The sequence below is a fragment of the Sus scrofa genome, chromosome 1 (assembly GCF_000003025.6).
Source record: "Sus scrofa isolate TJ Tabasco breed Duroc chromosome 1, Sscrofa11.1, whole genome shotgun sequence".
NCBI classification, from domain to species: domain Eukaryota; kingdom Metazoa; phylum Chordata; class Mammalia; order Artiodactyla; family Suidae; genus Sus; species Sus scrofa.
In genome coordinates, this window is record NC_010443.5 from 184,879,163 (window position 1) to 185,023,341 (window position 144,179).

The following is a 144,179-nucleotide window of genomic DNA, read 5'->3' on the forward strand; positions in this document are numbered from 1 at the left end:
GATAGGAAATGAACTTTTGATTGCCTTTCTCTTACAGTCTGGGCCCATACAACTTGGCACATTGTTATTTCTGTCATATCCTATTGGTCACATTAGTCACAAAGCCCTCCCAGATTCAAAGGAAGGGCGCAGATCTCACCTCTTCATGCAAAAGAGTAGGCAAATAATTTATGGCACCTTTAGTCTGTTATGAAAGCATTTAATGCCATATGCCTGAAGAGATTACATGTCAACGGGAACAATGCAGACCTTTGATAAGCACAGTTATGTGCCAGATACTTTGTTAGAATAACTGATTACTTCTCGATCTGCAGCTGCAGATGTTTCTGTGAACTTCCTCACTCTATTACTTCGGTGGAGAAGGTGAACCTGGAATTTTCCCTTTACTTTTAGTTCTGTTAATGCTTCCATTATACCTTCATCTCTGCCATCCCTGAAATGGTGGAGTAGGAGATGTAATCTGTTACTCATATATTACTCATATCTCTACATAACTCACCACTTCTGAGAAGTCTTCCCTAGTCAAAACAGGAATAGCCAGCTTTCTCTCTATCTGCTAGAGAGATATGCACTGGGTGTCTTTTTTCCCCTCAAAATTAAGAAAAAAGGATTATGACATGCTAAAAGTCAGAAGGCAATCTCCTGTAAATTGTACTTTGTTGGGGAGGATACTGTTTAGATAACAGTGTTATCCTTCATAGTTTTCAATAAAATTTAATTTCTTAGTTGTTACAACTAGAGATACCTCGGATGCTAGGAGTGCTAATTGTTTTTAGCAAGTTAGTTGCTGCTTCAGTAACTTGGTTGGTAAGCAGCAACCAAGATTAATTATATCTTAAGTTAATTATATCTGTTAATTATAGTTAATGATATCATATTATACTATACTTCAAAACTTAAGAGGGTAGGTCTTAATTTCTATTAGGGCTTATTCATAAGAGTTCTAGTAAACCTTTTTGTTTTGATGTGAATAAATATAAAGCTTAGAAGGAATGAAGCATCCAGTCACTTCCCTTTCAAAAAGTCAAAGTTAAATCACTTAGAAAAGTTGAAATAGCTGATACATTTATGTGTCTTTGTTTCAAACTATGTAACACAAAAATGAGTGATCCCTGACTATAAGAAGTGGTATATTTAAGGCAAACATGTCCCTAAGCTCCATATACAAAATACCTAAAAATTACGGTCTCTAAAATGACACTGAGGTTTTACTGAAATCTTAAAAAGGATAGATTTTTTTTCTAACCCAATACCTGCTTAGTACTAACCATAGGAAATTAGATGGTCGTTTGTAGGCTAGTCAAGAGTCCTTGAACTCCTTTATAGAAATGGTATATTTTCCTCTTTGTATTAAGAGACTAATGGCTTCGCTCTTCACCGAAGGTGGATCCTTTGGCACAGGCTCAGGAAACAGCTGATGGTTTAGGGATAGATTGCTTTGAGGGCATTGGAACCACTGAGGTGCTGAGTAACCCTACTAAGAAACAAAAAAGAGGGCGGCATTTCTGGAGTTAAAATAAGACAGAATGCGTCTCTGGAGAACATAGTGGCTGAAGACAGGCAGAATTCTCAACATCTCAGGCTACCACATACTGTACAGTTTTCATTTGTACTTCGGGGATGCTCTAGAAAGCTTTGACAAAAAAGTAATTAGAATACAAATGTATAGTATGTTTTTAGCCAGCCCATACAAAGGAAAATCCTGTGTAGGAGCTGCTTTGATATCCGTTATTTAAAAATTGTTCTTGTTCCCCTCTGTCAGTAGGTAGGGAGAGGTGTTAGTGATGAGTCCTAATTTTATGTATCTCTATCCATACACTAAAAGGGTTTGAATCATTTTTGAGCTCCCATAACGTTTGAGGAGAGCTTGTAATGTTTTGTATATGTTCTGGGCAATGCCTGGCATTCTGGGAGAGATTGTTAAGCAGTAAGTAATGATAATCAACACATCTCATTTGCCAGTGACCAGGAAGACAGCTGTCATTCTTGTAGCAAGAGCAAACTAATAAGCAGGGATTCTGGCCAACCTCTTCTTTCCGCTTCGGATTCTAGTTATTTGCCGGGGCTTAATGAATGGCCACCAGCTGGCAGACACAACAGCTACACAATATTTGCACACAATTATTTGGGTCGGTTTAAAATTTCTCTCTCTTTGACGCCAGTTTTGCCCAAAGGAGAATTCAGCAACTCTGGAGACAGAGGAACGGAAGATTCCGTTTTCTAGAGATTTGTGGGGAGGAATCTGGAATGGGCTAAGTGAAATCGAGTACTATTTGCTTAATGCTTAAAAAAAAAAAAAAAAAAAAAAAATCCAGTCTCGGGGCCCAGGTGGTGCTTCTGTAGGCGGGCATGCAAGACGAAACCAGCTTTTCGGGAAGGAGAGAGAGAGACTAGAGAGAGCAGGGCTCTCGCGCAGGAAGGGAATTCCACTGAGCCTCGAGACCCGGGGCTCCCACCCTCCACCGAGACGTTATCTCGGGAGGAAAGCCGCGGAATCCCGAGCCAGCGGGACGCTGGGACTTACCCAAGCTCACAGCAGAGCGCGCGGGGGTCGGGGCGGCGACTCCTGTCCCTTTAAGGGGCTGGTCTCCGGGCACCGCCGGCCCAGACGCCGGGACGTGCCGGGGCCGCCCCGCCCCGCCCCGAAGCCGCCCGTTTCCTGCCTGGCAGCGCGACGGCACCTGAGCGACTGCGGCGGCGGCGGGGACTCGGAGCGCGCGGCCCGGGCCGTACTGCCGGCGCCGCCGCGTCTTCCCGGTCTCCTTTCCCGGCCGCTCAGGGTAAGAGAGAAAAGGCCCCGCTGGGCCCAGGCTCGGGCCGCGGGGACCGTGAGGGGGAGGGGGCGCCGGTCGCGGGGTCCCAGGCAGACTGGAGGGCCGCGCCTGCCGGGGGGCGCGGCCGCGGGGCCGGGACACCGTCCGCTGTCGCCCGCCGGGTAGGCCGCGGGCGCCGGGTGACCGCCGCCGGGCTTCTGCCTGGGCCGGGCCGCCCTGGCGGGCGGGCTCTGAGGGGCCTCTCGGCCTCGCCGGGCCGCCCCGGGCTCGACCCCGGTTCAGCCGCGGCGGCTGCTCCTGGCAGGTCTCCTGAGGGCGAGGTCGGCCGGAGAGGGCCCTGGGGTGACCGAGGCTCCTATTTTTAGCCAGGTGTGAGGGCCCCCAGCCGGGAAGGCGGATTACGGTCTCCACCGCCGGTGGACTGAGGGAGCGCGTCCCCGCCGGCGTCCCTGGGCCGGAGCTGGGCCACGCTTACGCCATGCTGGAATTCCAGCCCTCGCCGCTCTCGAGGGTCAGGGGGAACCGGCGCTCGCTTCTTCCCAGTGCTCTCACCCACCGCCCCGCGCTCTTCCGGGGTCCTGGAGAGGGGCCGTTGGGGATGGGAAGCAGCATGAGAGGAGAGTTTGGAAAAATGTGGGGACCGCCCTGGAGACGGGGGAAGTTATCCATCCTCTCCCTGAGGGGTGTGTCTTCCTTACTGTTTACCCCTCCCCCCTTTAGTTTCCAACAATGAGATTTTTGGCGTTGGGCACCTCGGCAGAACACCAAACTGGTAGCCGAGAGAAGTCGTACGGTGTGGGAGGTGCAGCCGCAGACGTTGGTTGTGAAGGAGCATGTGTGTACCAGATACCCGCAGCCCCAGACGCGGGAGCGGCATCCTAACCTGGGCCAGCTGCACCCTGATGTGGTTCAGGAGCGGGCTGTTGAATTTTAGCTGTTCCTTCTGGGAGCAAACAGGACTCTGAATTCATGCTTGGGCCTATACCAGTAAAGGATTCCCAAGCGGGTATCTGAATAAGCGCTGCTTAAAAAGCTACAGTTGAAGTTCGCTATTTAAAGTAGTGGGTTTTTTGAGGTGCTTTGTGGAAAACCTTGAGAAATGTGGACACCCATAGCCTGCTAAAGGTAGACACTTTAGGGTGAACTATGCACTCTGAATTGTGTAGGAACTGACTTAAAGTTTGAATTCTTGCTTAAGTTGCACTTCTCCCTATCTCACCCAGCAGCCACATGGCATCACTCTCTCCAATTTGGCTGAAATCCCGCTGATGAGACTGGTATGATTGTCCCAAGAATAACACTGGAGCACTTTTGAGTGGATCTGTGTTTTGGGTAGACATGCCTTGCTATAGACGTTCATATTTAATTTGTTGTCTCATAAGCAAGCCCCCCCCCACCCCGGGTCAGGTATCTAACAAGAAGTAACTGGGTTTATTATTTGTAGGTTCTAAGAAAAATTCATTAATTCACCCGTCTTTCCCTCCCCCCAACACTGAGTTAGAAAAATGTCACATCTTATTTTGCAGCATTAGCAGTGTAACTGCCTCTGTGAGGTGCACTTAGAGAATGAGGTGTTCTGTTTACCTTTCTTGAGATTTGTACTGAAACTTAAGATACAACAAAAGCCTAATGAAAATTTTTCTTAAAAATATTAAGCACTTTAAAATTATAAAGGATATTGAGTATTATTTACCCTTTCTTGATGACTCAGGGTCAGTATTATGAATGATTAATTAAAATCATTAATTTATGATTTTGTTTCTAGTTTAGTTTTTTCTATATCCTCCACAAACATTAGTTAGTAGTCTCTTGTACTTGATGCAATTATTTTCTTGGATCTCTTACCCTAAGCCTCCTTCTAATTTATAGGCTTTAATCTGCTTTTAGGAGGGAGAACATTTTAATAATTCGATGTTAAATGACTGTGTGGTTTTTATAAAGGGCCTGAGAAGTGAAAGCTTTTTTTGAGTCTTAACTTCTAAAGGACCTGTGTTAAGAGTATTACTGTTGTTAAATTCTTAACTTGAATTTTACTTGAAATGTATGGAAGATGTATTTTTAATTGGATGCTTATTATAATTTTTTATAGCAAAGGAAGCTTTAATCTAAAAGATCTCACAATACTTTGTAAAAAATTTAAATTGTAGTAAACGTAGTGGACCAGGTCTCTTAGGAATGTGACCTAATGTGTAATAAGGAAATGCAGAGAGAGACCATGCTTTATAAGAACATTCAAATATATGGGGGTAACATAAGCTGCTTTTTCTGTGTACTGTTTATGTTTTCAGTTATTTTGAAGGTAAATCCAGAGTATACCCAGAGACTAGAAGCACGTATCTATTTCTTTAGTTACTATTTACTCTTTTCATAAATAAAATTGAGTTTTGTTGTTCCCTTTATTCATTTTTTTTGAACATGACTTTGGATATTCTTATCTTAAAAATGTTTTATGTACAAAGCACAGGAAAAACACTGATTTAGGAAAGAATATAAGCCTTTTTTCTATAAGCAAAATTAAACAGAAAGGGAAAAACCTTGAATATCATGACTAAGGATTTTGACTTAACTTCTGTATGTGAGCTCTAGAAAGAGAAAAGTAATGATGTTTTATAACTGTTTGCTTGTCAGACTGTTGAATTGGTGTTAAATGTCTCAGTCTTTGAGAGAGATGGCAGTGTAAACCATTTAGGCTTTTTAAATTAATTTAATTATTAAATAGTATAGGTTTTTAAATTGGTTTTATGTTAAAAAGATAAAATAGGCAAAATGTATACTTTTAGTCCTGAAAGTAGTTTTAGTAATGTCTCCAATAGGAATCTAGTATTCCTAGGAAATGTGTAAGAAATATTCAACTCCTTTTTAAAAAGTTATGATTTGGTATTTTACCTATCACCTTAATGACTATAGGCTGATTAAGAACTTTTAACTTTAAGTCTAGTTTCAGCAAAGTGCTTGTACACTAAGTGGAACTTAAATGAATTGTTTACACTTCTTTCCAGGACATTGTTTTTTTGGGTTTCTCTTCTCACTAATTGCTCTCCTCATTCTGTCTTTATGATTCGTTCTCATTCTTGAAGTGCTCAATCCTTGGTTCATTTTTCTTTTTATATTCCTCTGGTAATTTCTTCCAGTGTCATGGTTTTAAATACCCATATGCTGATGGCTCCCATTTTTATACCCCCAGCCCAGACTTAGTTCTTATATTCCATACACCTTGTTCTGAATTTCCACTTGGATTTGAAGTATTCAACTCAAACTAAATTGCATATTCCTCTTTAAACCTGCCTTAGATGCAGTCTAATCTATCTTGTTAGATGTCAGCTCTACCCATCATTCAAGTGAAAAAAATGTTGGAGTCATTTTGACTTATCTCATTCACACTTGGCATTCTTGGTTCTGTCTTATCTTGAAAATAGATCGAGAATCAAATAACTTCTTAACACCTCCGTTGCTCACCAGGCTGGTCTAAGCCATTGTACTCTCTTGCCTACACTTCTGCAGTTAACCTCCTAACAGCTTTCTCTGCTTCTATCTTAGCTCCCTGCAGTTTCTTTTCCAGCGCAGCAACCAGATCTTATCACTTCTCTCAAAACACTTATGGTCTACAAGGTCTTATAGACTCTGGGTACTCCTCTTCTCCCCATCTCCCTTTACCTTTCTTATGTTAGTTACTACTCTGCTCCCTGCTTACTTCACTCCAGCCTCACTGGCTGTCTTAGGCCCTAATACACTGGCTGTTGCCTCTCCTTGAATCACTGTTTCTGTGAGGTATTTGCATGACCAATTCTCTTGTCTCCTTCAAATCTTTTTTTTTTAGGGCTGCGTCCATGGTATATGGAGGTTCCCAGTCTAGGGGTCGAATTGGAGCTGTTGCCACTGGCCTACGCCACAGCAACAGATCTGAGCCTCATCTACGACCTATACCATAGCTCACGGTAACGCTGGATTCTTAACCCACTGAGTAAGGCCAGGTACTGAACCTGAGTCCTCAGAGATGCTAGTCAGATTTGTTTTTGCTGAGCCATGACAGGAACTCCCTCAAATCTTTGTTCTTTTCTTTTCTTTTTTTTTTTTTTTTTTTTTTTTTTTTTTGTCTTTTTAGGGTCGCACCATGGCATATGGAGGTTCCTAGGCTAGGGGTCTAATCGGAGCTGTAGCTGCCAGCCTACTCCAGAGCCACAGCAGCACCAGATCTGAGCCTCATCTTCGACCTACACCACAGCTCACAGCAACGACGGATCCTTAGCCTACTGAGTGAGGTCAGGGATCGAACCCGCAACCTCATGGTTCCTAGTTGGATTTGTTTCTGCTGTGTCATAACGGGAACTCCAAATCTTTGTTCTTAAAATATTTTTCAAAAAGGTCTGCCTTGCTGTTTGAAGCTTGTACTTCCCTACTTATCCCTGTATCCTCATCTGTTTTCCATAGCACTTGTCACCTTCCAACAAGCTATAATATTTTCTTGTTGTATTTATTATCTCTTCTTTCTGTCCCCAGACATACACTGTAATGTAACCTCTCTGAGGACAGGGCTTTTTGTTTTGTTTATTGATGGGTCCTAAGTGTTTAGGGCAGTGCTTGGTACATAGCAAGTAAGGGCTCAGTAAAGATGTATTAATTACAAATGAATTAAAATCTTTACCCTTCAGTTTTTTGTTTTTTTTTAAACTGTGGTAGATACTGCATCCTTGGACACATGTAGTTTTTAGTTTGTTCCTTTCCTAGGAATACTCAAAGAGTGGAAGAAAAGTGGCAGGGAACCTTCGGGACCCCTGCTGGAGGGAGTGATGTTCGAGTGTGGTGGAGACCTTGTTAACTGCCCTGCATGATTAGGACCGTTGGTTAGGTAATTTTAAAAATGGCTTACAGCAAGAACTCAAGGTTTCTGTGCACTTTGTTTCAACTTTTGGATTTACTATTATTTTCCTGTCTTTTTATTTGGGCCAACCTCTTGTCTTTGATGAGGGGTCTCCTGATCTGTTTTCCATACGGCATACCCTAAAAGCATTGTCTATGATTTCTAATATATATTTTCTTTTTATGGCCATACCCATAGCACATGGAAGTTCTGCGGCCAGGGAATGAATCCAATTCTCCTGATCCTTTAACCCACTGCCCCAGGCTGGGATCTAGTTTGTGCCTCTGCAGAGACCCCAGCTGCTGCAGTTGGTTTCTTAAACCAATGCACAACAGTGGGAACTCCTTTTTTTTTTTTTAAAGTAGAATGAAAATGTAGGCACTGAGAAACTTTCAAATTTCAAAGTCAATCTAGATTTTTCCAACCCTTCATCAAGGCCTTCCGAAAGAATTAACTTAGTTTTCTTAGAAATAACAGCTTTGTCTTTATTCTCACATTTAATCAATTTATGAATATAAGTGAACATATAGGAGAGTAGGTTGCTAGCCAGAAGCATTTAGGTTTCTGTACATATCAGTCTGTGTATTTTTACCAAGGAGGGAAATATTTAATCCAGTGAAAAGTTCTTTAAGAGCTTCTGTAATGAATAGTTTTCATGGGGTCCATAGGGTCCTAGTTGCCTGCCATTACTAGAGAATGTCATTTATCTACCTTTCTCTATTTTGACTCTGATATCTAGAGATTTCAGAACTTACATGATTTTTAGTTACATTAGATTGTCTATCAAGAGACCTGATGTTATGTTACATTCTCTTTGGAAAATGTGGAGTGATTATTATTTATTCTTACACAATGAGTCATTTAAATTGCCAGGGAAACAATCTGATCTGGAAGTCAGCAGTTAAGAGACCTACAGGTCTTAGACCTTATTAATTCTAAGGTTCTATGCAAGTTTCTTATTGCTCTTTATCTTTTTATCACTTTATTTATATAATATTTATACAATATGTGGTATAAATTGAAAAAGTATGGGTAGTAGGGAGTCGGAAGAACTGACTTTGAAATTGGTTTTTCTGGAGTTCCCGTCGTGGCACAGTGGTTAACGAATCCGACTAGGAACCATGAGGTTACAGGTTCGATCCCTGCCCTTACTCAGTGGGTTAAGGATCCGGCGTTGCCGTGAGCTGTGGCGTAGGTTGCAGACACGGCTCAGATCTGGCGCTGCTGTGGCTCTGGCGTAAGCCTGCGGCTACAGCTCCGATTTGACACCTGGCCTGGGAACCTCCATATGCCACAGGAGCGGCCCAAGAAATAGCAAAAAAAAAAAAGACCAAAAAAAAAAAAAAAAGAAATTGGCTTTTCTAGTTAATAAATGCTACTTGCTGTGTGTGTGGATTTTACCTGCCCGAGACTCATTTGCCTTGCTTATGTTAGTAGTTTCTGCATAAGTGATAGCTAACATTAGAGTGCTCATTTGCTCCAAGGCTTTGTAAACACTTTTTGTATGGTATCATATTTAATCTTCTCCACAGCCTTATGAGATAGGTAGTATTGGGTGGAAATGAGGGAGGCAAGTTAAATAGTTTGTCCAAAGACACAGAGCAAATAAAAGGAGGACTCTGAATTTGAACTAGGTATTCTGACCCTAGAGCCCATTCTCATCCATTGACCTGTTTTGTAAGAATGCTCTCTGGAAAAACCAAAAACCAAAAAACGCTATCCATTTGCAGCTATCTGATGTTAGGTATTAGAAAGCTACATTAAGTTTATAAAGATTTCTTTTCCCTGGAGTTAGAGGATTAACTCTTAAAGTTAGTGACTTAAATTCAAGAACTTAAAAGTTTTCCAAGTAGAGAAAATAATAAAAGCTGCTTAAAACCAAAGGCCATAAAATATTTTACGTAGATAGCTATAGGTAGGCTATGAGCCTTTGAATTTACAAGAAATTTTTTCAGTCTTAATTCCTGTGTATGTGCATTCAATTATTAACATGTGATCTTATAGGTGTTGTTCAGTGGTTGTTTCAGAAAGGCCCACCCTAATCATCAAACACATGTCCTCTTTATTTTATTTTATTTTATTTTTTGTCCTTTTGCTATTTCTTTGGGCCGCTCCTGCGGCATATGGAGGTTCCCAGGCTAGGGGTCGAATCGGAGCTGTAGCCGCCAGCCTACGCCAGAGCCACAGCTTCTCGGGATCCGAGCCACGTCTGCAACCTACACCACAGCTCACGGCAACGCCGGATCCTTAACCCACTGAGCAAGGGCAGGGATCGAACCCTGCAACCTCATGGTTCCTAGTCGGATTCGTTAACCACTGCGCCACGACGGGAACTCCTCCTCTTTATTCTTTGTCTCAGCCTTATTTTTCTTCACTGCATCCATTATTACCTAACATTATGTATAATATATGCTTATTTATTTAATACCTGTTTAACCTGTAAGAATATAAGCACTATGAGGTGGGAACTTGTCCTGTTCACCACTGTGAACCGTATTTCTGGCACTTACATAGTGCTCACCTTATTTTTGGCTACACCTGTGGGATGCAGAAGTTCCTGGGCCAGGGATGGAACCTGTGTTGCCGTAGTGGCCTGAGCCACAGCAGTGACAATGTTGGATTCTTAATCTGCTTAGCCACCAGGGAACTCCAAGTGCTTACTTTAATGAGTGAATAAATTGCTTGGTGTTTGAAAATGACTGGGAGTCTTCTGCTTTACTTGTCCTTTGTGCTGTTATCCTTCTCCATTAGCATGGCTAGTTGACTTACATGGAATGCTGAGTAAAGTGAGACTTCAAGAATAAGGGTTTCAGATTTACTCATGAGAGTGGAATGGAAGACAAAATTTAAGCAAAAATCCTTCTATGCTTAGTACCAGTTAATCTTGTTGATCAGTAATATAAGTGTTCTGAGTGAAATATGTACAGTAATTATTTGGTGATTGCATATGTTTAGATCTAGTTATCCGTGAAATAAATTTGAACAGGCTAAGCTGTACATTGAAAGCTCCCCAATGTTCTGAGCACAGTGTTGTTGAGCATTTAAGATGTTACCTTAATTTTTTTTTTTTTTTTTTTTCTTTTTAGGGCTGCACCCGTGGCATATGGAGGTTCCCAGGCTATGGGTCGAATTGCCACAGCCACAGTAACATGGGATCCGAGCTGCATCTGTGACCTATACCACAGCTCACTCCTCAACCCACTGAGCAAGGCCAGGGATTGAACCTGCAACCTCATTGTTACTAGTCTGGTTTGTTAACCACTGAGCCACGATGGGAACTCCATAACTTTAAATGTTTAATATCCACAAAAAGGTTGAATTCATTTATGTTCTGACCTGTACTTGATTAGTTTATTGAAGTCATGTTCATTTAAAATGTGCTCCATAATTATTTTACCTAGTTTTCATAATCTGGATATCTCAGGTTGGCTGAACTTGATTTCTGTGAAATGAATTTCTCAAGCTTCACATGATTTGGTATTTTCATTTCTGGGTTCAGTTTCAGTTATTGAGGTGTATTTTTCTTTTTTTTTTATATTTGTTTATTAACTCTATATAAATGAGATCCTTCTGTCTGAGTTTACTTGCAACTTCCTTTTTCTCCGTCAACTTTATTTTCCATGTTGTATGTAGCTCTAATTCATTCACTCTCACTTCTGCATGGAATTTCATTATATGAGTATTTTCCAATATATTTATTATCTTTTGGTAGGCATCTGAGTTGTTTTCAGTTTTTTTTTGCTATTATAAACAATACTGCTGTGAATACTTTATACAGGTCTATTGGTGCACTTACATCCATACCGTCTCTAGGATAGTGTTTTAAAAAACTTTTTTATTACTACTTACAGTAGGAAATAAATTTTACATGATGAGACTCAGTACATTATCAGATACACATATAAAACCAAAAGTTTCTTGGGAAAAGAGAAACCTTATATAATAAAATAGTAACACTAATCAAGACTTACTAAATTGTTTTTTGCTACCCACTAATGTGTTGAGATTTGCCCTTTGAATAAATTGTTTTGGACCTTATATCCAGCTGAGTGGAATTGCTGAATTGTAGGAGAGGTACATTTTCAGCTTTACTCCAGGTAGTGGTGAATTGTTTTCCACTATAATTGTACCAGTTTATTCCTCTCACTGGTTCTTGCCTATGCAGTTGACCCTTGAACAACTTGGCAGGGGGTAGGAATCCTGACCCTCTAAAAAAAGAGAGAAAAGAGTTCCCTGGTGGCCCAAAGGTTAAGAATCCAGCATTGATAGTGCCATGGCTGGGGTCACTGCTGTAGTGAAGATTTAGTCCCTGGCCTGGTAACTTCCTCATGCCGGGGTGTGTGTGTGTGTGTGTGTGTGTGTGTGTGTGTGTGTGTGTGTGTCAGAGAGAGAGAGAGATTGTGTGCGCACATGCGCAAGTGCTCCCCCCCAACAAAGGAAACGAAAAAGGACCTTCTATGCAGTTGAAATTCTACCTGTAATTTATAGTTGGCCCTCTGTATCCCTTGTTCCTCCCAGCCCATGGTTTAACATCTTACAGATTAAACCAACTGCATATTGTATAGTATTGAGGTATCTACTATTAAAAAAAAAAACCTGTGTGTAAGTAGACTCTCACATTTCAAACCTGTGTTGTTCTTGATATTGGTAAATAGTGAAGTTAGATAGCCTTTTGAGTATGAATTGCTAATTTATAGGTTTTGCATTTTTACTTACTGAGAGGAGGTATCTTTTCAAATGTTTGCTGGCCATTTTTGTTTCCTTTTCTCAGAAGTGGCTGTTCATTTTCTGGTTGGGTTTTTCTTTTTGATGATAGTATTTCTTTATATGTTGTGAATACTAATTCTTTGCTAATCACATGTCACAAATGTCTTTTCCTGCTTTGTGACTTGTCTTTTTCACTTTCTTATGGTTTCTTTGTTATTTTTGGCCATGCCTGTGGCATGAGGAAGTTTCTGGGCCAGGGATTGAACCTGTGCTGCAGCAGACACCTGAGGCACAGCAGCAACAACACCAGATCCTTAACCTACGCAGCTACCAGGGAACTCCAAAGTTAAACATTTTAATTTATTTGAATTTCTCAGGATTTTCCTTTTACGATTTGTACTTTGTGTCGTATTTAAGAAATCCTTCCCTACCTCAAAGTTATAAAGATACTTTTGCATGTTGTCTTATAAAGTTTAATGTTGCCTTTCACAGTTCTTTCTTGGGAATTGTTTTTTGTTTCTTCCCTTTATGCTGCTGTTTTCTCCAAAATTCCATTAGCATTTTAGTTTGTATATTTAAGGGCTAAAATGTGTGAATTTAGTAGATGCTTTGAAATAAATCTCTGAGTTATTAGTATTGTGTAATGCTGGCTTTTAGAAAAATAAGAATATTAAGCTATGGAGAGTTATCCAGTAAACTCTGATGTCTTCACTCTTGCCTAACTTCCATATGACAGTATAAGGGATTTGTGAACATTTCATTGATGCCAGTGTTTGCATGTGGTTTTCTTAAGTTGTTATGGACATTTGTTGTGAATAGTCTGGTTAGTTATTTCCTTTAAGTTGCTGTTCTTTGTGCTTGGTGTTTTGCAGTTTTGCCATAGTGCCCTGTAAGCTTGGACCTACTTCTCTGTATCTGACTAGCACTCAGAGTATACATATAATCTAAGGAATTAGATCTTTCTTCAGTTTTGGAAAATTCTCAGCTCTTTAAATATTGCTTCTGGGAGTTCCCATTGTGGCACAGCGGAAACGAATCCGACTAAGAACCATGAGATTGCAGGTTTGATCCCTGGCCTTGCTCAGTGGATTAAAGATCTGGGGTTGCGGAGTTCCCGTTGTGGCGCAGTGGTTAACGAATCCGACTAGGACCCATGAGGTTGCGGGTTCGGTCCCTGCCCTTGCTCAGTGGGTTAACGATCCGGCGTTGCCATGAGCTGTGGTGTAGGTTGCAGACGCGGCTCGGATCCTGTGTTGCTGTGGTTCTGGCGTAGGCCAGTGGCTACAGCTCCACTTGGACCCCTAGCCTGGGAACCTCCATATGCCGCGGGAGCGGCCCAAGAAATATCAAAAAGACAAAAAAAAAAAAAAAAAAAAAAAAAAGATCTGGGGTTGCTGTGAGCTGTGGTGTAGGTTGCAGACTCGGCTTGGATCTGGTGTTGCTGTGGTTGTGGCTTAGTCTGGCAGCATAGCTCCAATTCGACCCCTAGCCTGGGAACCTCCATATGCTGCAGGTTCGGCCCTAAAAAAAAAAAAAGACAAGTATTGCTTCTGTTATTTTCACTTTTCTTCTCTTTTGGTAGACCTGTGTTGGGGTCTCTTAGTTTATCCTCTTATTTCAATTGCTCTTTCAGTTTTTTTTCTCTTTATTTTTCTGTGGCTTGTACTAGATGAATTTGGTACCATTTACATTTTTCTTTTGCTTCTGTCCGATCTAAAGTTTATTTTGTTTATTGATTCTGCGTGCCAGTATTTACCGTTTTCATTTCTTAAATTTGGAATTGTTTTTTCATATACACCTGCCAGTTTCATTTCTCCCTGTTATAGCTTTATACCCTTAAAAAAAGGTTGTAAAAAATTCTTTATCTCTTTGACATCTTCAACATGTTCAAAGTTAAAAATTTGTCAGACTGTTTCATAAAGTTAATACCGTCTAGCATGATCCCTCCCATCATCCTCATTAAATTTCTTCCTATGTTTTGAAGTATTGGTTTATCAGGTTTATTTTGAGTGGAGTTTTGTTTACTTATTATAGTCTTTTTTTTCTCAGGATCATTGCAACTCCCGCTCCCCCAAATTATATATTTTTTTAACTGTTTCTGCCTGACCCACTGTTTTTTTTGGTCACAAAATAGGTTTGTTCTGGAACAGTTAAAAAAGAAAAAAAAAAAAAAGCAAAGTGGAGAGAAGTATTTCTAAAAAGAAATTATATACTGAGAAAGAGGGAGGTAAGAATGTATTTTATGTGTGTATATAGTATGTAAATATAGCTCATCTTTAGAAGAATATTGAATGAAATCTAAAAAATGACAGTTAAGGGGAGAGAAGCGTAGTGTAGAAGAGTACAAGGGTACAGTTTATGATCTGAATTTTCCTTTTTCTTTAGATTTGACTTTGGAGCCATGTAAATATTTTACATAGTTATATTAAAAATTTTTAAAAATCCCTAAAATCAAAAGTAAATGAAAAAATGAATTTTACGTATATTTACATGATGGACACCAGAGTGTAACTATGTCAAGTGACTTTAAGATGTGCTAACTTGACTGTAGTATATCCCCTTTGGAATATACTCTGGGAAGAGAGTGGAGGAAGGATGGCTAAAAAGGAAAACAAATCTTGAACTATTATAATTTGGTGATAATATGTAGATAGTTATTTCAATACTGTATAATGTGGGTATTGTGGGCTATATGAAAAGAGTGAATATGTTGGTTTTGTTGAAAACTTAGGTTTTCAGCATTATTTAAAGGAAATAAAATTTTTCATTTGGCAGCAGAGTTTTCAAGAATGAATTCAAGCCGTTAAACAAAGGATACGTATATTGAGTCCCCAAGTTTGAAACAACAAGCAACAGGATTTCACATAGCAAGGGATCAATGCTACCATGAAAAAGAAAAAAATGATCCAGCCTGAGTTGGACTAGCAAGGGATACCTTTATTCCAAATCAGACCAAAGAAACATAAAATGGGAGTTCCCATTGTGGTTCAGTGGAAATGAATCCAACTAGTATCCATGAGAATGCAGGTTCGATCCCTGGCCTTGCTCAGTGGGTTGGGGCTCTGGCGTTGCTATGACTTGTGATCAAGGTCACAGACACATCTTGGTTCCAGAGTTGCTGTGGCTGCGGTTGTGGTGTAGGCCAGCAGCTGTAGCTCCAATTTGACCCCTAACTTGGGAACTTCCATATGCCATGGGTGTGGCCTGAAAAAGGGGGAAAAAAAAAAAAAGAAGAAGAAAAGAAAAGAAAGAAAAAAGAATAAAGAAACAAAAGATTAGTGAAATCATTTAGTAGGAATAAAATCATACTTTAAGGCTTAAAGGTTTTAATTGATTGTAGTCATAACAAATTGGTATGATATTAAAATCAGATTTGTTCTATAGAGTTGAATAACACCCAACGAGATTAAAAGAGGGCAGATTTGATCACTGAATAAGAGCACTGAGTTGAGCTTCAAAAAACAAGATTATAATAGGAAGAAATGAAGACTTCTAATAAGGATACTTCTATGCCAAACACTAAAATAATGAAAAATAAAAAAGATATGGCCGAGCCCCAAACTAAGATAAACATGTCCCTAAGTCAGAAACTAAAAATCGAACTAGTAATTCATACCTAAAGTGGAATGTAGGGAATAAAGAATGGGGAGGATGGGTGGATACTGGCTCTACAGTAAGCAGAAAGTCAGAGAAGTTCAGCTCCTAAGGATAACAGCAACAGAGCAGAACCAGGTTTGGTGCACCCAGAAGTGGGCATGGGACTAGGATGTGTTCTAGTATCAATAGGAACTCACAGATTAAACATATTTAACTTGTTTCAATTCATTAGTTACTGTGTTACTGATGTTCACATTGTTTCCCATCCTGTTTCTTTGCTCTGTCTTGGAATAAAGGTATCCCTTGCTAGTCCAACTCAGGATGGATCATTTTTTTCGTTTTCGTAGTAGCTTTGGTATCCCTTGCTATGTGAACTCTTGTTGCTTGTCATTTCAAACTTGGGGAATAAATATATGTATTGCTTAATGGCTTGAATTCATTCTTGAAAACTCATTAATTCTTTTCTACATGTAAACTTTATTTTTTAAACTTGAAGTATAGTTGGTTTATAATGTTTGAAGTGTACAGCAAAGTGATTCAATTATATAAATAAATATATTTTCAGATTCTTTTCCATTATAGGTTATTACAAGATACTGAATATAGTTGCGTGTGCTATATCATAGGTCCTTGTTGTTTTATCTTTTTTAGGTATAGCGTGTATCTGTTAAAACATTTCCATTCTTTTTTTTTTTTTTTTTTTTTGTCTTTTTAGGGCCACACCCACGGCACATGGAGGTTCCCAGTCAAGGGATCATATTGGAACTGTAGCTGCTGGCCACAGCCACAGCCACGCCAGATCTTTAACCCACTGAGTGAGGCCAGGGATCAAACCTGTGACCTCATGAATACTAGTCAGATTCTTTTCTGCTGAGCCATGACGGGAACTCCTTTCCATTAATTTTTAGTGGGAAATTGTGTTGCATCTCAACCAGTTTTCATACACAGGAAAATATTAATCTAGCAATGAAGATGAATTTCCAAAGTTTAAGGAACACTTTGAAAGTAAATAAATACACTTTGAACTTAAAAGGTAATGTGGTAAAATGAAGGTGTATTGTAATTGACAAATGAGGAAGAGAAAACTTGGTAGTGATGGTGGTTGATGGGATGCAATTCTTTGGAGTTCTTTTTATATAATTTTCTTCACCAATTTAAACCTTTTGGAGCTCAGGGTTATCTTATATTCATTCTGCACTTAAAAGTCAAATTGTGGGAGTCCCCTGATAGCCTAGTGGTTAAGGACTTGGCATTATCACTGCTATGGCTCAGGTAACTGCTGTGGCACGGGTTTGATCCTGGCCTGGGAACTTCAGCATGCCGTGAGTATGGCTGTGGAGTAGGGGAGAAAAGAGAGTCAGATTGTGGTGTAGGTAAGTACCTTCAGTGGACTAAAGGTCAAACACAAGTCCTTTAAGGAATATGGAACTAAAATACAGGCAGAAAATAGTGCAGAGTTGTAGGATATCATGGCTTTGCATCCCTCTTGTTTGGCATTACGTACATAAAGCAGATGTTCTCAGTTCATCCAAATGTGTGTAGTACATGAATATATATGATGTATTCCAACTGAAAATCATTATGTTGATTAATTTATTGTGTCTTTAGCTGAAATTATAATATTGAAATTTTATTCTCTCTCTTTTTTTTTTTTTTTTTTTTTTTTTTTAATTTTTCGGGGCAGACTCATGGCATACGGCGGTTCCCAGGCTTGGGGTTGAATCGGAGCTACAGCTGCCGGCCTACGCCACAGCCACACACGATTTGAGATGCCTCTGTGACCTACACCACAGCCCACGTCAACGCTGGATCCTTAACCCAGTGAGCAGGGATCAAACCTGCATTCTTATGGATGCTAGTCAGATTCATTTCTGCTGAGCCACGATGGGAACCCCCTGAAAATTTATTCTTTATAGAATATTTATTTTGTGTGTGTTTCCGGCAAATAGTAACTAATAGTAAAAAAGGCTGTTTGAAAGGTAGTACTTTTCAAGAGTCACTTGATATAAACCTGTTAACTGAACAGTTAATTATGTGAGGTAGGTCTGTAGGTTGAAATAAAATGGTTTCCCTCCTTATCTGAGATAGCTGTTGGAATTCCTGCTGTTCCAGCTGGGTAACTGAAAGAGTTGGTAGCAAAGGATAAATAGAAATCTTATTTTATGAAACATTTTAGTTGATCTATCCTTTGTTCTTTTGTGTTTAGCACATCTTTATAAACTGGCAAGTTTGTCTTATCATTATCCAGGTAATTGATTAAAATGTTAATAAGGTCAGGAAAAGAATAGAGCCTTTGGTACATGGTTAGTGTTCTCTCTAAACTATTAATTGGCAACTTTAGGATATGATTATTTAACCTTTTAAATATTTTCTGATTTCTACTCCTTCAGCCATATTTTAGTCCTTACCTATCTTGTCTCCAAGGATAGCTTGTTTACTTTACCAAGCGTTTTGCCAAAATATGGTGTTTTACAATGTATAGTAGGTTTTACAGATTTAGTAAGTCTTTTATTTAAAAAAAAAAGCATTGAAGTGACTTGTTTGTAGTGAATGACTTTTGATGTTCTAAATTTTTTACTTAGTGATATTCTCTGTTTACCCACAATGAATTCACTAATTTTAATTAGACTGCTTTGTGCTATTTTTAGTATATGACCAGTTTTTACTTTTGTTTTTGATTTTAACCTTTTTAGGCATCTTCTAATAATGGCGAAAGAAGAAGTCTTTCATGTTTCTTGGAATGTGTACTGTCTGTTGAAGGCAGTACTGTTTCTGTCTTTGAGGTTGTTGTGTAAATATGGTTTCTAAACAGTGTTCAGAGCAGGATGGCCATAGAATAAGGACCTCTAATTGTGACTATGACTACATTTTTTTTTCTGGCTTTGTTGAGATATAATTGAGATAATAACATTGTGTAAGTTTATTAGCAGCTTTGAAGTTTATAATACATTATTGTTTGTTATAGTCCCTGCTGAACATTAGATCTCTAGGATTTTTTTAAATGTACTAGTTGCAAGTTTGTACCCTCAAAAAACATCCCCCCAAATCCCCAGATAATGTGTAACCACTATTCTATGGTTTCTGCAGTTCATTTTTTTTTTTTTTTTTGAATTACACATGTAAATGGTACCATACAGTATTGGTCTTACTCTGTCTTATTTAGCGTAATGCTGTCATGATTTTGATTTTGCGAGAAGCAGGATTTTCTTCTTTCTCATGGCCAAATAATATTACATTGTATACATGTACCACACTTTATCTTTTCATCTGTCAGTGAACTCTTAGGTTGTTGCCATGTCCTAGCTATTGTAAATAGTGCTTCAGTGAACATTAGGGTGTAGATATCTTTTGACAATACTGATTTCATTTCCATTGGATATTTACCCAGGGGAACTGGGTTTGCTGGATTATATGGTAATTCTATTTTTAATTTTTTGAATAACCTCCATACTATTTTCCACGGTGGCTGTACCAATTTACATTCCCTCCACAGTGCACAAGATTCTTTTTTCTCCATATTCTTGTCAACACTTACCTCTTATCTTTTTGATAATAGCCATTCTAACAGGTGTAAGGTGATACCTTATTGTAGTTTTTATTTGCATTTTTTCCCGTGAGCAATGATATTGAGCACCTTTTCATGTACTATTGGCCATGTGTATATTTTTGTCGGAAAACTGTCCATTCAGGTCATTTGCCCATTTTTAGTTTTTTTTTGGCTATTGTGTGAAATTCCTTATATATTTTATCTATCTATCTATCTAGTCTGAGCCTGCAGCATGCACAAGTTCCTGGGCCAAGGATTGAGCCTGTGCCACAGCAGTGACAAAGCTGGATCCTTAACTATTAGGCCACCAGAGAACTCTTAATATATTTTAGGTATTAATCCATCTGGCATATAATTTGAAAGTATTTTACCATTCTGTAGGTTGCCTTTTCATTTTGTGAGCATTTCTTTGTTGTGTAGAAGTTTTAGTTTGAATGTAGTCCTACTTGTCTATTTTTGCTTTTGTTGCATATGCTTTTGGTATCATACTACCCCCCTCCCCCACCAGAATCACTACCAGGACCAATGTCAGGGCGCTTTTCCCCAATGTTTTCCTCTAAAAGGTTTATTGTTTCAGGTCTTATATTTAAGTCTTAATCCATTTTGAGTTATATTTTGAGTGTTGTAAGATAGGTGTCCAGGTTCATTCTTTTGTGTGTGAATATTCAGTTTTCCCAATACCATTTACTGAAGAGACTGTCTTTTCCCCATTGTGTATTTTTGTCTCTTTTGTTGGATTAATTGACTCTAAGTGCATGCGTTTATTTCTGTGCTTTCTGTCCAGGTTCCATTGATCTATGTGTCTGTTTTTGTGCCAGTACCATACTGGCAACGTATGATGGTACCTTTTTGATGACTTTAGCTTTGTAGTAAAGTCTGAAGTACAGGAGTGTGATTCCTCCAGTGTTGTTCTTTCTCAAGATTGTTTTGACTATTTAGGGTCTTTTAGGTTTCCATATAAATTTTTATTTTTTTAATTGAAGTATATTTGATTTACACTGTTGTATTAATTTCTGCTGCACAGCAAAGTGTGATTCAATTATACACACACACACACACATATATACTTTTAAAAAATACTCTTTTCCATTATGGTTTATCATACGACATTGAATTTAGTTCTCTGTGCTGTATAGTAGAACCTTGTTGTTTATCCCCTCCACATAATAGCTAATATTTGCTAAACCCAGCCTTTTACTCCATCCTCCCCCCAGCCCTCTTGGCAACCACACATCCATTTTCCTTATTCCTGAGTCTTGTTTCTATTTTGTAGACAGGAACATTTGTGTCATACTTTGTTTTATTTTAATAAGTTAATTTATTTTTGGCCATACTTAGAGCATGTGGAAGTTCCTGGGCCAGGGATTGAACACATGCCCCAATAATGACCTGAGCTGCTACAGTGGCAACTCTGGATCCTTAACCCAGTGCACCACAAGGGAACTCTGATGTCATATTTTAGATTCCATATGTAAGTGATATATGGTATTCGTCTTTTCTCTTTCTGACTTAACTTTACTTAGTATGATAGTTTCTAGTTGCACCACATAAATTTTAGAATTATTTGTTCTAGTTCTGTGAAAAACACCATTGATATTTGATAAGGTTTGCATTGAATCTGTGGGTTGCTTTCAGTAATATGGTCATTTAACAATATTAATTCTTTTTTTTTTTTTTTTTTTTTTTTGTCTTTTTGCCATTTCTTGGGCCGCTCCCGCGGCATATGGAGGTTCCCAGGCTAGGGGTCTAATCAGAGCTGTAGCTGCTGGCCTGCACCAGAGCCACAGCAACGTAGGATCCGAGCCACGTCTGCGACCTACATCACAGCTCATGGCAACGCCGGATCGTTGACCCACTGAGCAAGGGCAGGGATCGAACCCGCAACCTCATGGTTCTTAGTCGGATTCGTTAACCACTGCGCCACGACGGGAACTCCAATATTAATTCTTTTAATCCAGGAACACAGGATGGATATCTTTCTGTCTGTTCATGGCATTTTTAATTTTTTAATCAGTGTCTTAGAGTTTTCTAATTCCAGGCCTTTTACCTCCTTTATTGGATTTATTCCTTCATATTTTATTCCTTTGATGTAATGGTAAATGGATTGTTTTTTTTATTTTATAATTTTATTACTCAGTGAATTTATTACATTATAGTTGTACAAAATGTGGGATTGTTTTCTTAATTGCACTTTCTGATGGTTCGTTGTTAGTGTATAGAAATGCAACAGATTTCTGTATGTTAATTTGGTATCCTGCAACTTTACTGAATTAATCGATAAGCTCTAGTAGCTTTTGGTAGTGGCTTGAGGATTTTTTTTATATATGGTATCATGTCTTCTGCAAACAGTGACAGTTTTACTTCTTCCTTTCCAATTTGGATTCCTTTTATTTTCTTTTTCCTGATTGCTGCAGCAAGGATTTCCAAAACTATGTTGAATAAAATTGGTGAGAGTGGGCATTCTTGTCTTGTTTCTGATCTTAAAGGGAATGCTTTTAGCTTTTCACCATTTAGTATAATGTTATCTGTGGGTTTGTCATATATGGCCTTTATTATGTTGAGGTAGGTTCCCTCTATGCCCACTTTCTGGAGAGTTTTTATTATAAGTGGATGTTAAGTTTTATCAAATCTTTTTCTGTATCCGTTGAGATGATCATATGATTTTTATTGTTTAATTTGTTAATATGGTGTATCATGTTAATTGATTTGTGGATATTGAAAGTTTTTTGCATCTCTGGGATAAATTCCATTTAGTCATAGTGTATGATCGTTTTAATGCATTGTTGGATTCAATTTGCTAATATTTTGTTGAGGATTTTTACATCTTTGTTTAGCAGTGGTATTGACCTACAGTTTTCTTTTTTTTGTGATATCTTTGTCTGGTTTTGGTGCCAGAGTGATGGTGGCCTCACAGAATGAGTTTGGAAATGTTCTTTCCTTTGCAGTTTTTGGAATAGTTTCAGAAGGGTAGGTGATAACTCTTCTCTGTTTGGTAGAAATTCACCTGTGAAGCCATCTGGTCCCTTGTTTGTTGGGAGTTTTAAAATGACTGATTCAATTTTATACTGGTAATTGGTCTGTTTATATTCCCTTTCTTACTGCTTCAGACCTGGGAGATTGTACATTTCTAAGAATTTGTCCCTTTCTTCTAGGTTGTCTATTTTATTGTGGTGTAGTTTGTAGTAGTCTCTTATGGATACTCTTTGCTTTATTAGGCCACCCTCATGACACATGAAAGTTCCCAGGTTAGGGGTTGAATTGGAGCTACAGCTGCCAGCCTATACCACAGCAATTTGGGACCCAAACCAAGTCTGCAACCTACACCACAGTTCACGGCAATGCTGGATCTCCAACCCACTGAGTGAGGCCAGGGATTGAACCCACATCCTCATGGCTCATGGATACTAGTTGGATTTGTTTCCATCGTGCCACAACAGGAACACCAGTGGTAGTCTCTTAGGATCCTTTGTATTTCTGTGGTGTCAATTTTAACTTCTTTTTCATTTCTGACTTTATTGACTTGGGCTCTCTTGCTTTTTTTTTTTTTTTTTGATGAGTCTGGCTAAAGGTTTATCTTTCAAAGAACATTTTCTTTTATTTCCATTTAAGTGTTTTTTTTTTGTGTGTGTGTTTTTTTTTTTGTTTGTTTGTTTGTTTTTAGGGCCACACTTGAGGCATATGTAAGTTCCCAGATTAGGTGTCCAATTGGAGCTGCAGCTGCTGGCCTGTGTCACAGCCAGAGCAACATGGGATCTGAGCCATATCTGTGACCTACACCACAGCTCACAGCAGCGCCAGATCCATAATCCACTGAGTAAGGCCAGGGATTGAACCCGCATCCTCATGAATACTCCTTGGGTTCATTTCCACTGAGCTACAATGGGAACTCATGATTACTGTTTTTTTTTTTTTTTTTTTTTTTTTTTTTTTTTGGTCTTTTTAGCTATTTCTTGGGCCGCTCCCTCGGCATATGGAGGTTCCCAGGCTAGGGGTCGAATCGGAGCTGCAGCCACCGGCCTACGCCAGAGCCACAGCAACGCGGGATCCGAGCCGCGTCTGCAACCTACACCACAGCTCACGGCAACGCCAGATCGTTAACGCACTGAGCAAGGGCAGGGACCGAACCCGCAACCTCATGGTTCCTAGTCGGATTCGTTAACCACTGCGCCACGATGGGAACTCCGATTACTGTTTTTGATATGATATTTTACATCTAATTGTTGTAAGTATCCCTTAACTGCCTATTGTGGATGCAGATGATTTTACCATTTTACCATTTTGCTAGCTTTGTGTGTGGATGATTTCCTACTTTTGCTGTATGTTTGCCTTTACTGATAAACTTTTTCATTCCATAATTTTCTTGTTTCTAGTTGTAGTATTCTCTTTTTCACCTGGAGAAGTTCCTTTTATATATATATATACTTTTTTTTTTTTTTTTTTTTTTGGTCAGTCTACTTGGGTGGTGCTGAATTCTTTTAGCCTTTGCTTATCTGTAAAGCTTTTGATTTCTCCATCAAATCTGTGTGAGAACCTTGCTAGTATTTATGGTTGTAGATTTTTTTCCTTTTCACCATTTTAAGTATATTGTGCCACTCCCTCTGGCTTGCAGAGTTTCTGCTGAAAAATCATTTGATAGCCTTATGGGAGTTTCTTTATAGTTACTTGTTGCTTTTCCTTTGCTGATCTTAGTATTTTCTGTTCATCTTTAATTTTTGTCATTTTGATTTCAGTGTGTCTTTGTGTGTTTCTCTTTGGGTTAATACTGTATGGGACTGTATTTGCTGCACTGGGTGATGGTTTCCTTTCCCAGGGTAGGGAGGTTTTCAACTATTACTTCTTCAAATATTTTCTCAGACCTCTTCTCTCTTGTCTTTTTGGGCCTCCTGTAATGTATATCTTAGTATGTTTGATGTTGCATATAATATATATATATATATCAGTGTGTAAACTGTCATTTCTTTTCATTTTTCTTCTGTACTCTAACAGTGATTTCCATACTCTGTGTTCCACCTCACTGATTTGTTCTTCTGAATAGTTTAGTCTTACTATTGATTCCTTCTAGTATATTTTTCATTTCAGTTATTGTAGTCTTCGTCTTTGTTAAAAATGTCTAACTTCTCACTCTGTGCATTCATCCTCCTTCCAAGTTCCTTGATCATCTTTGATCATTACTCTGAACTCTTTCTCAGATTGCCTACATCTACTTCATTTGGTTGTTCTTCTGGAGTTTTATCTTGTTCATTTGTCTGGAACATATTTCTCTGCTGCCTTATTTTGTCTGAGTTACTATTTGTATTTTTAAGTATATGGTAGGTTAGTTATGTTTTTCAACCTTGGAGAGGTGGCCTTCTGTAGGAGGCATCCTGTGTGTTCTAGCAATGCACTTCCCTCTCATAATCCAAGCTATTTGCTCTAGGGGGTTACCCCAAGAGGGCTTTATGGGTCCTTCTATTGTGGCAGATGGACAGTGTGGATGGTATTTTAAGTTTGGTTGGCCCCTTGTGTGGTTGGTTGCCAGGTCCTGCCTTGTTTGGATGCTATTGGCTGCTGTTTAGTGGGGCCTTGTTGTGAGGTTGCTGGTTGTGGGATCTTAGGGGACCCTGGGCTAGTGCTGGCTCACTGATGGGCAGAGTCAGGGTCCTGAAGACTCTGGGACTGTTGCCTGCCTGCTGGCAAGTTGAAGCCAGATCCCAGGCTTAGTACTGGACACTTCGCAGCCAGAGCTGTTTCCTGGAGTCTGGCTGCAGGGCCCAGAGGTCCCATAGCTCATTTCAGATGATTGCTTGTGTGTACTGGCGGGGGGGGAGGCAGCCCATTCTTGATATAGTTGGTTATATGGTCGGGGGTTCTGGAAGGTTGTGTTGGCTTGCTAGTGGGCAGGGCCAGAGCTCAGCTATTCCCTGAGTAGGGTATGGCCTATGTTACAGGATTGTAGTTTTCTTGCTTTTGGATTCTGCCTCTTGGTAGGTAAGGCTGGTCTAGAGGCTTCAGTAGGCATCCTGGTGGGAGGGGCTGATGCCTGTCCACTAGTGGGTGGGAGCTGGTTCTTGGCCCTCTGGTTAGCTAGGCTGTGTCTTAGGTGTGTCCAGAGGTGGCTGTGGGCTCTGTGGTCTTTAGGCAGCCTGTCTACTGATGGATGGGGCTTTGTCTTCCCTAGTTGTTTGGCCTGAGGTGTTCCAGCACTGGTACCTACAGGCTTTTGGGTGGGGCCAAGTCTTTGCAGTAATGCTACAACATGTCAGCTGCCAGCACTGTTCCTGTGGCTGAGTGTTCCCCAGTGTGGCTGCACCAGTGTCTGTGTCCCCAGAGTGAACTGCTGCAGCCTCCCCACTACCTCATCTCTTGTGGAGACTTTGCAAGACCAGCAGGTAGGTCTGGCCGAGTTCTATCAAATTACTGCTTTTGCCCTGGATCCTGGTGTGTGAGTTTTGTGTACCCCTTTAAGACTAAAGTTTCTGTTTCCTACAGTCCTGCTGGCCTTCAAAGTTAAATGCTCTGGGGGCTTGTCTACCCACCAGAATCCTGGGATGGGAGCCTGATGTGGAGCTCAGATCTCTCACTCTGGCAGAAGAAACTCTGCAATATAATTATTCTCTGGTTTGTTGGGTGCCTATCTGGGGGGTATGGAATTTTATTATATCATAAGTTTATCCCTCCTTCCGCATCTTGTTATGTCTTCAGTTGTAGAAGATCTTTTCTGGTATGTTTCAGTCTTTTTCATCAATGGTTGTGCTGTAAGTAGTTGTAATTTTGGTGTGTGTGTGATTTAGGGTCTACTCTGCCATCTTGTCTGCCCTCCTATAAAATCTTAATGAAAATTTCTTGTTGGGTGATAAGTGAAGCAGGCCAGCTTTCTCTTTTCCTTGTGACAATATGGGAATTTCTTTTTCCTTAATTTACCCTTTGCTGACTTGGACACCTTAAAAAGCCCCAGTTTTATGTACCTGCCTCATTTCCACTTCCTCAACATACAGCCTAGTATTTCCTATCTTAGGCTTAAATGGTCATTGACACTTTCAGTTCCTATTTGATGGTCCCTGTCTGCCAGAATTTCCCTTAATTTCCGGAAAACTTGTGTTTAAAGGGAAAACATTTATGTTTAATTGGAAGTTTTTACTCATTGCTAGAAAGGGATTCTTCAAATTAGTTTTAAAAAGTCATGACTTATAATTTAAAAATATAGTAAGCTTAAGTTAAATTCTATTGTAAAAGTAATGTTCATAGTGGAAAAATGTAAACATTCTGAGGGATATAGGCTGAAAAATTACCAGGAAAATTCACAGAAGTCACCATAGAGTTAATGGTTTCTGTTGTGTCCTTTTAGGAGATCTCTAAGCATATATGAGCATGATTCTGTCATGTAAAAGATAATTTTATTTCTATACCATTCTCTAACTTGCTCTTTACATAGATTTGGTTTATTTATTTTTATTTTTTTAAAGGCCACACTGGCAGCATATGTAAATTCCTGGGCTGGGATTGAATTTGAGCCTCACCTGTGACCTGTGCTGCAGCTATGGCAACACTGGATCCTTTAACCCACTGTGCTGGGATGGGAATTGAACTTACATCTCCACAGGAACCTGAGCTGCTGCAGTCATATTCTTTTCTGGTTTTTTTTTTTTTGTTTTTTTGTTTTTTTTGTCTTTTTAGGGCCACACCTGAGGCATATGGAGGTTCCCAGGCTAAGGGTTGAATTGGAGCTGTAGCTGCTGGCCACAGCCACAGCCACAGCAATGAGAGATCCAAGCCGCATCTGTGACCTACACCACTCACGGCAATACCAGATCCTTAACCCACTGAGCAAGGCCAGGGATTGAACCTGAGACCTCATGGATGCTAGTCGGATTCATTTCTGCTGAGCCATGACAGGAACTCCTGCAGTCATGTTCTTAACCCACTGTGCCACAGCAGGAACTCCATAAATAATTTCTTCTTCTTTTTTTTTTTTGACTGTACCCTCAGTACATAAAAGTTCTCGGGCCAGGAATTGAACCCACCCCACAGCAGTGACCATGCCAGATCCTTAACCATTTGAGCCATCAGGGGACTCCTACAGTATTTTTTGACTGTTCTCCCATATTAAGTGTGAATCTCTACTGCAAGCTTATTTAGTTATTTCCCTCATGCTGGACATATGGTTCTTCTAGGTTTAAAGTTACATTACTAAGAGTGAACACTCTTGAGTTTATCATTGTATTTGTGTGATTATATCTGTACAATAAACTACGAAAAAAGAGATTTTCTCTATTGAAGAGTGTGTACTATTCTTACACATTTTCCCCCAAGTTTCTAAGGAGATTGTGCTGGTTATAATCAAATTAACAGCCTATGAGAATCCTGGTTTTCATACTTCCTGGCCCAAGCCTAATTTTTAAAAACACAGTTTTATTCAGGTATAATTCATGTATGTATTTGTGTATATTATAAATTTTGACATATATATACTGGTGAAACCACCACAATCAATGTATCTATGCATCACCCCAAAAATTTCCTCTTGCCTCTTGGTAATCCCTTATTTCCACATTTTCCTGCTCTGCCAATTTAAGTGGGAAAAGATTAACATTGTTCTAGTATATTTGCATTTCTTTAATGTGACTAAGGTTACATTAAAGTATATGTATTTATTGGATATCTTTTTTCCTTTGGGAAACTTCTAGTGTCCTTTAATCTTTTTTTCTCTTGGGTTCATCTTTTTTTCTCACATTTTAAGTGAGAAAGTCTCTCAGACCTTTGTCTTCTTTGAGATTAGTCACTTAATTTTTCCCATAAAATCTTTATAATATTTTCTAGTCACGTTTTTCCAGTTTTTTCTTTTATGGCTCTCAGTTTTACATGAGATATTTTAAAAAAGCCTTTTATAAAATAAGATTACTTTAAAATGCAAAAGTACATTTGTTTTCTAGTTTTTCATGGTTTAATTTTTTTAATCTTTAAAGCTTTGATCCGTATGTAATTGAGATGGGGCTTAATCCATTCCCCCCCATGGCTATCATTTGTGGCAATACTAATTATTAAATATAATCCATGTATTACTGGTTTGAAAAATGGCTCTGTAATTATAAACTAAGTTTTTCATATGTATTTGGGGCGTTTTATTTTATATTTATTTGGCAGTTCTTGGGGAAGTTGCAAAAATTCTTGTTTCATAGTGAAGCTTTTCCATTAATTCTCCCTGAGTTTCTTTTGGAGTATTTGACGTTCTTGTCATTTACAGTTCATGTTTAGTTTGTGAAATGATGTCAAATATCAGTCTTTTTGTGGGAATAAACACATTTTGTCATTTAATACTTTCATTGTTGAGTGACCTAAGGTAATGCTCTTAAGAGTTATTTTATCAGCCTGTTACGTTTAACTTTTAACACCCTAGCAAAACGTTCCTAAGGTGTGACAGTGTTTGCAGTAGGTTTTCTGTTTGTTGATAAGTTTAATTGATATCATACATCAGTTATTACAACTGTCTTTTGGTACTAGGATTGGACTTCTTTTTTTTTTTTTTTTTTTTTTTTGGTTTCTTGTCATTTTAGGGCTGCACCTGCAGTATATGAAGTTTCCCAGGCTAAGGGTGTAGTTGGAGCTACAGCTGTCAGCCTACACCACACCCACAGCAACACCAGATCCGAGGTGTGTCTGTGACCTACACCACAGCTTATGGCAATGCCAGATCCTTAACCCATTGAGTGAGGCTAGGGATTGAACCTGCAGCCTCATGGTTCCTAGTAGGATTTGTTTCTGCTAAGCCACGATGGGAACTCCCGGGATTGGACATAGTTGATGAGATTAGGGCGATGAGGGCCACAGGGAGAAGTTATAGGAGGATGAGATTTTAGGTCAAAACTAGGAAGAATATTCTAATATCTTTTAAAAAAGGGGGCTTGTGGGAGGTACTTATATCTCATAAGCGTTTAAAAGATGCTCACAGACCATTCAGCTGGGTCAAGTCTTTGGGTGCCTAGTTGAATTAAATGGTCCTTTCGAACCCAGAGATCTTGTGAAAAAGTCGATAGGTCAAGACTTGTAGATTTTAGATGAGGGAGTGTTCTGTATCTGGTATAGCTGTTTTACAGTTTTTGGTGTGAATTTCATGTTCTAATGTTCATTTTTTAAAGTTTTGATGATTTTTTTTTTTTTTTTTTTTTGCCATTTCTAGGGCCGCTCCCACGGCATATGGAGGTTCCCAGGCTAGGGGTCGAATCGGAGCTGTAGCCGCTGGCCTATGCCAGAGCCACAGCAACGTGGGATCTGAGCTGTTTCTGTAACCTACATCACAGCTCACAGCAACGCTGGATCCTTAACCCACTGAGCAAGGCCAGGGACCGAACCCACAACCTCATGGTTCCTAGTCGGATTCATTAACCACTGCTCCACGACGGGAACTCCAATGATGATTTTTAATAATTATCTTTAGAAACTGATTTTATATATTGATTTGAAGTAGTATTTAAATGTATTAAGTTTTGGTATTAAAGCTTTTAATTTGTCTAATTAAATTATCATAAGTTAGCTTTTTTTACAGAGTAAACTTTTAACTAGGTTTTCTCCTGTGAAGATGCAATCAGAGAAAAAGAATTAGTTGGGGCTTGATGGGTAAGCAAAAGTCTGAAAGATACTGTATAACTCTCAGCAGATACCAGCTATGCAGATCCTTAAGCTTTTCAAACTGATATATCCAGTCTTGTATTAAAGGAAAACGAAGTAAGTTTCTTTAAAACAATACAAGTTTCATACCTGCAACATGATACCTAATGGAGAAATTAAATTTCATTACCTATCTCTGACAGTTGAAGTTGTTTCAGTTTAGGGTAGCAGTACTTTAGAATGAGTATTGCTGAAATAAGGGGTGTGTTAATAAGGTGTGAATCATAGAATTAGGTATGTGTTGCAGTTTAAAGGAAATTGTACTACAGCTTTAAGATTTCAGTGTAGTCTGTAAAGTTAATTTTAGAAAAGCTATTGTAGGATTCCCCGTTGTGGCACATTGGAAACAAATCTGACTAGTATCCATGAGGGCGTTGGGTTCGATCCTGGCCTTGCTCAGTGGGTTAAGGATCTGGTGTTGCCCTGAGCTGAGGTGTAGGTCGAAGACCTGCATGGGATCCTGTGTCGCTGTGGCTGTGGTGTAGGCAGCTACAGCTCTGATTTGACCCTTAGCCTGGGAACCTCCATATGCACCTAAAAAAGCAAAAAAAAAAAAAAAAAAAAAGCTGTTTTAAATAGAATTCCCATGTCGGACATCTCACTGTTTGATTTGCTAGATTATCTTATCTTTTGGGTGCTTTGAATCTTTCCCTTCTTTTTTTTAAAAGATAATTTTACAATTGTATTGTAGACTCCAGGGTCATTATTCTTTGGGCGTGGTGACCAGATAAAGGAAATTTAATGAGTTCTTATATTTTTTTTTGGCTTTTTGCTATTTCTTTGGGCCGCTCCTACGGCATATGGAGGTTCCCCGGCTAGGGGTCTAATCGGAGCTGTAGCTGCCAGCCTATGCTAGAGCCACAGCAACGCGGGATCCGAGCCGCGTCTGCAACCTACACCACAGCTCACGGCAACGTCGGATCCTTAACCCACTGAGCAAGGGCAGGGACCGAACCCGCAACATCATGGTTCCTAGTCGGATTTGTTAACCTCTGCGCCATGATGGGAACTCTAGTTCTTATATTTTGATGGTCATTTTAGGAAACAATACTTTGTTTTTCTCATTGATGTCTTTTTCTTACTGATCTATAGAATGAAGTTTTTAAAAATTCTTATTGCAGATTTAATATACTTGTAAACATTTAAGCAAAGACAGCTATATAAAATAAGGTGAATCTAGTTATTGTTTTTTTTTCAAGTACTTTATAGGTTTTCCTGAAGTTTAAAACTAACTGAATGATTCAGTCTTTACTGATTTGAAATAATTTATAATAAACTAAATTTTTAAAAATCAGTTTGGATCTATTTTGGATTTTGGGTTCCATTATTCTCTATTCTTTTATCTTTATCATACAGAAGTGTATTGCTACCTTCCTATAGTTGTTAGACTATTTTCCCCTATCATAGAATTCCATGAATGTGTACATAGAGAATTAATGCTGTAGGATTTTAGGAGAAGAACTATTTGTAGGCATCGTACTTGAGCTGGAAGAGTAGACCTCATTGAGACTCAGGTTAGGTTTTCTTTTTTTTTATGGCGGCACCTGTGGCATACTGAAGGAAGTTCCTGGTCCAGGTGTCAAATTGGAGTTGCACCTGTGGCCTACACTACCCGCCACAGCAACGCCAGATGCAAGCCTCATCTGTGACCTGTGGTGTAGCTTTTGGCAATGCCTGATTCTTAAACCACTGAGTGAGGCCAGGGATTGAACCCACAACCTCATAGGGATAACATTTGGGTCTTTAACCCACTAAGCCACAATGGGAACTCCTCAGGTTAGGTTTTTTTGTTTGTTCGTTTGTTTGTTTTCTGTCTTTTAGTGCCACCCCCACTGGCATATGGAAGTTCCCAGGCTAGGGGTTGAATTGGAGCTGTAACTGCCAGCCTGCACCACAGCAGCGTGGGTTCCAAACTGCATCTGTGACTAAACCACAGCTTAAGGCAATACCAGATCCTTAACACACTGAACAAGGCCAGGGATCGAACCCGTGTCCTCATGGATACTAGTTGGTTCGTAACCTGCTTAGGGAACTCCATCAGATTAGGTTTTTATGCTCTGTTTTATAAATTATATGCACTTACTTCCTCAGCCAGATCATAAATTTATTTAAAGTCAGAGACTGTGCAACACTGCTAGGCATCTTGTATTCTCTATTTAAAATTTTATATTTAAGTGGAGACTCTAAACACAAAGAATAAAAAATTAGCAATATACTAATTATGTTTTAAAGGACCACCAGTACCACCTTTTCCACCTTTTCTCTGAACTTACAACTTTGTTTCACATTTCATTATGAAAATAGTAGCATTAGGAAGATAATTTTCACAGACTTGTGCACTATATCTACCTTCTTGCCTGTGCCTATATGTTCTCTAGAGGTCTATGTTTCCATCTAAGGCCAGTCTCTTTACTTGTACCTTATATTCTGCTTCCTCTTGTCATTTGAAAACATTGTCCCTCATCCTTCACTCTCCATCATCAATCTTTCCCTTTTTACTAGATTATCTTTTTCAGCATATTAACATTCTGTAATTTTTCCTGTCTTTAAAAACCAAAGTCACAACCTAATATTCGACCTCCATTGCATTTCCCTAATTTGCTCATAGGAAATCATCTCCAAAAAGTTGTCCACACTATGCTTTGGTCAAAGTCCCCAAGGTCTCTGTGCTAAAATCCAACATTCAGTTTCTAGTTTTCATTGTACTTTATTTACACCACTGTTTGACAAAGTTGATTAAGCTCTCCTTCATGATATACTTTATTCATTTAGCAACCAGGGCAACATGCTCCTAGTTTTTCTACCTCTCTTTAGTTTCCTTTGCAAGTTCCTCTTCATCTTTATGTTGTTGAATTGTGCAAGGGCTCTGTCTTGAGATCTGAGCACAGTGTATACCCATTCCTTTGGTGATTTTATCCAACCTTGTGGCTTAAAGTATAACTCATATGCTGAAATTTCTTGAATTTATATCTCCAGCCTGTACACCTCACCTTTCTGAGCACACGTTTTGTTTATCTACTGGACATCTCCACCTGTCTAAAATCTAACTCTTGGTCTTCAACCTCAACCATGTCCTTTCCACACTTCCCCCATCTCAATAAAGGACAACTCTTTTGTTTTTCAGCTTAGTCTAAAAGCTTTGGAATTGCCTTTGTCTTTGCTTGTTCTCTTATAACCCATATTCCAGTCCTTAGCAGATCATCTTGTCTCTACCCTCATAGGGTTTGGCTACTTCTTCTCTTCTTGATACCAACTTGCTCTAATCACTTTTTGCCTAGAGTACTGGAGTTGCCTCTTAAGTGTTCCCAACTTTCACCCTCTCCCTAAACCCTTTTCCACTGAAAACCCTCTCTTGGTTTTCCATGTTACTCAGTATAAGCCACAGTCTTTCCATTTGCCTTTAAGAAACCCTTTCAAATTATCTCTTTTTAACATCATCTTCTAATTTTCCTCTTATTATACTTGAACCACATTGTCTCTGTTGTTTTTGCTCAAATATGTCATGTATGTTTTATGAATCAACACTGTATACTAATTGCTGGACTGTCTTCCTTTTAGTAGAGTGTTAGCCCTATAAAGGCAGGGATTGTGACCTTTTGTACTGCTGTTTATTCAGAATGCCTTGGAAAATAGCGTTGACATATAACTGATGCTAAATAACTATACAAATTGAATTTATACTCTGTTGTGGAAGGTGATAGTTGAAAAGATATTTTCATAAGTGTGATTTGAACTGGGTTTTGGAGGATAAGTGAAGATTTGATACAAAGGCCAAGGCTGTTTTTTAGATTTGATAGTAGGGAGGAGGTGAAATTGGTCTTTTTAGAAAGTTGCTCTGTTTGTTTGTTTGTTTGTTTATTTGTTTGCCTTTTAGGGCTCCACACCACAGCAGATGGAGGTTCCCAGGCTAGGGATCGAATTGGAGCTATAGCTGCCAGCCTACACGGCAACAACTGGGAATTTGAGCCATGGCCTTGACCTATACCACAGTTCACTGCATTGCTGGATCCCTGACCCACTGAGCGAGGCCAGGGATTGAACCCACGTCCTCATGATACTAGTTGGATTTGTTTTCACTGTGCCACAATAGGAACTCCAAAAGTTGCTCCTTTTGGTTTCCTGATTTAGAACCTATGGTAGCTTTTTACTGCTGATTTTGTCTAGTTAGTTGACTGCTGATATTTTCTAGATGGTTGTAGTTTATACCCTTCAAAATCATATCTAAAAGTCCCAGACAGGAAATTCTTCCTATATTCCTAAACTTGAGGTGGGATTTCATCATTTACAGATTATTCTAAGCTAGAAATGTAAGAGTTGTCTTGTATTCTTCCCTTACTTTAGACCCTCACTATTAGACCAGGCTGTAATAGTTGCCTTATCCTTTATCTGTATTGACTCTCTTCAGATTTATTTGGCCTGTTGAAATAGCCATTTTAACATAATTTAAAAATAGAAGAATGGGAGTTTCTCCTGTGGCACAATAGGATCAGCGGTGTCTTTGGAGTGCTGGGTTGCAGTTTCGACCTCCACCGGCACAGTGGTTTAAGGATCCAGTGTTGCTGCAGTTGTGGGGTGGGTTGCACTGCAGCTCGGATCTGATCCCTGACCTGGGAACTCCATATGCCATATGCCATGGGGTTGCCAAAAAAGGGGAAAAAAGAAAAAAAAAAAGAAGGATGTGTTATACTTCTATTTACCACATTTTTTTCCCCCTAGTATATTTGAATTGTAGTTGGCCAAGTGATCAAGTATGTGATTTTAAAACTAACCTGCTTAGATTTGTAGATCAGGTTAAATTTGAAATACCACTTGAAAGGGCAGAGGTTTTGTGTGTTGAGTTTTTAAAGATCAACTTAGTTTCGTTTTTTTTTTTTTTTTTTTTTCCCTTCTTTCACATTTAGGTTTTATAGGATCACATTCACAAAAGCACCATGGAGTTTTATGAGTCAACATATTTTATTGTTCTTATTCCTTCAGTAGTTATTACAGTAATTTTCCTCTTCTTCTGGCTTTTCATGAAAGAAACACTGTATGATGAAGTTCTTGCAAAACAGAAAAGAGAACAAAAGCTTATTCCTACCAAAACAGATAAAAAGAAGGCAGAAAAGAAAAAGAATAAGAAGAAGGAAATCCAGAATGGGAACCTCCATGAATCTGATTCTGAGAGTGTAACCCGGGACTTTAAATTATCCGATGCCTTGGCTGTAGAAGATGAGCAAGTTGTACCTGTTCCACTGAATGTGGTTGAAAGTTCAAGTAGTGTTAGAGAAAGAAAGAAGAAAGAAAAGAAACACAAGCCTGTACTAGAAGAGCAGGTCACCAAAGAAAGTGATGTATCAAAGATTCCATGCAAAAAAGTAGAACCTGTCCCAGTTACTAAACAGCCCACCCCCCCTTCTGAAGCAGCTGCCTCAAAGAAGAAACCAGGACAGAAGAAATCTAAAAATGGAAGCGGTATTGTAATCTATTCAGTTTTATTGCATGGTTATATTTGTTTTAATAACTTTAGAGTTATTAGGTTCAGATACTTTGTTAAGTGTGTACATAAATACTGAGTCTGAAATTAAGGTCGTTATCCTTTTCACTGTGTGTTTGCTTTCATTAATTGCTGATATAAATAATTAGTATTGATCATAAAATGGCATTTAAAACTGGATTTCGCATTGCAAATACAGAGAAGACCTTTAATTGAAATATAAAATCTAACTGTTTTAGTAAAATCACTAAGGACCTGTAAATATCAGCACTTAGAGACTTTTATATTTATTTCAGTCAGTACTTTCTAATCAGTGTGATAGGACTTAAAGATAACCTAAGGATATCCTTTTCACCCTTGATTGATTTTGAAAACATTTACCATACTTCTCTTTTATGCTAAGCATTATATTAGGTACTAGGAGAGTGCATTTTCAAGGTAGTGAGATGCAGGCTGTAAACACAAACAAATTATTGTAATATGTAAACTTTAGTATAATGAGATGTGTATGTCTAAACCAGTTGTAAGGTGAGCCATTTAGAGCATGTCATGTAATGCCTAAAATCTCAAAGGTTGAATAAATACTAGCTAGCTTTTCTTAGTGACTGGGGAAAGGTAGGATAGAGTATTCCAAGGAGAAAAGTTAATTGGTGCAACAGAAAGGACATGAGAATTGGTATGATGGATGAAACTGCGAACAGTTTGCTCTGTTTGAAAAGACTTGTGTTTGCCATTAATTTATTTTCATATCTTGTGGATTATTAAGTTATGTTGGGTTTTAAATATTTGCTTGCCAGCTATGCTCAAGCATGGTACTAGGGAAGTGAGAGAAATGGGGACAGAAAGGTATGTAAGCCAATAATGAAACATGACTTACGTAAGAGAAGTACAAAGTCTAGAGGTAGTACAGAAGCCAAAACAACTAGTACTTAATGGGGCACCATGGTTCAAAATCTTTACAGAGGAGGCAGTGTCTGAGCTGAGTCTTCCAGAATGAATCACTTCACCAAGCAAATAGTCAGGTCTCATTCCCCACTGGCAAAAAATCATGCATAAAGGCATAAAAGTATAAGAGTACAGTGTATTGTTGAACTATGAAATGGGAGGTGGTAGGCAGTGGTAGGAAACAAAGCTGAAAAGATAACAGAGTGGTTAGATCATAATGATTTTTGTATAGAATGCTAAGGTGTTGGGATGATGTAATTTAGCCATTGTTGAAGATTTTTAAGCAAATTAGTTTATGTGGTCAGATTTACATTTTAGAAAGGTATTTTTGGCACATAACTTGGGAAGACAAGTTTCATGGGGCAGTGTTTGATGTAGGTAGATTTGTTAAGAGTGTATTGTTTTCCAAAGTTAAAGGACTGAACTATGGGAGTGACAAGAAATAGTAGGTTCGAGAGATCTACAAAGCAAAAATGACATGGCTAACTATTGGATAAGACATGGCAGATAAAGGAGAAAGCAGAGTCAAAGACGATTTCCAAGTTCTCTGTTAGGTCAGGCTTGGCCACCTGCCACCTGTGAGCCAAACCTGGCCTGCTTTTAGTTTTTTATGGCCCATGAGCCAAGAGTGGTTTTTACATTTCCAATGGATTGAAAAAAATTAAAAGAATAATATTATGTTAAATGTGGATATTATATGAAATTCAAACTGCTGTGTCCATAAATCAAGTTTTTTTAAATACAGCCACACTCCTGTGTTAACATATGTTTGTGGTTGGCTTTCATACTGCCATAGCATGTGAACAGTTGTGACAGAGTCTAAATACTTTAGCTTGCAAAACCTAAAGTATTTACTATTTAGCCCTTTTTAGAAAATATTAGCCAACCTTTGATTTGTAGATGTTGGTAGGAACAAGATAGGAAACAATGGGAAAAGAATGGATATATATAGAGAGGAAAATGCTCTCAGTTTGTGTTTCTGGTGCCTATGGGGGCTAGTTTACATAGGGAGCAATTCAGGATGTAATAGGAAATTAAGTGCAGAGGTGTAAGTCTAGAATACAGATTCAGAAGCCTTAAGCGTGAAGGCAGGAGTAGTTGATGTCATGGATGTAGTAAATAAGATCATTCAAGGAAAGTATTTAAAATGAGGACACAGCTCTGAATACCAGCATATAAGATACTCAGTAGGAACAGCTTACAAAGGAGACCGCAAAGGAATATTCTGAGTATAAAGAAAGAATTATGGGAGCTGATAGGAGAGAATTTTAAATTTTATCTATCTTATTGTGGTTAAAAAAAAAAAAAAAAATATATATATATATATATATATATATATATATATATATATATAAAACAAAATTTACTGTTTTAACCATTTTTAAGTGTATCGTTTTGTGGCATTAAGTATATTCACATTCTTGTGCAGTCATCACCACCAGCCATCCTAAGAACTTTTTCTTCTTTCCTAGCTGAAATTCAGAGCCTTTTAAGCACTAATTCCCCATTTTTCCCCTCCTTGTAGTTCTTGGCAAACCACCATTCTACTTTCTATGTCTATGAATTTGACTTCTCTAGGTACTTCGTTTAAATGAAATCATGCAATACTTGTCTTTTTGTAACCGCCTTGTTTCACTTAGCATAATGGAGAGGAAGAATTTTGAGTCAGAGACCAATTAGTATGAGACCATGAGATGCTAAAGAGAAGTCGAAAAAAGATTAAAGGATTTTATTGATAGAGTGTGGCTTTTGGGTTACTAGGAACCTGAATAAAATCTTGTATGGATATAGTGGAAGAGATAAAAATCAGGTTGCAATTAGTTGAGAAATGATTGGTAGAAAGGGAAGTACAGACTATTGTTTTGTTAGTGTGAGAAGGAAATGGGTGTGGGAGGCTAGGGATTACAGTGGTGGGAAGGGTTTTATTTTTTAAGATAAGAAATTTAACCATGGCTTTATAAGCTGAGTAGGGCTAGGAGTGGCTGAGAAATGGGATATAAAAGAAGGAGCAAGTAGTAGAAGCTTTGATGAAGTTATAGAGCAGGTGTGGCAGAGGAAAAAAGCTGTAATGATAGAGACTTGTATATAAGAGTTTAAAATTTTGGTGGTTAAGCATTCTGGGACATATTCATTAATACTTGAATCTTTTCTGATATGTTTGTTTTTTGCTATGATGATTTTTCACTTATTTTTAATAAAGATGATCCAGATAAAAAGGTGGAACCTCTTATGGCACCTTCAAAAAAGCAAGAATCATTACCCTTGCATCAAGAGACTAAACAAGAAAGTGGATCAGGAAAGAAGAAAGTTTCATCAAAGAAACAAAAGACTGAAAATGGTGAAATGTGTAGATATGTATTTTATAAATATTAATTCTAGAGAAGTACATTAGGGCAATGACCCTAGAGACTTCGCATGTTCTTGAATTTCCAGCTTAATGTGTACCATAACAGTTTTAATACTAATACAAGTTGAGGGTTCTCTTTAGCCTTATGGTTTTGTAGTGCTTTGACAGATGATCATGGTATAAATTTGTGGTGAAGAACTTTATCTGAAATTTAAAAAGGTTAAAGCACATATAAATATTCTTTTTTTTTTTTTTTTTTTTTTTTTTTTTTGTCTTTTGTCTTTTTAGGGCTGCAGCTGTGGCATATGGAGGTTCTAGGCTAGGAGTCGAATCAGAGCTACAGCTGCCAGCCTATGCCACAGCCACAGCAACACTGGATCTGAGCCACGTCTGCAGCCTACACCACTGCTCATGGCAACACCAGATCCTTAACCCGCTGAGCGAGGCCAGGGATCCAACTTGAAACCTTTTGGTTACTAGTCGGGTTCATTAACCACTGAGCCATGATGGGAACTGCTCTTTTTTTTTTTTAAGGGCCACATGTGCATATGGAAGTTCCCAGGCTAGGGGTCCAATCACATCTGCAGCCACTGGCCCATACCACAGCCACAGCAACACAGGGTCTAAGCCACATCTGCTACCTGCACCACAGGTCATGGCAATGCTGGATCCCTAACCCACTGAGCGAGTCCAGGGATCAGACCAAGTCCTTGTGGATACTAGTCAGATTTGTTTTCTCTGAGCTGCAATGGGAACTCCTTTATAAATATTCTTATTAACTGAGTTTTGAAAATAATGTAAATACATACAACCTCATAGAAGAAAAGTATTCCTGAAATATTTGTACTTTTTAACATTATTAAAGATTATTCTTGAGAACATTAGCTAGATCTATCATTACCCTACATTCCTAATTATTTATTAAACATAATTTGTGTGTATATATGGGAAGCATCCAATTAAAAGTGATGGAGCAGTTTTTTGTTTAGAATTGTTCATGGAAGGCTTAGCTATGGAATTTATATAAATGGTGATTTTTATAATATTGGGCTATGGTATCAACTAGTGCTAGAAAGTAGTAAAATTGGAAAAGGAAAAGATAAAGTTCTGTCATTTGCAGTAAAATTAAGATATATCAAGCAATCAGGTGTAGGAAAATATTGCCCACAAATATTGATAATATTAAGTATTTATTAGAGATTTTAAATAAAAGAACTATATGGGAGGTCACTCGTGGGGCTCAGTGGTTTAAGCATCCAGTGTTGTCACTGCTGTGGTTTGGATTCTATCCCTGGAAACTTTTGCATGCTGACGGCACAGCCAAAAAAAAAAAAGAGCTGTATGTGTCCTAAAGTTTTGTGTGTGTGTGTGTGTGTGTGTGTGTGTGTGTGTGTGTTTTGGCCACGCCCACTGCATGTGAAGTTCCCAGGGCCAGGGATTGAGTCTATGCCACCGCAGAGACCCAAGCCACAGCAGTGACAATGCTGGATTCCTAACCTACTAGGCCACCAGGGAATTCTCTGGGTTTTTTTTCCTAAAGTAGGATATATATAGAGACTTCCATATGAATGTATTAAGTGTGTTTCTCTAACCAATAGATAACAGACTTCACTATTCAGAGTTCTTCCCATTAAAATTAGGAACAAAGTAAAGAGGCTTCCATCCTCTACTATTAATGTTGTTCTGGAAGTTTTAACTAGTGTAATAAAATGTGCCATGGAAATTAGAGATGTAACTATTGGAAGTGAGAAGATATCTACAAGGAACAATGACTAATTTTTACATCTAGAAAGTTAAAAAATATTACGAATTAAAAGTTGAGGAGTTCCCACTTTGGCGCAATGGGTTAAGAATCCAGTAGCAGCGGCTTGGATCGCTGTGGATGGGTGGGTTTGATTCCTGGCCTGGCACAGTGGGTTATAGAATCCAGTGTTGCTACAGCTATGGTGTAGGTTGCAGCTGTGGCTCAGATTAAGTCCCTGGCCCAGGAATGTCCATATGCCATGGGCGTGGCCATTAAAAAAAAAAATTAACAATTGAGGAATTCTCTGGTGGTTCAGTAGGTTAAGGTTAATTTAGCATTGTCACTGCTGGGGCTTGGGTCACCACTGCAGCATGGATTAGATCCCTGGCCTTGGAACTTCCACATGCTGTGGTTGCAGCAAAACAATAACAACAACAACAACAACAAGAAACCAACCAACCAAACAAACAAAAAAAAAAACAGAAAAGAAAAAAAAAAAGAATTTTCAGTTGGAATAAGAGTTCAGTGAAGTACCAATATACATAATTAAAATATTTTTTCTTGAGCTCTTCTTCACTATGAATGGGTTCTTAATTAAACCAGGAGAAACATAAGAACTAAAACGTAAAGATTGTATAAGAAGAAATTTTCAGATACTAGAGAGATGTGTAGTACACATAGATAACCTAAATGATTTAAACTGGTATTGCTTAATTTGAAGAGTGTTTTGACTTGTTAAATGATGAAGTAGGAATTTAAAGCCAAATTGAGCTGGTATTAGAAATTTGAAAATAACTGTATTTATCATTACCCTTAAGTATGCTTACATGTTATTTAATTACTCTTTTATTAAAAAAACCCTGAGTAATTATGATTTTGTTGAACTTAAATTGCAGTCTTGGTAGATGAACCCCTTATTCATGCAACAACTTATATTCCTTTGATGGATAATGCTGACTCAAATCCTGTTGTGGATAAGAGGGAGATTATTGATCTGATTAAACCTGACCAAGTAGAAGGAATCCAGAAAACGGGGGCTAAAAAACTGAAGATTGAAACCGACAAAGGTAACAATCTGTTGTATTGAAAAAAAACGTTTTTGAGTTCTGATGGAATGAGTGCATTTTCTCATAGAAACAATAAATCATAAAAGACTAATAGAATCTTTGTGGTAAAACATGTATTGGTAGCTTTCTAATCCAGCCTTGTCTGCTTTGTAGAGCTGAACATTGGACTTTGACTTGCCTAAGGTTTACTTTGCTGTTTGGTGACTTTTTCTCCTTCTATTATTGTCTTTGAGAATTTTCTTTTTTTCTTTTTTTTTTTTTTTACTTGAAAAATAAATATTTAATAATAATATAATCTTTGTATCTTTAGACTGCCTTTGTCAAAATTCTTTCTGTCATCCTCAGATGCTGTCTTAAAAAAACCCTGTACATTGTAGCTCTCTTTACAAGTGGGGTTTAAGCCATTGTACAGGATTTTAATATTTAATTTAAAATATCTAACAACAGGAGTTCTTGTTGTGGCACAGTGGAAACAAATCCGACTAGGAACCATGAGGTTGTGGGCTCAATCCCTGGCCTTGCTTTGTGGGTTAAGGATCAGGTGTTGCCATGAGCTGTAGTGCATATGCCATGAGTGCGGCCCTAAAAGGCCAAAAAAAAAAATTAAATATCTAACAACATATACTTATGTTCAATGTAAAAAAAACCTTAGGGTTTTTTTGTTTAATTGTTTTCTTCATTTTGGGGCTGTACCTGCGGCATATGGAAATTTCCAGGCTAGGAGTCGAATCAGAGCTGTAGGTGCTGGCCTACATCACAGCCACAGCAACTTGGGATTTGAGCTGCATCTGTGACCTACACCACAGCCCACAGCAATGCTGGATCCTTAACTCACTGATCGAGGCCAGGGATGGAACCCGCATCCGCATGGATCCTAGTTGGGTTTTGTACCCCACTGAGCCACAACAGGAACTTCCCAAACCTCAGGTTTTCATTTTCATTTTCTTCTTTCTTTCTGCAAAAGAATGCTCTCTACCCATTTTTCAGAAAAAAAAGAGCTAAAATAATATTACTGGAAGAGATTTAAAAAGAGAAAAAAGGCACTGAAGGCTAGTAAACCAGCTGAGGATGGAATAAGCCCCACGGTCTCCAGAAGGGCTGCTGATGGGGGGCGGTCTATAAACCAGCCAATACCACCTGCCTATTTTCAAGCTTAGAAAGGTGCATACCTTTTACTTTCAGAAAATGGCATCAAAGTTTGGACTATAAATCCTTTCTTGGAGTTCCCGTCGTGGCGCAGTGGTTAACGAATCCGACTAGGAACCATGAGGTTGCGGGTTCGGTCCCTGCCCTTGCTCAGTGGGTTAACGATCCGGCGTTGCCGTGAGCTGTGGTGTAGGTTGCAGACGTGGCTCGGATCCCGCATTGCTGTGGCTCTGGCGTAGGCCGGTGGCTACAGCTCTGATTAGACCCCTAGCCTGGGAACCTCCATATGCCGCGGAAGCGGCCCAAAGAAATAGCAAAAAAAAAAAAAAAAAAAAAAAAAATCCTTTCTTATTCTCAAGTCACTGGACATTTAAGAGCAGAAATATTGATGGGCTCTTTCCTTTTTTTCTTCCTTATAACAGATGTATGATTCATGGATTGTCCCTTAGTGGTCTCCATTTTCATTTTACTGCTTTTTCTGTGCTTTCTGACAGCTTTGTTAACTTTCTTATACTTAATTATGCTAATTCACAACTGCCTTTTATTATTTTTTAATAGACTTTTTTCCTTTAGTGCAGTTTTAGGTTCATATCAAAATTGAATTGAAAGTACAGTTTGTATATATCCCTTGTTCCCGTGCATGTGCACAACCGCCTTTTTAAACTTAGAGTGTAGCTGAAGTTTTTGAAGCTCTGTGTTCCTTTGGGTATAATGAGTGGCAGTTGCTTTTAAGAAGTGGAAGCTATTGCCTGATATAGGAGCCCTGGGGAATTGAGGTGGTGAGTCAGGAGATAGTTGATGTTTGGATTGTTTAAATGTCAGGATTGCTTGAATACATTTGATCTTTGTAAAAATCAAATTTCCTTTTTACAATTGTCTTTGAGCTTATTTTCTCATCTGTAATATTTGGCTTCTCTGTTGTATTATGGTTAAATGCTATTTTAAACATATTTAATAGAGATAACTAGCATATACTAGAAATTTGAATGATTTTTTTTAAAAGGTATACTGGCATTTTAATATTGTGCAGTTTGAGCAAATTTTTAATTACTGTAATTATTCCATATTAAATTTGATAAACACCTTTTTCCTCTGACCAGAACATTCATTGTTGCTTGAGCGGAAATGTAAATCTATTTTCTCTTGGTTATTGACTGTCTGAGTCAAGAATTCTTGCTGTTGACCTTTGCTTCTATCTTTTTTTTTTTTTTTTTTTTTCACCCACGGCAAATGGGGGTTCCCAGGCTAGGGGTCCAATTGGAGCTGTAGCTGCTGGCCTACACCAGAGCCACCCCAACGTGGGATCCAAGTCATGTCTGCGACCTACACCACAGCTCGTGGCAGTGCCAGATCCTTAACCCACTGAGCGAGGCCAAGGATCAAACCTGTGTCCTCATGGATACTAGTCATGTTCATTACCGCTGAGCCAAGACGGGAACTCTCTTGTATCTTTTTAAATATTAATTCCTTTTTTTTTTTTTTTTTTTAAAGAAAATGCTGAAGTAAAATTTAAAGATTTCCTTCTGTCCTTGAAGACTATGATGTTTTCTGAAGATGAGGCCCTTTGTATTGTAGACCTGCTAAAGGAGAAGTCTGGTGTGATACAGGATGCTTTAAAGAAAGTAAGCATATTTTTGATTATGGGCCTATTTCAGAGCAGTGATGAGAAATTCACTGAGCAAGATTTCTGCTAGGGCAAGAAATTATAATCTACTCCCAACCTTCACACCCCAAAGCACTTAATCACTTAAATACTAAAGCACTTTAGCATTAAAAATTCTAGATTGCCTTAAGAAGTTATTTCATGTATAGGTACTAATCATTGTACTTATTTAGTTCTGTCAGGTGTGTATGAGTAATCTGAGGTTTTGACAAAAGTGAATTGCTTATAATAAATAAGATTATATAACTTTAAGGCTATTTGGCACTTGGCTAAGTTGCTTTGCTCTGAACGTAAGTATTGAAGGCAAGGTCAGGTGATTTCTGGATAACATGGAATGTTTTTGTGACTGAAGATAACATCATTCATAGCACCTGGGAATCTTTTTCTTGTGTGTGTGTGTCTATGTAATACTCCCCTTCTAAAATAAATAATTTGAATAGAATCATTGCTATGATTAACTAAAATTTGAGAAAACAAAAACAAATCCACATGGAGTTAATATTTAATGGGTCATACTCACTATATTGTCATGTGTACTTTGTTATATTGGGAAAGGTAGCAAGTATTTAGGTGTTACTTGTATAAGATAAGATGACATGGTATCTGGTGTTCAGTATTAGATAGTGGACTTAACTGTCCTTATTCTAAACACACACACACACACCTCACACTTTTATGCTTTAAAACCTTTAGTGGCTTACATTTTTTTACTTAAAGACCACCCTAGTCCAGGCTATCACTTCTCATTTCTTAGTTGATGTTTCTGCATTTCCTCATAGCCTTCTAATCTGTTTTTTTTCTATACAACTGCAAGGCAAGTTTTAAGAGGTAAATCAGGTTATATTACTCCCTGCTTTAAAAACCTTTTGGTGTCTTTCTCTTTGCACATAGAACATAATCCAGATCCTTAGAAGGCCTTTGTCTATCATTCTCTACAGCCTTATCTCATGACATTTTTCCTCTCTTCTCATTAAAGCATACCAAATGATTTCTTCTTTCTGGACTGTCCTAAAACTACCCAAGCCCCTATTCCCTAACTCTTCCTTTGGCTAATTTCTCCTTCAAGTCTCCATTTAAATATCATTTCCTCATATGAGGCCAATCTGAATTCCTGTCTAAATTATTCTCCTTGCTATTCTTTCTTATAACAGCCTGAATGACTTTGTCGTAGCATTCGTTGTAGTGTTATAAGTCTGTCCATACTCCTAAGTATCTCTTGACAATGTGTTATACAAATCTTTGGCACTTTCTGATGCAGTATGCTTGTTGGACAGTCTCCATGTGGTGCCAAGCAATGGCTCAGAGTAAACAGGGTGTTCAAGGGTCATCAGAGTAAGTGTGATAACTTTCTGACTTTGGATACAAAGTCAGATTATTCTCTTGTAAGAAACTTTCTTGGGAGTTCCTGTTGTGGTGCAGCGGAAATGAATCTGACCAGTATCCTTGAGGATGCAGGTTCTATCCCTGGCCTTGCTCAGTGGGTCCAGGATCCAGCATTGCCATGAGCTGAGGTATAGGTAGCTGATGTGGCTCAGATCCCATGTTGCTGTGGCTGTTTGAAGAATTTGTCTTTTGATTTATTTTATTTTATTTGGGTAAGTTTATATCTTAAGGGTTCTTAGTTATTTGTGAGGATTGCAAAAATCTTCTAGCAGGGAAAAATCTCCGGGTGAAGTTATTATGCTTCTTCCTGTATGAAATGACTACTTTTTAAAATTAATTGCTTTCAAGTTTCTCTTCTGACTAAGGCTGTTGGCCGTGGTTTATGGATACAAGAGTAGTCATTTTATTGCTTGAGACAGCTTTGAATTCTAGAGACTGAGTAGTAAATTAGATTCCCCTTGATATCTATATTAGGCAGGCCAAGGAAGAAGATGGGGACTGTTAAAGATTTTGAAATAGAGTGATTATTTTGAAACTTTACATTTTTTCCTTTTCCTTGGAACTTTTTGACTTTTGATTAAAATCTTGTTCTTGGTTTCTTATGGAGTGGTTCTATTCTTATCTGCAGGGACTCAGTGCCCTTGTAGATCTCCTATATCAGGGATAAACTAGGTAAGTTTAATTTCTCCATTTTCCTGTCATGGAAATTGAGTCTTGGTCAGACCTTTTAATAGATTTCAAAGTTTCAGATATAAATGAATCCCCACATTTAATAAAGAGCACTTCAGAGAAAGGGGGAAGATAAATGCAGGAGCATAAGCATAGGTATTGGATAGAGGTAGAGGAGTTAGAGGGCTTGCTAACTGATTAGATATGGTGGCTAAAGAAGAATCTAGAATGAATGCTCTGGAGTAACTGGTTAGATTGTGGTGGCAATGGTATTTATGAACACTTTGCAGAGGAAGAGAGAGTAGAGGATTGTGAAAAATTTCAGGAAGTTGTAGGCATTCTTTGGAGCATTTAAGTTGATGTAATCATTTCACAGTTATTTTTTTCTATTTCTCTGAAGTTGAAAATAGATTGTAATGGGAGTAATTTAGGAAAGGAATCCACTATCATCAATATATATGGTGGATGTATATTAGACCAGAGAGGATGTGGGAAGTGGTAATACAAGTTTAAGAATGAACCTTGAGAAGCACCAACATTTAAAGTTCAGAAAGAGCACCAAAAGGACACTGAGTAGAGAAACATCAGGCGACAGTGGAATTACAGATGCTTGGAGAGGGTAGAGGGTTCAGGGGCAGTGGGAAAAGTCAACAACAACATGCTTTAGAGCAGTGAAGGAGAATAAGGGTTGAAAAAATGGATTTGATATCCTTGGTGAAAGACTTTCCTTGGAATACTAGGCTGTAAATAAGTGATGAATGAATGGGAAAGGTGACACTTTCCACTTTGAATAAGCTTAGATGGGAAGGGGAAAACAGTAAAAGCTAGAAGGGATTGCACAGTCGGAAAGGAGATGTCACGTTGTGTGTATATACACACATGGCTTTGTTGTTTAAACTATAAGACAATTCTGTTTTATATTTAGAGTGTAGGGCTTTAGAGTCAGATTTTGTGCATTCAATTCTGGACTCTGCCACTTTTAGCTTTGTGGCTTTAAGTAAATTACTTAACCTCAGTTTCTCGGTTTCTTTATCTCTAAAATGGGAATGATAACAAGGTTTTGAGAATTAAATGAGATAATGCATAGTAGATGCTTAGAGCTCTTAGCATGTAGTAATTGCTCAAAGATGTTAACTCAATGTAATTATTAGTATTTGATAGTTTTAGTTGGTTATTAATTTCTTTGTGTTGGCCAGCTGGCCTGCGTGCCTGCCTGCCTGCCTTCCATGCTCCCTTCCTTCTTTCCTTCCTTACTTCCTCTTTTTAAGCCTGTACTTGTGGCCTATGGAAGTTCCTAGGCTAGGGGTTGAATCGGAGCTGCAGCTGCAGGCCTACGCCACAGCTACAGCAATGCCAGATCCTTTACCCACTGAATGGGGCCAAAGATTGAACCTGCGTCCTCATGGATGCTAGCCAGATTTGTAACCTGCTAAGCCACAGTGGGAACTCCCTGTGTTGGCCTTTAGATATATTTGCCTTAATTATTTGAGTCTTTTTTTCCAACTCATTAACTGTTCTGACCCCATGGTGTTTGTCAGGAGGAAGTCTGCCTATTTAAAATTTTTCCTACCTTCTCTTTTCCTTCCCTATTTTTGTTAACTATAGCATTTGTTGATCAGCTACAATATTTAATATTTGTTTTGTGGCTATAATTTTTATGTTTGTTTTAGTCTTAATTCTATAGCTTAATAAATTCAAACTTGATACTAGTTCTTTTGCCATAAGCTTCCGCTTCCGTATTCACCACTTGTTGGCTGAAATTGTTTTTTTCAGGGGAACTTTTTCAAAAAGGGTTTATGGAGGAGTTCCCGTCGTGGCGCAGTGGTTAACGAATCCGACTAGGAACCATGAGGTTGCGGGTTCGATCCCTGCCCTTGCTCAGTGGGTTAACGATCCGGCGTTGCCGTGAGCTGTGGTGTAGGTTGCAGACGCGGCTCGGATCCCGCGTTGCTGTGGCTCTGGCATAGGCCGGTGGCTACAGCTCCGATTCGACCCCTAGCCTGGGAACCTCCATATGCCGCGGGAGCGGCCCAAGAAATAGCGAAAAGACAAAAAAAAAAAAAAACAAAAAAAAAAAAACAAAAAGGGTTTATGGAAAATGTATTTCCAAATTCTGACCAGTTAAAATGCTTCTTTTTTGTCTTTATACTTGAGTGATAATTTGCTAGGGTATAATGTTTCTGGATTGCACTTTCTTTCCTTGAGAATTTGTCATGTTTGCTTTACCATTCTCTACATCCATATTTCTGGATAGAAGTCCTAGACTAGCCTGAATTTTGCATTCTTTTCATGTATTTTTGTCAAAGTATACTCACAATAAAAACATCCTTTTAGGTAATCAACCAAGTTTTTATTATTTATTGGACCTTTCCAGTGCCCACCCTACTGTATAAACATCAAGGCATTCAGCTTCTTTGAAGTCACAGAATTTTTGTTATAATGTGACTTTGCATTGACTCCTATCAGTATTCTCTTGGACAAAGCATGTCTTTTCAGTCATGAGATTCAGTATTCCCTTAGAGGAATTGAAATGATGGGTATCAATTAAACATATGTTGGGTCTTCTTTGCCTGTTGTCTTTATCGTTCATATTTTGGTCCTAAAAAAATAAAAGCATTTGGTTTATTCCCACTTTTTTTTTTTTTAACTTCTCTTCACTCTGAACTTTGTCTCCTACTGTGTTTTCAGTAACATGTCTTTTTCTGTTTGCTACTTCTAATTGGATTGTACTTCTGAAATGGTATTGCTTTTACTTCTACGTTGAGTTTTGCCAGCTCATATTTCATCTCATTCTGTGGTCTTAATCTTTTCTCCGAGTTATTTCCTCTGAGCTCTGTTCTGTGCTCTTGTTTTTCCAGAAATCATTGCTATATTAGACTTTAAAAAGTCATGGTGGTATTTTTTTAAAAGCACATTTTCCTCTGTTCTTGACAATCTTTTTCTAGGTTATTTTTCTCCATGTGGCATTTTTCCTCTTATTTTTTTCCTTCCTTTCTCATGTCTTACATAGACCCTGTTTTATTTCTTTTTCATTAATACTCCTCTTCCAACGAGGTGTGTTCCTCTTGGATCATCTCTGTGCCAGAGATTGATAATGAAGGGCCAAGGCCAACTGTTTTCCTTAGGTTATATGAGAAAATGAGCTCTTTTAGCCTTTCTTCTTTTCAGATAAAAAATTTTTACTACAGAGGGTCCCACTGTAGAGAATCTAACTTAACTCTTTCTCCCTGACTAGCTGTTCTCTTAGAGTAACGTTTATCTATATGATTTCTTCTTCGTTCCTACTTGTTTGGCTTCTTGTGACATTCTACCAAGAAAACTCCTATATTTGGACTTATTCCTGATGTCAAATTGGGGATTGTTGGTTTTACCTTTCATCATATGCCTTTTAACTTCAGAGAGCTGTGTTCCATGACACCTCTGTATTCTTGCATATATTCTGACAGAATTATCAAGCATTTGTTTGATCACTACTTTTAGCAGGCGTTTGTGATGTTTTTGTTTGACATGACAGATGATTGTTTCACTTTGGTTCAGTTTGCATTTTATTATTATTATTTTTTTTGTCTTTTTGCATTTTCTAGGGCCACTCCTGCAGCATTTGGAGGTTCCCAGGCTAGGGATCTAATCAGAGCTGTAGCTGCCGGCCTATGACAGAGCCTCAGCACCGCGGAATCTGAGCTGCGTCTGTGACCTACACCACAGCTCACAGCAACGCTGGATCCTTAGCCCACTGAGCAAGGCCAGGGATCGAACCCACAACCTCATGGTTCCTAGTCAGATTCGTTGACCACTGAGCCATGATGGGAACTCCTCAGTTTGCATTTTAATTTCATACTCCTGTTTTGATCTTTTAGGAGAAGTAAGAGGTTACTCTCTTGACTCTGTGCTTAAAAATAGAAGTTGTATAATTCTTAGTAAAAATATCTTTCTTGATTGATATGTGTCCTATTATATATATAAGAATATATAGTGATACAGTAATGTCTGAATGATATATCAGTGATCAGTATTTGGCAGTCATTCTACTTTAAACATAATAGCAAACTCTCCATTGGCCTAAGAAAAAGTCAGTTCATTTCCATAATTTTCATTAGCCATTGTTAACTAATTCTGTATTGAATTCTCAATTGTAGTCAAATAAAGGAGAGTTAACTGCACTTGTACATCAGCTTCAAGAAAAAGACAAGTTACTTGCTGCTGTGAAGGAAGATGCTGCTGCTATGAAGGATCGGTGTAAGCAGTTAACCCAGGTGAAGACTCTTGTGTTTAAGGGTTGTTCTTTTTTTTTTTTTTTTTTTTTTTTTTTTAATCCAAGCTAGGTGTTATGTTTCTGATTTTTAATTACAGATTACTTGCATTTCCAACCACATTCTTGAGTCCAGTTATATACATCTGTATCAGGTTTAATCTAAAGAGAATACAGATTAGCAGAGGCATTCCTATGACCAGTAGAAATATATTTAACTCAGGAATATCCAGACAGAAGAGAATGGGCAAGATATGTGGGAGGGGGCACAGCATGCCACTCTCTCAGAGGGTTATTCTTTCTGAATTGGATATACCAAAGGATTTTAGAAGTTGTAATTCCTGATTAATTTGTGTAATGAATTTATACCCAATGAAAGTGCTTTTCTTTTTTTAAAAAAAATTTTTAATCTTTTTTTTTGTCCTTTTGTCTTTTTCTAGGATCGTGCTAGCGGCATATGCAGGTTCCCAGGCCAGGGGTCTAATTGGAGCTGTAGCCGCCAGCCTACGCCAGAGCCACAGCAATACTAGATCCAAGCTGTGTCTGCGACCTACACCACAGCTCATGGCAACGCCAGATCCTTAACCCACTGAGCAAGGCCAGGATTGAACCTGCAACCTTATGGTTCCTAGTCGGATTTGTTAACCACTGAGCCACGACAGGAACTCTGAAAGTGCTTTTCTTTTAGAGTGTAGGAGGTGGTATGGGGGGGTTGTCTCACTCTTCCATGTTATTATAGCCTACAGTTGAATTGTGAATTTAAAATAACAGTACTTATAGTTATACCAGTTTCAGAATAATGGAAGCATTTGAACACTGGGAGCATGTTTCATTTGGTTCTGACATAGAATTATTTGAAACTTAAAACTCAGTGTGGATCTTGCTTAAATCAAATTTATAAGATAAATTTGAAACTCTTAAATAGATAATTGACTCATGACATTTTGTGATATTTGTAATTTCTAATCAATGAATTTCATTAATCCTTTTTTTCTCTGAGAGGTTAGAAGACCTAGAGTTCCCATTGTGGCTCGGCAGGTTCAGGACCCAAGGTTGTCTCTGTGAGGATGCGAGGTTGATCCTTGGCCTCATTTAGTGGGTTGAGAATCCGGCGTTGCCACAGTCTGCAGTGTAGGTCATAAGTGCGGCTCGGATCTAGTGTTGCTGTGGCTATGGCCTAGGCCGCAGCTCCGATTTGACCTCTGGCCTGAGAACTTGCATATGCTGCAGGTGCAGCCATAAAAAATAAAAGAACCTTAAAAAATGTAAAAATACAAACTTCCAGTTATAAAGTAAGTCTGGGGGGTGTGATGTACAACATGGTGAGTATAGTTATTAATACTGTATTGTGGAGTTCCCATCGTGGCTCAGTGGAAATGAATCTGACTAGCATCTATGAGGACGCAGGTTTGATTCCTCATCTCACTCAGTGTGTTAAGGCTTTGGCGTTGCCGTGAGCTGTGGTGTAGTCACAGACGTGGCTTGGATCCGGCATTGCTGTGGCTGTGGCTGTGGTATAGGTACCCTACGTACGGTAGCCTAGCCTGGGAACCTCCATATGCTGTGGGCATGGCCCTAAAAAGACAAAAAAACCCCACAAAACACAAAACACTGTATTGTATATTTGAAAGTTGCTAAGAGAGTAGATCTTAAAATATCACAAGAAAAAAAATTGTAATTGTGTGTTGAGGATGTTAATTAGACTTATTGTGATGGTTTAGTAATAAATATGAATATTGACTTGTGTATCTGAAATTAATGTTCTATGTCAGTTAATTTGAAAAATCATGTAGATTGAGAACAGAGTTGAATTCTGTAGTAAATGTCTCATTTCTCCTCTAGTGCTTGTTTCTTCTAGGTGTTCAATATAGCAGAGTAAATGAGGCTTATTTTAGTATCATTCATGTAGCTACTTGATGACCTTTATGAGAATGGCCTCATTTGAATATAAAATCTTTTATGTGAATTTGAGAATTTGAGATAGATTAAAAAAGTTAGTGGAAAACTTAGATTAAGATTAAAGTTGTTGCTAAAATAAGCATGTTTCTTTCTTTCTTTTTTTTTAGGACCAGACCCGTGGCATCTGGAAGTTCCCAGGCTAAGGGATTGAACTGGAGCTACAGCTGCTGGCCTAAACCATGAGGCCAGGATCAAACCTGCATTCTCATGGATACTAGTTGGATTCATTTCTGCTGCACCACAATGGGAATTCCCAAGCATGTTTTTTTAAGATCAGAAACTTTAATGTTCTGTAGCTATACAATTCTGATTATTTTAAAAATTAAAAAAGAAATGATCTGCTTTTGTATAATTTATTGAGCTGTATACGTAAGATGGGTATCCTTTTTTTACTAAGTGTATCATGTACATCAGTAACACAATTAGTAAATGTAAATGAATTAAGTCTTATGGGCAATCATCAATTTAAATGAAAATTTTGGTTTGTCAGTTTCTTAGAGCAGAAGGATTGGACTGAGTATACCTGCAGATGACTTTAAAGTTGCTTGCCTTCTTGCACTTTGAAAATTAATATTTGTTCTAGGAGTTCACAGTACTTGCAACACAAGGTTTGACTTGGGAAGATAAAACTTTCTGAGTTTTACTTTCCCTATTCCAAGCTTCCATTTTGCTATAAACATATCTTATCCATATCTCTTTTCCTAGGAAAGAGACTCTTCTCTTTGAGGGTTTTTCTTTCTTCTTGTTTTGCCTTTTCTTTACTCTAAAAGAGAGCTGATAACTGCAAATAATGGAGACTTTGACTGTTTTTGTTTTAAAAAATGTTCTTCCTTATTTTCAAGTTAGAATGCAGGATTTATTCCATGTTCAGCCCTTTAACTCTTTGACCAGAAAGTGCATTTGAAATACAAGTAAATAAAGCAGCCAAGTGTTTATTAAGGGAATTGGTGTAAAGAGCAGGTAAGATGCAAAAGACAAAAAAAACAAAAACAAAAACTTTGACTTTGCTTTTTAAGCAAGTACTTATTTCAGAATTCATGATTGTTTTACTGATATTATTTTTGCTGATGTTAAAAATGTTTTCTTAGTATAGTCATGTTCTTACTGTTTTAATAACGAGTTTTTCATAATTTTGTTCTGGTTTACTCTTCTAGGAAATGCTGGCAGAGAAAGAAAGAAGCAATGTGGTTATAGCAAGGATGAAAGATCGGATTGGAACATTAGAAAAGGAACATAATGTGTTTCAAAACAAAATGCATGTCAATTATCAAGAGACTCAACAGATGCAGATGAAGGTATATTTTCATTCTTGAATACAGAATAAATATTTGCATTCATTTAATTAGCAAACTTTTAAGTGCCCTGTCTTAGACTTTGGTACAGATGGCCAAACTCATTCCCTGTCCTTAAGTAGGCAACTTTTCTAGGTTGGGAGGCCGAAAGTTGACAAGTAAATACTCTACTACAATAGACATAAGCGTTGGGCTCTTTGAAACAATGGAGATGAGAGGTGGGGAAGATGTGTTAGAAATGATATGCAGACTGTGTTGAATCTTTTGAAACAATTAGGAATCGTCAAGAAAGAGAGTGAAGGAGTGGACACTGGCTTATTGCTTGATGTAATTCCTTTCCGTCTCAAGAGATGATGGTTCAGTAGGTCCCTTTTGGACCCTAGGATTGAGCTTTTTCAATGAATATGCATTCCAGGTGTTTTCAATACAGGTTGCCTAGTGATACCAGTTTGTGAGAAATACAGTAAGAGTTATGATATTTGGGAATCAGAGCTGGAATGAAGAGAGCTAGAGAAATAAGTAGAGGTTTTGTTTTAAAGAGCCTTTTATACCCAAAGACTGGGGAGCCAGTGAAGGAGTTTAAGGAACTCATCAGTGTGATTATATTAGTATTTTCTTTTTCTTTTTTTTTCTTTTTTCTTTTTAGGGCTGCACCTGTGGCATATGAAAGTTCCCAGGCTAGGGGTTGCATCAGAGCTGCAGCTGCCAGCCTACACCATAGCAACACCAAGATCCTAGCTGCATCTGCAACCTATAGTTCAGCTTGCAGCAATGCCGGATCCTTAACTCACTGAGTGAGGCCAGGGATCGAACCTGCATCCTCATGGATACTAGTCAGGTTCTTAACCCTCTGAGCCACAATGGGAACTCCTATATTAGTATTTTAAATGACTACTCTTGCATAGTGTGGAGAGTGTAGTGTAGTGAATGGAACAAGGGATAGTTGGAAGGCTTTTGCAGGAATCCAAGGCAGAGAACAAGAATCTTAAGTTAGATGTTGATAATGAAGGGGTGCGTTTAATAAAAAAGAGCTAATATACATAGGGCTTGACGATGGAGTGGAGAGAGAGGAAAAATGATAATGAAGGATAAACTCCTAAGGTTTTGGCCTAAGGGGCCTTTTGTCTCTTGTTCTTATTTTTACCTCTTTTCTTTCAACTTTTTAGAAGGTTTAATTCTTACTGTTTATTTTGATAATGTTATCCATTTTCATGATTTTAATAGATGAAATTTAGTAGATTAAATTTATATATGTTTATTTGAGAAGGATGTCCAGACTTCATTCTATTGATGCTTTTTGCCTTTTCATCATAATAAAGTTTCTTTGAGATTAGCTTTGGCAATCATTGTTTTCTAAGTTTTGTGTGTGTAAAATAATTTTAGTTCCAGCAAGTTCGTGAGCAGATGGAGGCTGAGATAGCTCACTTGAAGCAGGAAAATGGCATACTGAGAGATGCTGTCAGCAACACTACAAACCAACTAGAAAGCAAGTATGTTTCCAAATGCTTTCTTTTAAATTGAACAGCAGTTATCATTGAATGATAATATTTTCTTCAGTCACCAAAATGGTGTTTGATAGTAATTAGTTAGACTTTTATTTTTTACACTTGTTTCTAAAATAAATTTTCAAAAGCCATCTTCTTGCTGTGTGAAGAACCTCTTCAGCTAAACTGATGAGCAATACTCTTGCCACCAGTGAAACAGTCTACAAATTTATGAGACTGAATTGATAACTTTTAACTTTCTTTTCCCTGTTAACAGTACTTCTCAAACTTCATTATTTTGAAGAGCATCTGGCATGAGAGCTGAAAATCATATTCTTGAGTACTGCCACTAAAAGATTAGGATTTAGTGGCTTTGAGGTGGAGTCCCAGAATCTGTATGTTGAGACACATTCCTTGTGATAGTGATTTAGATTCTGGCCCATACTTGGAGAAACAGTCCTAGAGAGGAGACTAGTAGCATCTTTACGCAGAATATTCTGGGTGGTTGATTTTAATAGATTTTCAGAACACTAGTTTGAAGGTGACCCTCTTGATTTATGCTCATGGGTATGCCGTTATCCATTTCTCTTGATATTTTACAGTAATTTTAGTACTTGTGTTATTGTCATCAAAATGATTCAAACCCCTTTATTTGTAGTCAGTCACTTAGAATCACTTCTTTTTTAAATTTGGCTATAAATGAAATTACTAATTCAGCAGAACTAACATAAAGTATATTTCATTTACTCTTTTCATGTTTGTAATCATGGAAGGTTCCTAATCCAGTTGCTGTTTTCAGGCAGTCTGCTGAACTAAATAAACTGCGCCAAGATTATGCTAGATTGGTGAATGAGCTGACTGAGAAAACTGGAAAGCTCCAGCAAGAGGAAGTCCAAAAGAAGAATGCTGAGCAAGCAGTTACACAGTTGAAGGTGATATATTCCTACCTTTATTTATCATTTCATAAATAACATAGATATACGCTTAATGACCTAAATGTGTATGTAGGTTTGAGGCTTAATAGGACTTGTAGCCTAAGTGCTCTCCCTCGTAGAAGTATGTATACTAACAAAAAAATTGAATATTGGTTGAGTTTGAAGTAAAAGACTGTTTGAAAATAATAAAAATTGAAATTAGGCATAAATAGTAGAATTTCATCATTCATATGCTGTTAGGGTGTCTACATGATTTAGGTAAAAATCAGATTTTTGATAGGTAGTTAGAATTATCTTCAACATCACTTATCATTCATAGCTTGATTCTCAGTAAGTTTAGTGAGCCTGTTTTTATTCCAGCATTGAAATAGATGATTTTCCTTTGCTTGAGTACACGGCCAAGTAATGCTCCAGTTGCTTTCATTTGAGCCCAGAAAAAAGCATACGCTGTTTCTTCAAATCCCAGAATGTCACTTGGTGCAATGAGATTCTCAGACTGTGAAGACATGCGTAGGGTTGCTCAGGCTTACTGAGAGAGAGGAGTGAACTCATTTCTCTTGCACTTTTAAGCATGTGCACATTGTGTGGAATGATGAGTAGACTTGCTTGTTTCTCCTTTTACCGGGGAGAGGATGTGTTGAGCATATAGTTCAGATTCTATAAGTTCAGTGTATCAGATTGCTACCTAGGTCATTTATACAATCAATATACCTTAACACCAGTTCCAGAGGAGTAGGGGTTAAAAGTGTTTTGAGAATAATTGATTGTGCAAAATAGTGTAATTTTTGGTTTCTTAAAGTTTTCATGGGTTCCTGTGGGAGAATGATATAGTTGTCCTTTCTTTTATTAAATATTTGTCTTGCTGGTGGCATTTATAAATATGGAAGTTTGTGCTCTGTGGATATGGGTAAGTAGATAAATGACATTAAATATTTCAGTCATAATTAGGGTGTGGTGTTTTACCTTAGAATACAAATTTTAGGTACCTATTGAAATTTAACATGCCTCTCAACTGAAGGAAATTTAATGGAAAACAGATCATAGCTAAGTGGGTCAGATACATATGTAGTAGTGGCTATATTGATCCACATAGCGCAAATAATTGAGTTTCTGAAGTAATCTTCGATCTGTAAATCCTACATATTGGAGATCAGAATGGCTGTGGCTGATAGTATCAGTGCCTATTATCAGGCCAAGTACATTTGCCTATGTTATTAAAATATAGGAAACTAGTGATTGTTGTTGGCATAAGCAGTTTTAGGACACAACAGTAAAGATAGAGGATTCTTTTTTTTTTTTTAAATTAATATCCTGTGTTTGTGTTGACTTACCTTTTCTCCAGGTTCAACTGCAAGAAGCTGAGAGAAGGTGGGAAGAAGTCCAGAGCTATATCAGGAAGAGAACAGCAGAGCATGAGGCAGCACAGCAAGGTAAGGTACATGTGAATTTAGTATGTCATTCTGGGTAAAAGTTCCTCCCCTCTCCATGTGAGAAGAAAGTATAAATTGGCATTTTGATTATAGCTCAATAAAAAGAGCTTTTACACCTTCAGAGTGCTTTTGTTTCTTTAACATGTCTTAGGGTTTTAAAAAGTAAACTCTCTACACTCTAGTTTTGTCTGAGGCATTAAGTTGCAGATAAAATTATAGTCCACAAATAGGGTAAAGGGAACCTGTGTTTCCTTTCTGTAGTTATTCCCTCTTGATCAATTCTTCGTTTTATTTTTTGTTTCTAAATGAAACAGGATAGGACTCATTCCTATACTGTGAAGAGAAAAATAGCAGGAGCATTACTGTTCCAAGTATTTGGCTTAAAACTGCCTAACTGCTAACTTTTAATACTTATTCTTAATGTGATGAATTCATCTAGGAGATAATGGAGCTTGTTTCGGTGTGTATTATCTATTCCCTTTCCTCCCATGAAAGTGGTGGTGAGCTAGTAAAATATAGTGGCAGACAATAGGATGGGTCACACAGAGTTTTGGCTCTTGGGACCTTTGGTTTCCTCTGATTTTTTTTTTCCACCCCCTAGGTATTTCCCTTTGGTTAATGTTTAAATACATCTAAGGTATTTGATGACCTTTTTTTTTTTATAAAGTTTGTTTTCAAAATATATTATCTTAGTTTTTAATTAATATATTTCATCAACAAAGCACAAATGAATTTTGCTAAAAGAATTGCAACTATCAACTAGATGTAACTATTTATAACTATATAACAATAAACAATAATATCTCACTCTGATCTGAAGCAATTACTTTTGCTTTTAGTATCTTCTATCGTAGGCATAGTATTTCTACTTACACTGCTATCTCTTGATAGGGATCTGTTGACTTTCTGTTCTAGAAAGTGAGGGCTTAATACTCCCACACCATTCCTTCCACCTTCCACTTATTCTCCTGATACGGCTATGCATATTTTCTCATTATACCCATATTCGATGTTTATATCATATACTATGTAATTCAGTGCTGAACCAAGATGAATAGGACTCAAGTTCTTTTCCTAAGCAATGTTTTTAAATTTTCTGAAGCTAATCATTGCTTAATGCTTTTAACTTGCTTGATCTTTGTTGTATTAAAATTTTACCTAAGTTTAAACTCCTTAACCCTCTCCTTTCCTCCAGCAATATATTAGATACTGGAGAAACTGTCTGTTTTTAATGGGGCTGTGCCTCAGGAGTCCTCAGTCTTCCTGCCCCAGTATTTGTTGCTTTCTAGGCTGGGTCATAGCTGTCTTCTGAGACTTCCTTTAGTCTCTACCCTGTTTTCTGGATCCTATGTCATGGCTATATTTGTTGCTTTCCTACCTGATTTAATAGCCTGTCTTTCAGTAGCTTCCTCAGAGTATGCTTTGAAGTACATTTGTTGAGGCTTTGAGTATGTTTTATTCCTTCTACCTTCGTGCTTGATTGGTATGTAGAGTTCATGTTTGACTGGATATAGAGGTCTAGGTTGGAAATAATTTTACCCACAGAATTTTGATGGCATGAATTTGGTGTTTTAACTTTTATATTATTGGTAAGAAATGTGCTCTCCTGAGTTCTAATCCTGGATATTACCATTATATATTTAATTTTCAGGAGTTATTTTTTGAATTGAGTTCCATTCTTTTATTTGTATCTTGTTATAGAAGTAATAGCTTGTAGTTCCCATCTTGGCGCACCAGAAACTGATCCGACTAGTAACTATGAGGTTGCAGGTTCGATCCCTGGCTCACTTAGTAACTTAAGGACCTGGTGTTGCCGTAAGCTGTGGTGTAGGTGGCAGTCGAGGCTCAAATCCTGCATTGCTGTGGCTCTGGTGTAAGCCGGCAGCCGTAGCTCCGATTCTACCCCTAGCTTGGGAACCTCCATATGCCATGGGTTTTGCCCTAAAAAGCAAAAAAAAAAAAAAAAAGAGAGAAGTGATACCTTACTTTTTTTAAAACATACGTAACATACATATGTACACACATGTTCATCCACATGCACATATACACATTTTCTCTTTTTCTCTATGTTTGTCTCTCTATCCTTGGTGGGTGTGTGTGTGTGTGTGTGTGTGTTTCCTCCCCTGTTTTGGACTTATTTATTTTATGGGGCAGAGAGGCAGCTCTCAAGATGTTTGGTATCCTTACTTCCTGAGCTTTTACCTTCCCCTTCCTCATCGCTGCCAAGTTTATTTTATCATAATCTCTTGTGATTTGGAGTTAACATTTATTTTCTGATTGCATCAAAGACAATTTAGTTAGTTTTTCATTTTCTTTATTGTTTTGGGGTTGTTTAAGAAGAGATGCAAACAGAAAATTTTTACTTCATCCTATACCAGGACATTTGCTAGCCTTCAATATCTTTCTTTGTTCTCCAGGTAGGATAGTACAGGGAATTTACAAGAAGTTCGCTAAATAACTTACTAAAATATCTTTGGGGAAATTAAGAATGCTTGTAAGAAGTGATACTAGAATTTTAAACATCCATGTACCATTCAGTTAACATAGTTATTGATTATGTACTTTGTGCCCAGCCTTGGGCACAGCTTTGGATATAGGGAAAAGGCTATCTCCGATCTCAGAAAGCTCTGGGAGAGCAGGTGAATTAGTGCAGTGTGGCAGGTACTGTGAAAAAGGTCGTGGCGCAGTGGCGAACGAATCCGACTAGGAACCATGAGGTTGCAGGTTTGATCCCTGGCCTGGCTCAGTGGGTTAAGGATCTGGCATTGCCATGAGCTGTGGTGTAGGTCGCAAACGCGGCTTGGATCCCACGTTGCTATGGCTGTGGTGTAGGCTGGCAGCTACAGCTGCGATTAGACCCCTAGCCTGGGAACCTCCATATGCTGCAGGAGAGGCCCTAGAATAGACAAAAAGACAAACAAACAAACAAAAGTAAGTGGAGGCTGATCAGAGGAGCAATATGCAAGAGGGGAAGCGGAGGAGAGATTCAAGGAGAGTATTCTAGAGGAAATAAAGCTTACACTAAAGATATGTAGAAGCAATCAGGCAAAGGAGGAGACCTTTTTAAAATGTAATGTTCTATTAGATTTACAGAGTAAATTTGTGGCCAAAGAAAATGAAGTACAGAGTCTGCATAGTAAGCTTACAGATACGTTGGTATCAAAACAGCAGTTGGAGCAAAGACTAATGCAGTTAATGGAATCAGAGCAAAAAAGGGTGAACAAAGAAGAGTCCTTACAAATGCAAATTCAGGTATCTAATTTTCCCTTTTTTAAAAAAGTAAAGATGAGCAGTGGTTTGATGTGTTTTGTGTAGATGAGAGAGGGCAGTCTACCTTAATTTTGGAGTGGGGATGAATAATTTTAATTTAATCTTTGAGCAGTTGTCACAGTATGGTTTGTTTGAATATGTACTCAAAGATGTCTTCATCCACAGTTTTATGCTTTTTGTATTATATTAGGAACTGTACAATATATTTTAAATTTCTGCTTTAGAAATTAGCTCATAATAGAATGCCTAATCATTGTTTAAATGATGTCTTTTGGAATCTAAGAGTGCCTTTAAAATAAAAAGATATACCTGTAACTCATCTTGTTCATCTACATTGGTATATTTAACAGCACAGTTTTTTTCCTCTCCTTTTTGATTACTGTTTATTAAAGGATATTTTGGAGCAGAATGAGGCTTTGAAAGCTCAAATTCAACAATTCCATTCCCAGATAGCAGCCCAGGTAATGGTGCTCTCTTATTGGTTGTCATTACTAATATCTTCCTAGCCGTGTAAATAATCTGAGTGCCTGTTAAGTGCCATGCACTGGATTAGTGGTTGAGCAACTCGTCAGTGAATCAATGGGATGATCCTGAGTGCCAAGCACTCTGATAATTATGTATAGTGCTATAAAAAAGAAATCCAAATTTGACTAATGGGAAGGTGGGTTAGAGAGTTTTTACCTTAAGAGGAGCAAAAATGTTCAACATTCTGTCACAAAACAGGAGGAATTAGCCAAACGGTGTCAGGATTAGTGATTTATGTATTAAAAGTTCTTACAAAATATTGACTAACCATAAGGGAAAACCTTATATACCCTCAGGTGGTAGCAGTATGTTAACCACAGCTCTCAGGTTATATATGCCAAAGGATAATTTTTACATCTATACTTCACTTTTGTGAGGGAAACTTTCCAAACATTTGCAGGTGGTATTGTAATACTTGTTATTCTTTGACATCAACGTCATAGAACATGATAGACAGATAGGTAGACAGGTATATAGCCTTTAGAATATAATAGTATAGCGTTAAGATGAAAGAGAAGAAACTTAAAAGTACTTAACTTGTTTTCATAATATACATACTATGAATCTGAATTTTGATTCTTCAACTTTAAAATTCTAAAATTTGTAGGAGTTCCTTTGTGGCACAGTGGGTTAAAGATCCAGCATTTTCTGCTGTGGCACAGTTCAATCCCTGGCCTAGAAACTTCCATAATGCCATGGGTGTGGCACCCCAAAATTAGAGAAAAGTATTAGCTTACAATAGAAGTCACTTTTCTTTTTGTTAAAAAGTAGTTTTAACATTAAAAACTTGTCTTTAAAGTTCAGGCAATTTGAAAGTCCCAAAACTTAGAGATTGCAAAGTTTTTTTTTTTGTTTGTTTGTTTTTTTTATAGTTGCCTTCTTTCTAGAAACTGTAGTCTAAAATTAATTGGGAAAGAATTATTTAATATAGGAAAGGGTGTATGTGTATGAGGTATATGTATGCATAAATTGTCAGCTCTGTGTTGAGATATTAAGTTATAGCTGAGAGGTAGTTCAGGACAATTTGTTAGAAATTAAAGATTTAGAGAGTACTCTAAGTACTTTTTTTTTTTTTTTTTTTTTGTCTTTTGTCTTTTGTTGTTGTTGTTGCTATTTCTTGGGCCGCTCCCGCCGCATATGGAGGTTCCCAGGCTAGGGGTCGAATCGGAGCTGTAGCCACCAGCCTACGCCAGAGCCACAGCAACGCGGGATCTGAGCCGCGTCTGCAACCTACACCACAGCTCACGGCAACGCCGGATCATTAACCCACTGAGCAAGGGCAGGGACCGAACCCGCAACCTCATGGTTCCTAGTCGGATTCGTTAACCACTGCGCCACAACGGGAACTCCTCTAAGTACTTTTTGAAAAGTAAAGATGAACATGGGTATTACCAAATGACTTACTTTCTTAATCATAAATGGTATCATTTATGGTAATGGTATCATTTATGATAATGGTAATTACTGGAAATTATTACTAAGGAAAAGAATCATAGGGATGAAAAATGGCCTTTGCTGCTGTTTTTCCTGTATATGAGTTGCTTGTCAACTTATTTTATTAGAAATGTCTTATGGTGTGTAATTCTCCAATACTGGCCATTGGTGATCAAATTTACTTTCAGAATAATAGCTGTTATTTAGTTATCACTCTTTATGGGCCAGACACTGCCTTAACTTTATTATGTACATTTACTGCTTTCAGTTTTTAAAGCTCTATTATGATGAATATTATATGACTAAAACTTTTCCTTAAAGGCTTTTATGTTGACATGGTTTTTCTTTCTCAGACCTCTGCTTCAGCTCTAGCAGAAGAATTACATAAAGTGTAAGACTGCCTTTCTATGTTATTCTTATAATTACTTAATTACCACTTGTTGATACCTGTTAAGAGTCTCTACTCATGATTAACTTTATGTTCTAACTTGTTAAAAAAATTCTCTTTACTGGATTTGGAACAACTTACACTTTCCCTCTCAGTGAGTTTGGTTCCTAAGCATTATACATTCTGTGTTTTTTGTGTCTTTGTCATAAAAAGAGTTGGGGAAACTTTTTTTTTAATTAAAGTATAGTTCATTGGGGAAACTTTTTTCCATTTGGCCTTTGGCAGTTATGTGGAAGAGATTATTGTAATTGGAGATTAGTGGGAGAAAATTAGTTTTTGTTTCTAATAAGTAGTTGTAGCTACTCTGTATCTAACTGTGTGGTGATATGCCCAAAACAAAGTTCTTTTTATGTGTGTGTATTATATTATTTGCCTAGACATGGATGACCTAAGTTCAGAAGACTGAAAATCTGTTTTTGACATTGCCAGGCTTGTGAGGGTATATTTAACTTCTTTGACCTCAGATTTTAAAATAGTTGTATATATTTTAAGGAGTTGTAATAATGCATGTGACAGTTACTACTAAACTGAAAAGATCTATAGAAATGGGAGGTGTAGTTACTTGAAAAGCCCCTTAAATAAGGATGACCATATTTGAGGCTTTTAATCCTTTGATTTGTGACTAAATTTCTAAATGTTTATTGAATGTACAAATCTGTTTCCTGTTAAGGATTGCAGAAAAGGATAAACAAATAAAACAGACTGAAGATTCTTTAGCAAATGAACATGATCATTTAGCAAGTAAAGAGGAGGAACTTAAGGTAAAGTAATTATATAAATGGCTACGGTTTTCTTTATAGGCATTTAACTACCCTGCTTTTGTACAGTATGAGTATCTATATGAAGAATGGAAAATACTCAGAATTCATTTGAAAAGTGTCTATCTCTTTTCTGAATTAGAAACCCCTCTTTATCCCTCTAAGAGGAGAAGTTCAAAGGCCTTTTCTCACATGATATTATTCACAGTAATTTGGAAAATATTTTAAATAACAGGAATTGATGATTTTCTTTCTGACTTAAGAAATTATAATTTGAGGAGTTCCCATCGTGGCTCAGTGGTAATGAATTTAACTAGTATTCCTGAGGGTTTGGGTTCAATCCTTGCCTCATTCAGTCGGTTGAGGATCCGGTGTTGCCATGAGCTGTGGTGTAGGTTGCAGACGTGGCTTGGATCTGGCTTTGCTGTGGCTGTGGTGTAGGCCAGCAGCTGCAGCTCTGATTCAGCCCCTAGCCTGGGAACCTCCATATGCTGTGGGTGTGGCCCCCCCCCCAAAAAAGGGGAGAAATTGTAATTTGAGACCTTTGCTTAAGTAGAAGACATATGCTACAAACTTCAAATTTAACATAAATTAAATACTTACAATGTTATTTTTCCTTCTTGTTCTAGGATATACAGAACATGAATTTCTTATTAAATGCTGAAGTGCAGAAATTACAGGCCCTGGCAAATGAACAGGTAGATCTTTATTGCTTTTAACCTTAGAATTTCAGTTTGTTTATACTTATTTTTATTGCTATTGCAAGCCCTAATTTTACCCATGTAAATAGTAAATATAATGTTTACTTGTGTTTGGCTTCATGGTTTATTATTAAAAGCCTCTTTTGTTTGACCATAATTCTCCCAGTTCACTTAAATGTTACTATTTTTAATGTTGAAATTAATGTTTGATCCAAGAAATTGATAACTTTTGAAATAACTGAGGATTCATTTAAAATACTCCCAATGTGCTAATTTGTTTTCACTTTCTACTATTCAGTCAAAAAAGGATATATCTTTTATCAGTGAGAAATATAAAATACTGGACAACAAAAAGTGTGCAGTAGTGTATGCTGTTGCTTTAACAATTCCAAATTTCTGAAAATATAACTTATTAAAAATAGTGAAAGACTAGGTTTGATTGCTTCCTGAGAAATGATACAATTCTTATTTTATTCCCACCACAGGCTGCTGCTGCACATGAACTGGAGAAGATGCAAAAAAGGTGATTACATGGACTTGGAGAAGAGACTTGTGGTTGCCTGATGGGAGGGGGAGGGAGTGGGAGGGATCGGGAGCTTGGACTTATCAGTCACAACGTAGAATAGTAGAATAGATTTACAAGGAGATCCCGCTGAATAGCATTGAGAACTATGTCTAGATACTCATGTTGCAACAGAAGAAATGGTGGGGGAAAAACTGTAATTGTAATGTATACATGTAAGGATAACCTGACCCCCTTGCTGTACAGTGGGAAAATAAAATTAAAAAAAAAAAAAAAAAAAAAAAAAGGTGATTAAATTATTGCTGTATATGAAGCCATTCATACGTTTATGTTCAAGTGTAATTACAGAAAATATTGCTGCTTATAACTGATAGTTGTGCACATAATTTATGTAAGCTTTCTGAATATATGAAGTATTTTAATTTTAATACATGAAGTAATTTTAATATATGAAGTAATTCAATTTTGTTTTTTTCTCATAGTATTCATGTTAAGGATGATAAAATAAGATTGCTTGAAGAGCAGCTACAATGTGAGATTTCAAACAAAATGGAAGAATTTAAGGTGTGTAATTAACCTTGTCAACTCAGCTTTCTTGAACAACCTTGTGTAATTTTCATTTGAAGTGAATGTAGAAATACTACTTTTTATATGCAATCACTCCGAAACATTGTTTCTGTAGTTTATTTGGAGAATTATACAGTTAATTTTATCATAGACTTTTTGCTTAAATTATTTTAACTTACCTGTTTTTATAATAGACCTTTGATATTTGCTTTGCCCCAACCTTTTCTCTACAGTTTTCATTTGGTAGCTTGAGATGGTTTTATGTGTCTCCATTGTTGGTATAGTGCTAGTTTTTGGTCATGCAAACAGCTTGAGTATTATGAAACATTCTGATTGCCAGGGTACATTGCTACATGCAGTAAGATTTGCTTTTTTTTTAAATTTTTTTTCTTTGCTTTGCTTTTTTTTTTTTTTTTTTTTTTAAACTTAACAGGAATCCTGTGAGTACTTACTTAGGAAAGCAGGTTTTCCCAGAATTTGTTGGCACAAACTGTTCAACTCTTTGAAATACACATGAAAGGGTTCTATGACAGTGTTAACACTGTTTGGGATAATCCACATGATTGACTATGGGGTCTCAGTAGAAACTTTTTTAGAGACCATTGTCCATGTACCTTATACTGTTACTGGATTCCTGTACTTTGGAAATATATTCACTGAAACAGTGAAAAATGGAGCCATGTGAGATTTGCGTTCTTAGGTCAGTATACGATTCATCTGTCACTTTATAAGTATTTTTAGTAATTGTATATGGCTTTGATTTAACAACAAAAAAAACCCACATTTAAATGATTGCTTTGTTACCTTTTCTCAATAAAAGAGTAAATTGAGATTCTTTCTTTTAGATTCTAAATGACCAAAATAAAGCTTTACAATTAGAAGTTCAAAAGCTACAGACTCTTATTTCTGAACAGGTAAGACTTTTCATGAAGTCTAAGTTAGAAATAACCAGTATGTAGCAAGATCTGCTTCTTTTAAAATAATAATCAACTCGTTCATTTTTAGAAATCGAAGTGTAGATATATCTTTTAATTGCGTTTCTATTCATAAATCAAGTATCTAAATAAAGGAAAATATAATTTTTATTCCTAAGAAGAAACTAATGCTAACCTGTTTATAAGAATTTTTTTTTTTGAAAGGTATAATAGAATTCATAAAAATAATTTCTGGAGTTCCCCTTGCGACTCAGTGGAAACAAATCTGACTAGCATCAGTGAGGACGCAGGTTCGGTCCCTGGCCTTACTCAATGGGTTAAGGATCTGGTGTTGTGGTGGCTGTGATTCAATTCGACCCTAGCCTGTGAACCTCCATAGGCTGTGGGTGCAGCCCTATTTAAAAAAAAAAAAGAGAGAGAGAAGGAAGAAATTAAAAAAAAATAATAATTTCTTTAAGTTATTTTGATACATTTGGCTTTCAGGATAATAGTCCTTAGACTTTTGGAACCTCACTTTTTTCTCTAAGGCAATGTGAATTCTTAAAAAGGGAATGGATTTGAAACCTCCTACCAGCACTTAAATGCAGAGTGATCTTGATCAAATTGATTAACATTTCTCAGATCTCTCCTCCTAAGTCTTTTACATTGAGATTTTATTTACATATAAGCTTGTTAGATTTAAAAGGGTAAGTCTTTGTATAGTGAGTAGCCTAGTGCTTTGCATATAACAAATGTGTTAAGCCTTAATGCCTTCCCTTTAGAATATTTATTTTTTTCATCTCACCTCCAGCCCTACTGCCATCATATTTATTGCTGTGTTTATAGCAAGCCATCAAAACTGTAGAAGCCTGAGTAAGCATGGCTCTGTAAACTCAAGTTCTATGGCTATTCCTAAGGGTTGCCTTCTTACTCTTCCAAATAATTCTTTGAATTCCAATTTTAAGAAATATTCTAGAAAGTCTTCATATTAGATGACACATTAAAATAGAAGCTTTGCATGTTTCTCCAATACTGTCAAATTTTGACACGTTTTATTAGAAGCTGAAATGTAAGTTATTGCGAATGATAGCACTCCCTTTAGCAGGTACATGCTTTTTCTTTTAAAATGCACATTTAGGCAGATATTGAATTGGTATAAGTAGCTGTGCCAAATGCTGTGGAATTATTTGGCAAGTATTTCGTTAACTTCCTTTGACTTGTCAAGAAATAATCCATTATTTATCTTCCCTCCTCAAATATGGTATTAAGTGCTTTGCATAATCTTTATTATTTTGTATATGCTTTGCCCTTTCAAACTGAAGGTAGTAGAGGAGAAAATGCTGAACAGATGATGTTTAGGGAGGGTCATGACTTCATGCCACTGTGATGCTAAAATGGTGTTTAAGTCCTGTTCTTAAATCTTATTTCCCTTTGTGGTATAGCTTTTAACAGATATGACACGTCGTCAATTGTAAATTTTTTTTCTTGTAAATTTATCATCTCTGAATTCTGGATGTATCTTAGTCTCTGGTTACAGTTTAATTTGAGGCGTTTTTAATTTTTTAGTGTTATGTAAAGTTTTTTTTTATCAGTTGTGATATGCATCATTGGTGACTTGGATTAGTAAAATATGATAGATATTTTTTAGCTGTATTAATTCTTACTGAGAAAAGCAGAATGCAGGTTTTTTTTTTTAGTTGATTATCACAGATTCTGAAACATCTATTTCAGTATATAAAGTTTTAAACTTAGTAAAATTAACTTCATAGGAGGTAAAACAAATGCCTAGAAACTTCTCAATCTGCCCTAGAATTCCAGGATTAGAGGTGCGGGTAATTCTTATTTAGGGTTTAATAAGAATTATTAAACAGGTACTTTTAATCTTTTCTTTTCACTTTTGTTCTGTACCGAAGACGGTATTCTTCATCATTAGACAAGAGTAAAATCACTAGCCTAAATTTTTTTCCCTTAAGATAGCATGATACCCTAACAATTTCCAATCTGACGTTTTACATAAATTCTCTCTTGTAAGTGCGAGAGTGAATATTTTTAAAAAGTCCTCTAATTTCTTTCTTATTGAGTTAGCCTTCTATCTGGTATAAAGTTTCTGTGTATGTTTAGATATTTTGTTAATATAAAGAGCAGTCAACAGAATAAAATTTCATAACCACATTTTAAAATTTATTTAAAAGAATTATTTTAAGAGAGGAAACCTATCTTTTAATATTTGCTCTTTTGGGTAATTCTTGGGATTTTTCTTCTTGTTCTGAAAGCTTTTTTTTTCTTTAATCGTCTAGAAAGCATTTGACTGTGATGTGTTTTTGGTTGTCATTGTGACTTCTGTTCTCATCTTGGTGAACCAAAGAACCAGCTCTTTTGGCTTTTTTCTAGTCATTTTTATTGCCATTGATAGTGAAGGAAGAGATAAAGATTAGCATAAGTTTAATTTCCTTCATTTCCATCTTTCTTTAACCCCTTCCTACCCAGCAGTCAGAATTCTAAGTGACAGTTGAGAGATGAACAGTTTAGTTATATAAAAAAACTCAGGTTTTTGTTTTTTTTTTTTTCCTCATGGATTTTTATCCTGGAGGAAAAGATTGAGCTTACTGCAGCAGAAAACAGTAATGGTGCCAAGTTGTTGTTTCTTCAGGTGTAGGAAGCAGAAAGACAAATGCCAGGTAAGGTAACAGGTTGTTACAGATCCTATAAACAAATCAGTTATTAAGATCTCATTTACTTAGAATAAAATAAACCTTTTTGGTGGAAGGGTCCTGAAATGTCCTTTTTTTGACCGTCTTGACTTTTTAGCAAAGAAATAACATTCTTTTTTATTCTTATTATAGTAGATTTTTAAGATTCAGCGATTAAATTATTAAGTAAAAACTATAAGAGCAGGAAGTTTTTCTTTTTTCCTGATGCCCAGTTGTATTTTATTGCAGAAGAATTCACTATTGTGTAAGATACAGTTTTGAAAATCATCCAGGGAGGAAAAATTAGATTGGATTAGAATAATAATATATTAACTTAAAATGTTGGATAGGTGCTAAGCTGGGTCAATTTCATGCAACTGAATGTTCATTGAGCAATTGACCAAGAGTAGTTATTAAACTGTAACCTTGTTGAAGGATATTCAGTCCATTAAATTTTTACTAATTGAGAATATGCTAGGTATTATGCTACAAAGCTAAGTCTACAGAGATGAATGAGACTTGGTTCTTACCCTCAAGAATATGGCTTATTGTGGTGATAGATGTATGCACAGAAAAGTGTGATGAATAAAATTCTTAAACTGTATGTACAACGTTAGAGGAAGAGATACTAAAGAAGAGTAAGGGCAAAGAGGCATCATAGAGAGGGGACAGCTAAACCTGATTTTGAGAAATAGCCAAGAATTTGCTGAACTGATAGGGGACAATCCAGGCTGAGTGCTAAAAGTCATATTAAAAGTCATGGAAGTGTGCCAAATTGGCATATTCAGAGCATATTGGCATATTATGGAAGTGCAAGTATGAGGTGTAAGAGTAGAGAAAGATTTGCTAGGGCCTAATCATGAAGGACTTTCTGTGCTGTGTAAGGACCATGCATTTGATCTAGCATGTTGGTATGCTGCCGAAGGATGTTGAAAGAATGAATAAGTGTTTTGTCTAGTATTTTAGATGGATCATTCTGGTAACCATGAGGTGTTTGAACTTATGTGGTAGTGAATTACATAGTACCAAGATATAATATAGCTAAATGATTAAGCTGCAGATAATTTGGACTCTTAACAGTGTTCCTTTATTAAAAATTGAGATAATTTTACATATTCAAGTGAACAACATAATGATTCTACATTTGTTTATATTGTGAAATGATCACAATTAAGTCTAGTTAACATCCATCACCACACGTAGTTACAGATTTTGTATTGTCTTTATGTGAGATGATAGTCATCAAAAATAAAGAGGGACAAAAACCATCTTGATGAAAGATTTATAAACTTACTGAATGATTTATTTTTCACAGTTCATAAACATGATTTAATGTATTCTTAACAGCTCCTGTCCTCTTCATGATGGTGGGAAAATTTTTTCCCATTGGAAAGTTATTCTCTGCCCCTCACAATATATTCTTTATGAACTAGAGACAGGGAGAAAATGATTATTAGGGTATTGTGATATTTGAGATCTGTAAAACTGAGGGCATAAACTCAGGCATTGAAGAAAAGGGTGTTAATTTTTAGAAATATATAATAAGTGAAATCTTAGGACTTGGATTTTTCAAAAGAAAAATTAATAGTATTTGTGGAAAATGGTTGTAATAAAATTGGAAAAAATTAAGAAACTAGCAAATAAGAGAAAGCAGGTAGGGAATGGGATGGGTGGAAGAGAATGTTGAAGGGAAAAAGCCCCCAAACCTGTTTTGTCATGTTACTTAGCTGCCTAAAGGCCTAGGAACATCTAGGAGAAAGCCTTGCTTCTGGGTGCATAGTAAATTGTAGCATTGAGAACATTGTGTGTATGGAGGGGATGCTAGAAGAATGGGTCAGAGGCGAAGGTCAGCTCATATGACGTCTTTTAACAGGAGAATATGTTCATGTGCTACAAACTTTACAATCAGTTTTAGAACATTCTATATTTTGGCTTAGGTAGTGGTTATGTGAAATCTATATGTTAAAAATTCATTCATTTGGTCACAGGTTTTGTGGACTTGCCTTATACCTTAGTTTAAAAAAAAAAAAAAAAAGAACAAAGCCTCCTTCTTGGCCTGCAAGACCTTAGAGCCTTGGATTTTTAGATTTGAAGAATTAATGTAAAGGAGGGGCAAATTCTCTTCTTACTGTAAGATTTTCTTTATAGTAATTAAAAATTTGTTCACAAGGGACTAGTTCATTTTTTAAGCCCACTTTGTACTGTCATCTTTTTCTATGTCTTTTGTGTAGCTGCTTCTCTTCTGTCTTGCATTGCCTGAATAAATGATTTTTTCTTTTTTGGCTGTGCCCATGGCATGTGGAAGTTTCCGGGCCAGGGATCAAACCCATGCTGTAGTAGTGACATGCTGTATCCTTAACCTTCTGAACCACTAGGGAACTCCCTGAATTAAATAATTCTTTAACTATTAGCAGGCTTTAGATGTGGATCATCTTAAATTTTGAAACTAATTAATACTAAACAATTATCTTAGAGATCCAACATTGTCTCTACGGCAGTACAGGTTCGATTCCTGGCCTGGGAACTTCCATATGCCACCAGTGCAGCTAAATGAATGAGTAAATGACTGCTGCTTTTTTTTTTTAAAAAAAAAAAAATCTATTTCTAAACTAGTTTTAATTTACCTCATGCAAACTTGGTAAAATTAAACTTTTTTTGTTGTTGATTTTATTTTAGCCTAATAAAGATGTCGTGGAACAAATGGAAAAATGGTAAGAGCTTTAAAATTTTTAAAAATATTTTAATGACTCATTTCTACCAAGTTTGAGTTACCAGAATTATTAGTATATTAATCTAAATTCTTTAAAAATAATGGAAGAGAGTGGTATCTGTTGATTGATTTGGCCTTACATTAGGTTTGTAGGTGTCATGTGTGGTTATGATTTATTTGTTTAGGCTAGCGTGTAAGCATACATAACTTGAATACATTTTACTTTTTGGTAAAGGTCTACTTACCTTAGACCATGATCAAAAATCCTCAGAAACCTTTCTAGAATTGAATGTTTATGAGGAATGATGGACACAGGAGTTGGTCTGTGTGTAAAATATTTATTTGGGAACCATATCATTTTCCTTGAAAAGTAGTTCATACATATGTTATAAATTTATAATTTCAGCATTCAAGAAAAAGATGAGAAGTTGAAGACTGTAGAAGAATTACTTGAAACTGGACTTATTCAGGTGGCCACTAAAGAAGAAGAACTGAATGTAAAGCATTTTGTATACTTGTTTTCCTTGTCATTGATTATTCAGTGAACATGAAAGGGTTTCATGTAATGTGTAATATTTTTCCCATAGATTTTAAACTTAATATTAGTCATCAACATTTTACGAATATATATGATGCCTTTTTTCATTAAACTTAACATTTTATTATAAATACAAAAATGTGTGGTTGATTGTAGCATTCACTGTCTTAATGAAGTATTAAGTATTAAACTGTTGTCATAGTTGTAACATATGCTTCACCACCTCCACTCATATCCAAGTTATAACCAGACAGTAACTAGTGGGCTTGATAAGTTCATGAAATGCTATTGGAAGCCCGAGGAAGGAGAGAATGCAGTTGCAGTTTTTGGTTTTCATTAACCTTAACTAACTCAATTTGGGATAGGATTGCTGGAAAAATAAGGTAAAAGATGTATATGATTTTAGGGAGAGAAATGACTATGGTTTTCAGGTTGTGGAAACATGAGGAGAAATACTTGTGAGGGTATTTTAATTAAAAATCCATTAGGCTAGCTCTGGAGCTATAGAACTGTAGACATGTCGAACAAGTGATATTTCTGGACCTTCAGAAGTGAAAAGAAGGAGCTAGAGAAAAATGAAGAGCGAAGTGTATTTTGAAGCTAGCTGTTTGTTTTAGAAAATAAATGTTATTCTTATGTGTCTTTGAAAAAGGCAATAAGAACAGAAAATTCATCTTTGAGGAAAGAAGTTCAAGATTTAAAGGCCAAGCAGAATGATCAGGTAATATATTTAGTAGATCCTACAACCATTCTCTTTTAATCAGTAGACAAACCCATTATATTCGAATATGGGGACAAATCTTTTTTTTTTTTTTTTTTTATTCCTCCATTCTCCAACATGGAATTTGTCAATAATGGTTTTTTGTTTGTTTGTTTGTTTTTTAGGGCAGCACCCTAGGCACATGGAGGTTCCCAGGCTAGGAGTCAAATTGGAGCTGCAGCCTCTGGCCTACGCCACCGTCACAGCAAGGCAGGATCTGAGCCGCATCTGCAACTTATACCACAGCTCACAGCAACGCCAGATCTTTAACCCACTGAGTGAGGCCAGGCATCGAACCTGCGTCCTCATGGATGCCAGCCGGGTTAGCCAACCACTGAGCCACGACGGGAACTCCTGTCAATAAATGTTTTAATCTGTGAATGGTCGGTGACTTGATTATCTGTACCAGAAGCTTCAATTTAGTGAATGCTGACTTTATGCCAGGCATTGAGTACTCAAGATAGGGTGTCATTGCCTCTTACTGCAATGATGAAAGGTTTTCGAATATAAAGTTAAGACTCTAATCGTAAAAGAGGCTGCCTGAAATCAGGCAATTTTCCTATCTTTTTTTTTTTTTTTCTCATTATCTGGTTAAAATTATCGATTCAATAATTTTAATATTTATCTGTTTTTTTTTTTTGACCTGTGCTTACCATGAGTAGCTTTAAAGCTAGTTACTTTCAAAGTGCTTTTCATTTTCATAGCTGTAACATTTTAAAAAATCTAGAAAGAATTAATTCCTGTGTTTACTTTTCCCATTTGGATTTTAGTGTAGTGGAAAAATCCAATCCAAGTACATTGAGAATAACGTATTCTTCTATTTATGACTCACTTGTTTTGAGCAAATTACTAAGTAGAATACCTTTTTATTTCCAGGTTTCCTTTGCATCTCTAGTTGAAGAACTTAAGAAAGTGTAAGTGATAACATTATTAAACCACTCTTTCTCTTTGGTCCATTTTCTTAGTGCTCATAAATCTTACTTTATTGTCCGTTTGAGATGGCTGATATGTGTTAGTTTAACCTTCACTCTAGAATTTTTCATTGATAGAAAAATTTTCATTGCACCTAGCTGTGCTTTCCCAGCACAATGCGATCGTTAAAAAACTCAGTTTCTTTGATTTACTCCATTTGTTTTCTTAACTTATGGCATCAAATTGTTAATTTTCTTTTTCTGAAGCAGCAACTATTATTGGATAGAGATCAGTTCCATGTGTGTATCATTTTCTTGAAGTGTTTGTAAAGTTTAATGCCTTAATTGTATATAAGTTCTGCCACAGCTTTCAGAGTCCTAGAAGCAGTATTGTTGAGAGGAATTCACTTCTCCCTAGTAATATTTGGGGTACAAATCTTATATTCCTTGTGCACTTTTGAAGCGTGTTCCAGGCTCCTGGTGTGCATAGGCTTCAGCTATCTGGTAGTTACTGCTTAATTCTCATTTAGGAAGAGCTTTAAGTAGTTTCCCCCCCCCCCTTCTATCTGCAAGATATATTGCTATTTTACTTAAAATGGGAAGAATTTATTTGGTGAGCCTATTCATGATTTGTTACTATTTTTATATCTTGATGATTTCTTTCTAAGTTTAATACTGCATTTCTTTATCTAAGGATCCATGAAAAAGATGGAAAGATCAAGTCTGTGGAAGAACTTCTGGAAGCTGAACTTCTCAAAGTTGCTAATAAAGAGAAAACTATTCAGGTATTGAGAGAGAGAAAATTTGTGGGGTTTTTTTTTTGTTTATCAACTTGAGCGAATACCATTTAATTTTGTGTGTTTGTCTCTACATTGCATTTTATGTCAATTTCTGTGTTTCCATTGTCCAATCTTGTCTGTTTTGTCATTGTCAAGGATTTGAAAAAGGAAATAGAGGCTCTAAAAGAAGAAATAGGAAATATCCAGCTTGAAAAAGCTCAACAGGTAAAAATTCCAGAGCCATAGCATGACAGATTTGTTACTGTATGTGTATTTATGAACTATTTGGTTTTTTTCTTGTTAGAAAAAAACTTTTAGTAGTGTGCTATAAATATTTTGAGTTCTGTGCTTTTTAAAAATTTTTGCCTGATTTGAGAAAATGTTCTTAATATTTTAATCAACATTAAAATATTAAAACTGTTAAAAACTTAAATTTGGGGGGGAAAATTTTCTGTATTAATGTTTCACTTTAGTTTGCCCACTTAAAAAAAACAAAGCACTTGGTAAACCTTTTTCATTTTCAACTGCATGTTCCAAAATATTTTGTTGTAGAATATGTATTGCACAACTTTGCGTGTAGAATAAAGTACAAATTTTATTGGGGGATTTCAATGGTAGATGTGGTTTTTGGAAATAGATGGTGGTTTTGATGAATTTAAGCTGATAAAGTTTCACTGAAAATATGGTGAGAGTGCATGGAAGAGATGATTCATTCTTTCATTTATCCCATAGATTAATTCAACAATATTTATTTAGTTCCTTCTACTTATTAAAGCTCTATGTTAGTGGTTGGAGATAATGTGTTGAATGAAATAGGGAAAGATGACAAGATTAAACTCCTAATATAGATTGAGAGTTCAGGAAAGTCTCCTCCTGGAGAACTGGCATCTAAGCCAAGATCTAGAAGGACTCTATTAGAAGACAGTAGGGAATAAAAAGTACTATTGAACTGTATATGGTAAGAAAAGGAGATTAAAGGACAATGTAGAGTATTGTTGAGTATTTGGTCTTGGAAGAGTGGAAAGAAAAGTGCTCTGATGTGGTAGGGAGCTATGTGGACCATTAATATTCTAATTTTCAGAATTTTAGAAGTATCACATCATATAGATATTTATATTCCTGTCTTTCCCCCTCCCCATTTTTAATTGATTACTCTTCCTGTCATTTGAGTCAAGAGAAAGTAAAATCAAAATGCCTCATTTTGGCATGAATAATTCAGCTAGGATCTTTGTAATTTGAAGTGTACACATTTTATAAAGTTTATCATAAAGCTTAGTAAATAAATTGAAGGGATTATGAATTGCTTTTTTTCTGCTTTTTATTTCAGTTATCTATCACTTCTCAAGTTCAGGAACTTCAGAACTTGTAAGTACCATCTTTTTTATTTCCTTTTAATTATCTATTTTCCACAAGTTAAATATGAAAATCATAGCTTCTTTTTATTTGATTTTAAATAATATTTTAAAGAACATCATACTATTTCTCAAAGAAGTTACCTTATGGCACACCAGGTTAACAATCTGGCGTCATCACTGCAATGGCTTGAGTCACTGCTGTGGTGCAGGTTTGATCCCTGTCTTGGGAACTTTCACATGCCAGGGGTGTGAACAAAAAAAAACCAAAAAAGGAGTTCTTTCTTTGTTTTTTTTTTTTTAATTGTATCTCAAAAAGGTCTCAAGGTCTAAAATTTTTCTTTAGGATTTAATCTGTAGGTTTTTTGATGGGATAGAGTTGGAAGTATTATTTTTATGATTTATAGTCTGAATAGGCCTTAAATTGACATGTTGCTCTTTGATCATTTTGAAAGCCATTTTGGGAGTTCCTGCTGTGACACAGTAGGTTAATGATCCACATTAAATCTGTGGCATTGTCAGTTCAATCCCTGGCCTGGCACAGTGTATTAAGCTTTGCTGCAGTTGACTCGGCTTTGACCCTTGGCCCGGGAACTTCGATATGCTGCAGGTGTGGCTGAGAAAAAAAAGTGACTGTGAAACTGGTTATGTATTTCATACCAAACTGGTTGTAATAAGCTGTCTAAATTTGATAGTGTTGACTTAAACAGGGTGTTAAGGGGTAGGAGTAGAGCTGCTTTTTAATTTGATATCTCCAAAGTCTTATATGCCTTTATGCTTAAAATATTTATTTTAATCAATTTAGGTTGTGAGTACAACCTAAAATATACCTTTCCAATCTCCAGTATTTTTGCTTTGTATAGTCATGTAACACTTTCACTGATAGTTCTTATTAACTTATTGTCAGATTGAAAGGAAAGGAGGAACAGATGAATACCATGAAGACTGTTTTAGAAGAGAAGGAGAAAGACTTAGCCAACAGAGGGAAGTGGTTACAGGTGAGAAGTTAAAAACAAATGCAAATATCCGTTCTATATTTGCATATCAGTTTTATTCACATCTGTTCTCCTTCAGGATCTTCAAGAAGAAAACCAGTCTTTAAAAGCACATGTTCAGGAGGTAGCACAACATAATTTGAAAGAGGTATAGTATAAACCGATTACCAGCATATTTCATAAAAAAATGATGAATCTTTATTTTACCGTGCTAGAAAATAAAGAAGTTAGTATGTTCTCTGAGTTTTTTTCTATAAAAATTACTGCTGTACCACAGTTTTGTCGTTTTTAATAAAATAAGTTAACTTTTATTTCTGTCAAGCCTATTACTGCCTCATTTGTCAACCTAAGCCTAAAAATATTTCCTTGTGCTTTTGAAATGGATTCTTTTTTTAAAAATTATTTGTTTATTTATCTATTTATTTTTTGTCTTTTTTTTTTTTTTTTTTTTTTTTTGTCTTTTGCAGGGCCGTACCTGTGCATGTGGAGGTTCCCAGGCTAGGGGTCTAATTGGAGCTGTAGCTTTTGGCCTAGGCCACAGCACAGCAATGCGGGATCCGAGCCACGTCTGTGACCTACACCACAGCTTATGGCAACACCGGATCCTTAACCCACTGAGCAAGGCCAGAGATTGAACCTGCAACCTCATGGTTCCTAGTTGAATTCGATAACCACTGAGCAATGACAGGAACTCCTGAAATGGATTCTTAAGCTTATTTTTAAGTGTTTGCATTTAATTGATATATTAATCTGTAATCATTTAACAAATGGATATTAAAAAATTAAGTTATGGAGTTCCCGTCGTGGCAGCAGTGGAAATGAATCCGACTAGGAACCATGAGGTTGCAGGTTCAATCCTGGCCTCTCTCAATGGGTTAAAGATCCGGCGTTGCCGTGAGGTGTGGTGTAGGTCACAGACATGGCTCAAATCTGGTGTTGCTATGGCTGTGGCATAGGCCAGCAGCTACAGCTCCAATTAGATCCCTAGCCTGGGAAATTCCATGTGCCTTGGGTGCAGCCCTAAAAAAAAAAAAAAAAAAAATTAGAGAAAATTCATTCTATCTTGATTTTATGAATGGCCCAATCTTAAATTTACCGCATGTAATTATGTTTTTATTTTATTGGTGAGTGATTCTGTAGATAATATGTTGTAGTACCTGATCTTTTTGATGTTAGAATTAAAAATGTCGATCTGTTTCTTAGGCGTATTCTGCATCACAATTTGACGAATTTGAGACTGTGTAAGTATACTTTTAGCCAGCATTTTAAAGAGAAACTTCTTAATATTTTCTAGAATATCCTTGAATATTATGATGAGCTTTCATCTAAGTCATGAACTTTCTTGTTAAGTAGGAATTATAGTCTGGGGCAAATAAGTCTCTGGTAAAATAAAACAAATACCTGGAGACTTTAACCTTTTGCAAAACCCTTTGATTGCATTTTCTGAATACTGTTTCTGCTAATATAAACTGGTTCTATTTGAGTTCTCTCTCTCTTTTTAAAATGAAGTATGTATTATTGTAAAGAGAGGGTAAGTTTATTTCACATAAAAATCAGTATTTGAAAGAATAACATCTCTGAATTAACCAGAAGATAATCTTAGCCGTAAACTTAGTAATAAATATTGAATCTTTCTATAAAAGTAACTTGTGGAGTTCCCTTCATGACTCAGCAGTGGCAAACCCTGCTATAATCCATGAGGATGCAGGTTTGATCCCTGGTCTCGATTAGTGAGTTAAAGATCGGGTGTTGCCATGAGCTGTGTTGTAGGTCGTAGACATGACTCTGGTCTGGCTCTGATTCAACCCCTAGCCTGGGAACTTCCATATGCCACAGATATGGCCTTAAAAAGCAAAAATAAATAAATAAATAAATAAATAAATAAATAAATATTTTTAAAAATAGATAAAAGTAACTTGTATTTGGGGGAAAGTAGTCTCTGTTGTCATAGCAGTTATGCTGTGCCAGATAGTAAAAATACCCAATCTGATGAGCATAGGAGGTATCAGTCTTTGTAAATGTTCATCCTAGAAAATTTGTCCTGTGAAGTCTGTTCTCTTAAATCAGTCTACAGTGACAAGAAAGGTATTTGGACTTCAACTTTTTGGCTTTCTATCAATTTTAAGAGATTTTTGCTGTGGTGTAACCTCATCAGTCATTATTGATGTTTAAGAAGTGGCCCTTTGAAACTATAGAAATGTAAGATACTGAAGATGTTTATTATGTCATTGTCTTCATGGAGACAAAGTAGATGTTTCTATTCTTGGCATTGAGATTGCTCATTTGTACATCTAATTGTTTATCTTGTGGGTATTGTGTAACTCCCACGGTGCTTTTGTGTCATTTGCTAATAGAAAGCTTTGAGACGTATTTGTGGTCTATTTGTAATCGGTATATAGATGATTAAAGTGTGATTTTTAGATTTATTTCTACCTCAGATTTAAAAAGAATTTTGGGGAGTTCCCATCGTGGCGCAGTGGTTAACGAATCCGACTAGGAACCATGAGGTTACGGGTTCGGTCCCTGCCCTCGCTCAGTGGGTTAACGATCCGGCGTTGCCATGAGCTGTGGTGTAGGTCGCAGACGCGGCTCGGATCCTGCGTTGCTGTGGCTCTGGCCTAGGCCGGCAGCTATAGCTCCGATTCTACCCCTAGCCTGGGAACCTCCATATGCCGTGGGAGCGGCCCAAGAAATGGCAAAAAAAAAAAAAAAAAGAGAGAGAGAGAGAGAAAAATAAATAAATAAAAAGAATTTTGGGGGGGTATTTTTAGGTTTATAGAAAAATTTGAGAGAACAGTACAGAGAATACATGTTTACTCTCCCCCCATTTCTTATTTATATCTTGTATTGGTGTGGTACATTTGTTACAGTTGATGAACCAAATCAATATCTTATTAACTGGAGTCTGTAGTATCCATTAGGGTTCACGCTTTGTGGTGTTCGTTCTCTGGTTTTTGAGGAGTGTATAATGATATGTATACATTATTATAGTATCATCACAAAATAGCTTTACTATCCTAAAGTTCTGTGCTCCACCTATTCACCTAACTAAAATAAAGTGTTTGTAAAAATTCTAGGTTGAAAGAGAAGGAAAATGAAATGAAGAGATTGGAAACTATGCTAAAAGAGAAAGAAAGTGATCTTTCAAGCAAAACAAAGCTGTTACAGGTAAATATATTTACTTAAAATTGATTATGTGTGAGTTATTGTCTTTGCATGTTTGAAAACAGTTTTAACTACAACAAAAGAAAATAGAATAGAAAATGTCTCTCCCTCCCACCCAGAAACTTGGTCTCATTCCTCAGAGATAACTACTATCAATTGTTTATATATCTTTTGAGAAAGTGCCCATGTATAAAATGCGTGTGTATGTGTGCACTTATAATAGTTTTTAGACATTTCGTGTTTAGTCATATGCACTTTTGTATTTTACTCCCCTTACCACCCAATTAATAATGTTTTTGAGATTTTTCCACATAGGTACTTCTTTAATTTTTAATGGCTTTGTGATATTCTTTTGTATGATTGTATTATCATTTACATAACCAGTCCTAGTTTATGGATACTTAGATAATTTAGGGTTGTGTTTCCTGTTACAATAATTCTACAGTGAATGTCCTCACACACACATTTTTAATACTTAAGCTAGTATATCTGTATTTAAAAATCCTGGAAATGAAATTGTGGGTTCAAGTTTTATGCAGAGGGTTTTTTTCCTTTTTGAAAGTTGTAGTTAAAATAGAAAATAGTATCTCTTCATCTTCATGTAGTTAGTACTGAAAGTTTTTACAGAACATTGCTTTTAAGAGAGAGGAAATTTTAGACGTCTGTACTGCCTCAAATACTTGTGCTCATATTTCTTTTTTTCTTTTTTTAGGGCTGCACCTGTGGCATATGGAGCTTCCCAGGCTAGGGGTTGAATCGGAGCTATAGCCTCTGGCCTACGCCATAGCCACAGCAATGCCAGATGTGAGCCACATCTGTGACCCACACACAGCTCATGGCAATACTAGATCCTTAACCCACTGAGAAAGGCCAGCAATCGAACCTGCAATCTCATGGTTTCTAGTTGGATTCGTTTCTACTGAGCCATGATGGGAATTCCACTTGTGCTCATATTTCATGCTTCATGGGTTGGTTCTATTACCTTCCTTCTCCTTCCCAAGTAGACTGTTTCTAATTTTGTCAGATAATACTAAATTGCCCTTCAGTATTTTTACTAAGTTATACTCCCCTAGCAGACCAAACTATAATTGTTTAGACAACTAAATTACACTAAATAATTAAGTTACAGCAACTAAATTACACTCTCCAACAGAAGGCCATTAATTTCCCCTTTATTCTCTTCAACACTGATGAAGATGAAAACATTCGATATTATGCTTGAGAGATGGTCAGATTAGTTTGCATTTGATAGAGAAGTACTCTTCATTTGTATGGAAATGGGCTTTAATTTTTCTTATAGCCCCCTTCCCCTTGACTTTTTCTTACTAATTTATAAGATCTTTTTTATGTAATCGGAGAAATTAGCCTTCTGTCATATGTGATAATAGTTTTTCTTTTGACTTCATTTGTTTTCGCCTTCTTCGTTTGGAAGTTTAAAACTTTTATGTACTCAAATATAAATAATTTTCTGAGTTTCGTGTCTTGAAAGGTATCTCTCACTCTCTGATCATAAAAATACTTTAACACATTTGCTTCTAATATTTTATAATTTATTTTTTTGCTTAGAGGATTTATTCAGATGTAATGTATTTGAGTAAGTTAGGAGAATCACATTTCAACCTTAAAAAAGACTAGCCATGTTATTAAATAATCCATTATTACTGTACTGCAGTGATCCCCCACCCTGAAACATTTAGCAATATTTGGAGACATTTTTAGTTATCACAGCTGATAGAGGGGTGCTACTGAGTCTAGTGGATGGAGGCTATAATTACTGCTAAACAGTCCCCAACAACAGAGCAACGTCCAGCTCAAAACATCACTAGAACTTGCCCTCCTGACTTAATGTGTCAACTTGTACTAAATTCTTACAGGTATTTGAGTCTGTTTCTGGATTCTGTTTTTTTCCATTGAGGCATACCCACTCCCAGGCTAGCACTGAGTAATTATTCTAATTTTATAATGTGTTTTAATATAGAGCTTACTACACCCTTTAAAAATTGTTACTATTTTAGAATTTTCCTAGTTTGTATGATATGTTTTTAAAGTTTACATGGAAATTAAACATCTTTGTCCATATATTCATGTTTACTTTTTGTTTAAATAGGAGTTACAAGATGAAAACAAGCTGTTTAAATCCCAAATTGAGCAGCTTAAGCAACAAAGCTACCAACAAGTAAGTACTCTTAGATAACCTGCCTTTTATTTATGTGGTAAAAAATTTTGTGACTGTCAGTGACTGTAAAGTATTACCATTGCCTTTTCATTGAGAATAAAGTATGTGTCATTTTATTTATGTGTTTATCAAATTTCCTACAAAACAAAGCAGTTTGTAGATAATCTGCAATTTGTACAGTATACACAAATATTTTTATCTGTATTAGCACTCTGCTATGTATCTGTGTATGTATATTTTCAGGTCCTTTGAAATGCTTTTCTTAACAAGTCAGTTAAAGTCCTGTAGAGGTCAGTTTAAAAAATATGTGTATATCCTACTTACACTTTCCCCAACAAAATATCTCTAATTGGAGAAAAACTAAGAAATGTGTAATATTACGTATTCAATCTATAATTACATTATATTACATCTATAATTGGAGGGAAACTAAGAAATGTGTATGTAACATTATAAGTAATAGTTTACTATTATTTAAAATACCTTTTCAAGATATAATTCTGCTTGGTTAAAAATAAACTTTAAAAATAGTTTAAAAATGTTACCAAAAAATCCTTTACATTAATTTATCTTATGAATGTGTGTGGGTAAACTAAAAAGTATTCTGAGGGACAAAAGAGTCTTTGTTGACAAGAATCCTACAGTCGTTTAGTTTGGGAGAGTGTAGTCATCAAGGACTAAACACCATATGTGAATTCCTTTATGTATTATGTAAAATTACAGTTTTATTACATGCAAGTTAACTAACTTTCCTACTTTTCCTTTATTAATTTTCTTGGGCTTTTTGGAAGCTTAATATAGTCAAATATGAACTGTGCACTATCAAAATTTAAGGTAATAGGAAATTGCTAAGTATTTGTTAATGAAAATTTTAAGAATATGGTGACAGTGAAGATTCAATTTAGCACTCATTGCATTTTATAAATGTGTTTGTTTTTATTAAAATTACTCTTTGATGGCATATAGAATAGAAGGTATTTTTACCTTTGATGTCTTAATTTATATCTGAAAAGAGTTTTAATTTTTTTGACATTTTCTAAAAAGCTTTTTTAAAAAATAGCCTTTAACTCTTTTAATAGGCATCTTCTTATCCCCCTCATGAAGAGCTATTAAAAGTGTAAGTAATTATTTTTATTCACAATTTGGGAAGTGGTAACTTTTAATGTACTAAAACAGTACTTAGATAAGCAATTCAATGTAACTGCAATGCTCCTCTAATTTTTACAGTTCTATTTGGATTTCTTGAACTGTAGGTCAATATAGCTTAGCTGTGCCTTTGGCTGAGCTTAGCACCTTTTATGGTATTTGGATATCTTTGAATATTTTGTTGAGGGAGATAACTTTTTTTTATTTTTATTTTTTTGGCATTCCAAAAAAAGCTATCACATTAAATTAATCTTTGAAGCCTATATTCACTAATTTACCTTAAATTATCTTAGTTATCCTCCTGATTTCATTGTGGAATTGAATGTTGCAAATTTTGATTTAGCTTCTATGTTAAAAATCTTCATGGTGATTCTCTTTTAAGGAGGTGTTTTTGTTTTTGTTTTGTTTGTTTGTATCTTTTTAGGGCTGTACCCTACACCACAGCCACAGCAACATTAGATCTGAGGCTTATCTGTGACCTATGCCACAGCTTATGGCAATGGCAAATTCTTAACCCACTGAATAAGGCCAGGGATTGAACCTGCATCCTCATGGTTAATAGTTAGATTTGCTTTTGCTGAGTCATGACGGGGGATCCAAGGAGTTTTGTTTTTTTTTTAACTAAAACATTCTGTATTTTTCTCTAATAAGAGGCTGCATTTAAGTTCATTTCAGATGAATTGGTGTGTTTCAACATATCAAATGTCAACCACATTGAGTATATTTGATGCTATCTCTGTGTTCTTTCATCTTGACTTCTTTACAAAGTTGGTGGTTTACTAGTTTAGAGTTCCCATCATGGCTCATCAAAAACGAATCCAACTAGGAACCATGAGGTTGCGGGTTTGATCCCTGGCCTCACTCATTGGGTTAAGGATCTGGCATTGCCATGACCTGTGGTGTAAGTTGAAGATGCAGCTCGGATCCCGCGTTGCTGTGGCTCTGGTGTAGGCTGGTGGCTACAGCTCTGATTAGACCCCTAGCATATGCCATGGGCATGGCCCTAGAAAAGACAAAAAGACCAAAAAAAAAAAAAAAAGGAATTATTTACTGTTACATTGAGTCTTGAGTGTGACTATATAGAGCAAGGATCAGCAAATTTTTTTTTTTAATAAATTGCCTGACTTTAGGCTTTGTGGGTCACATGGTTTCGTATTCTTTTTTTTTTCTTTTTCCCCCCACAAGCCTTTAAAAACACAGTATCAGCTTGGCTTGGGGGCCATATAAAACCAGACTGTGGGTCACACCCAGTTTGCCAGTCTATTATATAGAGCCTTATTCTTAGGGAAGAGCTATTTGTAATTTAACTTTCTACTGGATCTGCCTCTCAGCTGTAACAGAATTGAATTGTGGGAGTTCCCGTTGTGGTGCAGTGGTTAATGAATCTGACTGGGAACCATGAGGTTGAGGGTTCGATCCCTGGCCTTGCTCAGTGGGTTAAGGATCCGGCATTGCCATGAGCTGTGGTGTAGGTCCCAGACGCGGCTCGGATCCTGCGTTGCTGTGGCTCTGGCATAGGTCAGCAGCTACAGCTCCAATTAGACCCCTAGCCTGGGGACTTCCATATGCCGCAGGAGTGGCCGAAGAAATGACAAAAACAACAACAACAAAACAAACAAACAAACAAAAAAAGAATTGAATTGTGAATCTTTGCCATTGCTTTCTGCATTTCTGGGAAATAACTCATTTGACAGAACCAGAAAAACATGAATCCCAGGACTGTTATGAAAATGAAAAGAGAACATCTACGTCACGTAAATATAATACTTTCATTGTGGGTTAGCCACTCACAGAAAGTCATAATTGATTTCATTACCTTCTGGGAAAAAAATATATTTAAGGGAGTGCTTCTACATCAGTTTTTACTTTTCTGAAAATAGCTACTTCATTGTTCTAGCTAAAAATAGAAATAACTACAACTACAGCAGTTCATGTATTCATGAGCTGTTTCTTAGGGGATGATTTCTCTTTAGCATAAATGTCAGCATGTCATATTGTAAAAATTTATTTAAAAAATCATTTCTAAAAATAGGAATTCATGAATAGGCTTTCTGTGGTAACTGTAGTTAAGCTCAAAGAGTTTGCCCCTTAAGTGAATGCATTTTTCAAAAGATCATCTACTTGTTGCTTTTATTTTGTAGTAACATATATTATGACCACTATTTACCTAAAGTATTGCTATATGTATTTTCATGTTCTGGTTCAGAATTTCAGAAAGAGAGAAAGAAATAAGTGGTCTTCGGAATGAATTAGATTCTTTGAAGGATGCTGTTGAACACCAGAGGAAGAAAAACAATGTAAGCAAATCTTTATCAAAGTAAAACTTATCGTTATTATTAAAATTATTATTTCACTGAAATATCATTCAGAATTTCTTTTTAATCTACTTTTACCTCAGATTTCTTCTAATTCTTGGGGGAAAGTACTGTTTTATGTGCAGCTTTTTTGGGAGGATCATTGGGGTAATCACTTTATTAAAGTGCATTTTTTTAAGTGAATAGAAGAAAAATCCATTTTGTGTACTTGTGAATATCATTTTAAATGTTGAAGCTATAGTTACAGCTTCAGATTTTTTTTAAAAACTACACTATAGCAACTTTCTGTTGAACTTTTATTTGGAAAAATTATTCTTTCAGCTCAATATTTTAAAGATTTCTCTTATTTTGATTGGGCTAGGCTTTTTGTAAACTAGGAGTAATGCCAATATTCAAACCCAGTATTTTTTGTAATTAAATATCTTGCAAAGCCTTCTGGCACCTCCCTTTTTAAACTGAGAGGTTGTTCAAATCTTGGTAATTAAGCTTATTAGAGGTCTTAGAATCTGAATACATTTAGGTTAGAATGGAAGGCATAGTGCCCTAGGAAATATCGACAAATAGTAAATTTAGCTGAATTTCTTAAATTCTTTCTGACCAGAAAAGGATACCTGTAAGAGTGCAAACATTCTTGCTAGACAAGGAATTTATACACACAAAAGTGTCATTATTGACTTCAGCAAAGTCAAAAATGTTACTGAAATCTGAGTGTTGCTAATAAATTTATTGGTATTTTCTAATGTAAGTTAGATTTTTCAAAGTTTGTGTTAATTTGTTAATTTAACAAGTTGAAATGTTCCTGCTCCCTTGAGTTTGTCAAAATTAGGTATGTGAACTCCCTTTGTATGTTTCTGTAACATTACTAATAGCATTGCTTGGCTAGAAAACCTGAGATGAATTGCCTATATTACTGCTAACATCTTAACTGTGTTTTATTATTGGGAGTCTGAGATAAGGAGGGCATAGTCACTCCAGTCTAATGCAGCAGCAGCAGCAGCAGCAGAGGTAGAGGCATTGAAGTGTGCAGAAAACCAGAATACTGGAGGCCAGCAGATTGCAATGTCAGTCCATTCTAGTTCTGCTACCTCATTTGCTGTGTAGACTGGATCACATTTCTTAACCTCTCTGAGCTGTGGTTTTGCTGTCAGTAAAATGGAATAAATATCTTTTAGGGTTGTTGTGAGGATTAATGAAAATTTATGTAAAGTGCCAAGTATAGTGTTGGGCACATAAGTAAGCATTCAATACATGATGATTATTGGCTTCTTATTTTTTATTTTTATTCTGAATATCAAGACAGACTGAAATATAGCTGATTGTCCTTATTAGTATTTGCTAATGAAATGCTGTTAAAATAGATCTTTCAGAACTCAGTTTCAAAGACCTTTCTTTCTCTTCCAAAAGAATGTGTTCTCTAGCTTTTTAGTCTCCCTATTTGCCTTTGTCAAGTAGCTCATAAGATTCGTATCAGGTTGCTTTTTGGTATGCCCATTTGACCATGCCAAGAAAGGTAGAGAAGTACAGTGAATTTTTATGTCATTCCTAGCTAGACTTGAAATGTGTTATATCAGTAAAACGTATTTAGAGGAAAAAAAATGGTATGGTATGTTGCAGTGGAAGTCCCATGAGTGATAGTGGGTCTCATTTAAAAATCACACGTAAAGCTTTTTTAAATACATGTATATTTGCTCTGTCCTTAATCCTCTAATATTCAATGTGTATTTTTAATCTTGGTTTCTGTGTTTACTTTCGAATGCTTTTTTCCTTGTCACATGTGCATAGTAATTACTTTAAAGCTGGCATATTTGGTGTGTATGCTAAAACCTGGGGAGTGGGCATCTTTATTTTCTCATTCAAACTTCTAAACATTGCTTTTTATTTTTTTGCTAATATACATATTTTCCCATTGAAATAATTTTGCAGTAACCAGCATTTAAATGCAGTGCAAAATACTGATGAAGCAAAAAGCAAAAATCTTTCAATAATGGATAAACTGAAATCATTCTTTCTAAAAATGATTAGGACCTTCGGGAGAAAAACTGGGAAGCAATGGAAGCATTGGCATCAACTGAAAAAATGCTGCAGGACAAAGTGAACAAGACTTCCAAGGTTGTAATGCTGACTCCTAGAAATAATCCATTGAACAGAGAAAATCTGCAGCTTGTCTTAAATCAGACTAAAGCATTTAATTTTACTGCAATTTAAACATAAAAACTCCTTATCATCCACATTTATCATCTCTATCATCTCTGCTTTTTTCATCTACTCCTTGAAGCTTTAATTTTTGGCATGCTGTTTTGTTGTGATTATATGATTGAGCTTTGGAGATTACTGCTTTAAGCTGAAGAGTCTCAGGAGACCTCTGCTACCCTTTGAAAGCTCTTGTCAGACAGTGTGTGCTTCTTAGGTTGGTTAAGAGAACTTCTTGGGTTGGTGAAAACCCTGAGCCAATAAATTCTAACTGAATTAATATACGCATTTGGGTACCTCAGATGTACCTAAGATACACGATGGATTTTCCTAAGATGACTCAGGCAAGATGGAAAATGATGAAAATCATCACAAGTACAGGGAAGGGGTCAATCCTGGGTGTATTATTGGGAATGGTTCCTTAGAAGAGGTTGAATTAAAATTAAAGTTTAGGTTTTAAAACGGCTGGATAGTAATGATGCATATATTATGTTTAGTAAAGAATATTAATATAAGGGATAATTCTCTTGACCAGAGTATGTAAAGTGCTCTTGAAACATGTATCCCCCTCTGTCTTAAAAATGATCAAGAATATTCTCCCTGAGTTCAAGTTGTTCCGTGGTTTGAAGACTTTTAAGAATTGTAATTGAGAAGTTGTTTTTAAAGATTGAGAGAAATGAATGTGCCAGTTTAGTCAAGCATTTTGAAATTCCTACCAATAGTAAAGGTGGAACTGAATTATTAAATTTATATATGGATTAAAATTCATTATATTATTTACATAAGCATTCTATAAGTATTTTGTGTGCTGAGGTAGTATGTAATAGGAATTTTAAATGCAAGTCTTAGTGACATTTGAAGGACTTTTTTTTAAAGCATAATAGGATTTTGATAATTTTTTAATCAAGTATATGTTTGTGGTTATTTCTTTAGTGTAATGGATTTGTAGTTACTTATATACTTATTCATCAGGCCCTAATTTTCACTAAAACCTTAATTTGAGACACCTGGCAGATATTGGGAGCAGAATATCTAGGCTAGGTAGGACATTACTGTTTCATTGTAAATGGTCGCAGTCAGCTGTGTCAGCAGTAGGGGTTCTGGTGTAGTTTCTGATTCTCTAACTTTGTTTTTCATTGTGAAGAGCTACCTTTTAGCTTTTACTTTGTTAATGAGACTGATATATAGAAAACATTAAACTTTTAATAATGCCATTCCTACAAGAAGCTGTATACCACCTGTCATAGGCAATCTTGCATATTATGATTCCAAAAGAAAGCTAGAATTAATGTTTCATCTTGTGTTTGCTTATGAGTGTAAGAATTTATTCATATTTCAAAAATTATCACTAAGTCCAAATGGCTTCTTGCCATCTAATGAGCTACAGAGTGTAGGCTTTACTCTTTTTCTATTTTAATGGAATTTAGAGAGTCCTCCGCATAGGTGTAAAGTGATGTTGATTGACCCAGGACAGTAAGTTCTGCTGTAAGGAGTAAACATTCTCCTACAGTAAATGACATGTTCACATGGAAGATAACTTGACACATACTACGCTTAGATAAAGATAGTAAGGAAATTATAATAATGCAGTTTTCAGTATTAAATCTTTTTCTAGGTGTTAAGCTATCCACAATGAATTCTACTATGTCAAATGAAAACTTTTAATCTAAAATTGTTAGTACATCTTTGTGCTTCTTAGTTACAAGTTAGACACCTATTTGCTTTAGTTGGGCTATTTTTCACTTGGGGAATTGTCAAAAAGGTTTCTGTTCCACAGTGTCTCTTTCCTAACTGATTTTCTTCAGAGATTTCTCTACCATTTCTATGGTCAGATGATAAAGAGGAGCTCTTCATGATCTCAGAATTAGCAGTTAATCACTTTTCTTAAATGAGTATACCTTTTTTATGCAGTTAGGTGGATATATTCCTGAAAAAATAGTGGACTTTATTGAGTTATTGAGAATACTCCATTAAAACATCTGTTTTAAAAATCCTGCCACTAATCTAAATAAAGTAGCAGCTTTTTGTGTGTACAAAATAGGATTAATATCCAGCTTCTTATTGTGTAACTTTAGATTCTCATGTTATCAGATTTTCTTAAATTGAGGTGTGTGCATCTTAAATCTGTAATAGATTTGAAAGATCACATTTAAATGGTGGGGAAAAGATAGGATTGAGATCTTGCTGGCTTGCTTGCCTTCTTGTCACCTGTTGAACTTCACCAGTTTTTTGAGATGATTTTCTTGGCTTGGTTTAGATGTGCATTTTTATAGATGTCTTTTTTTTTTATCTTACAGTTTGAATGTTAGCTTTTTATTTTTCATGTGATTACCCTAATTTTGACAAACTGTGGTTTGAGTTAATAATTGATACCCATTAGACTTGGATTTAAAATTACCAAATTTAGACACACATTTATAATACTTCCTTAAATTTATAGTGGGCAGAGTTCATACACACATTCTGACCAATCAGTAACTTGGTTCAAAATCCCTTCTAGTTTTTCAACTGATAATTGATAGTCTTCTTGATGTATGGCATTGGTAAAGTAGATCCCTACAACTGACCTTGAAACTGGAAATATGAAAGTTGCCATTTTAATCCCATGGTATTATTATGGGAGAGAGATTTACCAGCCTAATAAGTCTCAGTTATTTTGCCCAGATGCATATTTTTTACATGCAGTTTATTTTAGCTGTAGGAAGTGTTTTTTTGTACAAGTAGTTTAAAGTTTTAGCTATAGGAAATTTATTTTTTGTTTGTTTGTTTTTGTTTTTTGAATTATTCCCAGAGGGGCATCGCTTGATTTCATGGCAAGGAAAATGTCCATATTGTCAGATATTGTCTTGGCTTGATTAAAATAAGACATTATGATTAAAATAAGACATTTGTTATTTAGGATGCTTTTTAGACTTTGTGGATTTTTTTTTATTATGGAAGCATTTTGGTATTTCAAAATGGAAAATTTCAACATTTATCAGTATGACTTTTTCTTCCCTCAGAGCTTAAAAGACTATAGGTTTTTTTGTTTGTTTGTTTGTTTTTTAAATTCTATAGCCTTGTAAGTTTGATTTGGTTCTTCTGCTTTAGGAAAGACAACAACATGTGGAAGCTATTGAGTTAGAAGCTAAAGAAGTTCTCAGAAACTTATTTCCAAAGGTGTCTGTCCCTTCTAATTTGGTAAGATTATTTTTTAAAAAAAGATATGACATCTTTATCATTATTTAGGGAAGTTGTGAATAAGTAGCATTTGCACTCTCCATTTGAATGGTGCACTGATTTCTCATTCTTTCCCATTTTTAACCTAGTGTGCTTTTGAGTAGTTAAAATCAATAACTTGGTTCAAAATCACTTCTAGTTTTTCAACTGATACTTTGTTGTATTCTGTAAAATTTATATGAGATGTTCAGAGGATCATAAACATATTTGGGAAAAAATATTTAAAATCAGTAGTAATAAATCAATAATGTTCTCATTGGCTTTATTCAAAATAGAACTTGAGATTGCATCTTCATTTTAGGATCACTTTATTTTTAAATGTATTTAATATCATGAACCAGGTTCTTTCATTTTAAAACTTAAGGTTTTGGTCATCTGTTAACTTCTTTAAGCCAAAGTCTTGACGGTGATACAGAAGAACTTGATTTACATGAGGTTGTATGTGTTTTAAATGGGAGGGAAAAGTTGCTTTGATTCAGAGAATTAATATAGTGATTATTTGAGGGCAGAGAAAGCCAGTGAGTGTGCTTGTAGTTTCCTAAAATGTTGTTACAGGTCTTTTTTCTTTTAATGGAAAATTGTATATACAATCAGAAGTAGAAAGAATAGCATAATGAGCCCAATGTATCCAGTATACCATGAACAGTTATCAATATGTGGCATGCATTGATACATGAACAATCTTGTTTTACCTCTAGCTCTGTACCTCCTACATTATTTTGAAGGAAGTCAAATATCAGAGCATTTCATCTCTAAATATTTCTAAAAGATAAGGTTTCCTTTAAAAAAAATAATACTATTTCATTTTTAAAAATACTTAATTTCAAATATCTAGTCAGTACTTGCATTTCTTCACTTGTCGTACAAATCTATTTTAACTAATATATACTTAGTGAAGTTTGTTTTAGTTAGGACCCAAGTAAGGTCACCATTTGATTCATTTAAAATGTCTTCTAAAATCCTGTTTATTCCTGGGGTTCCCTTTATTTGTCAGCTCTCGCCACCACTCCCACCCCCTTTTTTAAACCTAGTGGTTTCGAATTCAGGTTCCCAGTCTGGATTTAGCTGACTTCATCCTTGTAACATCAGTATGTTCCTCTGTCTTTTGCGTATCCCATAAATTGGTAGTCAGTGGAGGCCTGATTAGATTCAGACTAGTTCTGGCGTGAGATGAGATGACTTTATGGGCAGTCTTAATGGAATTCTTGGTCTAGGTCTATAATGTCTGCTTCCGCTTCTTTGGCTTTTTAGAGCTTTTAGGCTGGCTACCAAATCCTTTTGACACAGCATTGCTAAACTTTGGTAGCTTCTTTGTTTTGTGGTGTGACAATATATTCCTGGTTTATTGTATACATTTCCTGCACCAAACTTGGAATCAGAATATTTCTCCAAGGAGAGGGCAGTAGGTGCTAGGTGCAGTGTCAGTAAGCTTTGTGGCCTGTTCTCTGTGTAGTTTGAGTTATAGCTGCTTGCTCTCTTACATCATATCTACTTGGACAGGAAACAAACATTTTTTGTTTCCATCATAACTGTTGAGGATATATTCAGGTTTGATCCATTTAGTTGATATCCACATCTGTGGTTTGAGCTGAAGAAATAACTTGTGCTGCGCAGTCTGGATACATTGTTGTCTCTAGTGCTTTTCTTACATTAAACCTAGAAGAAGGGGTTGCTCTTCAGATATTTCATATCTTTTTCTTTTCTTTTCTTTTTTCTCTTTTGTCTTTTTTGTCTTTTGAGGGCCATACCCATGGCATATGGAGGTTCCCAAGCTAGGGGTCTAATTGGAGCTGTTGCCGCAGGCCTTGCCAGAGCCACAGCAATGCTAGATCCGAGCGAGCTGAGTCTGTGACCTACACCACAGCTCATAGCGACACCGGATTCTTAACCCACTGAGTGAGGCCAGGGATTGAACCCGCAACCTCATGGTTCCTAGTCGAATTCGTTTCCGCTGCACCACAACAGAAACTCCAGATATTACATATCGTTTCCTTTGTGGCCATAAGCTGTTTTTATTTCTTTATTCCTACTTTATATTTCATTAATGGAAATGATATTGGGGGATTTATTTGTAAGTATTTTATGAGCCAAGAGAGTTAATGGTTCATAATTTCTCTTCTTTAAAGATTGTATAAGATCACCAGAACTAAAAATTATTTAACATTCGTTTGTAATAGCAGTATTACTCTCAACAAGCAAACTTATTTGACACTATACGGATTTATAAATCACCATAAGACAGAGAGGATGACATTTGACTTTTGTTTATCCCCTTATTAAAAGTTGAATATTTCTGCATGTAGTCTGTGTTTAAGAAATATATGAAGCTTTCTGTATGCTACTTAGGGGGTCTAGCATTTTAGGTTTTTAGAGATATGATGAATAATAAGGTAATAGCTATTTACCCTAAGGTAATACAGCAATAATAATAGTTAATGTAAGTTAGCATGGTCAGTAGATATAAAAGGGCTTTTATACATGAAGTAATTTTTTAAAACTGTTCTCTATTGCTTTTTTTGCTAAGGAAATCCGTAGAAGATAGATCTAAAACTATATGACCTGCATTAAGGGAAGTTTACATACTTTACTTTTTTAAATTACTCAATGAATTTTATTACATTTATAGTTGCACAGTGATCATCACAACCGAATTATATAGCATTTCCATCCCAAACCCCCAGCTCATCCCTCTACCCCACAACTTGTCTCATTTGGAAACCATAAGTTTTTCAAAGTCTGTGAGTCACTATCTTTTCTGCAAAGAAGTTCATTGTGTCCTTTTTTTAGATTCCACATGTAAGGGATAGCATATGATGTTGATGTCTCACTGTCTAACCTCACTTGGCATGATAATTTCTAGGTCTATCCATGTTGCTGCAAATGCTGTCATTTCTGTCCTTTTAATGGCTTAGTAATATTCCATTGTGTACATATACCACATCTTCTTTATCAACTCCTCTGTTGATGGACATTTAGGTTGTTTCCATGTCTTGGCCATTGCAAATAGTGCTGCAGTGAACATTGGAGTACATGTATCTTTTCGAGTCATGGTTTTCTCTGGATATATACTCAGGAGTGGGGTTGCTGGATCAAAAGGTAGTTCTATTTTTAGTTGTCTGAGGAATTGCCATACTGTTTTCCACAGTGGTTGCACCAATTTACATTCCCACCAACAATGTAATAGGGTTCCCAAGTTTACATACTTTAAATAGGTACATCAGTTTTTTAGCTAAATTTCATTTATATTGAATCCCAGTTTTTGAAGCAAAGTAGGATTTTAATTGTGTCATTTAGTCTTCAGTTCACATTTATGATGTGAGAATGTAACTTTTTTAAAATGGAGAGGATTTTTTTTTGACAAATTTGTACTATGGTATTATACTACAGGGTGATCACAGCATCCTCTTCTGTTTTTCGTTTTTATTTGTTGGAGTATAGAGAGTCCTGATTCAGCCACATAAGTGAAACTTTTAATTAGAGCAATTAATAGAAATTTCATGTGTGTTATTTTTATCTTGAATTAAACTAAGCCAAAGACTTAAGAGAGGAATAAGAGGAAATTTAAAATATTTGACAAAGATTCTTTATCAGAGCTTAAAATTCAGAGAAGCATCAAAAATCTAGGATAATTTATTCCGAAATTTGAAATAATGACTAAAACAATAATAATGCCTTGTGTTTACATCAGCTAAACTTTCCATCCAAATAGTTTTTGTTGGTTTTAAATGCGTAAATGTTTTTGTATTCTTATTTCTCATTATGATTTTTAAAATTCTTCATAATACATAATTATTTTGAAGTATTTTCTCAGTCCTTGGAGCATCTTCATAGAATCTGAAATCCTCTAACTAGGGTAAATTCAGTTGAGCTTTTAGTTTATGAACTCAGTTTTTGAGAACCAACTCTCACCTGAAAAAAAAATTGTGAAAAATTATTCATTCTGGGCTTTCTCTGTCTTAAAGATCAAATATATTAGTCCTAGCACTGGTAAGTGGTAAAGTCTGGTTTGAGCCCAGATCTTCTACCCATATGTCTAGAATTCAGTTGGAAGTATTGTAAAATAGTTAAATAAATTTAGATTACTTTTTTTTTGTCAATCAGAATAAGATTTTTTGTAATTAAAGTATAGTTGATCCACAGTGTTGTGCTAATTAGATTTGATTGTGATGGTAGTACATAGGTATATTTTTAGTGTTTATTTTACAGGCTGGGTTATGTACAACTTATACAATTATTATATTCTTCTTTGAAATTTCCAGAGGGATTGTGCTTGTCTTATAGTCTTTGAATTGGTTATTTAAAAGTGTTTACTTACTTCATATAGGTATTTTTTGAAATTGGATATTTTGACTGTTCTTTTCCACAGAGTTACAGTGAATGGTTGCATGGATTTGAAAAGAAGGCAAAAGAATGTGTGGCTGAAACTTCAAATTCAGAGGAGGTTAAGGTTAGTCCAAGAAGTGAATATTTATGTTTTATCTTTATTTTTCCTTTCTTTTTACAGCTGCACCTGTGGCATCTGAAAGTTTCTGGACTAGGGGTTGATTCAGAGCTGCAGCTGAGGCCTACACCACAGCCACAGCAACAACACCAGATCTTTAACCCACTGAGTGAGGCCAGGGATTGACCTTGCATCCTTACGGACACTATGTCAGGTTCTTAACCACTGAGCCACAACATAAATTCCATATTTAAATTTTAAACAAACATAGAAAAAAAAAGTAAGGATTTGTCTTTATCAGCTTGGGGAAGATAAACGCTGTATTTTGAATAGAATAATGATCTTTTCGGAAGTGTAAGAAGATGATTTCATTTTGTATACGTTTTGGTGGAAATGCTATCAGATCTTCCTTGTGTTTGATTTGTGTACAAAGGTAATGCTTGTCATTTCTTTAACTCTGTATCGTAGTCATTTCTAAAACTATTTAACTCTTACTCTCTTTTTAGCCTGTGTTTAGAAAGTAAAGGTAAAATAAAAGGTAGACAGGTAGAAACTGACTAGTTTTCTCATGTATCCCCAAATACATATCATTGGGAGTGTCAGAGCCTAGATGCATTTTTATCCTTGACTACTGAAATTTGGGAGATTAACTTTTTTTGTATCTCAAGTGGCATTGTGATCTTACTTGGATCTGCTTTGATTTTACTGTCATACTAAAGAGTGACAAGCCTACTTATTTTAAAATCGTTTACTATATTTTGTAGTAAACAGACTCTGGGAGTTTTATTAGTAAAACCTACTTTAAAAGGTTGAAATATAGAGTTTAATGATAAAACAGTTAGAAACCATTTGTCATAATATATCATTAAGTACTGAAATTTGAAGCACAAAACTTTCTGGTAAAACTAGAGAATTTTTCTTTATTTCTTTCTTTGCAGGTATTGGAGCACAAGTTGAAAGAAGCTGATGAAATGCACACATTGTTACAATTAGAGTGTGAAAAATACAAGTCCGTCCTTGCAGAAACAGTAGGAAATGATTTTTAATCTACATTTTAAAAAATTATAAATTTATTCCTTAATGGCTTAAATAGTATTAGAACATGAATTTTTCAGAACAACTATACTTGTGTTCATAGGAAGGAATTTTACAGAAGTTACAGAGAAGTGTGGAGCAAGAAGAAAATAAATGGAAAGTTAAGGTCGATGAATCACAAAAGACTATTAAACAGGTATTTAAAAAAGAAGAGCTTAAGGAAAAATAATAAATGTGAGGGATGTGTGAACTGTTTAAAAATAGGAGAAAGAGCTTAGTGATTCTCAAAGTGTGGCCCCTGGACCAGCAGCACTAGTATCACATGGGAATTTAGAAATGCACATTCTTCGGTCCCCACTCAAGACTTAATGAATGTGAAACTCTCTGAGGCCAGCAATCTGTGTTTAGACAGCTTCCTAAGTGACTCTGATGCCCACCAAAGTTTGAGACTCACTAGTTTAGAGTATTACTAAAGAATAATGATACAGAATGTAAAGTGCTTTGAAAGTTATGGAATCACAATGTGATAACATAAGGAAAAGAATTTGGTGTTCAAAATAAGTTTTAAATGATGGATATGTGACTCATGGTATAGTGTTCAAGAAGAAGTTAGTAAGTCCTTCTTTTCTTGGGACCTGAATATTATTGTGCAGTCTTAGTTTTTCTTCTTTTATGGTTGTCCCTTTATGTCCTTCAGGGAACTGGTTTCAGGAGTCTTCATAGATACTAAAGTCTGGTATCTTCGATGTTCGTGGCATTGTAGTACTTGGGTGGTAAAGAGAGCCATCTGTTGCTCGCTTGTTTTCTGTATCAGTGCATCTGGAGATTAAATACAGCTGATTATCAATTATTAATTATTAAATAATTAAGTACTTTAGCTGGGCCTAGTGTGGTAGGTTTTGACCATAGTTTATTTTATTTTATTTTGCTTTTTTTTGGGGTCCCACCCATGGCATATGGAAGTTCCCAGGCTAGGGGTCGAATCAGAACTGCAGCTGCCAGCCTGTGTCACTGCCACAGCAATGTGGGATCCAAGCTGCAGCTGCGACCTACACCATAGCTCATGGTAATGCCCAATCCTTAACACACTGGGTGAGGCCAGGGGTCAAACCTGCTTCCTCATGAACACTAGTAGAGTTTTTAACCACTGAGCCTTAACAGGAACTCCCTTGGCCATAGTTTAAATCAAGTTAAATATGACACTCTCATTTTTAAGTTCTTTTAAAATTCAGTATGGCTTTAATGGCATACATTTAAAAACCTCTGAAGTAGATAATTTTTTAAAATTTCCATAAGATAGAAAAGCCTCTGTATCCTTGGTGGTTTGACTTGGTCGTATAATTGTTTCACATTTCAGATGCAGTTGTCATTCACATCTTCTGAGCAAGAGCTAGAGCGATTAAGAAGAGAAAATAAAGATATTGAAAATGTATGTTATCTCATCATTTGACTTGTAACCTATGGAACTTATTTTTAGTATTAAGGATGTCTTAAAAGCTGTATTTTAAGATTTCTTTTATCTAATGATGCAGTTGTTTGCTTTTAAGAGTATATTGGGTATGAGATGGTATGATTTTATATTCATACAGTTTTATATTCGTAAGTATCATAACTTTTCATTGTAGGAAAGCATCTTAAATGTTTCTTAACTTGTCCTTCTTTGTTGCATTGCTAGCTGAGAAGAGAACGAGAGCATTTGGAAATGGAACTAGAGAAGGCAGAAATTGAACGATCTACCTATGTTACAGAAGTCAGAGAGGTACTTTAAATAGAATTTTTTTTAACCTTGCTTCTCAATTTAAGTTAAATTTATAATAGTGATAAAATATTTCAGTGTAAGTTGTTTGTGGCAGAGCTTCCAAGTAGCATCAAACATGAGATATCATAAGGAGATCAATCATAAACTCTAAACTTCATTGCAGCTGAAAGATCTGTTGACTGAATTGCAGAAAAAACTTGATGATTCATATTCTGAAGCAGTAAGACAGAATGAAGAGCTAAATTTGGTAAGAAGCTTGTTCTCCACTGGGTATCAAGTAGGCTCTGAAAACACTTGTGTTGACATGTGGAGAAACCATCCAAACTTTTTCTCTATGCTAATAACATCTTTAGCTTGGCATTTTTAAAGTATAAGATAATCTTCATATTCTGATGACTTCTAAGATGGTCTGTCTTTTCTTGTTTCTTAAGATGATCCTTCTTTTCTTAGCTCCTAACAATGGCATGTTTGGCTTGCAATTCTTTTTTTCAGAAAAGTTTTCCATGTTTTATAAAACTTAATTTCTTGAACAGCATTATTTTCAGTGAATTAAGAAATGAAACAAACAGATAAAGATTGGCTGAGTTGTGAAGATTCTGTTCTCAGAGTTACCATAGTTAACTGGGCCTCTTATTTCTAACCTGGGCAGAGATTATTGAAGGTAGGAAATAAATACTCTTAATTCAAGGCCAGTAATACAATCTAGCCTCTGATTTTAACTGGCCTTTCTACATATTATAGATAACAAAAAACTTGTGAAATTCCTTATCACCTTGGTATCATTTAGAAGATAATAATCCTAAAACTACAGACTTAAAGTTAGCTATGTGTCATGTAAAGATGTGGAGTATTCTGTATTCCCATTCTTAAATTTTTTGGGAATTTACACTGATTGTGACAGGCTTATTTGTTATATAAATATGACTGTCTTAATTCATTTGAGTAATAAAATAAATAAATAAATATGACTGTCTTACTGTATGTTTCAAACAATAATTATTATGTCTATCTGTGACTTTTAAAAATTGAGAATGTGATTAGATTTTTAAAATGTTCCTGAATGAACTCTAGTACAATTGTAGTAAGTTAATTTTCTCCTTACCATAAGTTAACACTGCCACGTTTGGAATTTTCCTTTTAGTACTGCTGTACCTACCAAAGAAAACGTCTTTTTTGTTTGTTTTTTTGTTTTTTGTCTTTTTTCTTTTTTAGGGCTGCACCTGCAGCATATGGAGGTTCCCTGGCTAGAGAACTGTAGCTACAGGCCTACACCACAGCCACAGCAATGCCAGATCCTAGCTGCGTCTGCGACCTACACCACAGCCCACGCTAAGGCCGGATCCTTAACCCACTAAGCGAGGCCAGAGATCAAACCCTCAACCTCATGGTTCCTAGTCAGATTCGTTTCCCCTGAGCCATGACAAGTACTCCAAAAATTTAACTCATTCATGTTAAGCAGTGATTTATGGGAATGAAATTTCGGGGTAAGGCTCTCTATGAAACGTACATAAAAGGTTCCTACGCATGCATACATATACACACACACCTTTCTATTTTTTTAAATAAAATTTGACTTCCTACTTAATTGAATCGTTTCTGCTACAGTGTAAGACTCATTTTATGCATATGTTTGCTCTACATTGCACAGATTGGTACTGTCATAGGCCACAGCTCTAAGTGATGTGCTTCCCCTGTAATATATTTCTGTAAAACCATATCTAACTACCATTGTTGGTTTTAGTTTTAAAAAACTTTGGTACTTCGTGGCTGACTCCAACAGTAGCATCAAACCACAGCTTTATGGTTGCGTCTCCATTCAGCCTGATGCTCTCTTTGTGTATTTTGCCCATCTACTTCTGTCAAGAGGTCATTTTTGAGTGGTATTTTTAATTTTTTTGCCTTGAGTTTGTAATCTTCATTTTAATCTGCTTGCTTTTTGCTCAGGGTGACTGTTGTCACATTTTAATATAAATTAATTTTGTTTGCCTATACATTCTGTGTTCTTGGGCCAAAGGAATAACCTGATGTCTAAAATTCGGAGTTAAGTAAAAGAGCAAAAGCGGAAACATTTGGGATAAAGTTCCCAAAATAAAATTTCCAAACTAAATGTCCTCCTCTCATTCTCTCTACATGTTCAAAATGTCAGCGTCTTGTATTTCCCCCTTTTTGGTTTCCAGAACTGTTTGGTATGCTGTGCCTGTGAGTGGGAGGCATAGTCATTTAGCTGGATAAGTTTAATCTGAAAAAGTTAGTTTTTGTCACTGAGTCCATTTCCCTTATTCATTCTTAATTGGAATAGTTACCAAGAGGCATTATGTATTGGCACTAGAGTTTTGCAAAGCTTTACAACTATTTTGACAAGTTGGTTGAGAAGTATAAGACATGTCTTGTTGGTATAGTTAGGCCAGTGTGGTCTTACACTCATCTCTTTAGGGACACCTTTAGATGAGCAACATTTAAATTTTCAAAGATTTCTTTTTACTGGATTTGTAATCCTCTATTCAATTTCTTTTAGTATATTACACAGCTGACTCTTCTTAACTATAGGTTAAGAAAATCTCGAAAAATTTAAAAAATAATAATTAGTAAAATTTCTTACTAGTTTTAATTTGGGATAAATGTGAACAAAATGCTTTATTATTATTTTTTTTGCTTTTGCTTTTTAGGGCCACACGCACAGCATATGGAGGTTCCCAGGCTAGGGGTCCAATCGGAGCTGTAGCTGCTAGCCTACACCACAGCCACAGCAACGCCAGATCAGAGCCGAGGCTGCGACCTGCATCATCATAGCTCACTGCAACGCCAGATCCTTAACCCACTGAGTGAGGCCACAGATCGAACCTACAACCTCATGGTTCCTAGTAGGATTCATTTCCACTGCTCCACGATGGGAACTTCAGAATACTTTATGAATAGTAAATAGTAGTACTTTTAAAAAGCTCTTTACTAGAATTTGATGGTTTTGTTTTTAGATTTACAGTTTTCTATTCTAAACTCTAGTAGTTCATTTTAGTAAGAAGCTTTTCTTTCGTTTAGCTTTACAGATGGGACCCTCCACTGCTTAGCTTTTCTATACATCTGGTGCAGCATATTGGCTAATCCACTGTGCATAATAACTTAGTGATCCCATTCTTTCTCATTCATTCTTCAGTCCTAGAGATCTCAGCATAATCAAACAAGGATGTAAAGTAATTGTTGTATTCCTTATTTTTTTACAGTTAAAGACACAGCTAAATGAAACACTCACAAAACTTAGAACTGAACAGAGTGAAAGACAGAAAGTAGCTGGTGACTTGAATAAGGTAAGACATTGCTTGTCCTGAAGATGCCATATCATTATACTATATTGTACTTTGAATCTTAAGCAAACATGTTGCTAACTCTGGACCTGTCCTTTTGCATCATCACATTAATTTATTCAATAAGCTTAAGCCGTTTGTTATACAGTTAGTTTTTGGAAGTAAACTTTTTGGCTTGTTTTTCCATTATTTTTAGCTCATTTCATCATATGTAATTAATTGCTTTATAAAGTATAGATTAAATTTTGAGTTCAATTGATGTTACTCTTAAAAAATTCTGGTTACTTCTATATATTTTTTATTGGGATTTGATTATATGGTCATTTACAGAGTATGTTTCTTTTGATCTTTATGGATCTTTAAAAGATGTATAGACCTCTGATGTTTCAGAACTTTGTTCCTTTCATTTATTTCTTGGTAGAAATACATTTTTTCATAATCTCATATAGATGGGTGATTTGGGGGATTACATTTCTTATTCTTTGCCTTAGATTGACAAGTTATTTGTAATTGTTTTGAGATTTTTAATAGTGTAATTTACATATGCTTTTATCAAAGCTGCTTTAGAGCTATGTTTGTATCTATAGGAGTTATAGACATTAGCAAAACAGTTAAATACATCACTTTTTTAAAGGTCGAAAAATATTTTTGTTGGTTCTGCATGATTATTGTTTATAATTGTTATGCCTAAGTCTAGGAATCTAGAGTTGCTCCACATCGTTTTGATGCTACCATTAGGTAAAATGTGAACTTAAAAAGTTTTAGAGCTCTGACTTAGAAGTGTGGTACATTGTCAAGAAGTGTGATACATTGTCAAGGTTGAGCAATCTAGTTTACTTTGATAGGTAATTTTAAATTTTGACTTCTGGACAAAAATAAAACATGCAGTTTTGGCCAAGCAATTTATTTTCTTAGAAGATGCTTGAAGGATATTAAACAGGTTCTCAAAGATAGGGTTGTGCCATATTATTTGACATAAAAATGGCAACAATAGTTGACAGTGAACTGCCTCATATCTATTTAATAGAAATACTGTGCAACACTTAATTGGAAATGCACGTAAATATTGACATGTAAGTAGATAACCAAATACTTTGTAAAACAGCATGTATGTTACAAGCCCATTTTATAAAATTTTCTGCCAGTTTTCTATTAGGACATACATGCACTGAAGAGGGATCTAGACTGGGAGGAGTAAGCAAACCCACAAAAACTGTTTCAGGATTTGTGGGCCATCTGTAGTCTCTTTCACTTATTCTTTGTTTGTTTGTTTAACATGACATTTTAAAAATGTAAAAACAGCTCTTTGCTTGTGAGCTGTACACAAATAGGCTGTGCCAGATTTGGCTGACCTCTGATCTAGACTAACATTAACCTAAATATCACTGTGGTTATTTCTGTTTTTAATTTCTTTATACATTTTCTACATTGTTTGAACTTTTTAATACAGTAAGGATCTATTTTTATAATCTGGTGGGGTAGGAAGCTATTTCGTTTTGGAGAAAAAACTGAATAGATTGGCTTTACATTGTATTTTGAGAAGAGCTTTAATCTTATACAAAATATGTAAGAAAATCATTCTTTTTTTCTTGTATATATTTATAAGTTTTAGTTTTCAGAGGCTCCATTTTGCTTTCCTTACAGGCTCAGCAGTCATTGGATCTTATCCAGTCAAAAATAGTAAAAGCTGCTGGAGACACTACTGTTATTGAGAATAGTGATGTTTCCCCAGAAATGGTATGCATTTTCTTTAGCCCCAGATCTGTGGGCTAATTTTCTTGTAAATTATGTGAAGAATAAAAAATGTACAAGATCCATCTCCAACTGAAAAAAAAAAAAAGCCTTTGTTATGTGCTTCCATCAGTTATGTTGTTTGCATTCTTAACTGAAGGTCATCTTTTCTTTGAGATATCTGAAAGGCAGTGTTTTTATGTTTAACTTTAGCTTAGTGAGATATTAATTTTTAGTTTTGTGTTGGGATGTGTTATGGTATACTGCTTAAGAGTATAAATTCTGGAGTTCCCGTCGTGGCGCAGTGGTTAACGAATCCGACTAGGAACCATGAGGTTGCGGGTTCGGTCCCTGCCCTTACTCAGTGGGTTAACGATCCGGCGTTGCCGTGAGCTGTGGTGTAGGTTGCAGACGCGGCTCGGATCCCGCGTTGCTGTGGCTCTGGCGTAGGCCGGTGGCTACAGCTCCGATTCAACCCCTAGCCTGGGAACCTCCATATGCCACAACAACAACAACAACAACAACAACAAAAAAAGACAAAAAAAAAAAAAAAAAAAAAAAGAGTATAAATTCTGCTGTGTTTGAATACTGGTTCTGCTACTTAGTAGCTGTATGACTGACTTAAGGGAAACTTTATCCTCTCTGTGCTTTATTTGCCCCATCTGTAAAAGGCAATGGTAATAATACCTATTTTGTAGGATTGTTGAAGGGAATAAATGAATTAGTACATAAAAACACTTAGAATAGTGGGTAGCGCTTAAAACAGTGCCTCATGTTACTAAGAACTCAATATCTGTTAACTGTTATTTTTCTGTTGTTATGAATATACTTTGCTTTGGTTCCTTGCAAATTTTTTCTGAAAGGAGAAATGGATTTATATCTGATATTCATAGGTTTTAGATTTTTTTCCCTTTGTAGCCTAGTGACAGCATTTATAACTTAGCTTTTTTTAGTTCAAACTAGTTTGCACCACTAGGTAGCAAACACGATTGCTTTCCAATAGTGGGTTTTCATGTCAATTTTCATGTCACTTTTCACATTTTTTTAATGCTTGTATTTAAAACAGCAATAAAATAGTTTTTGTTTTAGGTTACAGATGCCCTTTCCTTGTGTTCAAAATTTTTCATCACTTCTCTCTTCTTTTCAGGAGTCTCCTGAGAAGGAGACAATGTCCGTAAGTCTAAATCAGACTGTAACACAGTTACAGCAATTACTTCAAGCGGTAAACCAACAGCTCACAAAGGAGAAAGAACACTATCAGATATTAGGTAAGAATAACTGAAGTATTACGGTCTGAGTGATTGACATAGTGTGTGTATGTGCGTGAGAGTGTGTGTGCGTGTACGTACCACATTTTCTCTATACATTCATCCATTGATAGACACTTAGGTTTTTTTCCAGATAGTGGCTATTGTGAATAATGCTGCAATGAACATAGATGTGTATATATCTTCTCAAATTAGTGTTTTTGTGTAGAAACCCCTTTTCTTTGCCACTTTGACCTTTTTCTAGAACAGACTCTAATAACTTGTTTGCCTAGGTTTGTTCACTGTCTGCAACTGCTTCTTTAGTTTATTGTGATCCTAGTTCTGATAAAGTATCTGTGTTAATTTTTTTTAATGACTTGGTATTTTTCTCAGGTAAGATATTAAACTGAAAATCAAGTCATCACAATTTCTTTACATGGGAACCTGGGTTTTATTTAAGTTTCTTATAGGTAATAAAAGAAATCCGTTTTTTAAAACTCCTTAAGTGAGAGTCTTAATTGAAATAAATAAGCCATCATTAACCAAACCATGTTATGAAATTTTATTATCCACATTACCTTGGAATGCAGATGGATTGAGTCATTAGTTGATTCCTGGATTTTACTGTTTTAAGAATGACTTAATTCACAATGCCTTGGATAATTAGGTTGTTCTGATATGTACCAAATACTTCAGATACTCTTTTTTGTTATGTAATAATCATGGTATCTTGTATATCGGTGGAGTGGTCTGTGTAGTGCCAGGAGGCAACTCATCACTGAATCAACCCTTTCAGAACTCATACTTAAGACTGTAGGTTATATAGAGGCCTAACGATAGGTGAGATGCCCTGGAAAAGAAGGGATGGACTTCCGTCTTGATTACAGGGGAATTCTGTCTCACTTGTATGGAATAATCATCCTCTGGACTGCTTTAGCATACACTCTCCCTTAAAATGCTCTTTCAGGTCAGTTACCTCTAAGAGGACTTTTCAGATAAACCCAGCTCATTCTTCTAACCTATCAGCAAAAAGAATTATACCTTAATCTTTTATATTTAGTGAGCTGACCTCTCAGCTGCCTGGAGTTAAACTTCTTCCACTTTACCCCCGACCCCTTCCCCAAATTAGAAAAGAACCTCGCTTCCTGCTTAACAGAGCACCTTTCCTTTCCACATCTTCAGTCCTACTCTCTTCTCTCCCCTCACTGCTTCTGTTCAGTCTTGAAAACATGCTCAAATGTATTACTTTAACCTTGTGCTTCCTTTTAATTTCTTTTTGACTTCACTGAACAAAGATTCTTAAAAGAAGAAACTGTTCTCACAGTATCTACTTCCTTACTTGCTACTAACTGCTCCATCTACTCTAGAATGGCTTCTTTTCCTGCCGTTCCAATAAAACCATTTTTACTAAGGTCATTTGTTAGTGATTTCCTAATTGCTAGATCTAATGCAGACTCTTCTTTTGCATATGAAATACTAAAAATAGTTATGAAATATTCTAAATATGGTGAAGTCGGTCTACCCTTCTCTGTTCCAGAGAAGTGTTTTATTTTTGAGAACCTAAAAATTACAAGATGGCCTATTACCTTTTGCCTTTAGACCTTGTCAGTAGTATCTCTCCAACATCTCCAGTGTCCTTCAGTATTTTTTTTTCCTTCCCAAAAACATGGTATGCTCATCTGAAATCTTATGAACCATTTTGGCCTGTCTGTTTCCACATTTGCCTTAACCATATTATATTTGAGACTTATACTGTGCAATAACACTTTCATTTTTCAGATTATTTTCTTTGTGATTTATGAAACTGTAATATATAATTTGCTTAAAAAAATACATATAGTCTGGCAACACAGCTAAAACTGAGTGTTTAGTAAGCAGCTCACCTAAGTGATAGCTCAGCATTCTTTTGCCAGCTGATGAATGTAAGTCTGTATTTGGCAAGTGCAAGGGTGGTTGAGTGGTCAGCAGGATTGTGAAGGATGGAGGGATGGTTTGAAGCTCAAGGTCCACCAGCACTTGAGAACTTTGTCCTTGCATAGGTTCTATACAGCATTGACAGTGATGACCCCTCCTTAGGGGTCCGTTGGTTCTCACAGCTCTTCTTTATACCCTTAAATGTTTGTGTTACCTCAGGTATTTAGATTCAGCCATTATTTTTGCTCAATGTCAAGTCTTTTAAAACTACCACTAGATAATTAAGTTGGAAATACAAATTTCTTAATCATTAGAGTTATAGGTTAATATCTGATGTGAAGAATCTTTCTTCCCCCTGCTTTATTTAGGTATACTTTAGTATTGTTTTTTCTTTTTAATTGAAGTATAGTTGATTTACAATGTGTGTGCAGCACAGTGATTCAGTTGTACATATATATATATTATTTTCCATTATTGTTTATTGCAAGATATCGAGTATAGTTTCCTGTGCCATGCAGTAGGATCTTGTTGTTTATTTATTTTATATATAGTAATTTGTATATCCTAATCCCAAACTCATAATTTATCCTTCCCTCTCTTCTCTTTTGGTAACCATAAGTTTGTTCTTTATGTCTGTGAGTCTCTCTCTACTTTGTAAATAGATTCATTTGTATCATAGTTTAGATTCCCCATATAAGCGATATATGGTATTTGTCTCTTTCTGACTTGCTTCACTTATATGATGATCCTGTAGGTCCATCCATGTTGCTGCAAATGGCATTATTTTATTCTTTTTATGGCTAATATTTCACTGTATCTATATGTATCACATCTTCTTTATTCATTCATCTGTTGATGGATGTTTAACTTGCATCCATGTCTTGGCTATTGTAAATAGTGCTCCAGGGAGCATTGGGGTGCATTTATCTTTTCAAATTAAGCTTTCTCCAGATAGATGCCCAAGAGTGGGATTACTGGGTAATGTGGTAACTATGTTAAGGAACCTCCATACTGTTCTCGATAGTGGCCATACCAATTTACATTCCCACCAGGAGTCTTACTTTCTAGTATATACTACAGGTATATCTGAATTGTTCAAGATAATGCTGTACACATTCAATAAGGGAGAAGCTATTTTTAAAAGACAAAAATGACAGAGATGACATACGGTAATTTAGTTTTCTGAATCCTGATGCACAGTACTTAGCATTTCTATGACTTTAGGGATAGCTGTATTTATCTTATATCCTTAATTTGTAAAACCTTAACCTTTCACTCATCTTCTATCCTCACCTGCTTTGCTCCACCCCACCCCCCTAAAAGGAGGCTATTATTGCCCCCTTTTTTAATTGAGGCAATTTTCCATAGCTTTGGATTGGAAACACTAGTATTTTGTAGTATACTTTTTGGTTTCCAGATATCTGCTTTCTCTTATGGTTCATATTTACCTGGCTTCTAAGTGTAAATCTGACCATATCAGAAAACTTTATCATTTCAGTGTCTTAGTCTCTTTGGGCTGCTGTAACAAAAATTCCATGCACTGGGTGGCTTAAATAACAGAGTTATTTCTCACAGTTCTGGAGGCTGGGAATTCTGAGATTAAGACACCAGTAGATTCTGCCAGGCGAGACCCACTTCCTGGTTTAAAGATGGCCATCTTCTTTTTTTTTTTTTTGTATTTTTGCCCTTTTTAGGGCTGCTCCCGTGGCATATGGAGGTTCCCAGGCTAGGGATCTAATTGGAGCTATAGCCGCCGGCCTACACCAGAGCCATAGCAACACGGGATCCAAGCCGAGTCTGTGATCTACACCACAGCTCACGGCAATGCCGGATCCTTAGCCCACTGAGCAAGGCCAGGGATTGAACCCACAACCTCATGGTCCCTATTCAGATTCATTAACCACTGAGCCACGACGGGAACTACAAGATAGCCATCTTCTTGCTGTGTCCTCACTTGGCAGGGCAAGTGAGCTCTGTGGGGTCCGTTTAATAAGGACACTAATCTCATTCATGCTAGGGAAGTCTCCTGAAGGTCCCACTTCCAAATACCTTTACATTGGGGGTTAGAATCTCAACGTATGAATGAGGAGTGGGAGGGGCGCAAACATTCAGATCGAAACACCCAGCTTCCCTTACCGTGGAACCTGTTTGTGGAATCCTGTCATTTTAACAGCTGACACTTCATGAGTATTATCTGAGCATGAGCATGTTTCTAACATGTGGTCATTCATTTAAATTTTCACAACCCAGTGCAGTAGATGATGATGATTTATTTATTTATTCATTCTGATTTTACAACAGTTCCAAAGAGGTTTTGTAAGTGACCAAAAGTCGCACAGCTAGTAACTGGATGAACTGGGATTTAAATTAAGGTGATCTGGGCCCAGGCATTGTGCCCTTAATCTGTGCTTTTCCTTTCCCAAAATCAAGCACTCCGTGATCTAATCCTTATTGTCATTGCTTTCTCTTCTCTTCATTCTGTCTAATTCTTTGTTGCCAGCCTCTTACATAGTTTCTTCCTTCAGTTCTGACTTTTTCCTCAAGTATTTGGTTCTGTCAATAGAGAATTGGTGAGGCTGTAGATGTTATCCAGGCAGAGTCGAGGTGAAGTTTTGTGTATGTGTTTTGTATAAATGTGCTCTTCCTAATCCCCTTGACAAATAGATTCTTCCATGAAGCAGTTGTTTCTTGCTTCTGAAATAAAAAAAGTTCTTTTTACTCTTTAAGTGTAAGAATTAATGTTTCAGATAAAAACTAGCTTTTATTTCTACACTTTACACATGACTGTCATGGATCAGGTTCTCATTTTCTGTATTAGTAGGCTATGTAGACTTTGTGATCAGCTGTTAATCGTGTTTTAATTAGAGAACATGATAACCAGTGAAAAGTTTGCTTTTTAACTTTGATTTTTTATTTTTCTGGCCACACCTGCAGTATATGGGAGTTCCTGGGCCAGAGATTGAACCTGAGCCACAGCAGTGACAATATCAGATCCTTAATTTACTCATCCTTAATTCCCTTGTGAGGGAATTCCCTTTTAATGTTCTAATTGCTTCTTTTCCCCTTAACTTTTTATTTTGAAAAATTTCACACATAGAATAAAGAATATGTAAAACTCAAAACCCTTCAACTACTTTGTCTCTTTGTGTATACCTATTTTGTTGATGTAACTATCCTTTAAGCACTTACGTATGCATCTCCTAAGAACAAAGATTATTTTCTCACAAATCCATAGTATCCCTGTCACATCCCAAAAAACCAAAACAATAGTCCCATAATATCATCTATTCTTAAGCCCCTATTTGTTTCCCTACTTATACCCAAAATATCTTTTTTAGCTCTTTTTTCCAACCAAGATCCAGTTTAGCTTCACGTGTTGCATTTGATTAAGTCCTTTTAGTCTCTATAATGGCTTTTGAGGTTTAATTTCTTATTATTTAATCTGATTTGGAAGGCTTCATAACACCTTAGAAAGTGTCTGATATGTACTTATTCATAGGTAGAGGGTTGTACATTTCAGTTTCTCCTTTCAGTGATACTCACTGTATGGGCTAGAACTCAATACAAATGGATTCCCAATGTTGTCCTCTTAAATGTTTTCTAAGTAGGATTTTTAAAATCCCTGTATTATTCTCAGTTTGGTCTGAGATTTTTAGCTTAAGTGTTTTAAAGCCTACCTAAAAACTTCTGAATCCTGAGTCTTTCTCTTAGTTTTGATTACTATGAGTATTAATTGTTCTGATTCTAGTTGAAAGGGCCATGCTAGATCGAATGGAATATATACCTTTGGTGTTTGACAGATATCTTCTGATTGCCTTTTGTTTCTTTTAAAATGAATTTCTTTCTTTTTGATCTTTTACAGAGTGAAGTAATTGGGAAACTGTTCATTCAAGGATAACAGAAGGCATTGTATTATATTTTGCCAAATTAAAGCCTTATTTATGTTTTCACCCTTTCTACTTTGTCAGAAACACTGAACAGAGTTTTGTCTTTTCTAATCCTTGTTAGACTACTGATTTAAAGAGAGAGGAAAAAAGCCAACTCTGTAGACACCTTCAGAGTTTAGTTTTATAATAAAAACTGTTTGAATAATTAGACCTTTACATTCCTGAAGATAAACATGTAATCTTTTATCTTATTTTGCTCAATAAAATTGTTCAGAAGATCAAAAGTGGTAAAGACAATGTAAAATTTAACATTTTAATACTGATGTTGTACACTGTTTTACTTAATAACATTTTGAGGAGTAACTGCCTCTGACTTCAACTCAAGAAACACACTTTTTGTTGCTAATGTAATCAGTTTTTGTAATGGCGTCAGCAAATAAAGGGATGCTTATTATTCAAACTTGTTCTGATTTTCACTCACCTTTAACAGATTTCATTAGCACTTCAAATCCATATAATTTAGAACACAATCATTAATCGAAACCTTTGGACAAGATAGATATGTTTGCTTGGGTCTCCTTGGTGGTTCTGTGTAATGTAGGCTTCAGGCTGAAGAGCTCTACATTATTTTTACTATTATTATTTTATGTAGTTAACTTTTTCATTTCCTTCTTATCAGACACTTACACAGTTTATGTGTGTTATCTTTAGTTTGAACATATTTATTACGTTATCTTTTTTTTCCTTATTCTTTTTTAATTGGATGAAAATATTAAGCCCTTGAGATGCTGAATAACCATTGACAAATATCTTGTGCCATTGACTATTAAAGTACCTGCTAGGCGTACAGTGGCCTTCTTGCTTTCAGCCATGCTTCTGCCGTGGGTCCTTTCCACTTTCTGTTCTTTTTCCTAAGACTCTTCTCTTGAATGTCAGTCTTGGCTTGCTCCCTCGCCATCATGAAATCTGCTTAAATATCACCTTTTCCATCACGCTTCTTTACCATGCTTATTCCTCCTGCCTCCCTATCCCCCTGTGTATTTTTGTCTCTAACATTAATAGTCTTCAAGTATATACTTGTTCACTTCCTAACCTCTACCAGAAAGTAAGCTTCAGGAGGGCAGGAATTATCTCTTTTGTTCTTTGCTTTATCCTCAGCCCTGCTCAAATTTCGTGCTCAAATTTTTAAATGAATTAATGGATGAAATTCATTTTTATACCGTGAGGGTTATCTAAATTGGTGCCTCTTGAGAGGATCGATCCTTTCACTTCATAGCCCTTGCACCAAATAGTATTTCTAAGGTATATTGAGATAAACTGAAGAAGCTGCTCAGGGCCAGTGATGACTAGTCTGGGAATTTGGACTACCCCATGACTTATGTGGTTGCTTTCAACAAACCATTGGGAAATTGGTGTGAAGGCTAGCCAGATAACATCATCTTCTCTTTCTCCTTTTCCATTGCATAAAAAAGGTATTTATGTCCTTGACACCTGAAAAACAAACAAACAAACAAATTATCTCCACTTTCTATCTTACAGCCTCTTCTTGCTGCTCTCTGGTCCCTTTAGAGCTTATTTCCTCAGAAGAACTATGTATTATTTTTCAACCTCACTTTATGTTTGAGTTTTTTAAAAATAAAATGCAAGAGACTTTGAGGACTCAGTCTAATCTCTTTATTAATTTGTGTCCCCTCTCTCAGCATTCCTTTGACGTGACAGGAAGTTCACAACATTGCCTCTTCCATTTTGGTACAATTAAAATTGTTAATGGTTATTCAGTTATTGTATTAGACGTTGTATTCCTGTTACTTCGATTAGTTTGTCCTACTTCCTTTCTCCAGAATCTCATAAGGAAAGCTTATTACACTCCCATTGAGTTATTCTTCAAATATGCCGAGATAGCTCCTGTTCTCTGAAGACCATTCCACTCTAGGTGAAATATCCCAGTTCCTTAGCTACCCTGAGTGATGAATGGCGTCTCATCCATGCCCAGCTGTCCACCCTGCCCCTGTATTCTGTAAGCAGATTGCTGGGAGAGGAAGGGAGTGTCATAAGAGAGAGGGGGGTCTGTGTCCTTAGTCTCTACGGGTGCCCTAGCCACTGTTGCAATCAACTGAGACAGGAAGCCCTGAGAAAATTTCTCTGAGAGTGACCACGGGGAGGGGAGAATGACCAGTGTAGTTGAGAGCGGATATCTTGATCTCTAAAACAATGGAGAGAGGGAAGGGAGGAGTGAGGGGGTACCTGTGAAGCAGGCGATGCCTTTCTGCTTGGTGTGGCAAAACTGGTATATGTCTGGGAAGTCAGTGTCATTGTGGGAAGCATCCAGGCTTGAGTGCCTTATAAGTGTTCACCCCAGCTACAAGAGGTTATGGGGTGTGCAGCTGGGCAATACCTATATTGTTCATAGAGGGTTTGAGTCAGGACCAGATTTTCACCAGTCCTACATCCCAGGACAAACTACATATGAGCATCTGCCACTAGTGGAATCTGGCCTAGATGCCATGCACTGGAAGAGGGCTGCAGTTGTGCCTTCAGCTGAGTAAAGAGGTTTGTCCCTTGATCCAATTCATCATCTGGGTCCCTAGAGAAGAGGGGGCAGAGGAGGAGCTAAAGAACAAACTCCTTGTTGCTGCCACTAAGGCCAGTGGCCAAGCTTAGACTTGGGGGAGGTGGGAAACAGGTTATTAAACTGGACTGACCTGGGCTTACTTTTAACTGCAGTTATAGGACCACTATGGGATCTGCTCAGGATGTGCTTAAGAGGGAGGTTGCTGCACAAAGACCATGCTGGGGAAAATGAGACCAAGTCCAGGCTGTTCTACCAACTGGTTGATAGATTTTTCTGTTTCTTCTTAACTCGGGTTTTGTCATTTACGTTTTACTCAAAAATTGGACAATTTCATATTCATTGGTGGAATTTTATTATGACAGCTAACACCTATCACATACACAACTTATCACATGCCAGAAATTTTTAAGGCACTTGACTTGCATTAACATTTAATCCTCACCAGAATTTATTAAAGGGGCAATTTTATCATCTTCATTTTATAGATAAATAAGTTGAGGTACAGGGAAGTTAAATATATATTTTTTGTCTTTTTTGGTCTTTTTCTAGGGCCGCACCTGGGGCATATGGAGGTTTCCAGGCTAGGTGTCTAATCAGAGCTGAAGCTGCAAGCCTATGACACAGCCACAGCGACCCCAGATCCAAGCCACACCTGCAACCTACACAATAGCTCACGGCAACGCCAGCTCCCTGACCCACTGAGCAAGGCCAGGGATCAAACCTGCAACCTCATGGTTCCTAGTCGGATTCGTTAACCACTAAGCCACAATGGGAACTCCAGGGAAGATATCAACAAGATCTCACAGCTACTGATGGGAGGAGCTAGGAGCCCACCCTCCAACATAAAATTTCTGCCTTGATTCTCTTATTGGCTGATTCATATATATATATCCACACGTGTGTGTGTGTGTGTAATTTATATATTAAAAGTAATGTAGAATTTTTTTTTTCTTTTTACCCTATTTGTTTCTGATGTTATACCTTCTCCAAGGGATTGTCAATCTCTGGTTCTCAAAAGTGTGATTTGGAGCTCCCATTGTGGCTTGGGTTTAAGAACCCTACTAGTATCCGTGAGGATGTAGGTTCAATCCTTGACCTTGCTCAGTGGGTTAAGGCTCCAGCATTGCTGTAAGCTGTGGTGTCGGTGGCAGATGTGGCTTGGATCTGGCGTTGCTGTGGCTGTGGTATAGGCCGGCAGCTGCAGCTCCAACTCAACCCTTAGTCCAAAAACTTCTCTATGTTGCATGTAGGTTTGCAGGGCCCTGGGCATCCTAGGGACCCTTTCTAGAGTCTGAAGGGTCAAAACTACTTTGACCTTTTTTTCTTATGGTGTTAAAATAAGTAGGTATAACTGCTGGTGTTTCAGCAAGGATCAAAGCAGTAGCTCTAAACTGTGTTAGTACTTAGCATATTTTCACCACTACTCACTCCCAGTAAAGACAATATCAGATTTACTTTATCTTTTCTGATGAGATAAGTGATTTTTTTTCGGTATATGTAATGAAATCTGTTAATGTTTGGAAAATGTGCATAACTCAGTGAACCGTCATTTTCCAAGTGACCAATGAACTGCCATTTTCCAAATGACCAATGCACAAAGTTACAAAATCATAAATGGGTAAAAGATTCATTCTAAGAACAAGGTAGACTAATGCATTTTAATATAACAGACTATGAAAAGTTCATTGATAGGGTTTCAGACTGTACACCCTGTCTTTAAGAAATTGCCACATGTTGAGTTTTGCTGTTGTGTCAAAGAATATCAACAATTATCTGAAATAGCTATTCCTCTATTTTCCAATGATCTATCTGTATGAGGCCATATTTTTTTTCATATACTTAAACCAAAATGATAGATCACAGCAGACTGAATGCACAAACAGTGGTCTTCTATTAAGCCATGTATAAAGAAATTTGCAAACATGTAAAGCAATGCCAGTCTTCTCACTACATCTTTTGGTTTGTTTCTTTTGGAAAATTAAGTTAAATTTCATGAGAACATGTTCATTATGCTGTTACTTTAAAGTTTTAAATGAACATTTATATTTTTATCTTGGTTTTAATTTCTACATTGAATGTTAATTGAAATAACAAAGCTTTTAAAAGTGTAAAGGAGTTTTGAGTCCAAAAATTGAAGGGCTATTGCTCGTCTAGTATAGTTTGTTCTAATGATTTTTAATTATACTGGGCAATTCTATCAGTACCTTCTTGTATCTTGTTTTGCATTTCATCTGTGTTTTTACTGTTTTCAGTCTTTTTACTTTCTTTGCATTTATTTTGTTGCACTTTGCCAACTTCTTGTCTTTAAATTTATTTCCTTTATTTTCCATTTTTCTTGTTTTCTAATTCCTTTTAGAGGCTATACATTTTCCTCTGGACTTTTTTTCACCCAACAGATTTTGATTTGTGGAGATTTGGTTGTCTTTCCATTCTTAATTTTTAAAAATCAAGGGTTTTTTTTTTGTTTGTTTTGTTTTGTTTTGTCTTTCTACCTTTTCTAGGGCCACTCCTGTGGCATATGGAGGTTTCCAGGCTAGAAGTCTAATCAGAGCTGTAGCCAGAGCCACAGCAATGCCAGAGCCACAGCAATGCCAGATCCAAGCCGTGTCTGCAACCTACACCACAGCTCACAGCAATGCTGGATCCTTAACCCACTGAGCAAGGCCAGGGATTGAACCCGCAACCTCATGATTCCTAGTCAGATTCATTAACCACTGAGCCATGACAGGAACTCCATGCATATTTTAAATATACAGAAAATCATGGAGAATAATAGAAAAAACCTGTGTACCCCATTCAATATCAAATATTAACATTTTGTCAAATTTGCTTGAGGTTTCTTTTTAAGTAAACGGAACAAAACAGTTGGTACAGCTGAAGCATCCTGAATACCTCTCCCTGATCCCCTTTCCCTCCCTCTCCAGAGGTAGCTACTACACTGAAGGTAATGTTTATCATTTATTTTTTGAAATACAGTTGTTTGAAATATTATTGTGTTTCAAGTGTACAGTATGGTGGTTCAGTATTTTTGCAGATTATATTCCATTACAAATTACCATAAGGTAATGGGTATACTTCCCTGTGTTAGACAGTATATCCTTTTTGCTTATCTTTTGTTGTTGTTGTTGTTGTTGTTGTTGTTGTTGCTATTTCTTGGGCTGCTCCCGCGGCATATGGAGGTTCCCAGGCTAGGGGTTGAATCGGAGCCGTAGCCACCTGCCTACACCAGAGCCACAGCAACGCGGGATCCGAGCCGCGTCTGCAACCTACACCACAGCTCACGGCAACGCCGGATCATTAACCCACTGAGCAAGGGCAGGGACCGAACCCGCAACCTCATGGTTCCTAGTCGGATTCGTTAACCACTGCGCCACGACGGGAACTCCTTTGCTTATCTATTTTATATATAGTGGATTGTATCTGTTAATCTCATACTCTTTGTCTTCCTCTTCCTCTTCCCTTTAGTAACCATAAGTTTGTTTTCTGTTATCTGTGAATCGGTTTTGCATGTGTATTCATTTGTATTATTTTTTATATTCCACATATAATTGATATATAGTATTTGTTTTTGACCTATTTTGCTAAGCATAATATTCTCTAGGTCCATCCATATTGCTGCAACTCTCAGTATTTTATTCTTTTTTATGGCTGAGCAATATTCCATTATGCGTGAATGTATATATATATATATATACATGTGTGCATATATGTATATATATATATAGACATTTGGGTGGCTTCTATGTCTTGATTATTGTGAATAGTGCTACTATAAACATTGGGGTGCATGTATCTTTTTGAATTGTCTTCCCATTTTCCTGATAATATACTCAGGAATGGAATTTCTGGATCGTATATGGTAGTTCTACTTTTAGTTTTTTAAGGAACCTCCATACTGTTTTCCAGAGTGGCTACACCAATTTACATTCTCACCAGCAGTGTATGAGGATTCTCTTTTCTCCATACCCTCTCCAGCATTTGCTATTTGTAGACTTTTTTGATTGTGGCCATTCCCACAGGTGTGAAGTAGTATTGTGGTTTTGACTTGCATTTCCTTAATAATTAGTGATGTTGAGCATCTTTTCATGTGCCTGTTAGCCATCTGTATGACTTCTTCAGAGAAATGTCTATTCATATCTTCTGCCTAGTTTTTCATTGGGTTATTTGCTTTTTTTGATATTGAGTTATGTGACCTGTTTATGTATATATATTATATATATAATGATTAACCTATATCAGTTGCTCATTTGCAAATATTTTCTCCCATTTTCGTAGGTTGTCTTTTCATTTTGTTGATGATTTCCTTTTCTGTGCAAAAGCTTTTAAGTTTAATTAGGTCCCATTTGTTTATTTTTGCTTTTATTTCTTTTGCCTTAGGAGATTGATCCAGGAAAATATTGCTACAGTGGATGTCAAATAGTGTTCCACCTATGTTCTCTTCTAGGGGTTTTATGGTTTCAGGTCTTCGGCTTAGATCTTGGATCAGTTTTGGGTTTATGTTTGTATATGGTGTAATGAGGAAATGCTCTAATCTCATTATCTTACATGTGGCTGTCCAGTTTCCCCAGAACCACTTTTTGAAGAGATTGTCTTTTTTTCATTGTGTATTTGTCTTAGATTAATTGACCATAGGTGCTTAGGTTTATTTCCGAGCTCTTTATTCTGTTCCATTGATCTATGTGTCTCTTTTTGTGCCAATACCATGCTATTTTGATTACTGTAGTTTGCAGTATAGTCTGAACAGTCTGGAAGGGTTATGCCTCCAACTTTATTCTTTTTTCCCTCAAGCTTGCTTTGGCAATTCTGGGTCTTTTATGGTTCCATATGAATTTTAGTATTTTTTGTTCTAGTTTTGTGAAAAATGTCGTGGGTGTTTTGATAGGGATTATATTTAATTTGGGGATTTCACTATATCTTTCCATTTTGTTGAATCATCTTCAGTTTCCTTCATCAGTCTTTTATAGTTTTCATAGTAGAGGTTTTTACCTTTCTTGGTTAAGTTTATTTCTAGATATTTTTTTTATGTATTTTTAAACTGGATTTTTAAAAACTTTCTGATATTTCATTGTTAGTGTATAGAAATGGAATAGATTTCTGTTTATTAATCATATGTACTGCAACCTTGCTGAGTTTATGTATTCTAATAGTTTTGGGGTATGTTTATCACTTAGTTTCATGTTATATGATTAAGACATATACAAGTATCCCCAAACAACATGCAATAGTGTTTTGCATATTTTCAAACTTTATATAAATCATTTTGTCATTTGCTTTATTTGCTCAACATTAGTTTTAAAATTCAGGAGTTTCCAACTGTGGTACAGTGGGTTAAAGATCCAGAGTTGTCTCTGCAGTGGCACAGAGCACAGCTGTGCCTCAGATTCATTCTCTGGCCCAGGAACTTCCATATGCTATGGATGCAGCAAAAAAAAAAAAAAAAACAAAAACAAACAAAAAAAAAACATACAACTCATTCTTTTTTTTTGCTTTTTTAGGGCTGCACCCATGGAGTGTGGAAGTTCACAGGCTAGGGATTGAATCAGAGCTGCAGGTGCAGCTGCCAGCCACGGCCACAGCCATAGCCACAGCCACAGCAACGCCAGATCTGAGCACATATGTGACCTATACCACAGCTCACAGCAACACTGGATCCTTAACCCACTGAGCGAGACCAGGGATGGAACCCCCATCCTCATGGATACTAGTCAGGTTCATTACTGCTAAGCCACAGCAGGAACTCTCTAATTACAAATATTTATTGAGTGCTGTTTTCCAGGTACCATGCTAAGTGTTTTTAGGTGCGTGTTTCATTTTGCTAGTGATTTCCTTTTGAAGATTATCTGGAAAGAAGTATCGTTGTAGGAGTACATTTTTTGGAGTCCCTGGAGAGCTTTCCACTTCCTGAGTCAAATTGTGGGTAACCCAAGACCTCAACTCCAAAAGCTGAAAGAGCAAGGACAAGAATATTCTCCTGGAGCTTCTAGAAGGAACCCAGACCTGCCATCACCTTGACTTTGTATCAGGAGTACCTATGTGGGACTTCTGACCTCCAAAATAATAAGGGAATTATTTTGCGTTGTTTTAAACTACTAGGTCTTTTGGTAATTTTTTTACAGCAGCAGTAGGAAACTGATACAATGCTTCTTGGCCATGCTTTCCTGTCAACTGCACCCTGAGTGGGTGTTCCTGCATGTTCATCAACTGCAGAGCAGCTGTGGCCCAGGGAAACCCAGTGAACTGGTGTGCTCTCTCTAGGCTGCAACCAGCCTTCTCCAGTGAGGCTTGAACTCCTGCCTCCCTGTCCATCTCTGTCCTTCTCTAGGTACTCAACCTTAGTCCGAAGGAACTATTTAGAGTTATTTTGCCTTGTTATCAGTCATGCCTGGTATCATTAATAATTCTTTATATTAAACTTTCCCTCTTCATATTTTGTGGGGTTTTGTCTCTTGATTGGACCTTAATGGTTAGACCCTCCAGTCACATATTCTTTCCTAGGTTTTCATCCTCACCCTGCCCTGTGCTTTCTCCCCACTGACTTAGTCTCTCTGCTTGTTTTCTTCCCATCTGAATCTTTCCACTTCCCCCTCTGGAAACCCTTTCCCTTGGAAAATTGATCATCCTTTAGCCATTAAAAAAAAAAAAATCTGCTTCCTTAATTTTTATGCTATCTAGGAATGCTGTGTCTCATCTTTCCTGTCAACCATAGGCCTCCTAATCACTCCTCCCCACTTGTTAAAAACCAGCATTCACCTTGTAGGTAGAAATTCCAAAGGCCAGGAGATGGTCACTTTGATGGCAAATTAGCAGGGACATGACTATGCTGGATGGCCTGTATTACCCACATTTTTCAGAAGGCAGAATATGTGGCTATCTTCCATGGACCAGACATGAGTCATGCAAGGGAACAAGCCAGTGGAATTGTCTGGGTTCTGTCCAAAAAAGACCTCAGCAGACAAAAGCTGAATGTACCACGAGATGCCTATGGATTGAGGAAGAACTAAGCAGTTCCTGCCCTCAAGGCAAGTGCAGGTGAGCAACCTCCAAGCCTGTGGATGTAGGACACAGGGTTGGCACCGGATCCAAGAGACAGTGCTTGAAGGAGAGCCATGCAGAGAGTGCCCTGCCCACAGTGCATGGTGGGCAAGGAGCATGGTCTGCTGTCTGAATGTGGCCACTGGGGCTTATTAGTTACCACAGCAGGTTGCAGCCTTTGAGCGTGTTCCCACATACAGCAAAGCCAATTACCCCAGAGGGTTGTAGTGAGAAAAGAGAGTGTGATGTTCACCTCCCCCCAACTCCCCCACAGGGGAACTAGAGCAGCCCTTAGTAGGCAGGGGCCAGCACTGGTGCTCAAGCGAGTCGGTGGCAGGGGAACTGGGCCCTGGTTGCCAGGAAGCCCATTTTGGTTCCTTGAGCACCACCTAATTCATCGATTTGTCTTTCTTATTCTTTCTAATTTGGGTTCCAATGTTGGGATTATGTACAGATCTTCATATTGATGAAGCAGCATCCTGATATTGGGCCAAATCAAGGTTAAGCCCATTCCTTCTTGGCTTCTTTTCTAAAATGGTTTTTGTTTGCTTACTTGCTTGCTTTTGGGGTGGGAATAAGGGCATTTCCCTAGCAATGTGGGTTTGCTGCAATTTGTTTATGGACTTTTGTGACTTTTATTCATTCAACAAGTGTTTATTCTACACCTTCTAGGAATCTGGAAGAAGGTCCGGAGCTGGGACACAGTAGAGAACACAAGACATGATGGTGTCTTTATAGAGCTCAGGGCACCACGGGGGGTGGTGACAGATCATGGGAAATCCAATGACAGGCCACCGAGCCAGGTCAGGGGGAGCTCCTGGGAGCACACATGATCTCAGCTAAGCCCTGATTTGGAAGGTACAGGCAGGGGGTGGAGTTGGGGGGGGATGGAGCAGGAGGTGCAGGAGAGGGTGATAGATAACTTAGGTGTGTTTCTACCTTCATCTAGATGTTCTCCCTTCTTATTGTTGAGTAGGCACATGATATGTTGATATGACAATTCTGTACATTGAGTTTCACTCTTAAAGCACTTCTCAGTGAAAACCACAACCATCATGGCATTCATTTATGACTTGGCTTAAGCATGTCTTCGTCCGTTCAGGCTGTTATAACAAAATACAGCAGACTGGGTGGCTGTTGAGAGAGGCGAGAATGAGGAGGAGGGGAGTTTAGGAGGAATAAGGAAGAAAAGCCAGATAGCCAGCATAGTGATGTTAGGATAAAGTGAAACACCTCTGTCTCATCCCCTGCAAAGAAAAGCTTTATTTAAAATGGGACTGAAAGCCATTTAATGATCTTGAGAGGAATAGGATTAGGCACAGGCTGCTTTTATTCAAGACTTGTGTCAACTGGTTATGCTGCCTTGATTATTGTTTTAAACATGTCCCAGGGGGCTTAGGGTAAGAAATGAAGAGTCGAAGCTGCTCATTTTTAATGTGAAGAGTTGTAAGCTATCCTGGGGCACAGGAGGAATCTTGGAAGGGTTGTGGCTAACAGATTTCTGAAACAATTAATGCAAGAATAACACAAGAGGCTCCATGTAAGGGCCATTAGCCTGGAGGTGGTGAAGGATCATGCATGATTAGGAAGGGCGATCCTCAGCTGCTGCAGCTGGGGCCATTTTTAAGGTTACATGTGAACCATGACAAAAGTTCCACTTAATACCCACAGGGGTCAAGTATTTTACATGTTACTTGATTTCTCTTGATTTCCCTACAAGAGTAGGGTATTATTATATCCATTTTGAGGATAAGAAAATTGAGGATTGAAGCGATTAACATTTCAAGATCTACCACCCAGGAAGAGGCAGAACCAGGATTCAAACCAGGTCTGGTCACCAAGATGTGGCGATTTCCTTTTCACTGTGTTATAGCTCATGACATTACTGCTCAGGAAATTTTATTGGAGGAGTTTTTGCTTCTGTATTATAAGAGGTGCTTTTCAGCTCATATTCATTCTAGAAGTTTACTTGCCACCAGAACGGGCACAGTGTACACCCTTTATCATGGCTAAATCATGGCCAGAAGGTAGAGGAACCAGAGAGAGAGTGTTAATAGCTCAGACAGAAAAACCACACACTCCCTGTGATGGTTAATTTTATGTGTTGACTGGGCCACAGGTGCACAGATCTTTGCTCAAACATTATTCTGAGTGTCTGTGAGTGTATTTTTGGATGAGAGTGACATTTGAATCAGTAGACTGAGTAGACTGCCCTCCCCAGTGTAGATGGGCCTCATCCAATCAGGTGAAGGCCTTAATAGAACAAAAAAGTTCAACCCTCTCACAAGTATGGGAGAATTCCTTCTGCCTGACTACCTTTGAGCTAGGATATCGGTTTTTCCTGCCTTTATACTTGAACCGAAACATCAGCTCTTCCTGGATCTCAAGCCTGCTGAGAATTATAATTCAGACTAGAATTACGCCATGGGCGTTCCGGGGCCTCCAGCTTGCAAACTCACCCTGCGGACCTTGGGACTTAGCCTCCAAAATCACATGAGCCCATTCCTTATGATGAATTTGTATGTGAACATACACACACATCCTCCAGATTCTCTCTCTGGAGAACCCTGATGAATACATTGCCATACCATGTACATATAGGCCAACACGTGGTATAAAACAAGAAAGTATGGTTCCCTCCAAAATGCAGTCAATAAAGACTGATTTACAATTCATGTGGACTTGGAGCAAATATGGGTCCTCCTTGCATTTCATATTTAAGACTCTGATTCCAGGAAAGGGACACATCATGGTAGCAAGGCACTGCTGAACCCCAGATGAGAGACTGGACAGCTCTCTTACTCAGACCCCAGGGTACTACCACCAGACTTCCATCACAGCCCCTGGGAATGCTAACAGCCAGTCTGAAAGCTCTGCCTGTCCACAGACATAGGGGTGAAGAGGGAAGGAGGAGGGCGTGTGTCACACAGAACAGAATCTGCATAAAATGCAAAACCGAAGAAAAGGAAAACATTTCCCTTGGCCATACCTGAGTCAAGCTGTTCATCGATTCCTAGCAAGGAGAGACTGGAAGTTAGTATCAAAATCCACCTCGCTGTGGATCATTTACATTTTGTTGTGTATAATTCTAATGAACTGCAGTGATAGTATGGCGAACATTTATTGAATGATCACTGTGTTCCAGCTGCTGTGCTAAGTACTTTGAGTTTATCATCTCACTTAACTTTAACACTAAATGAAATAGGTTGTCTTATTATCTTACTGCACAGATGAGAAAAGTGCGACTCAGAGAGATTCATTGACTTGCCCAAGATTGAACAGCCACTGAGCAGCCTGGTCAAGGTTTCATGCAGGCAGTGGGAGGTAAAGCCTATGTTATCTCTGTTCCCTGGAGTGGAGGTGGCCATTCTTCTCTGGCTCTTTGGCTGGCTTCATAAAGTTAAAGATACCCTCTAAGTTCCTGAATGGGATGGTCCCTACCTGACAATTGCAGTCAAGGTTTTGGTCCAGGCTGATGAGGTGCATGGCTTGCCTATTAAATGCTTCCTGAATCAAGCTGTGCAGCACTGGATGTACCATCTTTCTCGGTGACAATTCTCAGCAACATTGACATTTGCTGCCTCTCAGGATATCAGCATTGTAGTTAGATTGCTTCCAAGTAACCAGGAATTGGTTCCAAATCCCTTTATCCCTCAGGCTATGTGGTTGTGGGTAAATGATCTAAACCTTTGGAGCCACAATCTCATCATCCCTGTCAAGCAGGGATCCTGGCACCTTCTTCACCAGATCATTGTGAGGACTAAACGATACACTAGGTCAAGCATGTAACACAATGCCTGGCACTTGGGACTCAATAAATGTTTGTCTCCCAAAGGAATAGTTCTAACTTCTTGGTCCTGCATCCTTAATTCATCATCACCTTGCACTTGGAAGCATCTTAGGATTTTTTTCAATACACATGACTAGAATCCTTCAGTTCAATTTGGGTGCAAATATGATGGGCTCTTATTCCCAAATGGCTCCCTAGGTCTGCAGACTGGGTCCTTGCTTTGATATAGTTCTGTTGGCCCTTGGCATGGGCTTGTAGGACTTACTGGAAGCTTTTAAGGAGCCAAGACCAGGATGGCATCTCCTGCTTCTGCTTAGGGACTGGAGTGTGAGTTCTCAAACCTCCCTGCAGAGCAGCATACACAGGCTTGGCCATGTGCCTGATGTCTCACATCCCAGATCTGAGAATTTTGGAGAGTCTCCTCCTATTGCACAGTAAAAAAGTATTCCAGTCCTTGACACCTTGGAGGTGGCGAGGATGGCGTTTTCTTTGGCAGGAGGGAGGAAGTACCTCGATAATCTAGTCCCTGATTTCCCTTCCTTGTTTCTTTCTCCCTCATTTATCTCACAAGACCCCAAGGGACACGGAGGAGTCTTGACTCAAAGACTCTTTGAAGTGGAGACAGAAGCTAACGCTTGTTACGAGGGCTGCCTGGGTGACTCCTGTTGTGTTAAAAGTGTTTGCTCAGGAACAAGCTGTTTGCTCTTCATCCTGGTATCTGCTCAGTCCTGGTGCTGGAGCTATTTTTGGTAGCTGACTATGGGAATTACTTCCCACGGTCCCCAGACAGATCTCATGAGTGTGTAATTGCTCTGAACCTGTGTGTGTGTGTGTGTGTGTGTGTGTGTGAGAGAGAGAGAGAGAGAGAGAGAGAGAGAGAGAGAGAGAGATTGAGAATAAGTCTTGCTCAGTGATAATACAACTAATTTAGAGCCTTGAAGAGCTCTCTATGGGGAGTTCCTGTCATGGCTTAGTGTTTAACAAACCTGACTAGGATCCATGAGGATGCAGGTTTGATCCCTGGCCTCGCTCATTGGGTTAAGGATCCGAAGTTGCCATGAGCTGTGGTATAGGTCGCAGACATGGCTCAGATCCCGATTTACTGTGGCTGTGGTGTAGGCCAGCGGCTGAAGATCCTGTTTGATCCCTAGACTGGGAACTTCCACATGCTGCAGTTGTGACCCTAAAAAGCCAAAAAAAAAGAAAAAAAAAAAAAAAAAAAAAAAAAAAGCTCCTTATGGATTTTTCTGCCTTTCCTCAAGATCACTAGTTCCTCTTTATTCACCAGGGAGCTTGGAGAGAAAGAGAATCCACTCTGGTCTGAACGTGCTCTTCTGGTTGTGCTGGGCTCCCCAGGTGCCTGGAGCTGGGCAGATGCACTCTCACAGGCACCCAAGGAGCATCAAGAAAGGGTGTCCTCTGGGTGTGCATGTGGATCTGTGCTTGAGATCAAAGCTGAGGGATGTCAGAAAGGGACTCTTGCAATGCCAGAGCTCTTCTCCTTCAGACATGAACTGTATGACAGTGCGAAAGCGAAGTCAAAAAGGGAGAAATAACTGGAAGATAAGGAAAACTGAACAAAAGAAATAGATTTAGGTAGTTATAGCAACATGTTCAGTAAGATGCCTCCCAGCAGATTCAGAAAACATAAATGGGTTTCTAAAGCAGTGGAAACCTCCTTAAAGATATGGTTAACAGCAGCAGCAGAAGCAGCAACCACACCATTTTTATAGGTCTTACCTGTGCACCTGTGGCTCAGTGCTCAAGACTGCCTAAATATGACTTACTGAGTCCTATTGCATCTCTATGATACATGCGGTCTCACTCAGTTTCACTCATATTGAAACAGAGGTACAGAGTTTAAATCCATGGCTGGGTATCACATAGGGATACGTGGCAGCAACGGGCTTCATGTGCTGGGCTCACTCCAGACCCGTAAGTTTTTCTCTTTCTCTGATTTTGATTAATAGGCTCCAAAGCAGTGTCAGAGCAATTTATGGAGCTGTCATCAGGAAATAGAGGGTAGGTTTGTGAAAGCATTTTGAGGAACTGCAATATTGCACAAGTATAAAGAGGCACTATTATTATCATTGTTGGGTCATTTAATTTTTCAACTCTACCAGTGGATTCTTAGTGCACATCTCATAGGCTATCACTAGGGGGAGGCAGCAGATAATGCATATAAGCAAACTTAGCCTTAGAAGGGAAGTATATTTTTCTTCTAAATGTTGCTCAGGGATTTAAAATTGAAAAGCAAAGGCTTGTATTAGGGCCTGGCTGCTATTCTCATTCAGGTTTGATCTTGCGCTTTTGTTGAAGTGTTTTCACAGGGGCATCTTGGTCTCTCATGAATACTTTTGAAGACTGTGTTCCTCCACAAAAGAATGGAAGATACTAAAGGCTAAGCACTGACTTGCCCATTGTTCTCTGGCTTCTTGCCTTGTTTCCTCTGTGATCATTTCTGTTTTCCTTGAGGTTCAGTTTACATTTCCTTCTCTCTACTTCATTTCTCTGCAGACCATGTTTGTTGGTCATGTGAGGCAGAGGTAGTAAGGCATATGCCTGACCCTTCCCATCCATTTAGCTGTGCTCTTCTGGGCTGGTCTGTTTGGTTATGGCATACAGACCCTTCCAAGGCTATTTGTAGGTCATTGTCTCCCTTGTATTTCTCTGTATGGTGATTTGTTCTCTTCTCTTTCCATTCTTCTAGAATTCTTCATTTCTCTTTTGAAAAGGAAACAATGTTGGACTGGGAATTCAAGCCCCATGGATATCACTTACTAGTTGACCTTGAGACATAGCAGAATGTCAATGAGCCTTTGTTCCAGTGGTAATTAATTATAACTTCCAACTCTGCCATTCAGGTACGGTACTATTTACCTTGTAACCCATGTTCATTTTGCTTTCGCCTCAGCTGTTCATGCAGAATTAGCCAAATAGTCCCTCTTCTCTCCCATTTCAAGTATTTCTGGGAATCAGTCCCCAGGTATCTGTAAAGAAGTCTCCACCTGCAGTATCTGCTCTGTTCTGCCAGGTGAAGTTTCTTCATGGCTTCCCTAGAACCAAAGCTACATGGGACTCCACTGCCAAAAGGAAGAGGGGCTCCCTTACCTTGTGTTACCACCTGTTGGAAGGGGCCAGGAGTAGTGCTACTTAAACTTCCACATGTAACTGGTTTATCATTATCTCACTTGCCTCTCTCACCTTCAGCACTGGCTGGAGGTGGATTCACAGACTAGTGCCCCCACACTAATCTTGTGAACCTCTACTCTTCTGTAAAAACAAAGGCCCACCAGTGACACTCAGCTCCCCTCCCTTGAGACGAGTCCTACATCCTTCTGAAAACAGGCTAGATCCAGGCATAACCTAGTAGTTTTGAACCTATCAGGGTTCATATTGTGAGTTCTTCCCAAGAGACTTCCCATGCACGTCAGCTATCACAAAGCCTGTCCCCAGAGCTCCTGACCCCCCATGCTGGGCAAATGGAAGTTCTGGCTGAAGATGTGATCCCTGTCTTGACTGGAAAGAACTGCCACCGTGACCATAACTATTCTCTTGTTCAGTTCTCAGTGGTCCTCTTCCTTCTTCCATATTTCCCTCCGTCTCTGACTTTTGTTCTAAATACCACTGTAGTGTGTTCAAAACTGAAAGGGCCATGTCAAAAGGACATAGGATTTGCTTGAAGGGGCTCCCCTAACCAAATTGGGACAACTTGAACATCAAAATTAATAATGATAGTCATAATGACAGTAATGGATAATAATACTAAAAAAGAATTAGAAAAGAATCTACCAGTCTACATTTACACTAAATAAAAGAGGGAAGGGAGAAGAAAAAGCCCTTCTTTGTAGAAGAATGTCAGCTAATAAATATGGAACGAGGATAGAATTACAAAACCATCATTTTTCAACCACCACAGTAATAGTTAATTCAGGGAAGAATTTCTAATGGATGCTAAAACCATAGAGTGAAAGTTGATGGGGAAGAGGATATTCACAAAGTCTCCAAGTATCATCCCCCAGATTACTTGCTAATTACAAAGGGGGAAGGGTCCTTTACAAAGGCGCAATCTGGCAGACACCATCTCAAATAAATGATCAAACTCAGCATCACCAAAATGGACAAGTTGACATCATGGCCTCTGGTGTGACACATGAAGACACAACACCACCTGTGTAGAATTCTTGCCAAAAATGTTGAGCCTGAATCTAATCAAAAGAAACTATCACACTTACCCAAATTTGGGGACATTCTGCAAAACAATTGGCCTGCATTCTTCAAAAATTCAATGTCATAAAAGATAAAATGTCTGGGAACTATTCTGGATTAAAGGAGAGGAACAAGAAATTTCAACTAAATGCAATGTGTTACCCTTGACTGACTCCTGGAATGGGGAAAAATTAGACTCTGAAGGACAACATTAGGGGTTCCCTGGGGGCCTGATGATTAAGGACTTGGCATTGTCACAGCTATGGCTTGGATTTGAACCCTGGCCTGGGAACTTCTGCCTCAGGTGTGGCCAAAAAACCAAAACCAAAAACAAATAAAGGACAACATAGGGACAATTAAGGAAATTTTATTATGGTAATGGTATCATATCAATGTTAGAAATCATAATTTGTGTACAGAGGAATAATTTAAATTAGAAATGAAATGAAATAAAATATCATTCATTATTTATGCATGTGAGTCTCTCTACCCCAGGTGGCTGGCACTTTTGCTGCAATATTTCTTTCAGCCAATCAAGCAACTTCCCTGGCCTGTGGGGCTGTCAGCCCTGCAAATGAGCATGGAATGTTCAGGGATGGAGGCAGCCTTGAGCTCCCTGTTCTCTGTCTATAGGAGGAAGGGTGGTGCTGGGAGGCCTCTAGCCCAGGAAAGCCACTGGCTCGGAGCTGGGGGGAGGCTTTTGGTAGTTGTGAAGGAATCACTCAGGAGAGTGTGACCTTTGGGCATCCAATGAAGTTACATGGAAATCTGTAGATTTAGGGCCCCAAGGAAACTGCATTTCTGTTCGTATCTGAGGGAGGCTTTGAATTTCAAGTCTTGGGTAGTAAACATTCCATTACCCAAGAGATCCACTGTTCTGGGAAACAGAATGTATCATTTGCAGGGGAGGGGGGAGAGAATGGAGGTAGAGTGCTTCCTCATCCCCAGAAGAATGTTGGCTGCTGATGGTCTGGGGCAGGGAGCTGGCCTGTGGAGGCTTCAGCATCTGAGGAGTGATCTTTCTAGAACTCTTCCTGCAGCTCCTCCTCTTCAGTATTCTGCAGCCCAGCAGTCCACATGGTGACAGCTGGGTCCTTCTGGGTCATGCTCACCTTTAATGAGGTGGGTAACCCTCTCCGGACACAAAACATGGAAGGGTCAGCGCTCAGCCAAGCACCTACCTGAGAAAGGGTGTTGGGTGCAGGACACAAGCCAGAGGGTAGTTTCTTTACCCGGAAAAATGGGATAGGGCAGGTTAAAGGAGGAAAGCTTGCTGGGAAAGGAGGTAAATACACAGCTTATTACAAAGGATATTCCCATGATAATCAAATACAGTAGAGCAAGAAATTGGGAGGAATAAAAAAGTTTGTAAATGATGATGTCAAATGAAGTCACAATTTACCTCCCAACTTTTTGGCAGTGAGGATACACACACAAAAAGAAGTAGTAATAGGCAAGAGAATTTCTATTTATAACAATTAAAAGCTCATATTTCATGACTTCTATGTACTAGGTACTTGCCAGGGAATGTCTTGTTTCATTCTCACAACAGCTTTAAGAAGCAGTCCTAGCTCTATGCCCATTGTTACAGAACAGAGAGAGAGGTCACATAACTGAGGGTGGTGGGCCCACTTACATTAGTCTGTCTGCCTCCAGAGCCTGACCTAAAACCCTCAGCCTGATGATTTGCTGTCTCAATATGTAGGAAAGGGGATGTGGAATTCTTTTTTGGCTTTTTGATGTACACAATCAAGCCAAGAACTTGAGAGGAGCCCCCCAGTCACCCCATGGGCCAAACCTGATCTCATCTCATCACTAATATGTTTGCGGGTTGAGAGTGGAAGGCTTGTCTCCGGGAGCAGGAGCATCAGGGCAGTAGGCATCTTCCCTTCCAGAAGGTCACCTAGAAAGGCAGAGAGGTAGAGAGCCTGGCTTCACTTCAGGCTTCCTAACTCCAGATTCTGCCAGTCCCAGTGATGGGCTCAAAACAGTCAACAGCTACATTGAAAATCAGGAGTAAGGGGAGGAAGCAGTTTCCTTTACCTAAATATCATGTCATTTTATGGACATATCTTAGGTGCCTCTCATTCTCTTAGCCTCATCTGCCTCCTGGATGCAGCAGCTCACTTCATCCCATCTGCTATAATGTGGGTTGACTCTGGCAAGGCTCTGGTATGGTTCTTATGCCCAGAGCCTCTGCCTCCTCCTGGCACTTTGGGATGTGACTGAGCATTGAGCCTTATATGGGGTGGGGGAGGGGTGTCTGGCTTCCTAAGGGGTGGGGCCATTCCAGGCAACTCAGAAATGTGGGGAAGTTGAATGGACTACATCTTGGCTCACAAGACTGGAGATGGGTAGATAAATTCCCTCTCCATTCTTCCCTTTGATGTATAGTCCTGAGGTACATTTTGTTCTCTTTATGGCTTGACCAGAGATGTCTTGTGCGGCCAAGCGGGGCCACCCATTGTGCAATGGCCGCATCTCTTTCAGACTTGTTGGGAGGCAGTGGACAGCATAGTAAGACATTAATATGCATTTACTTTGCATCCTTCCCCAACTGACCTTCCTTTCCCCATTTTCACTGCCCTGACATCCTATTTCCCAAGTAAACCTTTAGCCCTTAATCCATGCCTAAGAAATCTAGGCTAAAAGTAATCTAACATGGCTTTGGAGTTCAAAGCAAAGTTCCTTCTGAACTTTTCCTCTAGGTCACTCACCTATGCCACTCAGTTTTAAGGAAAGATGACTGTCCATGAACCAGACTTGCAAGAAGCAGAGCCTGGTGGCTCTAGTGTGGGCACTGTGGACTCTGTTCAGAGCCTGATCCCGAGGATCTCCATGGCAAGTTTGATTAGGGTAGGGACTCATAACCAGAGGACTGGGACATTTGCTACCATCTTTCATCTCCTTGCTGCTTACCTGGTCCTACCTGATGGCTCATCTCTCTTTTGTCTATCACTGGTGGGTATGCTTTCAGCCTCAAACCTTATTGTGCTAAAATGGTCCAAACTCCTTTGACTGAACTGTATGTCTTTCCTTCCTAATAAGCTAAGCAGTGGCTCAGCCTGCAAGAACTGCAAATCTCTGTTGTGAATTAGTGTTAATAGAAAGTTATTGCTATGACTTTCCATTCTAAGCCCCCTTGCTCTGATGCGACTGCCAAATTCTTGTGGGGCTCTTCACAAATAAATCCTAGAGAGCTGAGCATTTTGTTGGCAAACAGAAAAATAAGAACTGGAACTTTTTCCCCATTGAACTAATAAAATGTTAAGAGTGAGAATCCTGGTTCCTCTGACAATGCCACCTCTTTTGGCTAGTCACTTGGTTATTGTTGGCCCCTGGCTGTAGAGAATATTCACTGTGAGAAACCACATGGTCACTAGAGATGAATATTTCAGATCCCTTTCTATTGGCTCTCATACAACAATGACATAACCTAAGACTTTATGAGCTAATGAAGCTCTAAAAATTCACTTTAAGTCTTTGGGATCTGGAGATATTTTAAATATCCCCAAGTGCTTCTTCTATCATAAGGGAAATACCAGAGCAAAGCCATCCCAGAGAAAAGCTGCTGAACTTCCATTCCAAGCTAATGACGAGGAGATGCCTTCATGATATCACTATGAAAGAAGCTGCTTCATTTGGGGAGAGAAAGGATTACTTCATTACTTCAGAGTCCCTTAGGATGGGTCAGATTGCAGAAAAGATGGATAAGGTCTTCAGGGGTCAGACAAAGCAACCCAGCAGTGCACAATCCATGTGATGCTGTCCTTTTCTACCTTGAAAATCTTCAGGTCAACAGCGCTGAGGCAGAGAGGTGCATTGTGGGAACAATGCCCCTCAAACTGAGACTGGAAATTCTGGAGGCACAGCTTAGAAGAAAAGTCATTTAAACTGAGCACCCCCCCCCACCCCGGGCTCTTCAAAGGAGCTCCATTTGGGCATATGATCTCTTGGGGGTATGGCCTTGGAAGCAGTAGTTACCTGGGCTTGCTCTGAAAAGCAAAGTGTTATCGAATTAAAGGCATGAACATGGGTAAAAGTAAGGCAGGGTGCTGTCCCAGGATGCACAAAGAATAAGCATGGGCACTTCTGCATGAAACAGTTGTTCTGGTCCAGAACCAGAGCTGGCTGGGCATTCCGAGACCCCCATTGCACAAGCCCTGTGTCTCTTTCTTCACCCACCGTCTACTTTCTGTGTCCCATCCTCCTCCCTAGTTAGCGAGACCCACTACCCTTTTCTGGTCCTCTGGAGACAGAACAGGTTTGGGGGTTGGCTCATAGAAGGTCCCACACAGAGACTTCTAGGATCGACATGACCCCTTTAGATCCTGGGGTCTGGGTTCTTCTGGGAAGTGCATCCTACTCTTCTAACTTGGATTCCATTTCTTGCTTAATGGATGGACATCAGAGCAGCTCAGGCCCATTGCACATCAGGCTATGCATGTTGCAGGCACAACCAGAATGAAAACAGCCTGCTGCATTTGGAGTCAAGGATTTTTTGCTATAGGGGTCTATTGGGATCACAGACCTTTAAGCAGAGATCTTTCCCCAGCATTTTCTTGGTTGTATTTTTGGTGCCAGGGTGTCTGCCTGCTGTTTTGTCTGGGGTTGCATCCAGAATTGACTACAGATGATTCAGCCTGGGGTCTAGTTTCTCTCTCTGTAGACTCAGCAGGACTGTGAGCTGATAGGTCACAACAGGCTTTTTGAGCACAGATATGGCCTTTATGCAGCTTCTTTTGTCTCTCGCTTTCTTGAGTCTGTGTGAACCTTTCAGTGTCTGGGTTGGACCATCACTAGGAAGAGGGCTGGGTAAATTCCCATGAAGCAAAGTAACAATGTAGCATTTCCATGGTGGCACAGTGCTATTGTTTTGTTTTTGTTTTTGTTTTTTAACTTTTGTTCCTATCTCTTCTCCTTCCCCTATATGACATTTTAAAAAAGATATTAATCAAGTAGTGTCCCCATTAGGCACTCAGCCTGGTTCTGCCTGGAGAGCTGAGGGGTAACTAATATTCACTGTTGAGAAAGGAAATTACTTTACTCTGGAAACCCAGGACACTGCCATACGCATAGCTGCTTCTCTTGGACGAGGCATGCTATACACTGATTTTTCAGTTCTGATAACCTGGGCATCTTCTAGAATAGCAGTTGTCAGTATTGTTTTGTTTGTTTGTTTGTTTTGTCTTTTTGCCTTTTCTAGGGCCACTCCTGCGGCATATGGAGGTTCCCAGGCTATGGGTCCAATCAGAGCTATAGCCACCGGCCTATGCCAGAGCCACAGCAGTGAGGGATCCAAGCCACATCTCAACCTATACCGCAGCTCATGGCAATGCTGGATCCTTAACCCACTGAGCAAGGCCAGGGACCGAACCCACAACTTCATGGTTCCTAGTCGGATTCATTAACCAGTGCTCCATGACGAGAACTCCCAAATTTTTAAAAAATATTTATTTTTTAAAAATTTATTTTTTGTCCTTTTGTCTTTTTCTAAGGCCACACCTGCGGCACATGGAGGTTCCTAGGCCAGGGGTCTAATCGGAGCTGTAGACACCGGCCTACGCCAGAGCCCAGCAACGTGGGATCCAAGCTGCATCTGCAACCTATACCACAACTCACGGCAACACTGGATCCTTAACCCACTGAGCGAGGCCAGGGATCGAACCTGCAACCTCATGGTTCCTAGTCGGATTCGTTCACTACTAGGCCACAAAGGAAACTCCAGTTGTCAAATTTTTAAAGGATCCATTTGCCTCCTCAAGTGAAAAACCATAGCTCTGCTGCATCAAACAGAGAAAGCAGAAGATTTGTTGTGGGGAAGAGGCACTTTGCCCTCTTGACCTTCTATTTTCTCTTTCTTCTCTTGGAGGAGCCCCTCTATGAAACCCTGACACTTGAAGCAACAGTGGAAAAAAAAGTAGCTAAGCAAGAATTGTGACCTGATGTATTTTGAGGCTTATTGGCAAGACCAAGGTACTATTGTTAGTTTGAACAAAGCACTTTTGGTTATCAGTGGTACAGGTGCTAGAGCTCCTATATAAGGCCATTTGATAGTTTATTTCTGCCTAGAGGGAAATAACAACTAACATCCTACCCCAAGCTCATGGATATGTTCACGGTGGTGGTGCCAAGTGCCCAGAAAAACAAAAGTATGAGGAAGACCACTCATGGTCTTGTGAGCTACAAGTCTGCTTAGGCCATAAGCAGAAGAGTTTCTTCCATCATTTCTGAATCAAAGCTCCTTGACAAGCAGGGTTACCTTGATCTTCTATTGGTACACTGAAGGTGGCTCTACTCCACTTGACTTGAAAGCCATTGAAAACAAGTTGATAACTTTGGCGACTGTTATGTATTTGTTGTAGGGATTATGCATTTGTATTGAACTCCACATCCCCAGAAAATTTTTTGTTTGTTGTTTTATGGCCACACCCAGGGCATGTAGAAGTTTCGGGGCCAGGGGTCAAATCGGAGCTGCAGCTGCTGGCCTACATCCCAGCCATGGCAACACTGCATCTGAGCTGCATCTGTGACCTACACTGTAGCTTGCAGCAACACCAGATCCTTAACCTACTGAATGGGGCCAGGGGATTGAACCTGCATCCTCACAGAGACAACACCGGGTCCCCAATCTGCTGAGCCAACAGGAACTCACCCAGTAAGTTTTTAATGCTCCTATGTTTCTGATCTCCATTGCTATAATGTGTCATGGGCCATTCACCAGCTTACTGGGGCTAAATCTTTCTCAACAAACACAGCTAAGGAGATGTGGAGCTGTAAAGTGTGTGATATGAGGAACATTGACTGACAAGGCCTTGAATGCCATCCTAACCTACCTTGGCCAATGGCTATTACCCACATAGCTTCCACTTAGCAACAGTGATCACACACTGTGATCACAGAAATTGTGAATTGCAGCCTGCTGTGTCACATGAAAGAAAAAGGGAGTAAGAACTTGGAAATCGCTCGTTGGCTTAGCCTGATAAATCACATCCCATTAATTTCCAAATAGTTCTGCAAAATCTGGAAGGGGCACCTTGTAAGTCCTATTGGTTCATGACTGAGTGACCACTAATTGGTTATGCTTTTAAAAGCACATAGAGAATTACATTTAATATTGTTGTCTTCATTTGGAGAGAGATTTGTTTTGTTTGACAGAGCATTAGCTGTGACATCTTGGGGTTAGTGCAAACTATGTGGTTCCCCCTGAGAATTCATAGATATGAAATTAAAATTTTTCTTTTAGGGAAATGTTAAAATAATAGGCACTAAATTCTCTCGTATTGGTCCCATTACACTGAAATAGTACCTGTCAGGACTGAAGGAGATGTCCTGCTCCATCCATGGGTTCCCCCCGGGTCCCTGAAGACAAGTATGAATTCCTTCTCCTACTTCTAACCTATGATACTTCCCTAAAACACTTTGCTCCATGAACAATCTTCCTTGGATTATGAAAAGCAATGATGCAATGAGATTCAGTATTCAGATTCTGGTATGCATGTGTGTTAAGGGACTGACAAAGTTAAAATACTGGACTTCATCTACAACCAGGATGTTACTGATTCAGCATAGGGAGAGCATTTGACTTTCCTTCATTTGGGGATGATGAATTTGCTACTTATGAGATCGGTAAATATCAGCTGAACATCTTCTTTGTGCTCCAATCTGCCTCTTTCTCTTTCTTTACATATTCACGAATGTATTTGTCAATTAATTGTCTGGTGCTAGGAGGTGCTGAGTATGATGATGGATAAGAATACAACAGTATGTCTGAATGAACCTACAGTTCTTAGCCGTTGAACTTATGGAGCAATTGCATCAACCACCATTCCCTTTTTCTGGTAAGCAAAGTTTCAAAATAGTGACTGTACATTTTTTAGAGCCATAGTGAGGAGGCTGAAACAATGGGATTCAGAATAAAATTGTCTGGGCTTGACTGCTGACTTTACTGTTTAGGACACCCTGGGCAAGGTACTTCACCTCATGGAACCTTAGTTCTCTTATCTGCAAAATGGGATAATGTTACCATTAGTGTTAGTATGAAGGTAAAATGAGAACTTTCTCAAAGTTTATAGAATAGCACCTGGCATAGGGTAAATCCTTAATAAATGCTAACCATTATTATGGTTATTGTAATTGTAATCATTTTTGGATCTTTTTAGTTTTCCTAGTTATTATGAGAAATGTAGTGAAGAGTAATCATTGTGTGTGAATAGAAAATAACCTTTTGACTTACCTGCTTCTTGTTTAAAAGCTTGCTGCCAAAGATGCTCTTGGGGTGAAGTGCATTGTTCTCCCTTCTTGCCCCCATGTGCAATAGGTAGGTAGGTGTAGCAGTGAGATGAAGGATTTCAGTGGACATCAGGTGACAAGATGTTGGTTATTATACCTTCTTGACTGTAGAATAACTTTGACTCAATTCTTCAATTACCAGGTCACCTTTCCTTGGGTACAGAATAAAACTCTTAGGAACCACAGCAGATAGCAGTGAGAGCTTTGTGATATGTATGCATTGTGGCTTAATATATATTTTAAAGAATCTTGTGTAAAATGTGGTGCAAGTGAGCAAAAACACATATCCATGTGAATCCACTGGGCTCTTTGGAAGTCTTTTAATATGGTAGGAACCAAGAATCTATCATTTTTTGAGCCCCAAGTATATGTTAGGTTCTATATATTTATCATCTCATTTATTCTTTGTAGCAACTTCATGAGTAAACTGTATTATTTTCATTTTTCAGGTAAGGAATCTGAGCCTCCAAGAGTTTAATGATGTGTTCAAGTTCACAAGTTTAGTGAGAAGGGATTAAAAATAAGACTTGTCTTAAGAATGACCTCTATGATAGTCATCAGTGCTACTTACTTCTAGGCCAGATCATTTAATTGCCAATGAAAGGTTCTCATTTTGCCTGGAAAATTGGCTGCTTTGTCAGCTTATATCCTTAGGTGACTGTGATGAGCGGAATGCCCTGCAGACTAAGATGGGCATGTGGTGTGAGACTGAAATAACCTTTGTGGTTTTCAGTCATTAAGGTTTTGGGATTCTTTGTTACTGCAGCATAACCAGGCGTAGCTTGACTAATACATGCTCCTGTAAGGCGATTAACACTGATATCTAAATTACCTGTAATTTTCCTATCTGTCAAGCAGAGGCATCAGGCTGAATCATTCTGGGGATGGGGGAATAATGATTAAATATTTCTAAGTGCTAATGAGGTAGATCATGTGTTGAAAAGGAACTTTTTACCATGATTTTTTTTGTGTTTTCTTTCTGATTAATTTCTTTTCCTTCTCTTGACTTTTTTTTCTCTACTTTCAACCTCTTTTGTTTTTTTCTCCTGAGCCTCCTTTTAGTCCTTAGACAGATCTAATGCCTAGTAGCACTCAAATGTGTTTTAAAAATAGAAGGGAAAATTCAGAATCCAGGAAAGTGGTGTTTAATTCCAAATTCTTCTCTTTTTCTTGCCAACTGGGTTTTAAAAGTGATGTTTAAGAAATTTACCATTACCTTTAACCAAACAAAATAATCATAAGACTCAATTTCTTAGTTTTCATGTATCTGCAATGTTCTTTCACCTCTTGTTTCTCTTGGCGTTGTATGTATGTGGCCTAAGGAGGAATCTTGGATGGGATGCTTTTGCAAGCAGATTGAATTTCTTTCTGGCTGAGCCCATCCTTTTCTGTCACCCAATTATCATCAATAAATATTTAAATATCAGGCCAACAGCCCCTGAATAGAGCCCTAGGTATTAGGCCTCTGTGAACCCCAGCTGATCATTATTAATTCAATGAATATAGTCGTAAATTAGCTAAGAACATACAGTGGAAGCGATTATAAGTGCTCTTGTCAAATGTGGGCTCACTTCATTGAAAGATGTTTTAGATTTGCTTTTACCTCATTCCAAGAAAATATGAGATGCAATTTGCTTCAAACTAAATGCCCCCTCAGTTTCTTGTCCAAATATTAAATAAGAATAAGGCAGGTTGGAAGAGAAATGTATTGTTCTGAATGACTTGGAGGTTTGCAGGGTTGCTTTTTGAGCTAATGTGATTTGGCAGGCAAAATGCTTTCCACAGAGATGAATTATGTGCTCAGAGTTACCTGTTTTTTGCTTTTTTTAAGAATCTGAGTTAGACAGAGAAGTCAAAAGTAGATAGAAATGAAATGACCCATTATCAAATAATCAATGAAAAAGCTACACTCCTGCAATGTTTTTGGATCAATATACAAGTTATCTTTCAGACAGATGAATTATTATTCTCATGTAGTTCAGAACAGAACAAAGCCCACTTCCAGCCAGACATCCCGAATGCATTGTGTGTGAAAACAGTGAAAGAAGATATTTGCCCTCCAGGCACAAAAAAGGGCTTCTGTGCAGCAGCCTTTCCTAAACAGCATCCAGTGAGGATAGAGGATATTCTCAGGAATGTGGTTTGGTAAACACTGACTGATCCAGAGGCACAGGCTGCTAAAAGTTTGGGGTATAGTGTAAATAAGGCTCTGAGGAAAGGGCAGTTCATCCCCCAAGGGCAGGAGTATAAATCAGCAAATACTTTTTTTTTTGGACTCAGAGCACACCTTTAATACATATATGTCAAAAATTCACATAAGTATTTAATACATTTTTATTCTAGAATAAAAATTTTTTTCATTTTATGGTGATATCTAGATGGACTGGGGTGGTTTGGGGCACAGGATCTGAACAAAGTCCTAGGAGACCATAAGATTCAGACCTTTGATGAGTTACTATAAGCAGATCTGTGGCTGACACAAACATATAGTCATTGAAGAACAAGAAAGTGAAAAGCAAAACTTTTTTGGAGTTCCCGTCATGGCTCAGTGGTTAATGAACCTGACTAATATCCATGAGGACACAGGTTCAATTCAATCCCTGGCCTCGCTCAGTGAGTTAAGGATCTGGTGTTGCGGTGAACTGTGGTGTAGGTCACAAACGTGGCTCAGATCTGGTATTGCTGTGGCTGTGGCTGTGGCGTAGGCTGGCAACTGTAGCTCCGATTCGACCTCCATATGCCGCAAGTGTGGCCCTAAAAAGACGAAACAAACAAACTTTTTTGGTAACATTTTTTTTCTAGGAACTCTATTCTTATTTATTTAAAAAATTTTTTTAAATTGTTGGTTTACAATGTTCTATCAATTTCTGCTGTACAGAAAAGTGACCCAGTTATACATACATACATATATATATATATATATATATATATATATATATACACACACACACATTATTTTTCTCATGTTATCTTCCATCATGTTCCATCGCAAATGATTGGATATAGTTCCCTGGGCTATACAGCAGGATCTCATTGCTTATCCACTTCAAATGTATTAGTTTGCATCTACTAACCCCAAACTAAAATACTTCTAAAAGGCATATTCACAGTACCTATTAGAATTTAAATTCCTACGCTCTCTGACCTAGCAATCCAATTCTAAGAATTTATCCTGAAATGTACTTATATATGTATTAAAAAGGTATTTGTATAAGGATGTTTCTTTGTTGTGATGGTAAACACGTAACAACTTAAAAATGGCCATCAGAAAGGGAATGGTTCTGTAAATTGTAAGCTATTAATACTGTTGAATATTATCAACCATTAAGAAAATGAAGTAAATATATGTATGCTGACCTTGGGGGAGTTATGCAATCTCTTACTGCTTGAGGTTTCTCATTTGTAAAGTGAGTGTAGTATTTAATTAGTATTAGTTGAGTGACAGACTGAATATATTTTTGTGTGTATCTATATTTATGTTGTACATAGGCAATGATTTTATTTTTGGAGAGATTAAAGTTTAGAAAAGTAACGGAGGAATCCAGCAGGTAGAGTTAAGTCTAGAGTCCTAAGGCCCTGTAGTTTTGGAGTAGGGGTTGGGAGGTGGGGAGACAAAGGAGGAAGGAGTATAATCTTTATTGAAAATACACACTACTCTAGGCTATCTGCTACATACTTGGTATAATCACATCATATAATTCTCACAATCATCTGAAGTAGGTACTGTTATCTCCACTTTACAGGTAAGAAAGTAAGTCTCAGAGAAACGTATCCAAGGTCACACAGTTTAGGTGGCAGAGCTAAGTTTCCAATCTAGGTAACATCAAAAGTGTGCTTCCAATCTTCTTCCTCGCTGAGCCCATGTCTTAGTCATTACTGGATATTCAGTGTCTAGCATTGAGCCTCACTCCATAATGTTCATTACATTTCAATATTTGCTAACAAATTGATGATACTGATATAGATTACTCCTTGTTTTATACTATTTAATATGTGGAAATAATTATTAAGATGCCTTTTTTCTTTTTTTGTCTTTTTGTCTTTTTAGGGCCGCACCTGCAGCATATGGAGGTTCCCAGGCTAGGCGTCAAATTGGAGCTGTAGCCGTGGGCCTATGCCACAGCCACACAGAATCCGAGCTGCATCTGCAACCTACACCACAGCTCATGGCAATGCCAGATCCTTACCCATTGAACGAGGCCAGGGATGGAACCTGAGTCCTCATGGATACTAGTTGGGTTCGTTAACCACTGAGCCATGACAGGAACTCTTATTATGATGCTTCTTTGATGTGGAAGATTTTCTGTACTTATCCCACAAATAAGTAACAAATAACTCCACAAATCTTGGTGAACTTTGTTGCATGTATTTCATGGATTGACTGCTGCTGTGCTCCATGTTGCCTTCATTTTAGGACCCAGACTGAAAAAGCAGCCCCTTCCTGGGACATGGTGAGTCTCACTGGAGGGAGATGAGGGATGGAGGAATCACTTATCCATGAAAGCATCCATCAATGATCTTTAAAACTTCTGCATGGAAGTAGCAAATGTCACCTCCTCTTACATTTCATTGGCTGAAGTGAGTCAGATGGCCAGACATGAACACAGTAGGGTGGGAAGAGTATAATCTTCCCAAAGGGAGAGTCTCTGTTGGGGGAGGGGCATTTAGGAGGAGCTGGTAAAAGGAGCAGCTGATATTTTGAAAAATAATGCAATATAACCTACTACTCTATTGGGTTATAAAATTTAAGCCCCTTAAATTAGATATTGTGTTTTACACTTCTGTTTAGCTTGTATATAGAGAATGCAACTTTTACTCTTGTAATCAATCCTAGTGCTTTCTTCACTAGATGGTAAATGTAATTTTGCTTCTATGAGAGTCAGTCTTATCCAAATGCAGCAATTCTCAAAATGTGTTGAAGAAACCCTAGTATTAGTCCCTGAAACACTCCCAAGGGATTTGTGAGGTCAAAACTATCTTAATGACAATACCCAGTTGCTGTCTCCTTTTTTACTCTCATTCTCTCATGAGTGTTTTTCCAGATGTTATATGACTGTGATATTGGAACAGATCAAATACAGAAGGAGATATGATAGTCTACCTATCCAGGCATTAAAGAGAGTCACAAAAATGTATAGCAGTATCACTCATCTCATTAATATTTTTGTTTTGGAAAATATAAATGTGTTTTATAAAAACATTAACATGTATTGAATTTTTTAACATGTATTATATTTTTTCTTAAGATTGATAAATATGTATTTAAATTATTTCAGCTTTAATTTCTAATTAGCAATATATTATATTGATCCTAATAATACATCTGAACAATATCTCTTTGAGGTGCTTAATAATTTTGGTAAGAATATAAAGGGGTATCTGAGGACAAAATGTTTGAGAACCTCTGTCCTAAAATGATGTGGCAGGCCCCGCCTACCTCAATGAGAGTACTGGTGGCAAGATCATTAAACACAGTTAACATTTCTTTAGCTATAGTGTGGAATCCAGTGGGTTCTTACAAATACAGTTATTTTTCATAAGCATCACCACTGTTCCATATCTCGTACTTCCTAAAGGGACGTGTTCCATATCTCGTACTTCCTAAAGGGACGAGATGATTAGTTTGTTGAAGAAGATTGGTTGCAGGGGTTATTTTCAGCCTTGTAGAAGTTCACAGCTTGATGTTGTATCAGTAATGAATAAGAAAAATGGTGGTACAGAACCCTGAAAAGAAAAATGCTGCTTTCCAATAAGAGGCACTGGTAATTTAATGTTGTCTCAGAACTTTATCATCTTGTCTCACCAGCTTCAAAACAGAAGAATTGAAAATAAGCCACACGTTTACAGTGATGAATAATAATAATAATGAAAATGAAGAACACGTTGTGGAAAACATTTAGGCTCTATGGTGTTTTTCATGTTTGAACTAATTAAGCCTACTTTCTTTCTTTTCTTTTTCTTTTTCTTTTTTTTTTTGCTTTTTAGGGCCATAACTGTGGCATATGGAAGTTCCCAGGCTAGAGGTCTAATGGGAGCTGTAGCTACTGGCCTATGCCACAGCCACAACAATGCAGGATCCAAGCTGCATCTGCCACCTACACCACAGCTCATGGCAGCACCAGCTCCTTAGCGCACTGAGTGAGGCCAGGGATCGAACCTATGTCCTCATGGATACTAGTTGGGTTCATTACCACTGAGCCATGACAGAAAGTCCAAGCCTACTTTCACCTTTGTGACCAAAATCAGCCAGCTTTTTTTCCTTTGTTTTTTTTTAAAGCTTCCATCTGCTTTACCTTTATGCTATGCCAGTACCCTCCTCCCCAACGAAGTATCTCCCAATAAAAGGACTTAAATTTATGGGTAGAGTCTTGATTTCTGTTGCAGAATTCTTATCAAATGACTTTGAACGTTCTGGAAGGACAGTTCTGAGAGGCATATAGATGTGCATGTCTGTACATGTATGCATGCACACACACATGTGTGTGTTGGAATGTAATACTGGGAAGACCTTTGTTGTTTACCCAGGAGTGAGAGGCATGTGACATATTGCATTTCATTTTCTGCCTTGGCTTCCAGGAATCTAAGTCCTCATATGATATTTACTTTTGGTGATTTTTATTCTTTCTTATTGCAAATTACTTCCATTTTGGAAGCAGGCACAAGACATAATATTAATAAATGAACAGCAACAAGTCAAATGCAGAACAGCCTTTAAACATAGGTAGAAGCATTAACCACATCATTTTGAAAGGCTCATCTAGGACAGAAATTCCTTCTTGAGTACCAAGTATCTGCCACTGTTACCTGAAGTTCCCTCCATCAGGGCTCTTCCTGTCGGGTAAGAGTTTTGATCTTCAAACAGCTGATATAATGCAAAGAAAAAAGAAAAAGAAAAAGAAAATATGCCATGGGGAAGAGTCTTTTTTTTTTTTTTTTTTTGTCTTTTTAGGGTCACATCCGTGGTATATGGAG

General features: G+C 37.4%; 1 protein-coding gene across 15 annotated transcripts; it reads left to right on the forward strand.

Annotated features, from left to right (window-relative positions):
• On the forward strand, positions 2,393 to 111,774 carry KTN1 (kinectin 1). Of its 15 annotated transcripts, none has more exon segments than NM_001258303.1 (44): positions 2,708 to 2,780; positions 35,026 to 35,578; positions 38,746 to 38,883; positions 41,533 to 41,703; positions 44,341 to 44,471; positions 50,701 to 50,817; positions 53,927 to 54,067; positions 55,448 to 55,554; positions 56,348 to 56,480; positions 57,826 to 57,913; positions 60,999 to 61,165; positions 61,576 to 61,644; positions 63,496 to 63,533; positions 64,261 to 64,351; positions 64,978 to 65,046; positions 65,535 to 65,572; positions 66,055 to 66,136; positions 66,985 to 67,053; positions 72,420 to 72,454; positions 72,860 to 72,950; positions 73,644 to 73,712; positions 74,628 to 74,665; positions 75,357 to 75,447; positions 75,598 to 75,666; positions 76,769 to 76,806; positions 77,701 to 77,791; positions 77,868 to 77,936; positions 78,992 to 79,029; positions 80,866 to 80,956; positions 83,061 to 83,129; positions 84,209 to 84,246; positions 86,482 to 86,572; positions 88,613 to 88,699; positions 91,871 to 91,960; positions 96,366 to 96,446; positions 97,379 to 97,468; positions 97,579 to 97,671; positions 98,833 to 98,904; positions 99,151 to 99,234; positions 99,398 to 99,481; positions 102,453 to 102,536; positions 104,178 to 104,270; positions 105,412 to 105,532; positions 111,288 to 111,774. In NM_001258303.1, coding segments are annotated over 43 exon segments (4,074 nt in total). In that variant the 5' UTR covers positions 2,708 to 2,780; positions 35,026 to 35,055; the 3' UTR covers positions 111,293 to 111,774.

Bases quoted from the DNA above. Each gene is read 5' to 3' on its own strand.
- KTN1 (XM_021085505.1), top strand. From the start codon at position 35,056: ATGGAGTTTTATGAGTCAACATATTTTATTGTTCTTATTCCTTCAGTA. The intron at 54,068-55,447 runs GTATATTTTCAT...AAATAATTTTAG, and splicing joins CTCAACAGATGCAGATGAAG to TTCCAGCAAGTTCGTGAGCA. The intron at 97,469-97,578 runs GTAGGAAATGAT...TTGTGTTCATAG, and splicing joins AGTCCGTCCTTGCAGAAACA to GAAGGAATTTTACAGAAGTT.